The 141,107-nt window shown below is 37.3% G+C and overlaps 3 protein-coding genes across 3 annotated transcripts; 2 read left to right on the forward strand and 1 right to left on the reverse strand.

Annotated features, from left to right (window-relative positions):
- Positions 1–33,230: 33,230 nt before the first annotated feature.
- Positions 33,231–36,709, reverse strand: FGF20 (fibroblast growth factor 20). The gene is made up of 3 exons (XM_030947997.1): positions 36,400–36,709; positions 34,102–34,205; positions 33,231–33,572 (listed from the first exon to the last, which is right to left on the reverse strand). Exons 1-3 carry the CDS (start codon positions 36,692–36,694, stop codon positions 33,327–33,329), a joined length of 645 nt encoding a protein of 214 aa, XP_030803857.1. The 5' UTR covers positions 36,695–36,709; the 3' UTR covers positions 33,231–33,326.
- Positions 36,710–42,392: 5,683 nt separating this feature from the next.
- On the forward strand, positions 42,393–94,744 carry MICU3 (mitochondrial calcium uptake family member 3). The gene is made up of 15 exons (XM_030947178.1): positions 42,393–42,520; positions 55,216–55,369; positions 59,011–59,042; positions 59,830–59,908; positions 63,295–63,342; positions 64,704–64,786; positions 69,655–69,726; positions 71,053–71,091; positions 73,452–73,547; positions 78,569–78,669; positions 78,984–79,155; positions 83,176–83,284; positions 84,629–84,786; positions 87,651–87,725; positions 92,479–94,744. Exons 2-14 carry the CDS (start codon positions 55,321–55,323, stop codon positions 87,717–87,719), a joined length of 1,107 nt encoding a protein of 368 aa, XP_030803038.1. The 5' UTR covers positions 42,393–42,520; positions 55,216–55,320; the 3' UTR covers positions 87,720–87,725; positions 92,479–94,744.
- Positions 94,745–101,897: 7,153 nt separating this feature from the next.
- ZDHHC2 (zinc finger DHHC-type palmitoyltransferase 2) lies at positions 101,898–137,066 on the forward strand. Its single transcript, XM_030947915.1, has 13 exons — positions 101,898–102,013; positions 112,198–112,224; positions 115,239–115,333; positions 118,186–118,306; positions 118,979–119,048; positions 120,609–120,641; positions 125,438–125,558; positions 126,325–126,457; positions 128,371–128,497; positions 128,664–128,756; positions 129,807–129,916; positions 130,372–130,450; positions 133,253–137,066. The coding sequence occupies exons 2-12, from the start codon at positions 112,203–112,205 to the stop codon at positions 130,410–130,412; spliced, it is 966 nt and encodes a 321-aa protein (XP_030803775.1). The 5' UTR covers positions 101,898–102,013; positions 112,198–112,202; the 3' UTR covers positions 130,413–130,450; positions 133,253–137,066.
- The last annotated feature ends 4,041 nt before the right edge of the window (positions 137,067–141,107 follow it).

The raw sequence follows: 141,107 nt of genomic DNA on the forward strand, positions 1-141,107 counted from the left end.
TTCAAAACGAGGGTTTGTATGTGTACTATTTAGCTTCCCCTTCATTTCCTTTGGCTTGCTAATTTGTACATACAGTTTTTTAAAACTCGACCTCTCTATTTCTCTTACAATCCGTGGGAGCTTTTGCAGAAAAAGAAAGTGAAGGTTAATTGGTATGATTCCATTTCCTGGGCTGCTCTTCCATTTCACCAGGAAATGACTAGGGCTTATGCAACAAAAGCCAGGTAAGAACTGTTACTCCGTTTCAAAAGGAATGTCATTTGTACACCATGAGCCAAGTCAAAAGGTTTACATTCATTTTCCTTCTTAGTAAAACAATTCATGCTGCTCTATTATTCTACTGGTATTCACATACCATTTCCACACCTTTAAATGACCGTCATCTCTCTAATCACTGCAGATTAGGAGGTGTTCTGCAAACTAAGGAAAGGAGCTCCCTGCACTTGCCCAGCTGCAGAGGAGGCCAGTCAGGGAGCTTGAGGCCGACAGCAGTGCCAGGAGCCCAGGAGGAAGGGGAGCAAGCTCCATCCCTGCCCCCAGCTCCCCTTCCCATGGCTCCAGAGGAGCTGGAGCCGGCTCCAGGGCACAGTGCCAGCAGCTGCTGCCTCCAGGACAGGGGGCTGGGGCCCACCATGGCACCCGGCTGGCTGGGCAGGGCTGTGGGTGCTGGAGACAGGCGCTGGCAAAGCACAGAGGTTGATGAGTTTCTTCATTGAATATCTAAGTGCCAGAGGAAATTTTCTGCAAATCACAGGATGAAATCTCCAGAAGAGAAGCAGCATAGCCCAGGCCATGGACATACACGCATTGCTTCTAGGTCCTCGAGTGTGGGGTTTGCCTCTACAGCCAAACTGTGGGGGAGACAGTATTGCACCTGTGTGTCATTCAGCTGCCTAGTGAAGTCAATTTTTACACTTTTAATTTAACATGGATTTATTACTCTGTTAATCTTTTTTTTTTTCAAATTTTGAACTGTGGTATGATCTCATCACATTTTTCCATGCCTATTACTTAGTTTGGGAATACTTACATTGAAGAGATCTCAGATGCATCATTTTATTCAATAGTTGTTGAAGGTCAGCAAGTAGCATTAAATCAGGGACATAGCATTCAGTTTTAAAAATGGAAAATGTTTAAACTTAGAAAATATTGGTTTTACCAGAACAATAAAATAGACCTATATATTTTTTCTCTTCAATAAAGCATCACTTGTACTGTGTCTATCTCATGACATAAGTTTCACCCAGTTTCATTTCATCAGAGGCTGAGCATAATCCCCAAAAGTTCTTTTTCTTTTGGAGAAGAGTTTTGTGTCTGCAGTTAATATTTTTATTAAATAAATAGGTAAATAAATATATATAAATATAGAGTTTAATCAATACAAAGATATCAAAATTCAAGAGAAATTCTAGAATTAACTGAGATATTTTCCACAACGTGTCTGTTACTTCATTAAAAAGCATTGCAATTTTCTGTATGTCCTCCAGGTATAGCATTTCCACAGTTCATAAACAGTATCTAGCTCTTACCACTGATAACTCTATGCAAAAAACAACATACAGTTTTAACTTGCATGCAAATTGTCTCAATGAATTCAAAATATTTGTATAAGATTTGTATTGAGATGGAATCTGGCCTGATATCCATAAAAAACTACAAATTTCAGGGAATTTTAGTAGAGATGAGTTTAACTAAATCCTGTCCTCAGTTTGTTCGTAACTTCAAAAAATGATCTATCAAAGCAACACCATCAAAGCACATTCATGGAATTTATACTTCTCTTATGAGTATATTGCTGGGTCTTAATTTTTGAAAGTAATACTACAGTATCTTTACTAATAATTTATTAAATGCCAGTTTGCAAATGTGCAGCATAGCTTATCTGAGATCTTCAAAATTTTTCCTGATGTTTCCAGTTTTCATCATACAATATCTTGTAAGCCTGAGGAATGAAATACCCTAGTTTTAAAGGGAGAGGAAATTAATCAGGTAGGTTACGGAAAATACAAATGTTTCAGGTGTCCTCTAATTCCATGTGACTGGGTCTTTAGATACCCAAACGAGACTGCTGCACAGCCTTCTGTTCCAGTAATTTGACACACATACACAGGGTACTTTGTTACATCAGACCTAACAGTCCTAACACACACATTTTAGTATCCATTGTTTCCACTTTGTGGGAGCAGGGAGCAGGAAGGTGGAAGTGTAACGTTCTTTCTTTTCTATTGAAACCCAGCGGGAAAATATAAACTGACAGATATAAGCTTTTTTTTTCTAATTAAATTCATAAATACTCATGGTGCAGATACAACAGTTTAGAAACTGTATAGTAACAAAAATTCAAGTCGTATGTGTACCTTTCTGATGACTAATGACAGATGTAAGGTTTTTCCCAGTTATTAGTGATGTCAACATTAAGAAAGATGAGGTTGTTATTTGGTTTGGTTTATTTTTGACAAGTGAAGTTAATAGGATGTTTTAAAATTCCGTAATATGTTGGGGAAAAAATACATAGGAATACTTTAATCTTAGCCCATGCATACAATGAATCATATCTCAAGGGAGAGAATACTTCTGTGATGTTTTATGCTAAAATATAGTTTCACAGGTGAGGTGACTTCTTGCTCATATACTACCATTCAGAGTTCTCAGTCTGCCTGTTCAGTGGGATCCTTCATCAAATCAAACAATTAATCAAAATTCATTGTTTGCAGAGTAAAATGAGTCTTTAATCCCATGAAAACTCAGGTCTTTTTCTTGCTCATGAATATAACAAGGTACTGGTAATCCTAATATGATCATGATACAGATGGAAAAAAGCTGGATCCTACCTGAACAGATGAAATATCCTCAGTGAAATTCTTTTTAAATTGTATTCATATACAAATTACAGAGACAAACCAGAGCTTGCCTATGGATTTCCCCATGTGGCTCTAGAGAGTGGTGTGTGGGCATAGCTATTCACCTTCTACACATCTTTGACAGATCACACCAAAGAAAATCATAATCTAATCTACAAGAAAGATAGATAGACCTGAAAATTATAATTAGCAATTCTATGATTTTTCCATTGAAATATTGTAATCGTGTTACAGTTGTAATAGGGTAGCACAAACCCAGACATTGTTCTGGAGGAGTCCAGTTAGAACTTGTGAATTACTCTGGATATGCTTTGGATGTCCAGTTAGGTTTTTCCTTTCTTTTTTTTTTTTTTTTTAATTGGGGTGAAAGCAAAGAAGCTTGACAAAGTTACTTTGTCATAGGCATCTTTTACAACTTTTGAGACATGCCTTAAAAACAGAGTTCTGAATTTGTACTATCTAGTATATTAACTCCTCATTGTATCTCATTTACAGTCTTACTATCTTCTATATACAGAAAATACTGATTTGACTACAAGAGGCTGTATCTGGAAAAATGACCCGAAATAGAAATGAAGTGTCATGTGTGTATCAGTGAAGTCATGATGGTATTAAAGAGGGAGAATTGCAAGCACAATTTCAAACTGTAATACTATTATTCAACGCACACAGCCAGAGCTGAGGTATTTCTCTAGAATAGAATTTATATCATATTCTGATTTGTGATAGTTGCATTTCTGACAGTAATGTCAATACTCAGGAGATCATCCCAATAGTTTCCTGAGAATTCATATTTTTATTGAACTTATGATTAAGAGGTTTCTTTTCATGTACTTCAGCAGAAATGTTAGTTCTTTTGAGTGAGGAAAGTTTTCTTCAATATCAAGGATGTAATTGACAAGAATGGGAAGAGAAGAGAAAAGAGACATAACTTTAAATGAGCGAGTGACTGTAGCTTTCCCTAAACATAAAACTGTGGATCATTTCCTGTGACTTCTGAGATAAAGGTGGACATAACAGAAATTAACTAAGAGACCTTTCATCTTTTGTCAACACAGTCTCAAGTTAGGACCTTTTGCTGTTAATTCTGTGAACATTTTACCTCCTTTCCCTTTGGGTCTGTTCTGTGAATGGTTGACAAAGAAAACAAGTCAGCCAAAGTTTCTATTCTTTTAACTTGAAAAATGGCCCTGTGCTGTGCAGAACTCTTGAGAGCAGAAAGTAGAGACATCTGTGAAAAGAAAAGGGGTGGATTTTAGACAATTTTATCTGATTAAGAAAAGAGAGGGCAAGTTAAGAGTTATAAAGACATTCCCCATCAAAGAACAGCAAGTTCCCTAACAAGATACAGGCAGTTCTGCAGCTTAACCATAAAATAGCAGGGAACCAAAGGAGTGTTTCCAGAGTCCTGATAGTATTATTGATTCTTGGTGGTTGTTATTTCCTTTTTTCTTGGTAGCAGTTTCTATGATATATAATAAAGAAGCAATCAGCTCAAGGGAACTGAAGCTGAGAGTTGCTATAAAAAATAGAGTTCTGATAACTCATCAAAATAAAAAGCCAAAACACATGATAGCTGGAGCAAAGACCTGTCTGGGTTGGGAATGTATCAAGCACTGAGGGAAGTTAAATTTCAGAACAAGCACACAGATCCACATTCTTCTTCCAGGCTGAATGTTACTTACATGCTGGGGCATGCTTTCATTTCTCCTGGAGCTGTTTCTCCAAATGTCCGGGTCAGGCACAGTTCAGAATATTCTGCAGCTCCTGTTTAGGACCATAATTGTAGTTTTATTAATGAAATTGAGAAGGTAGTGTGGTGTATCATCTGAAGTTAAGGTGTGAATACCTTTCACATAAAAAATAAAAAAATAAAATATAGTGCACTGAGTTATCAAACTTTACAACAGATTTTTTCTAGAAGAAGACACTTCACAACTGTAGCTGTCACATATAATAAATCCTTTCATTTCCTGTTTCTCAGAATTGACCCTGAAAACAAAACAAAAAAATCCATTATGTTCTCCAATTTCAATTCCCTTTACAGCACAATATGCATATAGTATTGCTGAAGGAGGGTGTGTAAAAATATTAATTTAATTAAAATATTTTCCTTTTTTATACAAAAGAAGTAAATTGTTATGTTATTTTAGGAGCATTCGCACCAGATTTCACAACATATATAGAAGTTCTAGTCAACCAATCTTACTTTGATTTTAGTGGCCATTTATTCTCATAACACAAATATTTATGCTTTCAATTAACTAATTTCATACCTGAAAAGCAGCACTGGCTTGAATATACTATGATAATAAAAATATCAAGTGGAATATGATAGAAATAAATAATAAGAGTGACTAGGTCAAGAAAGTAGTTAAATGATGGCTCTGAATGGTAATAGTGTCTGAACAGGTTTGTCATACTCAAACTAGAACACCAAAACCATTTTTATTTAACCTGATATAACTTCTGTTTAGAGACAGGGTTTAATATTTTTCCTTAATGGTTTCAGGCTTAATAAGCTGTCTTTTTCTTAATGACCTCAGAAAAGCCAGCCAAGAACCAGCAGTTCCACTTTATAACATCTCTGGTTTACTTAAAGCCTGAGCACTGTGCAGATAGCTGCAGTAATGGCTGTCTCAGCTGACCTAGCACTAACCCCTGTTTTGACCTCTAGGAATCACCCTTTCTCTAGAGGGCAAGAATTTATTTCATTTATGGGCCTTACTGATTCTTCTGTTTCAGTGGAAAAGTTTTAGGTAGGAAACATTTCTGAGGCTTTCCCGGCTTTTTTACATGCTTGTTTTCTCTGAAGTTTTCATTATGACACTACAAGCAAGGTTGATTATCCTTCCCTCAGAAAAAAAAAAACCTGCAAAAATAATGTAACAATTCAAGATCTCAAACTTGAACATTGATTTTTTTCAGTTGTCAAAATTAGAAGGGAAAACAACTGTCAACATTTGCCATACTTGCCCACAGACCCCTGCTAGCTGACCAGCTCAGGAAATCCTCTATCCTGCCATTTGCACTGCTCTTTGCATCATTGATTGTCACCATACCTTAAAGACCATGTAGATGTCTTCTTAGAAAAGGCAGAAGATTCCTTACTGTGTCAAAAACATCCCCCTTTGCTGCAGTGTCTTTTTAATCAAAACCAAATGACAGTCAACCATGATCAACAGTGTTATTAAGGTAAATATAACATATAAATATACCTTAAGAGGTAAAGGTACCAAAAAGTTATCACATCATTTACCCCTACTGTTTCCAAAGGCAGTTATATTCCTAAGTATTTATGTATCTGACCCAATTCCTTTTTCAGAATGATGACACTGCCACTATAGAAGGAGCTTATATACAATTCCCATTCCTTTACTAATGAATATGTTTAAAGGATGAGACATTAAACAGGGTACATAGAGAATCAAACAAAAATCATTTATTTCAGATTAGAATTTCTTTATTCTAGATGAATTTTGTCAATAATGGTGCTGTGTTGAGGGATGGGAAGAAGGTGTCAAATACAAATTGGGATTTATTGCACAGGTATAAGGAAAAACATTGGGAAAACTATTAGTGCTTATCCAACTCAGAGTAGAGTGCAATTTTTCCTGTTGTTTTCTCTTTTACCCTAAACCTTAAGTAACTACATGAAATAATGTATTTTACAGTCTTTTTTATAAAATTTCTTTTATGCTGTGTGGCATTTCCTCTGTATCCAGGTTAAGGCATTTTTACATTTAATCACCAGCATATAATATTTATATTACCTATTATTTAGCAGCTCTGAGTGTCTACCTATTCACAGTGAGAGCAATACCAGAGATTATCTCTGATCTTCATGGAATTATTCTGGTACTATAACTGATAAAACCAAACCCTCAGGCACTTGGCTGTGTATGCTCTCTTTAGTATACTTGGACGACGTGCCAGGAGACAGAAATAAGGGTTCTGCACAGAAGGGAAGGTGAGGCAGAGGCTCTAAATCTGCCACTTTCTTGGACCAGTTCTGTGCTTGTGCCACAGCAGCTGCATTTTAGAGTACCCTTGGACTCTGATGGGTTTCAGCACCAAGCCCAAGCTGCTTATGCGTCTTTGCTTCAAGGTCCTGCATGCTTATCCTTCAAAATACTTCATTTACTCTTAAGCATTGTGCAGTGCACAGTGGCATTTCCTACTCATGTAGCAAACACATTCAAAATCTGACAAAGACTGCTCATTTCATTAAATTCCTGCTTCTACTAAGTATTCCTGTGAGCCAGACTATTACCTAACGTGCACTTTTGACAATAATTCCTCTATTTTTAAGATAATGTCTTTCACATCAAAAACATGCTGAGCGACAAAGAGGACAATTAGTTGACCTCTTCCTTACCACAGCAATAAAGAACTAGCATAATGCCAGATGGATGGCTTGCTTTTTCTGTAGCAAACCGAGCACATATTCTTGCTTTTATTAATAGAAGCTGACATGATAAAACTTTTTTCTTTTGATTTCTCCATAATAATTAATTATTCTAATACAGAAGGTGTTTTATACATGAGTATAGCAGGTATAACTTTTAGTTATAAATCAAGTCTGAGAATCACTTTTTCTCCTTTTCTAGTATCAAAGGTATTTAGGGTGCTTTTTTATTGCTTCAAATGGAGTAGACCATCACTAAAGCATCTGTGACTCATGTCTTTCTTGTCCTTACCTTGACTCATTATTTATGTGATGAAATTCCCCATAGTTCCCACTACGTGGCATCAATTTTATTTTTAATGCCCCAAACAATATGTGTAATAAATCATTTTGGAAAGAATTTAATAGAAAAACATTTTAAGACAATCAAATCCTTAAACCTGTCTTTTCTTCCTCAAATCTCCACAGAAATGTGAGAAAATTTCCTAGGAAATGGAAGACTACAGGAAATTTCAAATAGTCTTTAGGGAGTATTATTTTATGTTCATTTGTTCTCAATTCAGCAGTGACAGCATGGTTTCCTTCTGTCTCCAGGGAATTTTCTTGGAAATGTTATTTCTTTGGTATCTGTGCTTCTGGTCCTGTTTTCAGCTGGGACATGAGTGCAGACTTAAGCTTAGGTTCTGCTTTGTAGGAGGTGTTTGCCTACCACTGCCACATTGCTCTATCAAGCCAACAAGAAATTGGTCCCAGGTTATCAAGGCACTAGAGAGCCCCTGTATCCCACTGCAAATCACATAAATATTCATAAAATTCATAGGTAGCATTTGATTACTTCATTAAAGAAGAGGGCTTTCACCCAAGTGATACATCACAAAACATGAAATCATTCAGGTGTCTTCTTATCTCTGCATTCTACAGAAAAAAAAATTAGAAAGTAGCTTGCCTAGTAAAACAAATTATTGGTTTGATTTAAAAAATACCATCATTTATGTGGCTTAATTTTTTTAACATTGAAGTTTTGTATTTAATTTTAATCTCTTTTCTAACAATTCAACAGCCATAGTGGATTAATTGGCCTTACTTAGATAACAATTCTTTTGCTAATGAAACATGTCCTACCATTTGTGATTTGAATAGAAAATCAAAGCCAGTACACATGGTATTTCATCCAGTAAACATGACATTCCAGAATGTGAATGGGAACAATATGGGCAAATTCCTGCTTTGAAGTCAGCAGTAATCTCCAATAGACCTAGGCCACATTTCACTTGATGAGTTCTACAATCTGTCTCTAAATATGGCTGTAAAAACTGAAAGTAAATAATTGACAAGCCAGGTTAAGATGGAATGACTTGACAAGTGTGAAAAGCATTAGAAATTCGTATATCTGTCTCAATGTTTCCCGTGAATTTGTGTTTCATGATTGATAGACATTTAAAATGAATTAAAATAAATTTGAGCTCAACCATTATGAGAAAACAGACAAGCCACATGGAGAGAGCATATCCCACTTCATGGTCTGAAAAAAGTGTATTCATTCATATTAAATGGTAGAGAATCCAGTCCTCAGTCAAAATTACTGGATTTTTTGGTGTTTAATAAGTTAATTCTCAAGAAAACAAGATGTTCAGAGCCTCTCTTATTTTTCATTCTCTTCCTAATCTTCTGCCTCCCTCCTCAACTCTGTCCCTCATTTCCCCTTCCAATGTGACTTTTTTAACAACTAGGAACATTATAGATTACATTTTCTTTTTTCTGTAGGAGGTGAATTATTATAGCCTCTCCATCTTCTGTCTGCTTTCATGAAAATTCATAGATCTTTTACACCTTTAACTCAGATTCAAAATTTTATGAAATATTAGGGTCTTTCAGTAAACTAAATGGTATTTACTCACAAATGCACACCTATATTAAGTTTGCAATCATTTATGAATGAAGGCTATCAAACATATTTGAGGATTTTTTATGACATCATTTTCTGTGAATATGTAAATCTCATTGAAGTGCCACAAAGAAATAGCAAGGATTTTCATTATGTATTACAAAATGACTGCCAAGAATAATTTGAAGTGATCAACACGAAAACCACTAGTCAGAAACAACATAAAGTTAAATACATTAGACCTCTACTTTCAGAATTTACATTATAAAAATATGGATGCTTACTCTGTGTGAACTGAAAAAGTAAAAATCAAAACTTTCTGTATTGGGTCTTATGTATCTCACTGATTCATGATACCCAAATAAGTGTCTGTTTCCCACTTCTCACAGATTTTTCCTCTGTATTTTCCTTCGGATATTTGAGTGTTTATAATCTACCAGCAGAGATTCTTCAGAAAACTAAAAGCTTTGAGGGTTACTACTAAAACTTAAAGCCAGATACAGAGGCCTGTAGCACAGAAATAAACAGAAGAATATCAGTTTCATTTGGGTCAAAACTTTACCTACTTTGGAGGAATTTGCATATTTAAGGATATAAAGAATGTCTATTGGACTCAAATACACCAAAAAGTTTAAAAGTTGTAAGCACCACAAACTTTTATTGTTCTGATAAGCATAAATGAAAAAAAAATATATTTCGAAGTTCTCTGAATTCTGTCACCTTGGCTGCTTTGGAAGTTTATTTAAAAGTTTAGGACGAAGTGAAAAACAAATTCTATAGATCTGGTGTCTATTTAGCTGCTTGCTGGAGTCTTGTTTTAGGGCAAATACACTCCAGGTGCTTCTGTTCTGCTCTCTGTCTCCTCTCTGTTCCCAGAATGTGACTGAAGTGAGTAGCAGCATTAAAAGTCTTTAACCTTTAGACAGTCCTAAAAGCATTCCACATCCTCCTGCACATCACATCAGCCAATGCGGTGTTGCATGCACTGGACCTACAGCCACATCTGATTCCCAACATGCAAACCCTTACTTGGAGGCTTTGGTAGACTGTTAGAAATTACAAGGAAAACAATATAAATGCTGCACATAGATTAGCAGATCATTATTAGCCCTTTCCACACTAAAAGTTGAAACCTCCTTGATCCTAGACTATAAAAAGCCTTCTGAAGCATTTTGAGTTTCTCTTTGATTCTTGGCCCAAGCTTTAATTTTCTCACAGTGCTACAGCTCTGGGTTTCATTAGGGATATCATCTCAAATTCCTTTGTGCCTCTACTTGTTTGGAAGTGTTACTTGCACCCTCATCTCGGCATGCTTCCCTACCTATATAAAAAGTCAACTGATGACATTAAAATGGTTTAAACCATGCCACTAATGAGCATTGTTTATGGTTTGCATCCAATTTGGTCTTATCACAAACCTGTAATATTAAAAAAAGCTAATCAGCTATCTCAAACCAATGGATTTGTTATCATGTTCTTCTCAATTTTTTATAAATGTTTGTATTTTTGCTGCATTTTCAGGTAGTTTCTTTATGGAAGTTTATTATCACCTTTTCAATATTTTCAACAAAAATGTTAATTTTTATTTCTTTTGAATGTGAACTCCTTCAGCACATTTAAACCAGGAAAACTTGTAAATGTAAATGTCTTGTAAATGTGCACCAATCACTCCAAAACACAATGTATTAGAACCTGTAGATCAATATGAATAAATACAGGAACAGAAAGCCTCACTTGCAAACTATTATTTAGCAATTTCTAATAACTACATGGTAAGCATACAATAACACTACTGTATCTTGAGGGGTCAAAATTGGCCAAAACCTAGATATCTTTTCAGATTCTAGAAAGACTCAGAAGGGGAAGGAAAGAAAAACACAACACCAGAGTCAATAGTAACAGGAAGGAGATGGAGATGCTTTTCTGATGTTGAATGGGATCTTGAACATGAAATCCTGACAGAAGAGAAAAATTTATAATGATCAGAACACTGGGATGAGAAAAAAAAAGTTCACGGTAATGATAGTAATAATTAGATTACTGTTTGTTTGACATAACAGCATTATGGATCCAGGACATTATGTCAGTGAAATATAGCCCTAGAAACATTTTTTTTTACTTTATTCTAAAAAAGTTTCTTGAATTCTTTGACTGTGAAGTTCCATAAGTCATTAAAATGTACCGGCTGCTATAGACTGGGCATATGTAATGGGGAAAAGGTTATTTTTATAGTCTACTAGTCTCATAAAACTGTCATTGTTCACTCTTAGGTTTGAAGTTGAAGGTATTTTATATCTCTTGTCAGACTTTCATTTGTCTTTCTTAGGATGAACTGTTTGGGGAAGCTTTGAGCTGCAACAGCACAGCCTTTTCTGAGAATGATATTTTGATTCTTAAAAAAATCTTCCACTGAAAATCTCCATGCTTTTATCATCAAGAGTAGAAATCTGGAATTTGTCTTGGCAGTGTCCATGATGTGACCTGCACTATTTTCTGTCTCTGAAAAATTCTCTTTATTGTGGTTGAATTATAAGCTTTTCAAAGACTGCTGTTTACACCTGGGCAGTCATGATTTCCATGATTCCTCCTGCCCTGAGCACACTGGTGCCAAGAGATGCATGGCTGCAACAGGACCTCTTTATGATTTGCTGATAGCTAAATTCTGTGACACACAACCCTGGAGCTGAAAGCAAAAGGTGCATTTCTCCCATCCTCAAGTACCTTTCAGCTGGCTCCCATGAAATGCAAGAGAAGAGGATACTGCCTATCTTGAAAGGAGAAGAGTGGCAAGTGTGAAGATGCAGCTTGAAAGTCAGCAGAAAAGTAAGGAAGGAGCTGCAGAGGTAGGGAAATATGGGAGCCATAAAAGATACTTCAGAAAACACAAATATCTGGAGTTCAGAAAGATACCAAAAAGCCAGGATGCTGGGAAAGACACATACAGAGGAGGAACATGAGGAAAACCTAATTTCTTTCATCAGAAAGTATGAATTAGAAGAGAAAATATTTCAGGAAATCAAAGAGCACTAATTAAGTTGAATTCACTCAGGTTTTACATGATGCAGTTAGACATCCAATGAAAAATCCCAATGAGTCATCTAGTATTTGTAATGGGTTGCAAACCAAGTTAGTGAGCACTGCAATTATGTTCATATTGCTTTCAAAAACTCAGATATTCTTAGAAGAATCATTCTTCATTTCTCATTTTTGGCACACAAAAATGGACACGGTAAATTTGGCTTTAATCTCTTTGTGCTTCAGTTCCATAGCTGCAAAAATGGGACACTGTTAATACATTTTCAAAGGGAAAATAAAGATAGGTTTAGGAGCAGCCATGAAGCAATTAGCTGATGTGATAAGAGAACCAAAGAAATTCCCAGGAAAAGAAACGAATAATTCTGCAGTCAAGATTTTGGATGATGTAGCATAAATAAGGCCTGAGGCTAAACCACATAGTGAACAAGATAAAAAGAAATGTTGGATAACTATTACTCACTCTGTAAGACAGAGGTCTCCTGGGAGAAAAGCTGTGTGCAACTGTGTAATTAAAGATTATATCATAACACATATGCACAAGGGGATTAAATAATAAGGTTGAGAGAGAAATGTTCATTCCTGTCTGTCCTTCTTTCCTGACTTTTAAAATTTCATATCTACTATTTCAAATGCCATGTTAGAATAAAGAAGCATTTGCAAATTTTTTTATAAGGCTACAATGGTAATTTTTTCTAAGTATTGAAATTAATATTAGCGTTGTAAGCAAGAACCTTTTAGTTATGCATTTTAAAAGACAAAATAATATTATTCCACAAAAAAATCTGGTTCAGAATAGTCATGGTATGTTGATGGTTGTCACAAGGGTTTTGGGGTGAAGGAAGAGATGAGATGGGCTCCATGATCAGAAGGCTTGATTTATTACGTTATGATATAAACATCTATTTAAACTATACTAAAAGAAAAAGAAAGGGAGAGTTTCCAGAAGCTGCTAGCTACCTAAGAAAAGTAAAGAATGATAACAAACTTCGCTCTCCCAGACTGTCTCCAAGAGAGCTCCGTCCTGCATTGGTCACCAACTCCAAACATCTAAACTGGGCCAATCCAGGCAGACCTGCCACATTCTACAACAGCAGATAACCTCTTGTTTATGTCTGGTTGCTGAACTTCTCAGCTTCAGCAGGAAAATCCTGAGAGGATTTTTCATAAAAGAAATGTCTGTGACAATGGTATAGCTGAAGTTGCCTGCTACTGCTTCCATATCATATTGAAATTACATGTTGCATGTGTTTCCCTTCTCCATGATGTTTGATGAAGGAATTGCAAAACACATCAGACCATAAATATTTGGTGAGTTATTTTTCCTGTTCCTTATCTGAACTCATGAAACCTTCATTATATATTCTCTCCCCTGTCCAGCTGAGGAAGTGAGCGATTGGCTTTGGTGGGTGCTGGCATCCAGCCAACATCAACCCACTACAGGTGAGATATTATTTATGGCTACCAATCATAGAGGAGGTGTTAATTTATTAAAAGAAAGAAATCAATTAAGAGGTAGAGGAAAGCTATGTAGTAACTAAGGGTTTAATGAAGAGAAAACAGCAAATAGGGTTTGTTTTAAAATTCCCCCAAAGAAGTTATTGATCCAGCTTGCTAAAGGAAGAATGTACCTGGTTTTCCCAAAGCCTAGGATGAGAATGAATTTTCTGACCTCCTTAGAAAGTACTGGTTTTGTGTTCATTTGAAATCAAATCTGTAACCTATTAGATCACCTGCTTAAGCCAAGTTTTACTTGGTTCAGGTGTAGAAATATTATTCCATTTTTGGCCATGTCAAGTGTCCCTTTATTAGTTTCTGTTCAATACAACACTCGTTAAAACCAGATTAACCATCTCTGACTGCATATCAAAAACTTGAAGCTAGATTACAATCCACCAGATCACACAACATATTGAAGATGTGAGGATGCACAATATGTATCTTCAAAGAACAGGAGGGAAGGGTAGAAGGTGAGAAGGTCTCATTTGTAGTTATTCACAGCTGGTTTATGCATCATCTTGTGTACTTGTACAAACACAATTATATTCCGTTTTTTTGAAAACATACATTTTACAGGCATCCTGACAATAAACTGCAGCAGCCACCTTCTCTTTTAGGCACAGTAACTAAAACCATTAATCTGCTTCTCCTTAATATTTTTTCTTCAGCACTTGTGATATGAATATATATGACTTGTGAATAAAGTTGTTTTAGAGTTTATTACTGATTTTAGGATATTGCTTGGAGAAGTGGAAAGGAAGAAGATAGATTCTTAGGGTATGATAACCGTACATTTGAATATTTCTTAAATCCTCCCTAAGTGAAAAATTTCTCATTCTTTGATATTTGCTTTTTGAATAAATAATGTTTAAAAGTTATTATTGTTGTACCTTAATATTTTTCTTCCTATTTGGATAAGCAAAGATTGAATTAGTAATTATCAGACCACTTTAAAACTACACAAGTTTTATTTTCTGCTATTTTTCAATCTTGAATTTCCTATTATTTTCAAATACTGAATTTTCTCCAGTTTTTGAATCCACTGTCTTTCTTCTTAGCTGCTTCTCAACTTCAGAAATTCAGAAAGTATTCCTAAATGTTCAAGAACAAAAATAATCAACATATTTTTAGAAGATTTTTTACCAGATTAACAAGTCTAATAAAATAGAAATATTTATGTATGTCAACACAAAAACTGGGTCTATTTTAACAATAAAGAGTACACCCCTTTCGGCACCTGAACTCTGCCTTAAATTTTTTTTCTAGTGCACTTTACTGAAAGTTAATGAAGTCATGCTGCGTCCGTCATGTTCAGACATGAAAGTGATTCAAAACACAACATTTGCAACTTTCAGTTTAGGTTTCACAGGGCAATAAACGAGTTTGCTAATATAGAACAATTGCTCAACTGGCCTGATTATCTGAGAGGGATGATTCCCAAATGGACTCCTGTATCAGACATTAAACTGGCAGCTGGTTATCATTACCAAAATGAATAATGAAGTAGCACTGACATCTGGATGGGTTCTAGGCAGGCACTGATGTATCAAGAGAGTTTCTTTGTTTTAAAGACTGATTCTTTTTGTGTCACTGATATGATAAAATGCATCTTCACTGAAGCTGTGAAGTGTGTTATGGAAACACAGAATTAGAGTAACTGCTAAAAAGATTTAAGGGAACTGAATCATACATAAAATTTCCTCTCTCCATGTCCAAGCCAAGTATTGGCATGATGAGATAATGCAGTAAACATCCCAATAAAATTACAGAAAGTCAAGTTTAACCCCTCTAAGTGCTTTGAGCTTATGACACAGCTGATAAAATCTTCCACACACAAAGTAACTTCTGGTGTGATGATTTGTCAAGACAACATAATTGATTTTCAAGGAGCAAATGCATTGCTTTATATAGATTGCCAGTAAGATATATGACAGAGTTTCTAATTTGGTTCAGTGATACAGGGAGGAAATTATAGAATGTGACCTCACATAAGAATATTTTCCTGTGTTTTGCACTAACAGTGTGTAGAAACAGACTGACACCATTAATTTCTTGTCTATTATTGTTAAATGCATCAGTGCATCATCTTTGCATACATTTGAAACAGCATTTGATGAGTTTAAAAAAGGCAAAGCCTATTGTATGAACTAGTTCCCAAAATTTTGTTCTTTATTACTACAAGCATTATTTGGGATTTAAGAAGGGGAATGTATCTGGGTGTTTACAAATAGAATAAATGGCAGCACAGTGTCACTGTTTTCTTCTTGCTGCTAAAATATATATGTGTTTATGTAATACAATTTTATGTATAAATACATATATGCATTATATGTAGATAGGTGTAATTACTGCTTAACATTTTGAAAGGTTTTGGTGGATATCTGAGGTCAAAATTAATCAGCTATCTGGAAATTACTCAGAAAAAGAGGACACCATAATTTTCACAGAGGCAGACTGACATCTTTAGTCCTAGTGTCTGAGAAAACCAGTGAACCAGTTCCCCAGTTTTCATACTGCTATATCATCCAGGAATACAAGGATGCTGTCCTGAAAAACACTTCCACACCAAGCCAGTGACTGTAGTACAAATTGGAAAGTTTTTGTAGAACTAAGTTTGGGAACAAGTGGAAGGGTTGTACGTTCTTTCTAACAATTTTAATTATCAGACTAGTTCAAGCAATTTCAGGGAAATCCCCAAGGGAAAGTAAACATGTCTTAAAGTTACTCTAGGTTTCTATTCTGAATGGTGTCCATGCAAAACAAAGTCAGTCATGAACAAAAACTGCATAAGAAATCAGCTATTCAAAATTAGTTTCACACTCTTAAGATGAAGGGACTAAACCAGCTGCTGATTAAGTTTTATAATTATTCAGAAGGCCTTATTATACTTTGTTCATCACTTTACAGAAGTTAGAGCAGTGGTAGGTTTTGTATGTCTTACGAGTTGCTTGGATGGGAAAAGAAATTACTGTGCAGTAATTCTTCTTCTAAAGTGACTTCAATATCAATATCCTATTGATATTGAAGGCACTTAAATCTGCATATGAAGACATAAAAAGTCTTTTGCATATGTAACTGATTTTAAATTTACATGAGCTTTTTATATCTTTCATCATTTATTCTTTAACATCACACGCAGAATTCAATTAGAAATTAACTTTTATCATAAAGACCAATTTTTTTTCATTTTGCCAGCACATCTATCAGATTTATAAGCTAAGATATACAAAGCAGGAATTAAATTAATGCGTTTTTTAGACACATTTTTCTTCTTACTTGTCAGTAATTGCAGATTTTATTAATTGTCAGCTTGCTGTTTTTTACCTCTTAGTGGTTGCTGTTGTATAGGGGATGATGTACAATAACATAAAGTTAAAAAACCTCCACTTCTTAAATTGACAGACATAGCTGTGCTAGTCTTTTTAAACTTAAGAGCAGTGAGAAATAAATTCTGTTTTATCCTATTCAGCCAAAACAACAAAGCAATGGGGGGTTTTCCTACAGATTTCATGTAAAAGTCCCCAGATGACAAACACAAAAGCCTAGATATCAAACAGGTTGAAAATGCTGATGTTTAACACCTGCACTGTGTGAGGGCCAAGAAGTAAGCTAAAGCCTTTGCTAACCAACACACCTGCTTGATAGTTTTTAACCCTTTCATCTTCATTCTCAAATGCCTTGCTTATAATAGGAGAGGATTGTAATAGAATGATGCAACCAAAGTGATTTTAAAACACAGCTTTAAAACAGAAACTACATTCTACCTTCTTGTCAAAATATATCAAATGCTCTTTTATTTGTATTGAAGGGCTATCTAGCCTGACAGGTTTTTTAGTAACACTGGAAAGCATTATTTATGGCTACAGGCTTATGGGGAAAAAAATCATACAGGCTGTGTGGAACCGTTTTCTGTGTCTAGCATGTTTGTATTATCACACGGTTATATCTGACCAGGCACATGCTGCAAAAAGCCAGGAGTGGTCTAATCATTCTCCCTGCCTTTCAGAGGCTGCAATGGTATAATTAAAGATGATCCAGCCAAAGCTGAGTCCAGGTATCTACCGGGTCTGTTTGGCAGTCCATAAGCATTGAGTGCACATGCTGATGTGGAGAGGGCTTATGCTTAATGTCACAAATGAATGAACGAGGGCTCATATTGCAGAAATTCTTACATTTCAATATTCCCCAGTCCTTCAAAAAGAAGAACATTTGATAGTTTTTCTTCTGCTGTAATTAACATTAAAGATGAGGTTCATATTATTAGGTCCTCAGTCACCTTTAAGATAATCCACACAAGGTAATTGCCATTGTCAATAAAAGCAGTTTGCCTAACTGAAAACTTGTGCAGCAAGTGCAGCTAATATGTCATTTAAATTGATGTCACTTTATGCTTCCTTCATTATTCCTTGTAAAAAACATCTTCTAGTGTCTTCCATTACTGCTTGGAAAGTTCCAAATGAATTCAAAATCTATCACTGTAAACTGGAATAACACGGGATATTGCATATGGGAAGTAGTTCTACTTCTTGAAGCAGTAAGAAGGGTTGAGGTGGAAAGGGTGGACTCAACTAAGTACAACTATAGCTGTGCAAACTATGCCTTTTTCCCACACCTAAATTATACTTAAGGATGATCACATCAAAGAAGCAGCAGCAGGACCTGTGATTTTGTTGGAAGCATTGGTAGAAATTTTTCATGTTTAAAAATAGGTGATCCCATGTAATACCAGGAACTCTACTGGGTTTGAACGTGAAGCTTTTTTATATTTTTTTTCATCTTTGCCTCCATGTAAAAAAAAAATCATCTGCAGAACTATTCAGCAAGAGCTCCTCAACTCTTCTTGATTCAAAGGACACTTCCATTAGATGGAGAGCTGGCTATCATTTTTGGTAACACAATTTTCAAGTCAGAACCCCAGAAGGGAATAAATTAAGAAATTAGTACCCTGAGGATGAATTTTCATCATTTCATATGGGTCAGGAAGCAATTCACAGAAAGTCCTCATCCAGAGGGTTTCTCAATAGCAACTTGAGAAAGACTGACTGTTCCATAAAAGAACATCTGAATGAAGAGCAGAGGACAACAGTCTCTAAATAGGACTTCAGGAGTGTTTAAAAGTGATGAGGAATCTGAGGCTGAACACCCATGCAGTTGTTATTACGTGATCTGGATTTGTGTATTCTTGTGCTAGGTACTGTAAACCAGCCAACTTCAGCTTTGTGTCTTTTCTCCATAAAATCACAGTCTGCACAATACTGGGCATATGGAACAATATTGGGCACTGAGGAACTGAGTGTCCAGAGTTAAAACCCACTGAAAGGTAACTCCAGAGCATGGAGTCTGACACTTCAAGACACAAAGCAGGAATCCTAACAAAAGGCCCCCTCAAAAGAGATGAGTTTTTCAGAGCACTAAAATCCATTATCAAGCAAAACATGGGCAAATGTGGAGTTTAAGGAATCTGAAAGACTGCTATTAAATGGAGAGTTTACCCCTCCTTTCTTCCGGAGTGTATTTCCGTATTTATTTGATAGAAACTCCTGAAATGTTTTCAACATTGATATAGCAAAAGTGTTTTTCATGCTTCAACATCACAGAGGCAAGGACACGCAGCATTTTAACATTTATTACCTCACCAAAGATATTTTGGTACATTTCACAAGGATATTAATTTCTCCCTTGCTATACAAAATTATATCCAAAAGTTTGGCAATGTGGAAACAAAGAAAAGGCAACCCAAAATTTCTTTTGACTTGCCACCTCCTTTAGCCCATCCTTTTAACCTCCATTTGAACTTTGGCAGTAGTTAAATTGTAGACTGATGCTTTAAATAGAGCTTAAAAGTGCTGACACTGTTGGAATAAAGGTTTGAACACACTAATAGGTTTTAGTGTCTGAAACTTTTGATAATCTGGCCCTGAGTGTCATGGGTCTCTCTGAGTGGATTCCATCTGTCCCATAAACTTATGTACTGAAATGTAATGCAGCCCTTTGATCTTCCTTGTGTGAGGATCCTCATGTTCCATAAAATCAACAAGATGCTCTCACTCACTGAAAAGCAAGATCACAGACTTGGTGATTGGTGAGACTATACTACTTGCTAGTGTATGTGCCTTTCTCCCTTTGTCAAATTTCAGCTGCAGGATGACCTCCCGAACACTGCTGAAATATCAAGTGTCTTTACTATTATGACTAGTTATGTTAGAATAAAATATCATGCTATATGACCATATTATGACCTGGCCTTGTTAGCATAATATCAACTGAGACTGTAAAATAAATACTAATGGTTGCACTCTGCAGTAAAACACACCATACTGAATTAACAGACACTTCTGAAATATTGTTTATAATGAAGTGTTTTGATGTCTTCGGGGTTTTTTAAACAAACATGGCACCTAACAAGGTTGTTTCCAATTAGTATTGCCATAGTTGAGGCTGGAGCAAGAAAAGGATTATTTTTAACTGAGTTCATAATTAGAAATTACAATGAGGCTGAAAGCCCCCTTGCCCTAAGTCCCCAGCACAGTGCAGAGCAGCTCAGGCACAGTCTCTCCATGCTGAGACACTCAGCCCTACACCCAGAGCTGCCTAGAAGCTTTCCAAGACCCTCAGAATGGCCGGGGCTGGATCCCAGCTGGCCTCCAACAGCCCCAGAAGATGAAGCACTGTGAACCCTCAGGGGATCCCCTGGTCCTGCTTCAGCATCCACGCAGCAGTGCTGCTGTGCTTGAGTAATTTTATGCAGACAGATGTGGGGCAGGATTTTCCCTCAGTGACTGAAGGACTACACTGCACATCTGCAAACAGAGCCCAAGAGACTCTACTCTCTGCATTTTCATCCCCAAAATTCATTTAGGACCTTTGTGAACTAGCTGTCAAAAACAACTTCTGGCACTGTAAATACTGTGTTTAGAATTCCATATGACCCAGAATATAAATCTATTATAACATGTGAAAGGAAGTTTGGGGTTAATTAGCCCCACTTAATTTGGGGTTTTTATTTCTGATCTTCAGAGAAAACCTTATTCATTGTCTTTATTTAGTTCAAAGTTTTATCTAAGTATCATCTGTAGGATAACGGTTTTTTCCCAGATGCTTGAAATATAATGTTTGTTCTAATTTTAAAATATAATTATTAATCCTATTAATTGTTAACATGAAGAATCATTATTATTTCTATATTAATAAATAACTAACTGATAAGGGTACTATTTTCTTATTATTAAAATGCTATTATTATCAAGTTATATCCTGTATTATATCTCCAAAAACAGGTGACAAAACCATGAAATGCTTTCATGTAATTTGCAGATATTTCATTAGATGGCAGTGTTACATTCAAAAACAAGTGTTTTATTCTTTTATACATATTTTTTTTTAATCACCAAGGACAGCAGTTGATCTTACTTTCCATGCTAAACTATACCTGTGTATATACACGTTGGAATGTTCAAGTCTTACATCTGGAAGTTTATCTTAAAGTTAAATCCTAAGTGTTGCTAACTGAATCAAGATATTATTCTACTTGGCAAAAAGTTATACCTTTAATAAATAAAATATTATTTACCATCATCTTTAACCCCTAGGATCTATTCAAGAAACCTGTATTCCAGAAATCAGTGTAATCAGAGGAATTATGATTTTAAACAATCTTTATGTTTTCTTGATCCTTAGGACAGCTAAGACTCAAGTCAGCTCCAAACAAAAGTTTGAAACTGCTTTAATAAATTCCTGTAAAGAGCCTTTACAATGCCAGGAATGGTAAGTTATTTCTCTTGTATCATGGATATCTATGCTGACCCTTTGCTACATTAAAATCTGAAACCATAGAGCAAAGACTTGCTATCTTACTTTTGAGAAAATCTTATTTTGATAGAACTGAAAGCATATCTGAGATTTTCTTTTCTTTCCTAACTTTTTTATTCTCCTTTCCTCCCTTAATATATCTATCAAGGAGGAACAAGGTATATTTAAATAGCAAAAAAAGGACCTTTGTGTTAAGGGACATGAAATCTAAGATAACAACAGAATATTTGCTATGACTGATAGTGAAGTAAAGCAAGAAGTTGGAGGATGAAAGAGTTGTACTGGAAAAATATCATTATATGCTTGTCCTGGTCTCATCTTCTGTCCTTCACATTTGGCATTGGACACTGTGTAGGATATTGAGATTGATGGACAGACCCTCTCATTCAACCTGATACCACTGTTCACAAGGAAAACTATTAACAAAAAATTATTCATGCTATACATAGGTTCCTCTTCAGGATACAGATTGTTCTAAAATGCCCCAAATGCTGCCTTTTTTTTTTGGTTGGTTTTGGGGGTTGTTGGGTTTTTTTGTTTGTTTGTTTGGGGTTTTGTTTGGTTTTATTTGACGAGTTTTGTTTGTTTTGCTTTGTCTGGGAATAAATTCTACCAGCAAAACATACAAACTCAATTTCCACCCACAAAGTCTGTTGAGGATTTCAGTCACTCCATCCAAGCAGATCTACACTTATAATTTCTGCCAACAGGCTTTCAGTCTTGCTGGAGGAAAATTATAGTAAAGAACTACACTAGCTCTTTTCCAGCATTTCTTTATCATCGGTTGTTCTGATAGCTGCAGCACTTTAACTGGGAAAAAAACAATTCCCAGTTTAGAAATGTGGTTTATTTCTCTCTCTCTCTCTCTTTGCAGCATACATGATGCCAGCATTGTTACTGATGTTCTGTTCCTTTGGATTGTACTTTTCAAGGTTACAGGGCTAATACTGCAGGTGCCTGATAAGAGACAGCTCCCTCCTTAATGCTGTGCTGTCCTTCCATGTACAGAACACTCAGGCAGTGGGGACTGCTTTTGTCTCACAATATTCCTCAAGGGATTTATATTTTTCAAATAATGGCTGATGAAACAAGCATTTTAAGAATCTCTGTTTCTTTAGAATTCCATCTATTCCTCTGGAAAGGCTTGTTATCAAAATGCCATGTCCTTTACTGGCATTTACCCTGAAGGCTGGGAAAGCATTTCTGCGGAAGGTGGAGTTCTGAGAAGTACAGAATTACAGCAGATGTGCTACAAAGCCCTACCTCAGGCTACTTGTTATTTTTGCACCCTATCTGAGCTGATTGGTTTTTCCCACCTGTGTGAAATTAGCATGTTTCCCTTCTTTTTTTTTTTAATTACTAGTGTTGTGCACCAGTATATCACAGATTTAGCCACAAGTTTGTGTCTCTTTTGTGAGACACAAAATACCTCTTTTGTGCCCTCTTGGTCTTTTCTCTATTTAAAATGGCATGAATCTTTGCCCACTATTTTCTTTTCAAACTTCATTAAAATATAGGATTATCTTAATTTAATTTTCTGCTTCACTTTATTGGCAAGATACTCAGTTCCAGGAGATTAGAAAGCAGCAAATAGACACTATCATTGGCCCTTTGAGAGCACTAAGACTCTACATAATGTGATGAGATGATGTAAGTGCTCTAAAATAGAAAGAAAGCACGCAGGTAAAGGGAGAAAATAGTTATCTTAGTAATTATAGTATATGAAAAAAACAATTTTTTCTGATCTTTTCCTGTTATTTCTGATCTACGCGGCTAGGAACTCTACTTTTTCTACCATGATATCTTTAACCTGGCTAGCAGAAATAAAACTTTTAAACAGAGGTCTTTCAAAAGCTGAAAGCCAGGACGATGACGACGATGATTAAAGGGAAAAGACATTGCAGATCATGTTTTGTGAGTTTGCAATGATGCATCAGAGGTGGCTGAAGTTTCTGGTGAAGCTGAAACTCTTGCTAATGGCAAAATTTGTCTTCTCACTGGACACAATAAGATAATAGCTCAGATTTGAAACACAATATTCTCACATTTGTGTTTACTAATATATTCATGCTTCAAAATAAAAAAAATAATTTATTGAAACTTTTGGTTTTAATATTAGAAAAACTTACATATGCTACAGAGCCATCAAAGGTATTTAGGAAATTTTTAAATGTAAATTGTATACATTAAAAAGTATAGAGATTAAGAATTCTGATGGTTTGTTTTATCTATGAATGAATGTGCCAGATCAGAAGCGAATGTATAGTCCAAAGTCTTTAGGTTTTTGTATAATCAGACATTGATGACAAAAGAACCCCATTACTATATAGTTTGATCAGCATTCACTATTAAATAATAAGAAATATTATAATAATAACATGTTCCTCGTATAGTTTTTAGGATGTGAGAAAACACTATTATGTTTGCCAATCACCTTTTTCTCTATTTAGCTGGCAAATAAAAACAGCACTATGGAAACCTACACCACAAAGAGGCCTCAGGTGCTGTAGCTCAGAGAATATGGAAAGTGAACATTCTACTGAATGCTCTTCAAAGGAAAAAAATCATCTGCCTTTTAAGGATAGACAGCCAATGGGATCTGTGTCAGATCTCTAAAACCAGACAGTTTCTGATCCTGCTTCCCAGCTCTATAACCAAGGGCTAAACAGGAGGACAGCAGTTTTATGTGAGGCTGCCTTTGCCTCCCTCCGTGCACGCACGGCTTTGCTGCACTCACCCCTCAGCACAGGGCTTGTGCTCAGGCACTCTTCGTGTCCCTGCCCTGCTCCTGCACCTGCCTCAGCTGCACCTCCTTGCACAGGAGCAGCGTTAGAGCTGCAGGTGAAGGTGCCCCCCTGGGTGAGGGATTTGGCATGCCTAGGGAGGCAAGGTGATGCCTTCCCTTGGAGTAGGAAGATGTAAAAGTGAGAGCGCAGCTGTTCAAAATCCAGAGCTGCCTCTGACAGTAAACACTAAACAATACAAGCAACAGGAGCACAACTGTCATCAGAAGAGTGCAGGTCTCTCCAATGAAACAGGAGATGCTTCTTGAACAAGGAATTAAGGCTATAGTTTCTAAAAAAGTGTAAAAATGCATAATAAGGAAGACCTGATTTGTGCACAGGTGAATGTGCCTACGGAGGGAAACAGGAGGTTACGTAAACAGAATAAAAATTGATGACTAACTGATCAACTTCTGGAGGGATTCAGCTGCTTCTGTGAATAGTAGGGCCATGGGACTGGGAATAGTTCACAATATGTTAACCCCACCCTGTCATTCTTAGTGCTTTAAAACATTGTCTATTTCTTTCTTAGTAAAAGAGAAGCAGAAATGTTAGCCAACTACGATTTGATTAGATGAGTATTACCATATATTTCCAAAAGATTTAAAAGAGATTCATTTCCTGCAAGACTGTATCTATCTACTTTCTAATAGCATGAAAAAAATAAATCCTATACCTCATAAGTCAGTAGCAAAATACATTAATTTTAACATCATTAAACAGTTACGAATTTTGTATAGAAAAGCAGAACATCAGTCAATTTCCTTCACCTTTTTCCAGCCATATGAAGGAAAACCTGAACAAAAAAAAATGAAGTTCAAATGAGCCCAATGACCAAAAATACATTTTTCTTGGTTATTTTTATCTTACTATCAGATTTCTTCTGCTGATTTGAATAAGTTACCTAGGAGAAACAATGTAGAAACGTCTGTCTTCAGATCTCTGATAGGAAATCCCCACTAGAGCAATAAATATTGTATCTGTGGCAGGCAATTGGCAAGCTACCTCAATGGAGATAGTCCCTGGCTGACAATCACACAAAAGTGAGACCAGAAAGTACATCTTAAATGTTTCGGCACTTGGATTTTCCTAACTACTCCTTTCAAGTTCTTTATGAACAGCTTGTATATAGATCAAAACATGCTAATTTCATCATCACTGGCCAGCTTCATAAAAGAATCATACAAAAACATATGGGCACACTCACCAACTTTTTAAGAAACCAAAACTTTCATGGAGTTATTGACGTTTCTTCATGAGATAAAAGCAGTTTGCTGTTTTGAAACAATAGTACATTTTTTTTTATATGAAAACATACGAGAGTGCTGTGTGTCATTCATCATCAGTCAACATTTCATTTGAAACACTGTCAAGGGGCTGCCTAAATATGCAAAGGTAGCAAGGGCTACTACCCTGCACAGCCAAGAAAGGTCTGGGGATGATCCTGAATGCACTAATAGCCAAAGGCATCAAGAAAAAAATTTAAAAATACCTGCAAAATACCTGGATATGAGATGCACATTATTTTTGCTCACTTGAGCCAGTCTTTGAAAAAACATTGCTGAGCTGAAAGAGATCTTTCTCAGAGATAGGAAATGCATCCTAAAGGGTGACTTAAAGAAGGTGAGAGCAAATAGAACACATTAAGGCAATCACTGCTAATAACCTAGAATTAAATAACTTGAGCTTTTCAAGGTGTGTATGCCATGAAGAAAAACTACATTAATGTCTACATATTCCTTATTGTAGTTGTTTGCCCAGCACCATCACAGAATGGAGAACACTTTGCATAGTTAAGATTAGCAGACACATTCCTAGATAAAAGAATTTACCTCCTCATTACAGTCAACTGGAGAAGTTAACTGAGGTTTTAAGCCATAAACCACAACCACTATGCAAATGTGAGTATCTTGAGCACAATTTTTCATAATAAATCAAATGTAATGTGGTGCTTGCAATAGTACTTGACTACAGCCATGAGAAATGTCTATCAGATGAGAACTTCATAGCATTTGAGACAGCTTCATGCTGCACCTTACAGTGTTCAGTATTCACAAGCACAAGACTCACCTCAGGAGGCTTTATGATTTTGGAAAAAGATACCCATGGCACCATGACCTAAAAGAAAAATTGTGAGTGATTAGGTACTGTGCCATACAGACTTCAGTTTTCACAGTTTCTAAATTATACATAAAGATAACAGTATAGAATTAAGAACATTTACTGATCATTTGGTGACTGATTAGTACTGGATTCTAGATCAATGAGCAAAGTTTAGACAAAGCAGACTTCTCACAGCAAAAATCTACTGTTTGTTTGTACCAAGAGGTATACCATTCTAGTAAGAGTAGGGATTCCTTTGGATTAACTGTGAAAAAGATCAATAAGAAAAATTAGCATAAAATAAGAAAAAAAACAGATATCCAGATCACTACACTAAATCACAGCGGGTAAGAACTATGGTTGTGAAAGGTTGACTGGAGGGCCAGAAAGACAGCATAGCTTTGTACAACCATGACAAGGAGTTTCCTGAACAGGAAAAGCTACCAGCTGACTTTTTAAAAATCAAAATCTGCTCTTAATAAAAGCTGGAATACATTAGGTTACAATCATGCACTCATCTTTGTGTTGAAAATTACCAAAGATATAGATCATTTTAACAGGTCCATTCTGGAACAGGTTAAAATTCTTGACAAATTATACAGTTATATGTATTATAAGACTTCAGCATTTGTTTAGTTAGACAGCTTGTCACTTGATAGGTGTGAAATTAAAATATAAAGACTTAAATAGGTAGGCCCAAGTTTGAATAGCTAAAGGAAAAGGCAGAACAAAGAAGAGAAGGCAGCTATGAGTTTTCATGCTGTCATTGGCTTATGTTAGTTTTCAGAAAGAGTAGATGGCCAAAGTAGTGCTAAATCTGAGATGAAGACACAGTCTTTGTCCAGCTAAAAAGAAAAAGAGTTTTTTTGGAGCTCAAAACCTGATAACCCACCTGATCAGAGAAGAAAAACTTAATAAGTGTGAAGACCATATCAGAGTTTGCAAAAAAGTCTTGAGAATATTTTCCTTCCATGATTTCACCTTCATTATATTTATACCAAGCTTCCATCCATATCTCTACTAGAAAAGGAAATTATATTTTCTGGCTTCAGCAAACTAGAAAACAAAACCAGCATAAGCAGAACATTGATGACTTGTAGCTAATATTACTTAATGTTTAGTTCCAGAGGCTTCAGCACAACAGGTGTCAACTGCTAAAAACTCCTCAGTGTAAGCACAGTTGCCTATCATCACCTTCTGATATCTCAGCCACCTACAGATGAAATCACTCTAAGGAAACCTTCTTGTCTTGAGACCCATATTCATGTCTATTGCACTTTACAGTCACTGGAATTGGAGGTGGACAGATGATCTTACAGGAACAGTAAAGAAACAAACATTTCGCCCACTCTATCAGCCACTGAGACTGTCATTGTCAGGAACAACAGAAACACTTGAAACTAATTTGAAAAGTTCATAAATATATGCTAGAGATATATTATATATCAATATAGACTATAGATATATCTATATATCTATATAGACTATAGATATAGATATTTAAAAGTTTACATTTGGGAGTCCAAAGTGGCTTATGGGATTTACATCAGCTCTATTTGTAAATCAGATACCACTCCTGACTTGAAGATACCCATGAATCAAACACATGGTCTGTGATATTTTAAGTGAAATAAAACATGATTCAATTTTGCTGTAATTAGACAAAATATATCAACCAGGACCTTACCACAGGAAGAGTTTTACTAAGCTCACTGACTGTCAAAAGACTGCCTTTCTAACACTTTTACTCCTTTCCTCATAAACCGCCTTTATGAGAGACTTGCTATAATAAGAGAACAGCAATATTTTTGGATATGTTCAAAATACAGAGAGCTACTGTCACTAGTGTTTTAATCCGGTATTTTCTCTTTTTTCCTGCACTTCCAGAATGATTCTAGTGACTGATCATGTTGCAGATTAAACAGCTATTTTGGCAAGCTGCCAACCAATTTCTGTTTGAAACTTAATCTCTCTCCAACCGGCAATAGAAGTAACTGTTTGACCTCTTCCCTGTTTGGATATTTTTTTTCTTCCTATTTGTGCACAACTTATTGATAAAGATGTCATGGTTAAGTATGCCCCACCTGGGGAGCTTTTACAACTTTCAGGTTTTCTGCCCATGAATTTCTGAATGTTAAGAAATCGTGAAAGATTGTCAAAACTCACGCAAGGCTTTGTCTCAAAAACTGAGTTGAAACTAATACCATAAACCAAACTTCACAGATTACCATTTAATGGCATATAACAACTTCAGAATGTTCTCTTTCCCTCTCTAGCAATATATTTATTGCCATCTACCAAGACAAGTACTGACACTAGGTACAGTAACAGCGATAATTCCACCACAGCTGCTGAACACACAACTGCAAAGGAAATTGTTTTAAGAGAAATGTCTGATAAAGTGTACATTTATGCAATCATCTAGAAAGTGAAGAATTCCACTACCATATTTTTCAACATTGTGAAATGTTTGTTTCCCTTTTCTTCCTCATAAAAGGAAATAGCCTAGAGGAGAATTAATGGAGGAGAACCCCTAGAATGTATGTCTGTCTGACTCTCCTTCCAGTGAAGTACTCTCTCCCGAGGTGGTAGTGTCTTACCTCATGCAACTTTTGTTATTTTCGTATAATGTTTCAGTCTTCAAATGGATCTACTATTAAAAAAATTACCACATAATTGCAGAGATTGGAACAGTGATGAAGTCAACAGTTTTTCTCACATTTAAGGTGAAGGGAGAAAATGCAGTAAAGTTCTCCAAAAGGTCTCCTTACCAATAGCATCTCCATGCAGTATGGAGCAATAGGAGCAAAACCTAAGCATCCTACCACCATGTTCTCAGTATCTGACACAGGCTTGGTCCAGTATATTAGGCCAATAATAAAGATGCATTTATGGTGCATAAAACTGCCTTACCTCTGTTTAGTTCTTTGCTGCATAGAAAAAGTAGTATGGCAAACCTAATTTGAAATGGTGCAACTAGAGCCATAGCACAGTGGCACTATTAAGATTACATAAGCAGCAGAAAATAACTAAATTAAACCCACTGCTCTTATAGCTGCTGGTAAAGGCCTATGTTTAGGTAAACTTCTCAAGGTTACTGAAGCTAGATTAGATGCCTATGAAAAAAAGAGTAAACAAAGCACATAAAGAAATGAAGGTAGCTGGAAATGAAAGCTATGATGAAAGTGTACTTGTTAAATGACTCTCACATGTCAGAAAGTAAATTCTGCCCAACCCTGAAGTGCTACCAGAATGCATGGCCATACCAGGGATTTCAATTTTCAGATAGTGAAGCTGGCTGTCACACCTGAGTATGAAAGATAACATCAATAAGCTTATGATAGCAACTTGAAGATACGGACAGGATCAAACTGCTCCATGCAAACACAAATGGCTCACACCAATGAAAGGAATGTGTACCTTGTAGACTAGCTGTCCCCTTTTTCTTACTATATCAGCTTGTCTATTTAAAAAATACCCATTTCCAGAGGAATTTGCATTCTCCTATATCTGGTAACTAATATGGATGTAAAACTTCCACAGAAGACTGTTAGGAATTCTATTTTCTGCATTCTGATTAAGTGCAGAAAGATTAATAGAAGCAAAAATTTCACTTCAAATATGTTCAGAAGGTTCCTCCTGGGTTTCAGAAAATATTTTGTATGACCAGTATGTTATTTCTGACACAACTTGGGAAACAGAGCAGCAAAAACCAAAATATATGAAGAAATACAGAACTGGCATAGAGCACTCCAAGCTAGCTCTGAGATCAAAGGGCCAAATTTTACCCTTTTAGGAGAATCCATGGGAAGCAGAAAGTGGCGCTGCAACTGCTGCACAAACTGAATTAACTGTCTTGAATGATTCTTCTTCCCTGGGAAAAAAATAAATGAGGAAAGGCAAAAATAGAGCAGTCAATTACACAGGAATTTATTTCAAGATGTGGCATTTTCTCTGCCTTCAGAGGTTTCCTCTGAACCTTGAACATTGTCACCTCCTTCAGATTACTCCCTTCATATTATCAGAGCAGCCCACATCTTTCAGATTTATATAGTTATTAAAATATAATGAGAGTTAAACTAGATCATTTATTCTACTGGTTAAACAGAACAAACCCCTCCCTCTGTGCTGTTGGGCTTTTTGAAGTGGGAGTGAAAATCACACACAAAAAATACCCAAACCTTTGACAATTAAAGCTATTCCTTTAATAACATATAAAAATTGCCTTTTTGAGGTGTAACTTTTGTATCCACCATTCTCAAACTAGAAAAACATTAACTGTATCTGAAGAATATGACGGACAGGATGTAACTGAGAGCAAATAAATGCTGCAAGCAAAATGAAATAAGGAACCACGATGTATTTCTTCAATGGAAATACATCAGAACTAAAAAAGAGTCTGTGACAGCTTTTCAGTGCTCTGGAGGTTTTGTACAGTCATTCATCACCACTGTACCTGCTCCATTATATTTTGTTCAAGGTTTATTTGCATAGATCTAAAATGGAAATGGGGCAAGAACATATTACTCTTCTTCTTCTTCACTTAGATATTGGATATGTGTTTGGATCCAGAAGTTTCAGATAATTATTTACCATTTACAGGTATCCTCAGTTACTGTTACGGGCTGTATCATATCTGTGAAAAAAAGATGCACAATGATAATAACAAGGTTGATTACAGCCCTTGACATCTTCAATGTACTTTTGAAGATCAACAGTAAACTGGTAATCCAAAGAGGGAGAATTTGTCCTGCTATGGTTTAAACACTGAGTGTGTTTGCCAGAAATGCATGGGAATTATATCCTAAGCAGCAGCTACTTCTTTTTGACACAATTTATATGGAATAAACTCCTTTTTGAGATGCAGAGAAATAATTTTTCTATTTAAAGCATGTATTTTTGTCTTCAGCTATTGATCTATTACTAATGAGACTCAATGTCACCCTCAAAATCATTATTTTATTGTAAACTGGAGTGCATTACAATGTTATTTTACTAAGATGTCTTCAGTGTACTGTGGATCTTCCATTTCCCATTTTTCAGAAAATTAAAATGAAACCTTTTATCTCAGTAAGTTACACATTGGTAGCCACAAAGTGCTGAATCGTGCTTTTGTGTATCTGCATTTCATTTCTATTTGGCAGAAAGTAAAATGATTTTGTCAACAATCCATCAGTAATCTATGCTCATCCACCTCTCACTATAGAGCAGAAGCAGCTCTGGCACAGTGAAGGTTCTAGCAATTGTGCTACATACTGAAAAATGCTTTCCATTGATACCTTGATTTTATATAAATTATGCATGTGCAGTACTTGAACCATATACAATTGCCTAAACCTGAATGCAAATGAGCTATTTTGAGCAGGAGCCCACTGGGAGCATTGGCATCTGAAACATGAGACCACCTCTGGTGCCCTCTCCTGAACTGCCTTCCCTGCAGTTTTCCTGGGCCAGCCTTGTCCATGCAGGTGGCAATCATGTGACAGCAAGCTTCAGCAGGTTTAGGTCTAAATCATAAATCTGTCATTACCCTTTGTATTCCTGCAGAGCAGACTTCCCCATCAGTTAATATTCAGATGAGTTTGTGCTTCATATCTGACAGTTCTGAATCAAATTAGTATGATCTGCCTGTTTTATGGCTGTAAGTAGCACAGACACAGCTCATCTTTGTTCTGACAGCTTTCACAGAACATCTTATGCTGAAAATATTGCCTAGATGCGGAATTAAGGTAAGGAAGTTGCCTTCTTAGGCTTTTCTGTACTCAGTAGAGAAACAGCTCTCACTGAGAAGGTTTTCATACAGCAGTATCTGAAACTTTGCACTCTGAACTTCTTTCCCCTTAACCATATTGATAGAAACAATAAATCATGAGAATACTACGTGAAGATTTTACAGAGAATAGCTAATTGTGTGTTAGTAAAGATAGTAGGAATCCTTTGGCCAAAAACCATCAAGCATATTGTGATTTGAACCAAGATTTCAAGAGTTAATATTAGTTTTCCTTTCAAGGTAACTGCAATACACACTTCACAATGGCTGCAGATGTGAAATGTACATAGTGTGCTAAGAGATTCACAGTTTAAAAATAACAGTAAACCAAAGAAAGTGAAGTAACTTTTAATTCCCTTTTTAAATGTGCATTTGAATTTAATACAATCTGTAAGGCACTCTCATAAGTAAAAAAAAAAAAAATAAACATTCTTTTCCAAATAAGGACAGTTACAAGGCAATGGTATGCACATAAAATATAAACTTATCTGTAACTGATAAACAATGAAACACGAATTTTCAGGTTTTGAATGAATTGCAAGGTAATGTCATTTCTGTATCAGGACACTACTCAGAGTAAATATTGGCACTGTAAATGATTTCTCATTGGGGTTAGGAACTTGTATTCTCTTCATATCCCAGTAAAAAATAAACTCTTCAATAAATAAATATATAAAATAAATATACGCTATCTGAAGATGTATAAATAGGTCCATCCTGAAGAAAAGTTCCAGTTTTGACTACTATGTATTGACATCTAACGTCCATCACTAAAGTGGAGCCTGTAAAACTTCACACACAGTTCCCAGGATTTATCACTATTTTATATTCCACTTCTTTCAGCATTGTCTCATCCATAAGATGTAGATGGTTCCTTGCTAGTCTACAGGCCACAGGTAATCCAGACAGAATTCCCAGGAGCTGGTTATGTTTTAAGAAGTCCCTCTTCCCCCTGGCGACTGGCTACCAAACCATTCAGCAAGTCTTGAGGAGTCTGGTCCACACTCATCTTTGAGGCTTTGTCTCCCAAATCCAGTGGTTAGAAAACAGAGGCCTGCCTTTCACCAAGTGGGTTCTTCACATCCAGCATCCTCGACTGCTGCAGGTTCCTCATGCTGGCATCGCCATGAAAGCACAGGCAACAGCTGCATATTTGCCAAAGCTGCCTCTTTGCTCAGCTGTATCCTAATACATCTTTGTACAGTTCTGGAACTCTTTCAGGATCCACAGGCCGGGGCAAGAAATGTGTGAATTTCTGATGTCTTTTGGACCTTGCCCCATCTCTGGGAGTACCGTCTTTATTAAGTGCTACAAAGTACCTCCGCCCTGAATCCCCATGTTTGTAGACGTTGGATGAGTAAGTGTTGTACCAGTTTTCCTCAAATTGCTCCCTGAAGATGCACTCAGAAGTTAGTTTCTCCTACAGAAAGAAAGCGAAAAGAAAAATAAGTTAAGCTGCCACTAGATATTTGAAGACATGAAAAAAGATATAATAAAAATAAACAAAATGCTTTAGGCTTTGTGTAGCCTTACTGTTCATTTAAATGTCAACAAACCAAACCCAACAAGAATATGTAGATCTGACAATGAGTTTGGAAACTTGGACCTGTACACCTACAATTTTAGATTTAAAAAACGGATTAGTTAACATTTACTGTAAGAAAAGATTACTTATTTATGATTTACTTTAAATTCATATTGGAATGAATTGTATTATGCAGAGTCCTGTCTTGGGCTAGCTGCTGTTCTACAAATGAGATTTGGTAGAGGGACTCAAATGCAACGTAACAGAGCAGGGAGTATTTACATATTTCTTTGTGGTGTGCATCATTTCTCACATTTTAAACTGGAATGACCACAACCAAAGGAAGTGGAGAAACAGAATATTTTATGTATGAATATAATATAAGAATATAAGATGTATGAGCTGATATGAAAGTGGTACTTACAGAGCCATAGAGTTCTCCCTTCTCATTCATTCCAAGGTAAAGGCCACTGTCCACGCCTCTAATACTGACCAGTCCCACTGCCACACTGATGAATTCAAGGATACCTGGAAAAAAATTGCTTTCATTAATTTCGTAATCATAAAACACATAGCATCCAAAAACTCAGTTGAAAACAAGTAGAAAATGCACATATTATAGTAAATGTGGCCTAGTTTCTCTGAAATTTCAAATACTTGGTGAAAATGTACACAATATTCACAGGAAAGCAGTCTGAGAAGCCTCATCTAGGAACATGAATCCTTCACCATTTAAGAAACTTTTTCAAAACATTGAATATGAAAGGATTTTATTCAGCACAGAGACTAAAGCCATTACTACCATGCTGTTGGAGTCTTTAATGATTGTACACTATTTGCTAAACTGCCTACTCAAATATTGGAAGATCGGTTTGAATTACCTGAAAATATACTTTACTAGTTCTACAGAGTTATCTTAAAAAAACACATCCATTATTAGGTCATTTGAATGGAAATCAAAGTACAGATGGGAATTTTATATAACAGAATCTACCCACAGAAAAAGAAAAGTATTTGCCAGACACCTTATCTAGCATATGGGCCCACGCCTCTTGACACAACTAGCTGTCTTTAGTGCAGGCTTTTAAAGTACATAAAATATACTGCTTTTTTTGCTACCGTTTGGATTATAATGTTATTTATATTACATTTGCCCAAAAATGCAATATATATTAATAAAGTATCTGAGACATGAGGTACTATTTGAAGCCTGAATTTGGCAAAGGTAAGCCAACATACTTAACCAATTGATATGCACAGATTGCAGCACATCCAAAACATGAAAGAAAAGGAATGTGTGAACTGGCTTTTTGGAAGTTGTTAACAACATAAACAAAGCCTCAAAAAGAAGTGCCAGAATCATATCTAAGAGATTGCTGTTCAGCAGCAAAACCACAAAATGTTTAAAAACCCCCTGAATCTAAGGTAGGTAGTTTTAAATAGTGCAGCTGATTATGACTTTTTGTCTGTTTACTATTTATGATTTCAGGACAATTTTCAGTCTCAGACAGATGGACTATCTGGGCTAACCAATAATTTAAAATGTTTTCAATTTTAATTGAGCTTCGGCAGGTTTCTTAGTTGTATTAACAAACAGCAAAGAAAATAAATCCTTTACAAAGAGTAAGCATTAAAAACTGTATCACACATAAATCATCCTCGTTTTCCAGTTCATAAAGCACAGAGTCCCTTAAAAGGTCTGGAGGCATTTTGTCTTTCTGATATCATTTTCAAAGCCACTCTTTTCCGAAAGCATAATAAGCAGGTGATACAACCCACAAAGAAACCACATCAGACAAACCTGCCAAGAGTAGTGGTAGAATAAAGGTAGTACAATTCTAAAAAGCCCGGTAAATGTTAGAACTACAGCTAACTTGATTTTCCCTTTAAAGCAAACATTTATTTCATAATTACATGCTGTAGGAAATCTTCCTTCTGTGAACTGTCTGTTTCACTACTGCTCTTCTACTTCTTAAAACATCCCTGCGTTATAAAAGCAATTAAGAGCCATTCCAGCAGCTTGTTTTGACTATAGGGAGGATGATAGGAAGCTCTTTAATCACCTTTTTACGACTGCTAAGCCAATACACACCAAAACTCACATGTAGTTGACAACAGCAGGTTTGTTCAGACGTCCAGCCTCTACAACTACTGTTTAGGATTTACTCTCATATCACAGGTTGTCCTCACCTCCTTTGGGTTTATTGACAGAGAAAGCGGGTGGGAAGCATTTTAAGCACTTAATCAAAGAGGCATTTTAGGCTCTTCTGCTTCAGCTTTATGTCCTTCTGTGAAGCAAAGCAGTCTAATGCAGCCTCAGGATCAGCATGCCCAAGTCTGTGTGTGACCTATACTGTTTCACAGAGGCCCAAGAAGCTCCGATACCAATAGTGAATACAAAAAGGATCAGTCTGACTCCCGACCATTCCCATAAACCTACCGGCATATGCCTGTGCTTACAGACCCTCAGCACGGGCTGACTCACCTGGCATGCACAGCCCTCCCTCACTACCCTGCCCTGGCGCAGACCCCATGGCCAAACGCTGTAGGGTGAAGCCTTTCTGTTCTGAGGACTCATCCACCTGCCTCGGCATCACCAGCATCACGTCTCCCTCCCAAGAGCAGGACTGCTGCCGCCCAGGCACACACAGAGGCGCTCACACACACACACACACACACACACACACACACACGCACACGGGGCCGCGCCGCAGCCGCCTACCGAAGAGGCTGTGGTCCTGGCGGGTGCCCCGCACGCTGCCGTCGGGCAGGATCTGCAGGTGGAAGCCGGTGCGGCAGTAGAGCTGCCGCCGCCGCAGGATGCCCTGCAAGTGCGCCAGCTCCGCCGCCGCTGCCGCGGCCGGGGCGCGGCGCTCCCCCCGCTCGGCCGGGGCGCGGCGGTCCCCGAGCAGCGCCGGGCGCTCCCCGGCGGGCGGCAGCAAGAAGTGGGCACCCACCGGCTGCCCCAGGCCGTCCAGGCCGCCCAGGAAGCCGCCCACCTCGGCCAGCGGAGCCATGCGGGCGCGGGGCGAGCGGGCTAGGGCGCGGCGGCGGAGAGCGGCTGCCGGCCTCTCCCGGCGGGCATGTGGGGGTGCGCGGCGGAGCCCCAAGCATGGGGAGCCGGCAGGGCCGAGCGGAGCGGACCGGAGCCGAGCCGTGCTGATCCGAGGCGGTGCGAGCCGGGCGGCGGGGTGCTGCTCATCAGCCTCGCGCGTGTGTATATATATACGGCGGTCCCCTGACATATGCTAATGAAGCCGCTGCGGGGAGGCCGCGTTTGAAATTGTAAACCGGCTCCCCCTCCGCTCGCACCTGCCTCTGATCTGCGGTGCGGGGAGGGGGCTCCGGCGCGCCCCCCGCGCGCTGCCGGGCGCGCACACGCGCGGCGGGGGCGGGGGCGCGGGCGCGGCCCCTGCGCGGAGCGGAGCGGAGCGGGCAGAGGGGGCCGGGCGGGAGCTGCCGGAGCATTACGTGGACAGGTGCAAGGAGAGGCAGGAGGGAAGAAGGAGAAAGGGCGTTACCTGAGGGTTAGACCTGCCCAGACACACATGAAAGAAAAAAACCCGAAGATCTGACAGCTTTACTCCCTATTTCTAAAACGCTAATAAAATGTACATGCATTACGCTTCCCTTTTATCGCTTCAACTACAAGGAGGGGAATTTCTAAAGAAATTGGCATAGTCAGGGAGGTGCTTTCCCCTCTGCAAATTCTCCCTCGCATTTATCATTAATGTGACACTAAACCGATCTATCGTATTTGGGTATTGACAGAAGGTGTTAAAAACATAAACGGGCAGCCCCATAGTTTGGGATAAATATTTTCAGAACTTTTGCAGAGAAGATTGTGGCTCATCTAATCCATCTTCTTTGGGGTTTTTCACTGAGCCCGTAGCCAAGGTCTGTGAGCATCATAAATTAGCAATATTATCTACTGAAAGATACCTGTTGTATTCTATAATATTTTGAATCAGTTTGGGACTTCGTTGTCCTGTTCCAGAGGAGCATATGGACTTTATTCATCCCCAGAGTAGAATGGTCCACATGGGAAAATAGATTTTGGTGGAAAACATATTCACCAATGGTAAAACAACGCTGCATTAAATCTAAGAGTTTGACTTTTGCTATCTTTCCTGCCTTTTCTGTAAAGTCTAATGAATTTTAGGGCTTAAATGACATGACCTATCTCAGCATCTAAGATATGCAGTTCTTTGCCAATGTTAAAACATGGTATTAGAGTACAAAATGTAAAGATCTTTCATAGTTAATTCTTTCAAAAGTTCAAGAGAATCACTTGGTGGTTTAAGGTTTCATTTAAACAAAAAAGTTGCAGAGAATCATGAGAGATTAGTTCTCCTGTCTTGCTTCATGGTCTTTTCAGTCACAGTCTAAATCTGAGAGATCAAATGGATTTGACTGCTTACCTTTATTTGCTATGGAGAGTATAGGGCTAATTAATTGGCAGGTGCTTTAAAGCAGGTAATGTGACACCTTTTCATCATTGCAGTCCTAAGTACTGCCCCTGTGTGCACCTGAATTATAAAAAGGCTGCTTTAAAGCAAGTGATTTACTGTGGAGGGATTTAAAACTGAAAAAATTAATGCTAAATACAATGATCAGATAAATCACCTCAGAGGAGAGCACAGGCAGACCTGTTCTGAAGGCAGTTACAGATAGATGTTATATTATTTTACCTTTCAGATAACAGGAGCCTGTCATGTGGTAGGACCCAAAAATCCACCACAATCGAGATTTCAAAGCACATCTGTGTAAACATTATCACATCAGTGTAAAACATCAACCAATGAGCTTTCTCTTTGAAGCAAATCTACTTAATTGTAGTGCTAAATCAAAGAAATAGATCAAAGTTGAATAATCTATATGGCACCTATTTCTCAAATAGCCTGTTCACTGATTACTCAAATACACCAAAAACGTTTGAAACAAACATCAAGTATTTTTATTGACATGACTGGCAGGTCAAGATCAAACTGCTCATCACAGCTGTTGAGTCGCAGGACATGCACCAGGATGGTAGAGTTAAATGCAGGAGGTATCTTGTTCTAAGCCTAAAGATGCTCCCATACAGATACTGTTCCTGGGTCCAAGCAGTACCCTTGACTTCTACAAACAGTAGAGGGGTCTACAGTTCAGATAACGTTCATTGTCTCCAGTAGAGAAGGTTTGGGGTTATTTTGAATAAAAAAAGTCTTCAGCAATCACACACTGAAAGACCCTTATGGCTAAATCTTTCCTGTTATATAATGGAAACATTTAAAGTAGAGTGGACTACATAACACTGATCTTTTCTGAGTGGAGTCTTTAATGTCTGGGAACTAAACCGGTTATGCTGTTTTATAAAGTACCAGAAAAGAAACAAAAAGATAAGATTTTGTGTGTGTGTTTGCATTAGCCATGTGACAGGAAAAGATAACGCTAAAGATTTTTTTTTGCACCTTCTGAAACTATACCATGGGAAGTTAAATAATTTTGAAGAGTTTTTTTACAAGAGTACATAATTCAACTTAAAGTATACAGTACAATCTAATCGACTCTACGAATACTTCCTAGAGACGGCACTCTCAGTGTCATTGAACAAATATATATGTGGTCAAGTTTTTATTTCCATAGCAAGTAGTTAGGACTTCTAGAGACAATACAATTACTATATATTGCTTAAGAATAGCATGTTGTCATAAGCAAAATCTAGTGGCTACCAAGGGAGTGGAGAATGTAATGGACTGAAATTTTTCATAGATAGTCGGTACATATATGGAGAGACATATCGATCTGCATATCTAAAAAACTCCTATAAGCTATTAAACTTTAGGTCCTACAATTTATTGCACCTTTGTTAATTTTAGAACTCCCTTACAACAGTTCTGTGCCAGCCATAAATTTTTAATGATATAATAAAATATTAGAAAGGGAGGGTTCATGAATTCATAAGAAAGCAAACATTTGGTGGAACAAAAACCATGGAGTAGCACCAAAGGGATATGTCCAGCTGGAGATACCTATGTATCATGGCCAGTCTCAGATTCTTCCCAGATCTGGACACAAAAATATGGTTCTCTACTTTCAGGAATGTAAGCAGAACATGCACAAGTTACGATGAGTGACTTTCTAGGCACTGCAGGTCTGAGTGAAAAAAGGTGTATTTTTGTGCAGAATTCACTGTGAAGAACAAAACCTTTCCAAGGCTCCATGTACAAATTAGGCCATAATCTGATGACCTTTAAAATGGAATACATGCAGATTTTAAAAACATTGAAAGCTTTCTCTTATGAACAGATACAGTAGCAGGTATACATATATGTATATTTATATTTAACTATTTAAAAAACACAGATGAGGAAAAAGCAACAAGGATTATTTTTTCCTGTGGGAAGGAAGTTCTTACACCTTCATGCTTTGTTTTATTTATTTAATTGCAGACAAAAATTCATAGAGCTTTTTAAGATTCATGATCTTACCATCCATGTTTTTGTGGACACACATGAATAACCCCTGTATATGCAGAATGGAACAGAGGAGCTATTGCAATGAGCACACATTTACATGGCTACATCCAGTGAGAGTAGACTGTTTCCATGTATCAATATTCAAATGCCTCATTTGACAGCTTTTTTATTACTCCTGTAAGCGAATCATTGGATTAAAACAACCTTAATTTATTTAAATGACATGCTTTCTGAATCTCTGCAAACAAGATATTCAGACAGTGTATGTTTTTAGACTTGCTGCACAAATAATTTTCCTCTTGTTCCTAAGCAAACAGTTCACCAGGGGAGTTCTGCCTAATGTTACCTGGGTGTAAGTAGTTGCAGATGTGAATTGAATTTTTGAAGTGAAAGAAATTTTAGCCTAAAGGCGTTATTGAAAAGTCAGTAAAATGTGGCTAATTAATTCCAGGGAACAGTGTGAACAGGGAGATAACTCGTGGTTCATGACTACAGTTCAGGTGACTGATGAGCTCTTGACAGGTTTACTTTGGGACCCACACTGACCAAAAGTGGTTTCTTTTCCAGTCAAACCAAAAAGGTAGACTATTTGAAAAAGCTAATTGTACTGGTCAATGATGTCTCCTAATGAGGCAGCTAGAACTGATAAGATCCAAGAGCCACATTCTACAAAATTTTCCAGATGGATGCTTAGTCATGTACTTGCAAGGAAAGTACTTGTGTTCCAGTCATGCTAAGCATCAGAAATTATTATTGCCTTGACTCCTAAAAGCTGGTCTCCATATTGGCCTTTAGTCATTGAGTACAGAGATGTAACTCAGACTTGCAGACAAGGATTTTGCCTGGGAGTCATACATATAAAGTACTTATAAAATAAAGCAGTAGATTATTTAAAAAAAAACTCCAAAAATAGTTTTTGACAGTTGGGAATAATGAGGTCAAGGGAATTACTTGATGAATGAATTAGCTTGCAGTATTCTAAAATTTTGAAAGAAATGCAGTAAATCCATCATTCAGCCCAGATACCTGCCTTTCCAGCCATAGCTGTGAGGTAACTCAACCTTGGCCATGTTTACAGTTGCATGATCTGACAGACTGTCAGTTGACAAAGATGCCCACACTTACTCCTTGACACGTATCATAACCACTGAATGTAACTGAAAATGCATGAGCGTGTCTTAAAAGGTATCAAGATACCATTTGTGTATTTTCCAAAATTTTTCATTATAATAGAAAAAGTCATTTGAGATTTGGGGGGGCCGGGGGGAGGGGAGAGAAAGGGTAAGTGGCTGAAACTTGGGTAAAATGTACTTATGTGAAAAAGAAAAATATTAAGACTGTATCATTGCAAAAAAAAAAAAAAAAAAAAGACATAAGGTGTGCTGTGTCTTGAAATGTTTGTGTGCAGTTTATAAAGTTTTAAGTTAATGTAGGTTGTGATGCAGGTTGTATCATGGAAGAATGCCCTAACATGAAATGCCTGACAAGATTTATTGCCCATCAATACCAAGCAGGGACAAAAGACCATGCTCAACTTTCACAAGTGGTCTTCAACGAGTTCTTGGTTATGCTAGGGAAGCTACCTGTCGCCAAGAATATTCATCAGAGGAGCGGCTGTTGACATGGCAAGGACACATCGGGGCATGGTGCGGCACACTGCCCCGGGAGCAAGGCCATGGAGTAACGCGGCGAGGCCCTGGGGCACGATGCGGAGCACATGCGGCCCCGGTGTGCGGGCAGAAGGCAGCGAGGGGCAGGTTCGGCTCTGCCGCGCTCACGGCAGCTCCCCCGCATCACCGTCACCGGCACTTCGGCTCACGCTGCGCGGGTCCAGCTCCGTGCCGGATCCCCGTGTCGGGTCTGGACGCCTCCTATCTCCGCTAGCTTGGCCGCGCCCCGCCTCTGGCACAGCCCGTCCCGCAGCCTGCGGCCGCCCGTCCCGGCAGCAGCGCCCGCGGGCGGCCCGGCGGCGGCGCGGGGCGGGGACTGCAGGGCCCGCTCGGTTCCCCACCCCCTTCCCCGCTTCTCGCGAGGCTTCTGCCGGCACCGGGGGCTCGGTGCGCCGGGCGCTGGGGCGGAGCGGGGCTATGGCCGCCCTGCGCTCCCTGCTGCGCTGGCGCCGCCGCCTGGGGCCCGCGCCCGGCGCTCCGCCGGCCCGACGGCTCTGGGGCGGCAGCGGCGGGGCCGGGGCGGCTGGGCCGCGGCGGTGGCGGCGGGAGCTGGGCTGGGCGGCGGCGGGGGGCGGCTCTCGCCGGGTTCGCGGGGTACCAGCTGTCCGAGCGGCGGCGGGAGCCCTCCCGGGAGCCGGCAGCCGCCGAGCCGGGCGGGGCCCGGCCGCTGCTCCCCATCCCCGTGGCGGCCGCTGCCAAGGAGACGGTGACGGTAGGTGTGTGCGCGCCCCTTCGCGGGGTGCCGGCTCTGCCGGGGCCGCTCTCCGGGGGGGCGCTCCCCGGGCTGCGGCGCAGAGGTGACCCTGCGTGGGGGCAGCCCCGGGCCGGGAGGCGAGGCAGGGCCCGAGCAGGAGCTGTCAGCCATCGGGAGAGCTGACCGGGCTGTCACCGGAGCGCGGCCGCGGCCACTTGGCTGCGCCTCGCAGCGTGAGCCCTGCGTTTCGCCTCCGGTGCTGTCTTAGTCGAGTCTTTCTTTAATAGAAAACGCTGGTTTGCAAATGGAACAGCTCCTGGCAGAGCAAAACCTGAGTTTCGATTTGTGCTTAGGACAGTCACCTTTCTAACACGAAATTTCCTGTAGAGTGAAAGGTTTACACTGAACTTCGTAAGACAAATACGTTGTGACAAATAACGGTTCAGTTCGACCAATTCAGCGAAAAGACCAGTTGAGTAACCAGGGCTAACAAGAAGCAGTTGACGTTCACCTGGGAAATGAAGTTTCCTGTGATAAGGATGAATTCCTGCAACCCAGCCTATGTAATTAATATATGGTAATCGTAGGGTTGGGGTTTTTTTCATTTAAAATACCAAGAGGTGTGATTAGGCAGTTTGTCACAGAGGCATCTGCTAAGACTGGAAGTCAGTGGTGCAAATGGCCTGCTGTCTCTACAGCGAGTTTATTTCATACTGTCTTTGAGAACAGGATCTACGTTTTTGCAGTGGAGGCCTTGTGCCTAGGTATGAATGTTGTTCGCCCTTCTGCCCTGCATTGTTAGCTCAAAGGCACATTCTGTTGGGGGCATCCCTTATGAAGGGAAGTTGAATCTGATATTTTTGATTATTCATGGTCTTGTGTCTGGAGTGTGTTACTGTGGCACGGAGGACTGTATCAGTTTTTCATAGTGTTTTGATTTGACAGAACTTTACATTGTTTTACTTAGCCAGTCTTAATGGTCAGTTTTCTTTAAAAGGAAGTATTGCTGCTGTACCTTTGAAACTTGGATGTATGGTTATGAATTTTCATACACATCACTATAAAAGCATTGAGGTTGAAAATTAAGATCTAAGTTTTAATTAATGTAAAACTAAAAAATAATTAGAAAATTTTATACCTGTGTATGCGTGTTGACGGTGGTCACAAGGGTTTTTGGGGTGAAGAAAGAGACGAGATGGGCTTTATGATCAGAAAGCTTGATTTATTATGTTATGATATAAACATCTATTATAACTATATTAAAAAGAAAAAGAATGGGAGAGTTTCTAGAAGCTGCTAGCTACTTAAGAAAAGTAAAGAATGAATAACAAACTAGCTCTCTTGGACTGTGTCCGAGAGATCTCAGTTCTAGATTAGTCACTAACTCTAAACATCTAAAATAAGCTAATCTAAGCAGACCTGTTACATTCCACAGCAGCAGATAACTTATTGTTTATGTCTAGTTGCTGAACTTCTCAGCTTCAGCAAGAAAATCTTAAGAGAAAATTTTTCATAAAAGAAATGTCTGTGACATATGCCTATTTTTTTTTAAATAGTTATACATAGGTATAGGCAGTAACTGTCTTGAAGCACTTTGCTCCTTTATGGCAAAGGGCTTTTAATTAATTTGGTTTTCTATTTGCATAGCAGAAAATCTGAAAGACTAACTTGAAATATGTCCACTCATATTGTGTGGACTAAATCCAGGTGACATCTGAGTTTTAGGTTGCTGGCTTTTATTTTTGAATCATTGGTTGAATGGATTTCCAATTTCCTGCCTATGTACTCAGGATTCCTGAAAAAATATCCTTTCAATTAAAGCCCCCTAAAAATGAGGATCAAATAGCTGTGAAATTTTTGGTTGGAGGTTGTGGGTTCCTGTGCTTTGTTTATTTTTGACTCTTGTTCCACAAAATGGCTTGTGGGGAAAGACCATTGTTTGAAAGCAAATCTAGACAGGGAACTACCATGAGTAGTTTAACCATGAGCTCTATCTGTTATCCATTTATAATTGCCCTCTAGACCTGTGATGAGCACCAACTCTTTCACTACAGATTTCTAAAACATCTCCAGAGATGGAAAAATGGATGTAAATATTGTGTTCAAATTGTGTTGAATGGTCGTCATGGTATTCTGCAATGGTATTGTATTGTAACATCCTTTGTTAGAAGGCTGAATTAGTGTTGCCTGAGGGGTAGTAATGTTTTTATTCCTGATTTTGAGTGCTGAGCTTTCAATTGTAATAGTTTGTAAGAGCTTAAAAAGTCTGATGACTTTGAAAGTAGAGAATTCTGTCATGAAAAGTCATAAAGGTGTCAGTCTTACTAGGATTAAGGTTGGAGCTCTTGGATCTACTGTCGAGTGTGTTTAGAGCAATCATTGGAGAATGATAGCCTGCAGCTTCTGTAGAGATGAGTTTGATGGAGCTGTGATGCATGTTTTGCTAGGACATTTTTAGTATTACCAGGTACTGACCAGGAAAGAATGATGAGGCTCAAGTATCTTGGAATCCTCTCCAGCTGCTTTTGGTTGTTTCTTTATTCCTGATGCATAAAGTCTGGCACTGCTTTCTGGGGTTTTCTAGTTTCTAAAATTTCCCCAGTTCCCCATTTCATTTCCAATCTCAGGCTGCCTTTCATTCCACTAAAGCAAATCATGCATCAGCTTTTCTTTTTTCTCCCTCCATCCAAGCCACACTCTTCTAGTTCATCCTAATATTGTCATTTGCATGTTTCTTCCTTAATCATTCCTCTAGTCGCATGCTTTTCCCAAATGCTATTTACGTAGATCACTGGAAGCAGGAAGTGGTGTCTCTGCTGTCAGTGTCTTGGTATAGAGATCCACAGCAGCTGGTCAAAGCAATTACACCAAATGTTTCTTGCATCACCCCTGGGGGACAGAATAACCACTAAAAGAGACCCCAGTACTGACAGTAAAGGGACCAGCCCTTGCAAAACCTGGAATTCTTTCCTTTAAGACAGCTATAATATATGGATTTGTATAAACATGGACTTGCCAGAGAGTCTTAAAATGTTTGTAAACGTTCTGGGGGAAATCTATGTCCTCCCATAGATTTTCTGTTAATTTTTTTTTAATCCATTCTGAAACATTAATTGAGGATGGATAGTTCCATTTTTAAAGGTTAACACAGTTATAAACTGAAGTCAGTATTGCAGTGTAAAGTATTCAGATACCCATGGCAGTTACAGCTGTCTCACCTCTAGTGTTGCGGTTAACCTTGGCCAGCAGGCACCACAAGGTGCCACTCAGCCACTCCCTCATCTTCTAGCAGTGTGATGAGACAGAAACTTGAAAGTGTAAAAGTGAGAAAACTTGTGGGTTGAGATAGAGACAGGTTAACAAGCAGAGTAAAGGCCACACAAGCAAAGGAAAATAAGCCATGCAAATAAAGCCAAACAAGGGATTGATTCACGGCTTCCTATGGGCAAGCGGGTGTTCAGCCATCCCCAGGCAAATAGGGCTCCATTACATGCAATCGAGACCTGGGAAGACAAATGCACTGAATGTCTGTGTCCATTTCCTCTGTCTTCCCCAAAGCTTTTATTAGCAAGCACAATTCTTGTATGGTGTGAAATCTCCCTTTGGTAAGTTGGGGTCAGCTGTCCCGTCTGTGTCCCCTCCCAGTTTCTTGTGCACCTCCAGACGATTCAGTGGTGGGACAATGTGAGAAGCAGGATGAGCCATGACATTGTGCCAGCACTGCTCAGCAACAGCTGAAACATCTCTGTGTTATCCGCACTTTTGTCCACAAATTCAGAACATGGCACCCTACCAACTGATGTAAAGGAAATTAACTATCCCAGTCAAAATCAGTACAGTGCCTGGTATTGAACTCCCATATGTCTTTTTTACTTCCTCAGAGGAATTTTTGTAAAAGTATAATAAGTGAAGTGGCCTTCTTGTTTCATCCGGGCAGCTCCAGTGGACAGCAGAATAGTTTTCTGATATTCCCAAACACTAAAAAACAGGTGTTAACTTAATTTACATATTGACTCTCAAAGAACAACTGTCTTTTCTGCCAGGCCACCTGCTTCCACATAATGTTCATATGGCCTGTAAAAGTATTTTGAGAGTTGCACAACTCCCAGTTACTATCCCTACATCTGACTTTTCAGATTCTGTCACTGAGTTGAAATAATGCTTGGCAGTAGTGACAGAATATTTAGGTGTATAAAGGTATAATATATATCTTGATAGTTGCTTGCTTTGTCCTACTACTGTCTTCTAGGATTTATGAGCCAGGAAATTTTAAAAGGGATTTTGGATTCCAGGACTAATAGTAATGATTACACTGATGTTGATGGGACACCTTTTTAACCAGTTCAGAAATGAGGCATATCATTTGAGACTAATTGGGAAAAAATGTATGTGACACTGTGAGACTTGTAGAGAAACAATGTCAAAAGTGTCAAAACGGTCTGCATATCTGTCTCTGTGTTCTATAAAATTGTTGAAGTATGAAACCTGATGAGCAACAGATTTGTGAGTTTATATACAGATAAGTAAGAAAATGCTGGTTGCCAAAAGTCAAGTAAGCTCTGAAATGTGTCACCAGCATGGGGTCTGCGGTGTGGCAGACTATTTGATCAGACAAAGATCATAGGAGCAGTGCAGAAGTATCCTTGCTTGACCAAGCATAACACTTGAGGTGTTCTGGTGGAAAGTAAGATTTGTGGCAGAAGCAGCATGAAACTAAGCTTCCTACAGGATTACCTTTTCCCAGATGCTTTCTGAGAATAACTCTGGACCTGAGGGCTTTATATATGATTACTTGGAGTGAAATCTTGGACGCTATAGTAAACTGGCAGTTTTGATTCTGGGGGTGTTGCCACAGGACATTTCAGAACCAAAGTAAAATTCTGCACTCAGAGCTCCTAGTTTTGTGTCTGAAAGTTTTGGTGAAGACTGGGAGAGCTCTGCTTGCAGAAAGCTCCTTTAAAGTTCAGGAGATGGTTATGCAGAGCAAGAATCTGTTTGAAAGAACTGTTGTTTTGACAGAGTTCCTCAGAGGAGTTAATATTTGTCTTCCAGTTCCTTACTTCCAGAAGTTCAGTGTCATTAGCAAAACTTGCTAAAATGGACTTGGAAATACCAGTGATGCATCTTTGTCCTCCTAAGAACCTTCTATGTAATCATGTTGTCATTATGTAAAGGTAGTGAACTCCAGGCCTCTCTTTTGTTTTTGGGGATATGGTTTGTGAATCACTTTTTTCAGAGATGATTTAGGAATCTAAAGAAGGGCAAGGAGAGACAGACTGCGTACTTCACATTTCTTGAAGGCACATTAATTTCCAGGAGAAGAAAGCTATATAGCTTGGGTGTTTCCAAAGGGTTTTTCCCTAGTATCTCAGCAGTACTGTCAAACTCCCACTTTGTGAAAATAATCAAAGGGTCAAGTGTTTTCATAGCAGCACATTTCTAAGTACATTACATCATGTATTTCCATCTCTCCATGTGAAATGAAAAGCAAGACTTAACCTCCAAAAATTGAGGGAAGCTCCCCTTGGGAGGAGGCTCTCCTGCCTGCTCAAAAAGGATGCTGTTCCAAAACATGCATCACTTTTCCAGAAGCCACTTGGAGCAAACGCTATTTCATAAGTATTGTGCATTTCATGCCATAGGGCAGTTGCCAAATGTATGAAGATGGTTTGCTCTTTGGCTGATCCCATCTGTAGTTCCTTATCAGCATAATCCTGAGAAGGATACTGCTAGCCAGCTGTGGTGAGAGCGATACTGAAGGACAAGAAAGGTTCACCTTTTACTTTGTTTTTGTGTTCCTCATGATAAAAATGGATGGTGCATGTTTGGGATGGACAGATCCAGCTATTAGTGTGTTTTGGTGTTGCATGCAGTGAAACATGAACATATGAGGCTGGATGTACGTACTGACTAAGGCTTCTTGAAGCACTGCCATAGGTGAAACTAATGCAAAAGGACTAATATATCTGTTACATTGTTACCCCAAGGATTTCCTGTGCCAGAGTTATATCTGAAAGTGGCCCTTTTTACAGCAATTTCAACACATTCCAGCTTCCTATGCTTGTAAATACTTTAATATAATAAAGTCCTTATCTGAGTGAAGCAGGATCAGCTAACAGAATTGTTGGCTGTACTACATCTAAGTAGTCTGCTAGAAATACAACTTCAGTGAGCATCAAAACAATTTTGTCTACTTTGGGATTTTCCCACACTGGGAACCTGACAGTTAACCTTTTGGCCACCCAGCATGAAAACAGAATTATGCTACTTTTATCTACATGGGAGCATATTAAATAAGCCTGAAGTCAAATATAAATGAAGGAAGTTAGGAACAGTGTTGCTTTGAAAACCTTTTTATTTTAATAATTTGCACAGATTCTCATTGATGGAAGACAGATTACTTTGCAAACCAAAAATTCAAAGAAAGCTACTCACTTGAAATAAATTAAACTACTGTAGCAAACATATTTTTGACTGCAAGCAAAATGTGTCTTTAGTAGGAAATGTTGGCATCTTTAGCTAAAATAAACTCTCCTTTATCTCAGTTGGAAAAAGCAAGAGAACACTGATTTGACTTGGAATAAAGTTGTGAGATTTTATGTGATACTGTTGGAGCTTTTTGCCTCACATGCACACACAGAATGTATATTTTTAACTATTTGTTCTGTAAAAAATTTTTCATTTTTTGTGGATATTCTCAGAACCTGGTAATTGGAGGATTACTCTGGGTTTCAGCAACGGATTCTTGTGGATTGCTTCTGCAGAGCTTGTAGGCATTAAATTTTTAATTTCCAAAAATCCTGTGTCTGGCATTTAAGCTTACTTCTATTAGAAAACTAGATATTTTGTCACAGAATAAAACTTACTTATTACTGACCTAATGTTACACAACACTCACACTTGACAAAGAACATTTCTTTTGTTTTTTAATAAAAAAGAGTAATGAGGTACTGCTTTAACTTCTGCATTTTACTCCCCGTGAATTTGGGCCATATTACTGCCATTTTTTGATATTTTCAGATAGTTCAGTGTCATAACTACTGCAAAGTTTTAGCTATTTCAGTGTCACAATGTGCCCTGCGTTAGGCCTTGCACTGTTTTATGGCAATGTAAAGTTATTGCATGGGTTTCACTGGAAGGCCATACAAGTTAATTCATGTTATACAAAATTCTAAAAGGAAATGTTCCTGAGGTAAGACAGCCAGTAAAATGAACATGGACATGGGATCAGAAATAGAGATTAGCCTGTGCTTCAAGGAACTTCAAGGAGTACATGGAGATCTTTGGTGAGAACACCAGATTTTCAGGGCATTTTGATTTGTCTCTACTGATTGACACAGCACATGAAAGATGAACCCAAAATGGGAATGGGTTTTGAACACTGAATTTGCTTGATAAAAAGTCTAGATTTTCTTCACGCAAGTTTTTGCTGTGAGTAGAGGGAGAAAATTCTGCAAAGTGTCACTCTGAAGAGGTTCTGTAAGGAATGCTTTCGAAGGTGATCAACTTAAAAATGTCAAAAACTCTCATCTAAAGGACTACTGCTTTGTGGCAGACATAGTGATATTATTATAAGTAGAGCTTTAGGTGGCCCCCTTTAAATACAATACTTGCAGAAAATAGTTTTTTAGTAATTATATTAAGTCATTGAAACATGTTAGTGAGAAAGCATTATTATCATATTTTTGTTTTCATAATAAATTTGAATTTTTGAGGCCTTTCCCAGATATTTTAGGCTATTTGTAATATGTTTGTAGCATAGATTGACAACGACAGCACACCCAATTGAAGAATGATACTCTCCCTTCAGAGAAGTACCCTGCCAAATTGCTGTTCAGTCTTCAATTTAATTTTTAATTACCTTGTTTCAATAAAAAATGTTTCCCTCTGTTTCCTTTGCGCGAGTGTGGTTTGTATATAATTGTTGAATCTATTTAATCCATTTTAGAAAGGGCATTGAAATATCATCCGTGGGAGAATTAGGGGTATGTATATACTATTCTGTGTTAGGGATCAGCAGGAATATATGCCAAGATAATTTTTTCTCTTCAGGTGATTTAAACACCCAAAACAGGTGCTGTGTTCTCTCTGCAGTCCTTCTGCAAGAGTATGGCACAGGAGGATGGAGTAAAATGTGGAGCAACAAGGTACAAGAGTTTGAGGAAGGAAGGACAGAAGGATGATAACCATAAGTTAGTTGATTACAACTGTTGACACTTAAAATTTTTTGAGAATAGGGAAAAGATGTTCTATCGTTCATGAGTTCTTATAAGTCTTGCCTCTTTTTGTTTACTTCTTGAGTTGTGAAGTTGAAAGGAAGGAAAGGTTGTCTTCTGGCTAGATTTTTGATTTTAGCTGTCGTCCTTTCCCTCCTATATTTCTAATAGCAGCAGGTCAGTGTGCATGTGCAGGTAAACCAGAGATAAGCAGCTATGCGTGTAATTAAGGTAAAAATGCTATTAGGAGATTTGTGACTTTCTGTGTGATGGAAATGGGCGGGTCTGTTTTTTAAAAGACAGAGAATTGTAACATGATACAAGATCATAGTAATTAGTAGGCATGATTGCCAAGAGGATTAGTAAACAAGTAGCATAAAAAAAATCTATCTTCATTTGCTTGTCAGAGGGATGGGCTTTCATGAAAGTTTTTGAAAATACTTGCTAATTACAGAGAGATTTAGTCTGGATAAGCTCTTGAAACTTCAAATAGAAATCGGAACTTAGTGAATCTTGTTCACTCCTTCACCAATGGTACCTTCCCTGAGGTATTCAACACGTACTTTCTGTGTCTCATTCAAAGAATGATAGAATGGTTTGGAAGGGACCTTAAAGATCATCTAGTTCCCAACTCCCCTGCCATGGACAGGGACAGTTTCCACTTGACCAGGTTGCTCACAGCCCTGTCCAACCTGGCCTGCAACACTTCCAGGGCATCCACAGCTTCTCTGAGCAACCTGTGCCAAAGTCTGACCACCATTCTTTTCTTCTCAGTACAGAATATCTTCCTAGGATCTAGTCTTATTCAATCCTCTTTCAGTTTAAAGCCATTCTCCCTTTTCCCATCTCTACCTGTGTAAAAAGTCCCTCTCCAGCTCTTTTGCAGACCCCCTGTAGGTCCTGGTAGGATGCTCTAAGGTCTCCCTGGCTTCTTTCAGGCTGAACAACTCCAACTCTCTCAGCCTGTCCTCACTGGAGATGTGCCCTTTGTATCCATTGCTACAGTAAGATTGCCCAACATGGTCATAAATGTGAAATAATGAAATAAATCAATCAAGAGCAATTGGTAGTGTCACTAAGATTTTCATACTTGGCTCACTGCATTATCGTTTGCAAATGTTGAGGAAAACAGAAGATGCTTCATTGTTATGTGTTGAGATCAATTTCTTAAATGAATGCCTGAAGAAGTGCAAATTGGGGTAATGCTTTAGAATGTCCTGGTTTTTAATTAGAATATTTGTTACTTCCCAGTAATTACAGCTTTTATACAAGAGAAAATGTTCTGTATGATACATAAACTATTAAGCATAATAGAAGCAATAAAGCTCTGAAAAGAAACTTGGATAAAAAATAATATTATTTCCAAAGAAAGTTTTATTTGTCAGTTTGCTGATTGTGTGCCTGGAGTCTTCTGTAGCCAAACTTTGCTTTTATTTGGGCATTTAGTGTATGGACCAGTGATCCAATCCATATTAAGCTTTGGTTATGTTTATTTAGATTCCTGTTGGATCAATAGCTGAAATAAGTTGTTTTGATTCTTTCAGATAAAACCACCAAGTTCAAAATAAAGTGATGTTTTTACTCCTTGGAATAAAATAATGCTTAAGCCCACGGTTTTCCCTCACTTGAAGTAGGTGGAGCTTGCTGCTGGCCCAGGTGGTATTTTCTTTTTCCACAATCTGCAAGCTCCTGTAGCCTAGGCTTTGAAACAAATAACTGTTTTCGTGGGGTAGACACAGGCATCTGTCTGACTTAAAAATAACACCACCAATAGAAAAGTTCTCAGTCAGAACAGTTCCCTTATCCAGTTTGATGCTTGGAAAAGTGAACATAAAGCACCAGAGCAAGGTCATGCAGGTATTGGGCCTTTAGGGCGGTACTCCCATTTTTGGGAGCAGGCAATATTCATATCGGTTACCATGATTCTGAGCCAGAGCATGAAATACTGGCATTGCTATATAGTCAGAGGGAAACTGGATTGAAAAACAAGGCAGAAATTAAGGCTTTGCAGACCTGAGTACTGACATGCATAAATTTTAAGCATGTCTTTAAAATTCCATGTTTGCAGCATGTTATTTTATACTTGTACTAGCATAGAGTCCTTAAGATAATATTGAAATATGTGTCTGAGAATTTAGCAAATATTTTTCTGGGCGTCTCAAGCGAAATATTAAGCAGTAGTACCTGAGACAGTGAGAATTTTTTGAGAGCCAAGAATCTCGATGTGCTCTCTAAATACTGACAGTGATGAAAACTGAAATGATATTTGAGAGTTACATTATCTAGAGATTTCTGTGATTGTGTATGATTGATTGTGACTGATTACAATTTATTATACATTCAAAGTGTGTAATATGGCCTGGAAACTGTTTCTTTTCTGAAAATTGACTTTGCAGAAATATTGCTTTATTACTTGTGTTTACAACCTGACTGTATTCACAAGCATGTTTCTAATAGTGATAAAATACATTTCAAAAAAAGAGATAGATTATTAAACTTCAAATACAGGGATAATCAGTTGTGTCACTAGTTCTATCAAAACAACTGACTTGTGTATTTCCCACATGAATGCATAGTTTGAATGCCACTGGACTGCTGAAGGATCAGTAAGACCAAAATATTCAAACAGTGAGATAGGACAGGAATATTTTGTCTTGCATGTGGGTACGTTAGATAAGAATTCTGCTTCTTTCTGTCATTTTAAAATGACTTTGTAGGTCTGTCTATTAGACTGTCTTTTTCTCCCTATATTTAATTATTAATCATTTGAAAATTATAAAAAGCATGGAGCCTGGGTTTAGAGCTGCTTCTCAAGCAGGAGTGCAGAATATTTTTAGAGCAGTCTACTGCAAATTTAATTATTGTATCGACCTTTCTCTTAATCTTGCTTTCTTTGACATGTTCGTCTGTTGAAACAAAACATTTTCACACATACACACATGGAGCAATGATTTCAAAAGAACTAGATACAGAGAAATACAGAAAGAGAAATACACAGTCAATAGTCTTTTGTCCTTATAGAAGGCTAGTTAAAATGTCCTAGATAAGCTATTAAGTAGTAAGGCTCCCTATAAAACATTTTTTTTCCCGAATAGAAAGTGTTTGACCTCTTCTAGACGCATTAATTTTTGATGTTTCTCTTCTGTACATCTAATTTAATCTCCTAATTACAACTGGGGCCATGAAATTTTGACTGCAGTAGTCTCACCAGTCTATTGTTTTTTAAGGATGTTGTTTGAAAAACTGAAGAAAAGTGAGCCCAGATCTTTGACTACTCAGTATGAATGTGTCTTTGCTTCTAATTGCTGAAATCTGTAATCTATTCTTAGAAAGGTTTTGGAAAACCAGTTTGTGTTTCTATATGAGGACAGTTATCTCTAAGTGGACAGCCACTGCAGACATCTTACAAGTTATGTTTGGGTTTAGATGCCTCTCTGAAAAATGAAGTGCACTTGTCAGTTTTCTTAGTTGTTAAAAGAAACCATAATATTAGTTAAATTCTGTGTTCCTTAGTTAGACAGGTGGAGAATTTTAGGAATACTGTATTAAATGACAGGAATAATGAGCAAGTTGGGAGATTTCATTGATGAGATGCTGCATTCCTATTTCAACATAATGGGAGAAGTTACCTATATGATTGCTTTTCCTTCTAGGAATCAGTTTGGGTTTGGTTTCTTCATCTCTGAAAAGATGTTGATACTTATATTTTCTTCAAGATAATGATTCCACAGAGGAGTTTGCCTCATTATGGTCTAAAAAGAGTTTTCAGATAGCAGTAGCATATTTTCTATTAAAGGTTTGGCAGTGCCACAGAAAGATGTTAGAATTTAGAACATTTACAGTTTTGTACTACCGAGTTTACATTTAAATCAGCTGGATGGGAAATATACCAGAAACTCCTGACACAGACTCTCATAATATTTGAACCTAATGCTATATTATACTTTCGTAACTCTGGAATTATAATTATGCTTTTCCTCAGTTCCCACAGATATGGTAGCTTTACACTGGAGTATATTATGGAGGCCTATTACTATCAACAGCTGCCCTCTATATTAAGAAGCAATATAGAAAAAGTATTACTCTGTTCTCTTCTGGAACTATCAGAAGACTGAAGTAGTTCTGGCAGAGTTGTTTGAAGTCTGCCTGCTGAAGTTACAATGACTTCCTTGAGTTAAAGTTCCCCTTCTTCTATGATTCAGGAGCCAAACTTCTCTTTATTTTAATTTTTTCTTCTGAGGTTGGGTAGTACCACCAATTTCAATACCCAAAGATTGTTGCTAAAGTTGTAGAAGACTGAAAATGATAGCAGTGAAATCCCAGTTGTAGTTTCAGCTCTTACCATAGAAAAATACTTGGATATGTTTGACTTTATGAATTATCACTTTTACAGTTACAGTTCCTTTATGGTGAATGTGGCAATTGTAAATAGTAAATAAAAAATTGTAAATCAGAACCTTTTTCATAGATTGAAACTGTGTCCTTCTGTCTTTGAAGGTTACAGACAGCAGATCAGACCTGGAAGATTTACACCTTTATGCAACTCCACGGGAGCAACGGTTTCGTAGGTTTGCCAGTCTGGAATTTGAAGGGCAGCTATACATGACTCCACATGACTTCATCCAGGCTGTTACCAGTGATGAACCCAAACGTAAGCAGGAGCTTTATAATGCTAGAACTGCTAGGGAAAATGGGAAAATGTCTGTGGTGCATGTTATTTTCCCATTTGGTTTTGATTCCTACTTCTGTTTCTGGTTGCTGTATAAAACTACTGCACCTTCAGAATTTTGTGTCGAAATACATACAAAAAGTATCCTGATTGTTACTAGATTGTAAACATCGGTATGCTAGTTGAACACTCTTGTCTTAAAGGTTGCAAACAGCTCAATAGTCATGAAAGATGGCAGGTTAATTTCTGGCTTTTGCATTGACACAGTTTCTTTCTGAGCAGGCCTGTATTGCTGTACAACTCATGCTTCCTCTTTTGTGTAGTTTCTCTGTAAGCAGGCAACCATACACATTTTCTAAAAGGCTAACAATAAGATATAACATGTAACTGTATCATATTTGGAAATATGATAAATAACATGCTAAATAACATGCTTTGAGTCAGAGTTTTAGTCCCCCAGGGGATCAACTTTCTACACTTAAACATTGCCAGTCTTAGAACTATGTGTTAATTAATGAAAAATTAGCTATCCACTTTAGGTCATTTATTGTAAAATCTTTGCTTTAAGTATCAAAGAGTGACTAAATAGTAAGGTGATCTCTTTCTGCTCTAGTTTGATTTCCTGGCTCCCAGGCTTGCAGTGCATTGGTAGCAGCACAGAACTTCTGGAGAATGGGAATATCTTTGCTCAGGTGTGACATGTATAATCACCCACCTTAAGTTTTCTTAAAATTCTGTGCAGATGTTGGATTTTTCCCTTTTGTTCTGTTAACAGTAATGAAACAAGAGGAAAGAATTCAGTCATGGCACATCAGTGATCAAAACTTCTGTAACTTTTGAATAAAGATATTATCTCATTGTAACAGTGAAGACAGAAGATAGAGCTTAGATGGTGAAAACTTGCAAAACTTTGAAACTCTTACCAGAAATCAATTTTTTTTTTTGCTTTGCAGTTAAAAGAGAGGAAGCAGATTGCTTATCACACAAGTTAATACAAATACACATCAGCACTTTTTATCTATTTCCTCTGCTCAGAACTTCAATTCTTCCCTTTTTTGTTAGTGTGGAGTTGGGTTTCACTGTGTATGGTCATGAAACATTTGTGATATATATACTGGACATCATTAAAACATTTTGGTTTAACTCTGTTTTATGACAGTTTGATTGGCTAGACCACACTATATGTATGGTTTGCTATTAAGATTTTTCCATGCTGATGAATTTTCTGCTTCCTCCTCTCACAAAGTATTCAGATTTTAAAAACAAAGCCAAACCAAAAATCATTAAGCTCATAAGAACATTCTGTTTATCTCATGGAAAAGGAGAAGAGATCTGGAGTTAGAAGTCAGGCACCCTTCTGAATTCAGTGTAGCAAACCTTGTTTCTATCAAAATCCTTTCTGTTCATCCAGTTCACCTCTGAGACCAAAAGCAAAACTAACTTGGGTGTCTTTTAGGTTTCGTGGTATCAGAGATTACATGGCTGACATAGCTATTTTAAAGGATTACAATTAAGTAGAAGTGGATCACTTCATTCTAGTGCAGGTCATGTTGTCTGGGAAACTGAGACAGAAGGTTGATAAATAGGAAGTAATAGCTGAAATAGATGACCCACAGATTGCCACATCCAGCTTCTCATCTCTGACTATGATAATTTTAACTTTGTACTGCAGCATTGCCAAAGTACCATTTGTCTTCTTGGCCAAGTCAATTTTCTGTCTTGCTCTGTTGAAAGTAGTACATTTAAGGAAGGAATTTTTCTAATAATACATTCTAAACATTTTATTTTTTATTTTTGGGGTAGTTTTATAAATGACTTGCAAGTTGTATATAATTGGGTCCATTCAGGCTGAAATATTAGACCATCTATATTTTGCATAATAAAAAAAGAACATATACCTGGTGTTTTTATGAATGAAGACTAGGAAGGTCTTGAGTTTTGTCAAAAAGCAAAAATGCTCTTTGACGTATAATAATAGAAGCTCTTTATGTCTGCTTTATAGAAAAGCTAATAATATTAGGCATGAATGATATTTGTGATGGAGTGAATGTGTCTATTGTGATTGATTTACTTTGGAAATCATGTAAACTCTACAAAAGTCAAGAGGGTGTTCACTTCCTTTTTTGATTAAACACTAACTAATATGGTAAGAGTGTGTTTTCTTTTATAAAATGTAACTTTTTACTCCAGGCATTTATTACAAAAAAAAAATATAAAATAAATGCTGTCATTAACTTGTTTCTGCCTTTATGGTGCAGGCTTTCATTTGGGAACATACATTATTTTTAAGAGTCATTATTGATACATTTTTATAATCTGAATATATGTTAAATATTGAGAAAACAAATTAGGAGAATATGAAATATATTTTTTCCCGTTTGTGCTAACTATAGTAAATTTAACTTAACACTGAGCTATAAGAAATATATATATATGTACACACAAATCTTCACTGACTTGTCTAGGAAGGAGATATGTATATAACATGTGAGACTGGGAAACTATCTGATTCAAAAATTAGATATATTTATTCTCTGAATTTTTTGTGGTAGGCATAAACATGCACCAATTTATATGGCAAATGAGATTGTTTTAGGGGATTTTATTAAAAAAAATCTAATTGAAAAGCTTATGAAAATGTGTTAGCTCTTGTTATGATGTTGCCTGATATAACTTCACCATAGTTTGAATGGGATTTGTCAACAGTCTTGGTGTAAACCTTTACCAAGATGTAAAATGAAAATTTCAGTCAATTTCTAACTACGAATTGATGAAAGACCATAGTGGGTACCTCATGTATTGTTTTAATTACTTAATGGTGCATGAAGTTCATTATGAGTAAAGGATTTCTAATAACAAAATGTCTTTTGCTCTATGAAAAGAAGCCTTTACCTACCAAAATTTGTTATGGAGTTGACCACATAAAGTGCTACTTTCTGGACCTTTGTGAATTCTAGTACTCACAATGCCTTATCATAATATTGAATGCCTTATCATAATATTGAATCTGTACAAATATTTGTCTTGAGAAGGTGGTGATGAGCCTCAAGTTTTGAGTTCTTGAATGGTTGTGGACAAGTCTTGTTCAGTTACAGCTACCAAAGAATTGAGCCTGACAGAGGCTGGAAAAGGAATCTGAGGTAGTAGGAAGGGTTGAAGGGTATCTTAGCACTTGGTGTAGTTTCAAGGGCTTTTTTTCTGTATTTGCTTTAAAAAGTATGAGTGGTCCATGAAGCAAGAATTGTAATCCAGGTCTCCTTACAATTTGCATTTTAATACTACTGCTGCTAAATAATAATTTCAGAATGTTGTTACCAGGGGTTAGCATGAATGCCCTCTATTTCCTGTTAAATGTTTTTAGGATATGTTTTGGATGTTGAAGGTCTTTTCCCTCATTGAAGCAGAGTTGGATTAAAAACTACATCTGAATTGGTTCTTTAAAGTTAGGACTTTAGGTATGTATTAAGTTAAAGGGTTTTTAATAACATAAAGACAATTACACTCATAAAGTAAGGCAAATAATTATTTGTGTAGAAAACACAGTATAGATGTATCCCAATTTTTATGACACCACATTGGCATAATTGAATTTTGTGCATTCATAATAACTTCTTTTCTTGTAGATGCTAAAAAGTGGCGATCCCTTTCAAAGCAGGTGAGCAATAATTCCTGTGTGGTCTTATAACCATACATTTTGATAGTTGATTTCATTTGTGATGTAAATGTAGAGGCACAGGAGAGTTTAATTTCTTCATTTTTGTCACTTCAGACTCAGCTAAATCCAGAATTTCAGATACTTTAGCTGCGGTGCCTGTTTTGTTGGATTTACTGACTTTCTCAAGCATCTGTCATCTTCTCCCTCAGTCTATATCTGACTGCATTTCTTAGTGTCTAGGTATAATAGGTGTATGCAAAACTGCCTGAAATATTTATGCCACTCTCTCCCTTTTGTGGTATTTAAGTGCCTCTTTTTTTTTTTTTTTTCAAAAGTCCCCTGTCTGTTTCCCTGTATTTTAAGTAAAGTACATTCATATTCATGGATGAAGTTTGCTTTAGTTCAGGTCGAGTGTTTTAAAAGAACAGTTGCTCGGATTTTGTATGAAAACCTTACTGAAATCCAGGGGGACTTATCCTTGGCTTCAGTCAGTATGAGCAGTGGTGGGTTATTTCAGCCACAAATACATTGCATGTGTCTCTCCAGCTCAGCAAACACTTAGTATTCATGCAGATGAGCAATTCTTGCAATAATCACGTGTGCAAAAATTTATAGAGTGCTTGAGTACTTCCAAAATTCTTGTGGTAACTAAGTTCAGTTAACTGGTAGATTTGCATGCAGTTCCTTGTCTTTTATATTGATATCCTAGAATTTAATCATTATCTATTAACTACTTAATTAAATACTGAAATATATGCTTTTAAATTTTTTAAATCTTATTTTTTAGGAGCTGAATCAGATTCTTATGGAGACACCACCGGTTTGGAAAGGATCATCCAAACTTTTCCGTAATCTTAATGAGAAAGGTGATGAAGGAGAATTTATTTTCCTGAACCAAATTATCATTTTATTAACTTTTTTGTGATGATGTACTTTAATCTGGGTCCAATTTTCAAAAATAAAGAAATTGCTTGCTGTTGCATTCTACATTTTACAACATGGAAAAGTTCCATGTAGTCTCTACAGTGTTTTAATGATGCCAGCTTCCAACTACCCTCTTTAAGTGACTGGGGACTCAGAGTTTGTTAAGCTGATGTTTAAATATTTCAGGTTCAGTTTGTTGCCATGAATGATCTGTGGACTATAGACAGAATATTCCAATAAAGAAACAATATCTCTTTTACTCCTTTTCAATAGGTTCAATAATGTGATTATTTCTAAAGACAGTAGTGCTATCTTATATCACTGGTGAAGCATTTTGTACACAACACAAAGAGACAGTTTCAGAAATGTTATCTATTCCTTTAAACTCTGCAGATGAGGGCTTTTATAGCTTTTAAAACTCACACTATTGGTAAGTGAAGAGCCAAGAGTCACTCCCAGTCTCCTCGGTTGTATTTTTTTCTTTCTTAATAAGCTCTATCACTTCACAACAAAAAAACCGTAGGGAAATAAAACAATGATGGCTTTACAATAAAAGCTATTTGTAATAAATAATCTACATATTTCTTTGCTTATATTCAGAGTGGGAAAGGTGTGGTGGTGCATTTGAAATTTTCAAAAGCAGACACAAGTACTTGTTATAAAAGGACACTTTATGGGTGTTTAAAATAAGCACACCAGCAACAGAATTCCAATCAAATGTATGCATGTAATTGGTTAATATAACTCAAATGCAGCTCAGATTTATTCAAGGAGTAATTAATGTGGACATACTCTCAAAGGAGGCTCTCTAGTGCATGGAGGCACTCTTTTTTCCTAAGTCTACAGCCAACACTCACAGAGAGGCAGAAATTGGCGCATCTTTGCATTGTATTTCAGTGTACTTCTTTGCTCTAGGCTGCTTTCTATATAGTTGACTTTTGAAATATTAATTGCATAAATATATTAATTGCAGTATACAGCTGACTTTTGAAATATTAATTGCATAAAAATTCAGCCTCCAAATCTGTTAAGTCAATACATTATCAGTTAAAAATGTATCTAGATGTTGCTTATTAATTCTGTAATAAAATGTCTGCAACATGAGTGGTCTTGATTCAACAGTATCTTACTCCAGTTTTCTGCCAGTGGAGTTCTACAGAAATTGATGGAATTGGTAGGACTCAAACTGTCAAAATAAGATGATAAAATTAGTATTAGACTTTAGTAGTTGGATATCTTTTCAGCATGTTTTATGAAAAAGGGAGTTCTATTGCCCAGTTTTATAAAAATATAAGAAAATATGATGAGTCTTATGAGTGATAGTGTAAATTGGTTCAAGAAATGGAAATAGAATTCAGGTCTCCTGAGTTATAATGTAGTCTTTACTTTTTTGTTTCTTACTCTTTATTTTTTAACATGCACATATGAAGCAGTTAGCAAAAGCCTATGTCCATTTATTTTGCCATGGATTTATGTAATTCAGCTGAGGCACTCTGATTTATGCCCACTGACCTTAAGTTTTTATTATGTTTTTCCCTCGAGTGCCCTCCTTCTCTTCTTTCTGATCCTAGTGTAAGTTTTTCTTTCCCTTCAATCATCATTTCAGAGCCTCTCTCCCATAACACTCAGAGCAATCAACCAGAACTATCTGTCTGCAGCTTCAATATGGCAGTGCAAACAAAAGGAGAGAAAGCTTTCAGGGCTGTTTCTATTGCTTTTGTCATACCTGTGATGGACTACTTGACAATTGCACTTTCTTCCTGTTTTACAGCAAAGAAAGTGCCATCAAAAAACCCAAAAAATATATTTACATTTATTGACTGGCTATTAAACAATGTTTTCCATCAGTGAATGAGAACCTTTGAGATATCTGATTTCTTGATAGGGGCTTGTCCAAACAGATTCAAGCAGGCCTTTGAAAACTTAATTTCTGCAGGCTGCTGTATAAAATCAAGAAGATAAAGCAAAGAGCATGTGTTACTTAAATGTCTATATTTCATCATTACTAATCTTCAATAATGTGTAAATTGAGGAAAAGAGTAGGTGGTATTAAAAAAATCATAGTAGTTTTCCTAACTAGATCTACTAGCAGTAATAAAATACTGGTTCTGAAGTCTTAAATTTCTCTTGGATCAAAAGATGGGATGTGAAGTATAGTGGAATTAAAATCCACGTGAATGATACATTGCTTTTAGTTTTAATTGTACAGGTTTTTTGGTGCAAAAAATTCACATGACTGCTTACCTAGTTTGTCACATTTTCAGTTAAGTCAGATTTTAAAATAAGATATTTAAACATCCAAAGATGTGGCTGTTTTTGGAAAAACTTTTGCACCTGACTTGGACTGAAATCAAGGAGACAGCCAGCAACTTTTGAAAATCCTAGCTGATAGACATCTTTACTCTCAGGCATCTAAATACTTCTTTTTTCACTCTTTTGAAATAATCTAAGATTATGGACTGACTTAACACTTCTGGTTTTGGAGGACAGACAAAACCAATTTGCTAGAAACCAGGAACAAGTTTCCCTAGCTCAGCCTCAAAGGTCATTGGAGCTCAGGGCACTTGGGAGAGCTGCAAGCTGTTGTTTTCTGTTCTTGTTGAACTATGAGTTGCTTCTCTTCATTGCTGCTCTGGACATTCTGCAAGGTTGTCTCTTTACCCCTTACTCCAGAGCTAGAAAGGCACAAGTACAACTTACGGTACAAGACATAGTCTTTGGGTATTGACTTCAGCTCTAATTTAAATTTTGCCTTAATCACTTCTGAAGAGAAAAGGAAGTGCCATTCCACAGTGTGGTTACCTTTTGTAATCTTGCAAAAAGAAAATGCTATGAGATCAAGTTTTCAGTTAATATAGCACATGCACTTAAAAAGCACTTAATAAAGTCAAGAACTGTATTCAAATGGTGTGATCAGGAGGAAGCATGCTGAGAATCTTCTCAAAGTAAATGTTTTCATACTGTTAAAGAGTATTATCGTGAATTACTGGTGGGGTTTTTGGAAAGAAAATTGAATAAATCATTTATATTAGCTTTTAAGAGTCTATCCAAATTCTGTTTAATGAGCCATGCTCCACTGAATGTCAATTTACTTGCCATGTTTATTGTACTCTTCCCCTAAAATACAAACCCAAACAAAAAGCCCCAAGCCATAGATTAATATTGTAGACCAATAACTTATTGACCAAAAATAGTTACATGCATACAAGTATGAATATGCATATGCACATGTACAAAAATTCTCCTTATATTTAGATGTAATGTTTTCAAGTTTAGGATGTGAAGACAAGATGAAACTAACATGGTTTGTGGTTTTTTTTTTCTTCAGGTGTGATATCTTACACAGAATATTTATTCCTCTTATGCATTTTAACAAGTAAGTATTTTTGGAGATAAAAGATTCTGTACAATTTCAAAGCTCTGAATGTGTTGTTGTGTGTAAAATTACATCCCTGCATATGGAAAAACTAAACCACACATCTCTATGTTCCTCTGAACCTCTTTTGCCTTCTGGAACCTTGTGTTATGCTTTATTTAAATGCATTATTATCCAGAATACCTTTTAATGGCTGTTGATGAAGCTGTGCCATACGCTCCACCTAAACCACAGTTAATAGCTTAAATTTATTTTCTTCTTTGAAATTCCTACAAAATTTGTAGCTAAATTTGCTGAAGTTCATAAGGGACACTGAATAAATACAGGGAGAACAGAAAGATACACATTATTACTGGTTTGTTTCATCAATTAGTGCATAATGGGCAAGATCAAAGAGTCAGTGGTAAAATATAAGGTATTTATTTCAGAAACACTAACAAAATTGAAAAATTATTCTTTTATCTCCCATAAAATTGAAGTAAAATAACCTAAACTAATCCCAATACAGACTTTTTAAAATATTTTAATGGGTGTTTTCTGGGAAGAAGCAAAGAATTTTACTTGTCTTTCACTTACATGTAATTAAAAATTTTCTATGGGATTCATTAGTGGGGTTTTTTTGGACGTGAACTGGATTCCTGTTATGAATCAGAGCTGGAACTTGACCCTGAACCCTTAGTATCTTCCACTATGGGATCAATGATTCTTCCATCATTTCTTTGTTATCTGAATTAACTTTTGGCCATAATTCATTCATATTGCAAATCAGTGGGTATCCCCAAAATGTTGCCTAAAGGCTTTACTTACAGTTACCTTCCAAGTCACCATGTTTCAGAAATAAGTTCTAACCTGATCTCAAATTTCAATGGCTCTAAGCATGTAAACAAGAAAATGTTGAGTGTCTTACAGCACAACATTTACTTTGACCAGAAGCTGTGTCCTGTACCTTTTTAAAAAATCTTTTAAAGTGTCTTTTAGAACACTGTTTTTTCATAGAAAATTTATTTTCTGCATATTTCTGTTTGTAATATAAAATGGACTCTATCCATGAACTAACTCTTTTATATTATTCTTGCATATTTCATGTTCTATTTCTACTTTTGTGAGCATGCCTTCTCTTTGAATAACATGGGTGATGTCACCCTGGTTTTTTAAGATTTTCTAACAGTGTGTCCAATAGTGACATCATTGTACTCTTTTACAGATCTTATGATTTGCATTTAGTATGTACACAAACATCCTGATTTAAATTAGTTGAGGTTCTGGCTTTTATGAAGGCACACCAAATAATTTCTTAGAGTATTATACTTGCTTTCTTTCCAAGGAAATAAATAATTGAATCTTTGGCATTTTTTTGGCAGAGCCACATGCAGGTTTTCGAATTGCTTTCAACATGTTCGATACTGATGGCAATGAAATGGTGGACAAAAAGGAATTCTTAGTGGTATGTATATTTGCAGTTTTTGATATAACCTTGAAACTAATGTGATGATGTCAGTAGTCATGAGAATATTATCTACTATTCTTCACTGAATGCTTATTTGCCTGATTTAGTATAAAGAGTTATTATAATGTAAACTGAAAATAGAAGCTCCTTCTTAGAGTGCACAGGAGTCTTGTATATAATTATTTTTGAAGCTTAATTCTAGTTTTTATTCTGGATCTTCTAATTGCTGCTGTAAGTCACAGAGAGGCTATTAAAGTAACAGAAATGTTTTAGTGGTTAGCAGAGTTATTTAATTGCTCTAGTGATGAAAGGACTTGTAAAAGAATCTTTTGCTGGGAGATCACTTCACTTTGCCATTCATTCTGCTGATGATCACAAATGACCCGAAAGTATTGACTGACCTAATGTGACACCATCATCTGTTTTGGACAAGATCTGTAATGAAATAAAACATACTGTACATATATATAGTTTACCCCTAAATCCATATGCTGAAGCAATTTGCTAAGCTGGGGTTCAGTGAGTTCTTTTTACAGAGAATATTCCTACAGGGGAAACTGACTTTGACCTGAGTGATTTCCACATGCTTCGGAACAGATGGCAGGACACCTAGAACTTGGCAGTAGTTTGGTTGCATCCAAGGTTTTGTTACATTACTAATTTGAATGAAAGTATTTTTCAAATTAGAGCTTTACTCTGTTTATAGCTTGGAAAAAGCAGTTATGTAAATCCATCTTATTAATTATTTAAGCAGAGTTTATTTTTTTCAGGTTAGAAATGTAAACAGTTTTAAAAAGCCCAGACTTCAAAAGAAAAATTCACATGTTGTTGAGATTTGAAAATGAAGAATAATTTGGTGCTTGAGGGAAAATCTTTGAAAATACTAAATTGTCCACTAGATATTCATTTTTATCATGATAAATCTTCAATATTCAATAATAATTCAAATTAAAATTTAAATACTTCATAAGTTTTCAGGTAATAGGATACACCAAGTTCAGGGGAATGATCTTGCAGTAACAAGAGGGCTGTCTTAGATTTATGTTTATTTTATCTATTTTCTGATTTCAAAAGAAATGGGAGGAATAATTAATACCATTCTAAATAAATTCCAGTCACTGATCTTTAAAAAAAAAAGAAAATACAGAAAATTGACCACTCAAAGTTAGGGCTTCTGAATTTACAATAAACTGTGTGGCTTTATGCTAAAATGTGCACCATAAACCAGTGATCTCTAAATTGTTAGTATCCATTGGTAGCAGCTGTCTGGGATTACACTGAAGCACTCAGTTATGGTAAACATAGGTTTTGCCACTTCTTTAGAAATGAAAATTTAAAATTTTACGTTGTAGACAAGATTTCTGAAGACTACACAAGGCCTTAATTTTCTACTGAACAAATACAGATGATTAATGGAATAAAACATTTATAAGAATTGAATGAGATGTTGGAAAAATAGATTTGTGTAAAAGACATACATTTTATCTCCACACAGTTTTGTGTAGTTGAGCTTATGATGAAATACAGTGAGTACACATGAGAAAAAGCCCAGTGCCTTATTGAAAAAGATGGAGCAAAATACCAAGAATGAGACACATGGAATGTATTTAAGTGTCTGACCCCAATTTATTTAAAATAAAGATACCCTAGTTTCCTGTGTATGGCTTGTTAATTGATTCAAATAAACTATGCTAACCTTAAGAAAATAGAAATATGGAAGAAACTCTCCTTAACATGCTGAACTTAATTTCCAAATTTATTTTGGAAAGGGACACCACTTGCAAATTGTGGCACACTGATAATTTTTTTGTATTCTATTATATGTACACATCTTGTAAGGGCTAATTTTTAATAAACATCTTCTCTAATTGGAGGAACAAACCAGCAACCATTGGATTAATTAACAAAAGGAAAAAATAGAGCAAGAAGAAGAAAAAGCAAGCATCTTTCATGATTCAATTAAACAGAATGTGGTGGAATAGACTGACAAATTTGTTCTGAAAGAAAAAAGAACTTCCATTACAACAGCTAAATGGAAGGAAATTGTAGCAAGAGGCTTTGTCTTTCAGAAACTGATGCTACAAATTAAATAAAAGAAGTATTTAAAGTGGGAAACAAGGACAATAATTAACTATGGATATTACATCTTTCTTTTAACTATGCCTATTCGCATCCTGCTATGTATTTGTTCTCTGTCATGATCCCTGGCTAAAGTTTCTCCTTATTTTTTTCTGTTAGCAGACTTGGTGGATAAAAGAAAGAAAGTAGAATTTTTAAATACTAGGTATACTGTCCCCTACCAATTGTAGGGGATTATTGTATTTAACAAATTTGTATAGATCAAACTTGAGTGGAGCTCTGCTTTATTAGGTGTCGGTGATCCTTCAAAAATTAAATTAGAACCCATAAGTCAGAATGTGAGATCTGAAGTGAGAAAGACTAAAATAGATAGGTAGATAGATTTTTGTGTAATGAAAGTATATATGAAAATAGAAGTTGATTCAGTGATACTGCAGCTATGATAGAACTGGCCCCAGAACATACATTTGGCATCTTTACTCACCTTACTTGAATATGATGTATCATATCCTGTGTGCCTGAAAGGAGACTGTTCAAAAGTTGGCATATGAACTACCCCAACATTTGGAAAATATTTATCTGTCAATTACAGGCAGCTATTGCAAAATTGGTAATAAATGCTATTCAGTTTTACAAATAAAGAGACTTTTAAGAGCTTTGTTTAGGGATCACATGTTATGTGATTCTTGAGGAAACAGTGTGTATAGTGAAGAGTTGAAAAAGGCCTTATTTTTCTGGTAACAGCTGTATTGTTTTTGTAAACTAATTTCATGGTGTTTGTGCTTTGCTTTTTGCTTATGTCATAGGGGTGAGGTCAGGGAACAGAAGGATTATGTTGCCTTGTTACTGGAGATCTTGGTTTTGCTGCCTTCAGCAGTCAATCTCATTATCCTGTTTCAAACAATGTTCCTATGAAAGTACTCCTAGACCCTTTTTGCATTCACTTTTTTTCAGTCACTGGTATCCTATAGCACTCTTTCTGAACAAAAGATCCATTTCCAGAAGTTTAGCAAGGGCTTTAATAATACATGCAACAGAATCCTACTTCTTTTGCCTCTGTGGCAGGGGAAATACATCCAAGGATGCCTTGCTTTTTACTGATCTTTTTGGTTTTTCAGTTACTGCCACTCTTCTCTCCTGCTTGATGGCTTGTCATTTCACTTTTCACAAGGGATTTTCTTTCTGTTTCTCTCTGTTCATTTAACTTTTTTCTTTGCATTGTTCTGGGTTGTAAACTTTGTAGTACTCTATCCTATCAAGGCTCTTTCCTTGTTGGCATAAGTTACAGTAACTTGTGTCTGTAAGTTTGCAAAAATAAATTGAAAACATTTACCAAGGTCTGTAAATTTATCCCATACTCAAAAATAGGTATTGTGATACATAAAATGTTCTGGTCTGTATTTGCCTGATAGGAAATTCCAGAACTCAGTAGTCAATTTTGGAAATTCATAAAATGTTGTTTATTAATTAGTTTTGTTTATAAATGTAGTGTTTGCTACTTAATCACTAAACATTTAATTCTTTCATTTCAATGTTGCCATACCCCTGCAGTAAGTTTTGCTGATCCCTTTGTCTTACTCATCTGCCTTCTCTGAAATAAAGATATCCTGAAATTTAGTTTGGAAAATTTCCTTGCAAAATTTATCACATACACTTTTTGTTTCACATTCCAATCCCTGTGGAGCTCTGTTTACATGCCATTACATGATCAGGTTTTACCAGACTTCTGGTAGGTAAAATTGCTCCTTTGAAAGGACTGCCACAATTGTGTCTGTATGCCAAGGTGTTTGGTTCTGAAAATACATATTCTAGGTTGGTCAAGTTTCTCAGATCAGGGTTTATTCCTTTTCCAGCCCACTTAGAGGATAACAAATGCTACATGAGACAGTATGATATTTTCACATGCATTTTTTTTTAAAGGCTGAAGGTCCAGTAGAGACCTAGATGGTATCATAGTTAATACTTTCTTCTGTTGCTAAACACTGTGAGACCTTTTTCTAATGGTTTGGGAACATTAATTGGTATTACTATAAATAAAAATACCTAAATAAAACAGATACTTGCAGAGAAAGATAAGTACAATCCAGTTCTTACTCTGAAGACTTTACAAAAATAAATATGCTTAAGAATCTGTATGTTTGAAATCTTGTATTTGAGGTTTTCTCAGAAGTCGTGTTTAAAGCTCTTCATGTTGAGATAGTTGTGAAAGGGGTATTTTACAAGACCTGAAGGTATTCTTTGAACAGACTTGAAAAGAAAGGGTACTTGATAAATTACTCTTGAGTAGTAGTTTGTTGCTGCTGAAGGGGAATATTTCACCCCCACCAGGTGTTTCTACCCCTCCCCTATGCCAGCAGGAGTAAGAACTGATCAGGTTGGGAACTAATGTGAAAAAAAGATTGATCCAGCTGACTACATAACCACAGAGACACTAATTAGAACCTGACACAAAAGGAAGTGCCTGGAGGTGGTGAAAAGGGTGAAACTTCCCCTTTTTATATTGGCCACATTGGCTAAATAGGACATTCTTGGTGTTGTGCTCCCAAGTAGAATTGCTACCCTCACTTTGTGGAAAAAATACTTCCTTTTTCTTTCTGTATGATGGTTTAAGTCACAGAAGGAACATGAAGGCATGAGTGTGAACAACAAAGCATCATTGAAACTCTGATATTTCAGTAAAGAACTGCATTTAATACTGTTTGTAATATTCCTTATGATGAAGGGTATTGTTATGTATGTGAAAACAGGCTGAACACTAAATGTGAACAAAATGGTTTGGTTTTTAGCTCCAAGAGATCTTCAGGAAAAAAAATGAGAAGAGAGAAAAAAGAGGAGATGAAGAAAAACGTGCAATGCTGGTAAGTAAAATCAGAAAAGTTGCATCTGGTAGTTTGTTTGGTTTTTTTTTTTATATAGTACAAAATTATGTATGTATATATTTCACTGGTCACTGTTTTTAAAACACTAAATTCATATTGTTAGAAGAATAGGCATAACTTCACATGTAGAAAAAAGCAGTATTTAGCCTAAACTGCAGCTACTGGAAAAAAAGAGTAAGTGGTTTATATGAAGTAAAAAATAGTGTTTAAATACTGTAGTTGATGTTAAGTCAGTAGAATTGATTCCATTTGGAGTTTTGAAGTCTAGGGAAAAGTAAGTAGTAATGAGCCAGTGTTACTGTCTCTAACAGTGAGAGATCTCAGTGGGAAGACCAAGTTACACACTTGCTTTCAGAATTAACTGAAGTTGTTCATGTAGACCTTCTGAACCTGGTGCTTGTTATCCACATAGTAGTTTTAAAATAGATTATGAAATGTTACAACTGAACTTAGATTTTATATTGAAATTTAAATTCTTACTAAATAATTCTTGTGACCAATGCAAAATATATTAATCTGAATAAATTTTTGTGGAATATTGAGTACTCACATAATGTCAAATTTGCATTTCATGCAAACAAATAAAAAGGTAAGTCAGAACTAAATGAGTCTGTGGTGGTTTGTCTGAGGGATGGCAGCAGTGACAGGTATTTTTACTGTTGGAAAAGTAAATATCAGGGACAAATCTCTGCCAAGCAGAGAGCAGAAAAAAAAACTATGTTAATTTGCAATTTGCATGTTTATGGAAAAAATTCCTTATTATAAGAAATATTTTGACATATCAGCGGAGCTTCTCAGTGTCCATTATATTTTTGCCAACATCAATGCTCAGTCTCAGTTCTTTGTCCCTGAAACCACAGGAAGTATGATTTTCAAAAATTATTACTTTTTAAACCTTCCCTGAGAAAAAAAGGACATTTTTCTTCCCACCCAGAGAGACCTATCCTGCTCAGCTTTTCAAAACTGTAGGTCTGTTGTTGAATCAGAGACTATTTATTTTGAACAAAGGAAACTTATACCTAAAGGAAGAGCTTTTGGAGAACGTAAAGATGGCAAAATGGCACATAAGCCCTGAGGGTGATCTCTAAAAACCTGTACTTCTCTTTTGAAAATTTGAAGAGTAAGACTGAAAATAAACCATTTTTTTCTTCACTGTCATATTGAAAACAAATAAACAAACAATAATAATATATATAAATTAAAGGTTTGCTTGTCTTAACCTATTCTGTTGTCTTTTTTTCCCCCTTCTTTTTTCTTCATTCTGACATGTGATATTTGGCTTGGCCCATTTTTGCTGTATGTCAGCGTCTTCAACTTTATGGATATCATACTCCTACTAACAGTGTATGTACTCTAATTATTTTCAATTGATGCAGTCTTCACCAGTGAGATGAAATAATATGCTATAAGAAAATCTATTGTATTTATTGTTTCCATCAAGTAAATTGTTTCTGCCTATCAGTAAAAATGTGAGGAATCTTGACTTGCATAAAAGATTGCTGCATGCATGCTGAACATGCAAGCCTATCAGAAGGAAAGGTTGCTCTCTATTTATATGAAATGGAGGAAACAGTATTTTTAAGGGAAAGTACAAATACGTTTCAAAAAACTGTAGACATATTTTTAAATAATGTGTGAAATTAAGTCATCCTGCATGAGTCATTTGATCCATCTCTTTCTTTCCTTGTGTGTAGTGTGAATAATTAGTCTGTTGAATCTTTCACCTCTTTATTGCCCCCCAAAAAGAAACCTGAAGAGAACTTTCCTATTTTTATGCTTCAGCTACAGAACAAATACATTAGAACTTCCAGTGCTGAACTAGGAAAGGATTTTACAGAAAATATTCCCTGTATTACTTAGGTGACAGTAAACTTCTTTACAATAATTTTGAGGGCTGAAAAAGAGAAGCAGAAAGAGATTTTCTGAGGTTTTCAATGTTGTCATCATGACCTGATTAATTTCTGGATCATGGCAGAAGTAAAACAGTTTTTAAAAAACAGACGGATTTTATGTTTAAATAGAAGAATTCATCTTGTGGCATTATTGTGATCTTCCAAGTGAGGGGATCGGATGCAGGAGAATTAGATGAGTAGTGAAATTCCAGTTTTAAAATTTGTTTCATTATATAATTCTTCACAGAAATGCACAGCTTTATTTCTTGTGAAGCTGGCACCTACAGTTGGAGCAATATGCAAGAAAGAAGTCTGTTGAATTAAAATGTGCAGTTGACATGATGTGCATACTGCAATGATGTGAGAAAAATGAAGTAGAATATGCAAGGCCTTATGATTCAATAGATTTCAGATCAGGCTTTATTGCAGCAAAACTTGCTGGACAGTGATTGCCATATTCCCATGCTTTCTCCCATTTCAAACTGAAACCAAACTAGTTAGATATTCTATTTATGTAATTTTCAGCTGCAGTAAAAGCATCTCCTGGACTGAGCCATGTCCAAGCACTTTATCAAGATAATGCCCAGGTGTGTGCCGTGTTTTTTGCCCTCCTACTATCTGAATGGAGATCTCCATGCAAAGGAGACCCAGGTGTATAGGAATTCAGTAAATCCCTCATCTCCAAAAATAGATATTTTGGGGTTCTATTTCTTCTACTGAAACAAGAAGTGTAGCAGTCTTTTGTTTTCCTGGATGTCCTGAGGAGTTGAAGATACCCAGGTTCCAAGGAGATGCAACCCTAAAATGTCTGGGATAGTCCAACATGCTACCTCATGCATGAGGCCCTTCTCCTCACTTCATCTGACAAATCAGTTCTATTTTTTTAAAATGTGTTGAGGTCCATAGGCCATAAAAAGCATATAGTGATGTTTTAAATGAGTTAAATATTTTAGTATTTTCATTTGTGTAGGTCAATTCTTTCAAGTCATGTTCTGGTGCATACTGCATTTGTGTCTGAGACTGCTTTGGCATGTACTGCATGAGTGCTTTCACTGGCCAAATGCCAACCAGAACATGATAACTGTGATGTGATGCATGAAAATGGAAATGAAATGTGCACAGCCAGAAGTACTAATTCAATTGACTAAAGTAACTCCAGTAAGAGAACAAATTCAGTGAATAGTTAAAATAGATAATTATAGAATTGTATGCATAAAAGAATGTGGTGTTCATTCTCATGACAAGGTTAAGTTTGATCATCAGATGTGTATAGTGTTTTCCTGATAAGTATGTTACAGTTGAAGCTGAACTTACTAGGCTTGTTTTTTGCCTTTCTTTGTTGGTGCAATGATGTCATCATAAAGATTAGATTAAATTATTTTATATAATTAATTATATAGTGATATTTTTATCTTACCAATGGAAAAATTGATTGTATAAGTATATGAATTAATATTTTCTGGAAAACCAGAATTGATAGAAAAAAACACTGGCAAAATGCTGAGTTTAAATGGCCATTTTGATATGCACTTTTAGTAAATATTTTCACTTCTCCTTTCTTGAATTTATTTTGTTTGAGAAGATGGAGTCAGTGATACTTTTGGTGCAGCCAAGAGCATTAGGGAAATAGCTGTAATAGACCAATGTTCCTTTCATTTACACAGTGTCATGTAACTGGTAAAAATGTCACTGTTTAGAAGCAAGAGAACTAAGCCCTGATTTTGAAGATCAGTTAGAAAATATTTTAAAGTTTATAAATGGTTGTTCCATTGTTTTTTGTTTTTCAAACAATTGTGCTTCTTGAAACTGCAGGTTCTTAAAACAGAAGGAGAGGACCTTGTCCCCAGAAGCTATTGGGATACTTTGAGACGTAGCACAAGCCAAGCACTCTTTTCAGACCTTGCGGAGGTATAAGACAACCTCTCTGGTCTCTGCTCCATAAACAGACTGCTATTTTATTTATTCTGTTCTGATTGCTTTCTTACATTATGCACCCTGTTTCTTCTTTTCTTTTTAATTACGTTTTTGTTTTAAACTTCAAAGTTCTCAAATCAAACGCATTTGGTTCTCTACAGTGTGATACTTGAAGGTTGTCTTTTCCAAGAAAAAGCAAAGTGATCTTCTGGAAGAGTTGGAAGATGAAGTCTTGTTCAGTCCTTCAGAAACATTTTCTAACACTGATAGTCATGGCAGTTCACAGTTAGAGAAGTAATTCGAGAAACCTTTGTCATTTAGGTGTGGTCCAGTAAAACAACTTTACTGAGAGATGTAGCCCTTTAAGTTTTTAATCTTTATGCCTTAATGTGCTTTTTATGTATATTATCAGAACCAATCTTCACAAAAAGTATAATGCAAAGATTGTTTTAATTATTAGAGAAAACCAGGAATGTTTTAAGGTATCCAAAACATTGGTCCATCTTTTTTAATATTACACAATCATTATGGAAGTCTAGAAGTACCACTGAGCTGTCAAATTAATCTCCATAATGCTTTAAATTCTAATAAGTCTTGTTTCGTGATCTGCTTCTAGATAATTGAGTAAGATATTTCTTTGTATTTATAATTTCAGAGGGTCAAAAGACTAGATAATTTATGCTTTTCTGTGCCCACACAGTGAGAGTAATGGCTCTGCTGGTAGTGGCATTAAGAACATAGAACTCACTGACTCTGGTCTCAGAGTTCCATGTTTCCTAAGCAGGATGATAATGAGAAAAGAACAAGGAACAAAAACTGACCTCCAGAGTAAAACAGTCTCTTTCCTTGGTTTGGAAGCAATGTGTGCTTCACATTGAAAGTAATTAGTGTTTTGTCCCTGCTGTTCCTCTGCAGAAGCTATTGAATAACCTGAGGACTTCAATGGACTTATTTCTAATTTCAAGGCTTAATTCACTTATAGTCCCTTTATATCAGTCTGCTGTTCATTAATCTTCATACTCATGATTGTGTTTCTAAATGCAGTCATAGCACTCTGGTTAAATTTATTTGAATTTTAATTATGGGCCAAACAAAAGAAGGTATTTGATTTTTCTTTTAAGGTAGAACCTATATTTCCTAGGTATCAAATAAGCCTTTTCTGTATTTCTCTTGGCTTGTGTTCATTTGCCCTTCAACAAAACAAAATGTAGTGTTACAGAATTGAGTTTCACAACAATATCCATAGTAATATCCATAGTAATAACATATACCTATTAATCTTAAATAAAACAGTAGACCCAGCATATCTTCCCTTGCTTCTATGCTCATGAGCTTTTGAATTGTTAATCCAGTTATTAATCCTAATTTATTCCACCAAATTTTAAAATCCAGAATATCAGTGCTCTTGTCTAGTCAGATAAGGAAACAGAGGGGAGAGAAGGCTTCTAAATTCACTGATTATTCAAGAAGCTTGGGGCATTGCATTTTCTGAATGAAATGTCATCTTAATTTACAGCTAGCTGGCATTAATAAAGTCCCAAGTATAGGTGGACTTAAGTTTGGAAATCTCTACACACATTTAATTTGAAGAGAGAGAGGTTTTTTAATATCTGATGCCTCAGACTAATATCTGTAACTATACTGTAATTGAAGCTTAATAGCAGCTATACTTAATAGGGATTTAAATTCTCAGTAAAGTGTATAAAAAGCCTGTGTGCTCACTTGTGAATCATTTTATGAAGAACAATCATGTTCTGCATTTTCTCCACTGACAATTTCCCACTTCTCACTGTAATTATCTTTATCTTGCTTGGTTTGGACCAGCTGGCTTTCATCCATATTCTTATCTCTCCCAGGTACTCTTGCATCCAAATAATATTATAGCTATTTGTAGTGAGAAAGTGGCATAAAGCAAGGTGACACTGGGACCTGTGTTGTGTCATAGGCTTTTGAGAAGGCTACGTGTAAGTCTAAAGTGAGAGTAAATAAGTTTTGTTGCTATGGGAATCAAAAGGTCTCTTTAGAGAGTAAAGTTATTTACCACAAGTAGTTTTTCTAGGACAGTGTGTAATACTGTTTTTGTACTTACTAATTTAGCAACTCCACCATCCTGTTGGAATATTGCAGTTATCGCTAAATTCACTTTTGGGGTTTATTCTTAAATTACTAAGTGAAATTGGAAATTAGTAGGTTAGTTGTCACTGTTGGAAAAATCAAGAGTTTTCAGTAAGAAAGCTCTTATTAAATCAAATAATAATGTACATACCTAATTATTGGAATATGTTGGTAAAAGTAGAATCAATGCTTATAAGCATTACCTACTTTTAGTCAACTCTTGTTAATCAAAAACTTGAAACTAATTTTGCAGAATACAAAAGAAATAGACTTTATGCACTTCAGGCTAGAAAAAATAGAAAGAAAACCATATTGCCATTATGCAGCAAGTCAATCAAGTGATTGAAACACTTGTCTTCAGTTTGTCTCTTTACCTGAATTTGTATTCTAGTTAGTGTAAAGGTAAAGAGAAATGAGAAGAATTTTATTCTCATTTGAATGACTTATTTAAAAATATATTTGATCAAAATTGAGGCTCATATTTGTATACATGGAAACAGGTGAGGCAATTTATTTTGCACTGATCTAAAATAAATAAAATTAATTTTATAATGAAAAAAAAATAGCTTTAAATGATTAAAGCTGCTGGTTTTATCCTTTACCATATAAAAGAGAATTTATTTAATGCTGTCAGTGCAGAAGGAGCACGGGAATAGTGTTCAGTTGCCTGCAGTTCTTCAGAGAAGTATATTGGGTTGAGTTTCTGCAGTGAGGTTTTTGTTTGGGGTTTTTTCATTTAATGAGGCCAGCCAAGTGGGAATTGTGAAAAGACTTACAGATTGTAGGTTTTTTTAAACAGTTCTTCAGATATGGGTGAATGCAACCTAAGTCTAAGGTTTTGAAATGTTTTTGCAAGATGAAAGGCTGTAATTTAACATTTGATATCTTTTCAGTGTACTTGAGGGAAATTGTCTGAATGTGCTCAGGGATTTAATTGCTTAAAAGACATAAGAAATCAGGGTATCTGCATTTCAGTATATTGTGTCCTGTAGTGGAGGATAACAATATTAAAAGACAATTAGTGATTACTTTTCTGAATTAGTTTGCTCACTTGAAGAGCAGAGCTGTCTTAATTGAAGGGCATGAAATATCTCTACCTCTGTATACACTATGTCATCTTATTTCTCCCTGGAGAAGAATATGAGAATAAAGAGGAAGCTAGAGTACCTGAAATGCAATCTTGAGAATCCTAAACTGATTATACTAAGGAACAGAAAAGTCTCTCCCATTTCTTTAGATAGGATGTTGAAAGGGATGTGTGTTGTTACTGCCTTGTGTTTTCCCTTGTTGTTGATACATAAATACTCTTAATGAATATTGCACTTTACGTTTTTTATAAATCAGTATGTAAATTTGAAAATAATATAGTGTATTTTAGAGAATGTAGATGTGAAATGCTTTTTCATGGTATGTGGTTTATTGTGATGTTGAGCTATTATATATTGTTCAAAATTTTTTCCTGGTTTCTTCACTTAGAGTTTCTTTGTCTGTTACAAATTTATAGCCTCTTCAGTGAAGACTTAAAGAACTCTCGAGTGTGGCTTGCAGTTTTAGACTTGTAGATCTTTATAGAGCTGTATAAACAGTTTTCTGTACCGATTGTAGCTCCCACAGGTTTATAATGTATTGTTATGGTGATAAATTATTACTGTTACATCTCCCAAATATTTGCTAGGTTTCTGTACTGTGCCTTGTTTTGTACTGTAACACTAGAGTCAGCAAACTTCCTAATGGGTGGTAGCTTGCCTAGGAAGAGCAGAGACTGCTCTCCTCCTCTGTGCTTTCCATAAAGTCTTGTGTTTGTAAGAAAAATGAGAGCTTGGACAGGAGGTCATCCCTAAGCAGGTGCAGTAAGGAGATTAAACACATAACTTTTTAAATTTCTAATGTTGGCTGAAGCATGTTAATGCCAGGAGGACAGCATCACGTTGGGCTACTGTGGCTTATTCAAGAGCCTTACATTACTGAATTATTCTTCAGCTCTTCAGTGTATCAAGAGCTTCTTTTTCAAAGAAGTAAAATCAATGCATATATACATTGATTTTGTTAAGGGCAGTGAATATGTAATAAAAAAAGTGGAATATTATGCAATCACTATACACAGATGACAGCTACTTCTCTTTGGATTCCTTTTTACAACTTTCGCTATTGCAAATGGTCAAAATTAGTTGGCTTTCTCTTCTAAATCTGGTTTCAAAACCTTAGTTATTTGTTAAGGAAAAAGTATTAATACATATTCAGAGATTCCAGTCCTGCGCAGAGACCACAACCTGGTACACGAGGAACAGTCCTAAGAGAAGTAATCCAAATATTGCTTCATTATTTCAAAATATTTCCTAATTCTGGTGTTTTAAATGTGTTTGGGCAATAACATTTAAGATGTAGCTGTCTGCAACTTACAGAAAAGAATCATGTAAAATACACCTAACTGATGTGATTTTGGAACACAATCTCATACTTACTTTTGAAATATGGAATAAGAGTATATGAACTAGTGTACTTTAATTTCTTTGTAGTTTCATAGTAGAAGGGAGGGGAGATTGTGTACAAAGGGAGTTACATTTTATGGTTTACCTTAACTGATGAGATTTTTTTTTCCTCACAAGTTTCTGGTTTTATTTTTCATACCTTTTCCCCCTTCATTGCAGCTTCCACTACATTGTTCTGTTAGTTTAAATACTTTCTACTAAATGCAATTAACAGCTACTGCTACTTTGTGTGAAAATTGCATGGCAAAATTAATGTAATGGATTGCAAGATCAAAATCTTCTTAAAGACTATAAACATGAAATACAAACTCTTTTAATAGAAAAGTCTATTATGATGATAGGCATTCTCAGATTATACTTCTGATCTGATCCAATCATGGCCTTTAATTTGTTTTTATTCTAATATTTAAGCGTGCTGATGATTATACAAGTTCACTGTCAGATACTACACTGCTTGTACACTTTTTTGGCAAGAAAGGAAAAGCAGAACTGAACTTCGAAGATTTTTATAGGTGAGTCTCAACTTCATTAATTCCTTGTAAAAAATATTTGTATAGTTGTTCTAATTAATGCCTACTATACTACTATACACATAGTTTGTGCAGGTATGTTTTTATGGATTGTGTTCCCTTTGTGTGTGTTATATACACAAAAACCAAAATAAAACAATTAGTGGCCCAGTAATAAAAAGTCCTCTTCCAGTGCTGCTGAAAATTTTAGTTACTTTGGGGTGGAAAGGTTATACCCCAGCCCTGTCCTTATTTAAGGACACAAACAGTAGAAATATAAAGTATGACAATTTCTTCACGTTTTGTTTGTGTTTTAGATTTATGGATAACCTGCAAACTGAGGTTCTAGAAATAGAATTTCTTTCTTACTCTAATGGGATGAACACCATCAGTGAGGAAGACTTTGCCCATATTCTCTTGAGGTATACAAATGTGGAAAATACATCAAGTTACCTGGAAAACATGCGTGGCAGCATTCCTGAAGAAAAGGTAATTGTTCAGCAGTGGACCACAGCATGCAGTCCCAGTGTCATTAACATGAAAACACAGCTTTGTTGTACTGAATTACTTAGCACCAGGATTTTATTTTGATCATAAACTGCATTCCTGGTTTTTCAGATTACTTGCTGAATAAAATGTAGAAGAGTAAATAGCATAGAAATATATTCCATAGGATTTAGCTAGTAGTATTGTTGAAGTTTAGATAGAACATAACAGATAGATAGAACAGGTTAAATTGCAAAAACCAAAAGACATTAAAAATAAAAATTTTCTAGCAATGAATTATCAAAAAACCCTCTCTCTCCTTCTCTCCTTCTCTTCTTCTTCCTTTCCTTCCTTCCACTGCCACTGGAATAGCGTCTCCTCAGAAATAACATTACATTTTTATCTCTGTTTTTTAGTCTTACTAGTGAATTGCTTGTAATTATTGTTGGGTGTGTGGGTTTTTAAAGACTGAAGAGACAGAAATGATAATATAAACAGTAAAGGTCAGGAGGTAGATAGTCCTTAATTTGTTTAACAACAAATACATTGTCAAAAGTGTATCTTGAGAGAAATGTAGTAGCAACTATGCATCAGTGATAATCTATAGGATAATGTTAAAAGTAGCCCTCCAGACAAGAGATGTTTTGGATATACTTCTGTTTGTGTTTACAGAAGAAGATCAGATTAATCTGTCCTAGAAATCTAACTCTTTCAATAGCTCTGTCTTTTAATAGCATTGACAGCAGAGCTTGAAAAGAAAAGTAATAAATCAGTTTGAACAGTTTGTTTAGGTTCTGTTTTTATTTGAGGAATGACATTTTGATTTCAGTCTTCACAGTAAGTAAGATCAGTCAACTGACCTGATAGAAGCACACTCCAAAAAACAATGGTTTTTTGTTCAGATATTTGGATTATCTGATTATTCCTGTGCTTGTACAGCAGTTAGGGCCACTGAGTGCTAAATATAGCTGGGAAATCAGAGCTGTCTCTTCTGACCAGATTAGGTGTCAGATGACATGGTAAGATTGAGATCAGAGTTCTTGCTCTGTCACCCTTTCCAAGTTCCTGGTCTAGGCACTGAGGGGCTCAGATCAAACTGCTGTAAAAGGTCTGTGCAGCTTTCAATATTCAGAGCCATGACAGTGCAACAGAACTGCTAAAACTGCATGGTTCCAGATGGAAATCTAAGAAAAAAAAAACAAAAACCACTCACTTTGGGTCTTGTGTAAAAAAATAATGTGTCACATGGGAAACTGAAAAATAATGACCGTTGTAGTTATAGAGAAATACTTTGAATGTCAAAGGTGAAGTTAAGTAAATATACAGATACTTTTTTTGAACACAAGGTAGTAGTCTTTGAAGTTCATATCTAAGTCTTCCAATGTCATAGCAAGTGTCCTACTGTACTTTCCTCTTCTTGGTCTCTGGTGAGACCAAGTTAAGGAAAACCTCCATGTAGAGAGCTTTGTCACTCAGTTACAAATTTCCCTTTATGCTGTGATCTGGCACTGGATGGGTGCCACATATTTGGGTATTTGATGTATGTCATATGCTATACCTCCATTAAGGGAAACAAGACATCGCTGGTTTTCATAACTTTGTATCAGTGGCTTGGTAAATGTGCTGTCACTACATCTCTTGTGCTGGCCACAGGCTTTTAAGAATAGGACTTTGACTTACTGCCATGGAGGTGGTGTTCATATGTTGATAAAATGTTGTCACATTTTTTTGGCTCTTGTCATAGCACTATAATTTGAAAATGATAAAATCGCTCTTTATTTCATGACAGTGATATGCTGCAATACTAATACTAACCAGAGGATTCCATTCAGAAGAAAAATCAGTCGAGAGTATAAAGTAATATGCCCATACTCTCATAATGGCAATGCTAACTTTCATGGTGCTGTACAAAGAAGCCCGTAAAGCAGCATGATGATCTTTTGTCATATTTTAATCATGTTAAAATGTTCAGCTGGCATGCTGCCTGCTCACAGGATGTCTTCCTCCTTTTACTAACTAGATGCCAAGCAGTGATTCATGTAAGCTGGCATCATGAATTACTACGGATATCAGCTCCTGAAGAAAGCCTGTGCATTTTTAGCAGCATTGGTACATTAATCTGAGTTTTCTTTGCTGTAGTAAAATAAAATCTGTCCATCTAAATTGAAGTTAACTTCCTTTTTTTGTCATGGTTTAATCTCAGCCATTGACCAAGCCCCATGCAGCCATTTGCTCACTCCCTCATCAGCAGGATCAGGGAGAAAATTGGAAGTGTAAAAGCCAGAAAACTTGAGGGATGAGAAAGAGCAGCTTATTAGGAAAAGCGAAAGTCATGCACACAAACAAGATTTTTGCAGTAGCCTGATCTCTTACACTTATTTTTTGCATTCAGAATTTTTACAGACAAATTGGTGCACATTAAGGATTTGTGAACCTAAAAATGTCAACTCAAGACTTGAGCGGGTGTTCTCTACGATTGCTGTTTTGCTGTAGTACCTGAGGTTCCTGGCTGAGAAATGAAGTTTCACTGATCTAGGAATTTCATAAATGCATGGCAGAGTTATTCCAGTCCCATAGAGCTTTCAGTCTAAACATAGTGCAAGAACTAGAACTTGGACACATAAACTAATAGTGTCAAATGCAATGAAACAAAAATACAGTATTGATAATATTAAATTCAGTTTTTAAGATAAAAATTTAAATAAGGTGGTAGTTCTACTTGTGTATATGACGGTTTCCTCTAATTGTGAAGGATCTGCTTGTTGAAAAAAGCAACTCATGATGGAGATGGGCCAAGCTCTCCAAAGACTTTATAAATCTTAGCCAGTGGTTAGGTAGGATCACTTAAGCAGGTGTTTACATCGCAAGTGTGTGGAGACCTATTAAATTCTTCTATTGTAACAATATTGTGCTGCTCTCCACATTTTCCACAGTCCTTGCTGTTTCATATGGGTTAGCATCCAACCTCTGCCACCTTCTGGCACAAACCTACATTTGCATGTTTCCTGTGTTCCACCATACTATAAAGACTATGTTTATGTTTGAGCAGAGATATAGATCAATGTTTTAGTTTGAACATAAAGGCTCACAGATCTTACTGTTGCCTCCAAGTATATTTTCAGAGACAAGTACTTAAATAGGATAAAAGAATAAAAGCAAATGGAAAAATAGCCAGGAATTATAGTTAAAGGAGTCTAGGGAGATCAAGGTTTGACACAGAATGCCATTCCGTGTTCAGAATGGCTGAGACCAGGGGGAATTTGATATAGGCAATGGTCCTGGCTTAGTTCAAAGTCTCATTTTCAGATCTCTTTCAGAATTTATTTTGAGTTAGTTTATCAGATGTTTGGATGTCTAAATAAGATGAGAAAAAAGCAGAACAAATATCACAAGGAATGAAGACAACTTTTAACAAGAACACTTTCAGTGAAACTTACAGAAGATAGTCTAAAGTCTGGTCAAAATGCAATTGATTTTTTAAAAGCTGGACGAATCGTGCAGTACTTGCAAACCCTCAGATGAAGAGACTCAGATGAAGTGTCTAAATCTGGATATATGAAAATTTCACCCTCAAGTACAGGCTTAAGGTAGATCATAACATATATTTATGAATCCATTCAATGTATTTATATGAGCACATACACTCACGTATATATAATAGTGGTTTTCAGTAGCAAACATACTCCAATGTTCATCCAAACCTAGACATTTTATTCTCAGTATTGACTTTTGTATTGTAATAATCCTGGAATTCTTAAAAATTGCCCTCAGCAATGGAACTGTATTTTTGACTGCTCTCGTGAGAATTGTTGTCTTGTTGCAGTCACAGAGAGGAAAGACATATTGCATTCCTCAAGAAAGTCCAGTTCTCTACTTGATTGACTTTTACTAAAAGTCCCTTTTTTTAAATGGGTGTGGTATCTGTTGTTAAATGAAGTTGACATATATAATTGCAAGGTTTGTTTATTCAGTTGTTATTACTACTGATAATTCTTACAGTGCATATTGTTCTCCTGTTTTTAGGGTATCACATTTGAAGAATTTCGATCATTTTTTCAATTCTTGAACAATCTAGAAGACTTCACAATTGCAATGCAAATGTATAATTTTGCAAGTCGTTCCATAGGTCAAGGTAAGTATCTGTATTTTTATAAAAATCCATTGATACCCATATGGAACATTGACAAAAATGCAAATTTTTGGCTTTTTATTTCCTAGTTTCTAGTTTTAATGTTTCCAGTGGAAGGCTAAAAATGCTAGGACTCCAGCTGTGAGAGGAAAAGGCTTGGTCGCATCATAAGAGATATCATGTAAAGTCATGTAAGTGGTGGACAAGCTGAATGCAGAATAGCTGTCCATCAAATTCTACAATACAAGAGTTAAGAGGCACTTGATGACACCAGTGAGAGATCAGATTAAAGTAAACATAAGCATTTCTTTACACAGTGAGCATCTGAAACTTGGCCTTCTACAAAGGCTGTAGAAGGAAACAGTGTCAGAAGGTCCGAAGAGAGATCAGACAGATTTTTAACAACTCAGTAAGTGGGTACTTAAAGAGCCAGGCACGTATGTACCTACTACAATCCTTAATAAAACAGTTGTGATGCCTGGGGAATACAAGGTGAGCAATATGCAAGCTGGTCAGACTTGTGTGCTCTCCTCAAGTGGCCTCTTCATGGGTCTGACCCCATAACACCAGTGTGGTCCTACCTCATGTGGCCTTAGCAAGGCATTCTGTCATATTCTCTGTGCTCTATTTCTTGGGTTCTGTTTTGTGTCAAATAAGTAAATGCCATATATGTAACATAGGTTTAATTATAATATAATTTTCTAATTTTGTTATTGCACATAGTACAGTATAAGGGATGTCGCAGACAACTTTTATGAAAAATCCTTTTCTTAGGATTTTTCCTCCTGAGAAGCTGAGAAGCCTCAGGAATAAAATGTAAACAATGATTATCTGCTGCTGTGGAATGCAACAGGTGGATCTGTGATTGGTCTCATAGAGTTGTTTCTAATTAATGGCCAATCACAGTCAGCTAGCTCAGACTGTCTGAGACACAAACCTTTGTTATTCTATCTTTAGCTAGCCTTCTGATAAAACCTTTTCTTCTATTCTTTTAGTATAGTTTTAGTGTCATATATGTCATAAAATAATAAATCAAGCCTTCTGAAACATGGAGTAAGATCTTCGTCTCTTCCCTCATCCAAGAACCTCTGTGAACACCGTCACATAGGGAGTGTTATCTTTTTTGTAAAATAATTGTCACAAATTAAGCAGTGTCATTTTATATCAGTTAAGAACTACTTGGTTTCGAACTGTGAAATTCAGTCCTAATTTTCACTTCTTCATATTTTTGAGTATTTAAATGTGAAAACTCAAGTTAAAAGTTTACTTATATTTCATAATACACTGTTCACAAAGTACCCTTAAATTCACCTTTTAAAATTTTTTCCTGGTGTTCTCCTTATGCAGATGAATTCAAGCGTGCCGTGTATGTAGCCACAGGCGTGAAGCTCTCACCACATTTAGTGAACACAGTGTTCAAGATTTTTGATGTCGACAGAGACGACCAGTTGAGTTATAAAGAATTTATTGGCATTATGAAGGACAGACTCAATCGAGGGTTTAGGGTAAGGATTCTAATTTTTATAGTTATCTCAGTGGACTTTGCTACTTACCACTACTTTAGCACCTGTGGCACTTGTAGATTTCAATCCAACAGTGCATATGTTTAAAGACATACATTTATGACATATATTTTAAGACATACATTTATACATTTATGGAAATACTGAGGCAATCTGTAAGATAAAATCCTTCTTAAATTCTTCTTTGATGTTTTTTTATTAGAAAGCAATATTTAGAGGACATGATGTACCTACATAATATGCAAACCAAATAGGAGATGAGAAATCCCCTGTATACTGTCATTTCTTCTGTATTGTGCAATTAATAGATTAGCATTAAGAATTTTAACAATGGCAGCAATTATGTCTGCATTGCATGCAGAAAAAAGAGAATTTGTCTCTCTCAAGCTCAAGAAGTTTAGTTAAAGGTTAACTCGTCTAAAACATTATATAAAATACCCAGTGCTCATAATGACAGTTGGAAATAGTTGGAGCAGAAGGTAGTTTTAATTTTCAAATAAAAATTAGTGAAGTGGTGCTGAACAATGCTGTGTTCTAGTTCCGAACTGATTTTAATAATTAAACCCTGACTCTAATATTCATATAAAAAGCTACGGGGCAGGAAATTACTTGCAGTCATTTTTTTTCTTCTTATGACAGGTGTTAACATTTTGAACTAAATGTAAAGTGGTGTTCTAACTAACAACCTTACTACTTTATTGCTTAGACATAAATCTTAAACTGTGTTATGATTCCTAAAGTCACATTTCAATATGGTATTTCTGTAATTTTAGTTAATTTTGGTTAGCTTCCTAAATGTAATTTCAGAACTTTCTGTGGTGTTGAGTCTAATAGTTTACTTGTTATTTCTGTAATATTATGATCAAACATAAAATGTGGATAACAACCCCTGTATTTGTAACAAACTTATTTCCTTGTTGGTCCTCAATTCCTTTTATTATGGTGTGGTAATGATGATTGTTTCACAATTGTTTCAAGCTGTTCAGCTATATGTTTTAATTGTTTACTAATTGTAAATGTGCAGTGTGTTAATTTAACCAGCAAACAGTCTGCTTACTAAGTAATTCTTGTACTTATTACATGTTCCTATTTCACAAAATGCATGACAGAAATCACATATAATTTTAAGAATCTATGTCATCATAAGCACCTATTCAGTCTTATGTATGTATCATGCTTTTCCCTGAACCACTATAAAATATTCCAGTGGACTGTATAAGAACTATAAAGAATAGCCAATATTCAGAAGAATAACACAGTCCTTCATACATTGTAATTCTAATTTAAGTTAAATATTAGACATCTGCTGGATTGGGAGACAACTGTGATTTGGTCCTGTAATTCTGTTAAACACATTCCCTTCACTCATCAGTAATATTCCAAGACAATTACAGTAGTAAACTGAAGAATTACAATTTCCAGTAAGTTTTCATAAGTGTCACACAAACCAATTTTTTTTCAAGAGTGGATAATAATAAAAATTCTGCAAAAAATTGCCTTCATAAAAAAAATTCTGCAAAAATTTTGCCTTAATAAACACCCCCCACCCATTGCAGTCTTGATTTAGAATAAAAAGTAGAAAATGCCTAAGAACCTTTTTCCCAGAACAAATTGGTGGAAAGTGTCATTAATTGCTTCCTATTGTTTGTATGTTAAAAGTTGCAGAGTATTTAATGTGTCCAAAGCAAGTAAAACTTTGCCCTCTTGCTCCTATGTGGAGGGCTCAAATGTCGTCTTGTGCTAAATCAAAACTAACAAATTACTAACATTTTCTTTATTAATAACTGTGGTTTGAATCCATATGAAAAGTTGGTCAGTTTCATTATACAGATAAAAAGTCATAACAGCTTCAGCTTATTCAGTATTTTATAGCAACACAGATATCTATACTTCTTCATGAAGTATAAATGCCTGATTTTAATTTTAAGTATTCCACAATTAATGTCTGCCAATTAATGTAGTGTCTGATTATCTCTCTAAAAAAAATCCCAAAATAACAGTTTCAGTTAGGCCTGTGATTTGAAGTCTGATTTTACAATTAAAATCTTGTACTTAGCAATTCTACCTTTTTAAAAGTTGTTTCACTAATTAGGTTTGCCCAGATTCTTGAGGCCATTACAGGATTTGGTACTGGGACCATGTATTTTAGAAAAGGCCATTTTGTGGTTATATAGTCGGACTAAAGTGAACATATTTAAGAGCAAAGAGTCACACAAGTCCAATGAAAATGCAGTTCTGAAACATCAGTCAGTATGTAGCAGGTTTGTCCTATTTAAAAGCTTAGCCTTAAAAACTTCAGGAGGGTCAGGTACTGCCTCTTATAGGAACACAATAAATGTTTATTTTAATACAAATTTTAGATACGGTTTTGGAAAAGTAAATGTCTTAAAGACTTTGCCAAATGATTATTTCTCTTTTTCTGCAATTTTGTAGCACAACCCGAAACCTTGTTTTTGTTTTAGGAGTTTGATGCAAACTCATATGTTAAGCTGCCATCAAGTGGTCAGTCAGAGTATTGCCGTAAACTTAGTAAAAATGTTCAAACATGAAAAGCTTCTTTTTGCTAACTGTTTAGTTAAAATAATTATTTCCCTTTCTTTGTCAAATTTAAAAATATATAGGAAGATTTCCTTTCCTTTAAAAATCCCATTTTTAAACCGGAAGTCTTGAAAATCAATGACTAAATGATAAACATTTTGCATAACACATACTGTACAGTATCTCCAAGCTATTTGTCAATTAAAGCCATTTTTTTGTATTTTCATGATACCGTTGTCTTATGCTTACCCCTGGCTGCCTTCACATGTTGTCTGCATCTGCACACTTCTCCATCTTCTGCTCCACAGGGCTACAAACCTATACAGAGGTATACTACTTTCAAATCCTGCGTGAGGAAGGAGCTCTATAGCAGATAAATCACGGTATGTGTTGGCCACCAGTCTGAGTGTGCTGGCATGCCTGCAGGAATGGCTGAATGTTGAACTGTCACTGCTTTGTTTCCCGTTCCAAAACTCAGGAATAGGTTATATGGCTGCAAGCTATGTAGTAGCTCAAGGCATCATGTTGTGTTTTTGACTGAAGCAATAGAATTTTATCCTGGAGTTGGTAATGACTGACCCACACTGTCACTGTTCTGTGAGCCAGCTGTGGTTTTGTATTGTGTTTGAAATTAGGAAAAGTATTTTTTCTTAGTTTCTGTTGCTGTTTTCTGTCTGTCCTATTACCTCTTTTTAAGTAATTTCTCAGGTACCTATGGCTAATAAGTATTTACCGAGGAAGATTGTAGAGGCAGATTTTTCTGACTTCTAGTGACTTGGTTCTACTTTGATTTATACTGCTACATTCTTGAAAGCAATCATGTATTTTTGCCTCAATTAATGCTGTACCAGCAATTTTGAAGAATCAGCTTTGTGTCCACACATAATCACCATGGCCCTTTTCACATATCCACTACATGAAAGTCCATCTATGCAGTTCAATTCTGTACTGCAGATTTCAGTGTGGAAACTGGGGTGTGCATATGCTGTAGCCGTGTTGTGACACTGTTTGTTTTTAAAATTTAATATTTCAGTATCCAAGTCACTAGTCACATGAGAGGAAGTCATGGCTTTAGTTTAATCTTATGTAACTTTATATCTTTGAAACTTTTGACTTTCTAAGATTCCTTTCTTCTTTTCTCATGTATTTTTACAAATAATTGTTAGGAGTACTTTGTCTTTTTGCCAAAACCCATATTGTACTTTCATGTTAAATATTATTTAAACTGTAAACTTTTCAAGATGTGGAATAGCTCTTATGGGAAATTGGCAAAATGCTACATAGTCATGATGCTTCCCTAATAATTTCAGTGAAGGGTTTGTGACCAAGTGGAAGAAAATGCAGTGACACAAAGGAATCCACTGTCTAATCAACAAACCTAATAAAATTATTTTGGTGATAGAAAGAGAGGCTGGTAAAAGCATCAAGTATACATACATCAACACCTTGTCAGATCTAAATTCAGGCACTAAATTAATTAATTCATATGCTGAGATGATGTAAACTGGGAAAAAATGTTTAGAAAGGGAGATGTTGTTCATTCTGTATAAAGTCATTCTCAAAAAAAATTTGAATTATAGTACATCTACACTACCCATTTGGAGACAGAAGAAACCAGGTTAGTTTTCAGAGCATGGACGGTACAGTCAACCTCACTGAGTTAATGCAGAAGCCTCTAGTTATTTACTATTACTATTTACTGCTCTTCTTCCCACCTGGAGCTCCTGGATGTAACAAAAATTCTTATTGTATCCAAGCTTGCTTGAGTAGTAGGTCTGTATCAAATACCTGTTGCCTGTGCACTGAAGAATACAATGTAAGCCTTGTATACCTAAAATTCTCTCTTCCCTGCTGACACATTAGTTTGCTGCTGTTCTTCACTTGAGCAACTGCTTCTTGTCTCCTATCATGAGTCAGAATCACAGAATTGTTAAGGTCAGAAAAGACCCCTGAGATCAAGCCCAGGCTGGTTACAGTGATGTAACCAGCTGTTGGCTGGTGCAAAACATTGCATAACTCATAATATTTCTTCAGATTTGTTGTAAACTTCTACTAATGGAAATGGAACCTTTAGCCAGGGCATGTGAAGTGATTTGGCAAAAGTACTGTGGAGTAGAATAGAGATAGTTCTGCCTTTGCCATACATTGTGGAGTGAAAGTGGATTTTGCAGAATTCTAAAAATCATTATTTTCCATTTAGTTTATAATTTGAAAAGATAATAAAAATGGAATCATTGGAGATTTGAAACTGAATAAAAACAGAATCATTGGAGATTTGAAACTGAATAATTTTAATAGGTAATTAAATTTCAGTCTGATGTCCAAAGAAGCACATAAATATACATAAAATACAAAAATCAGCTGCAACTACATCCCACAGTTAAGTGCAGTACAACTACTATTAATTTTCCTTTTTTTCCAAATATAAATGTACAGTTCATTCTGCTTTGAAACACTGTGCTTTTCTATGGTAAATGTAGAACTCTGGTGAAGGAGATTAAGATACTTGGCAGGTTTACCATAGATTATACCCCACTGTGAATCTGCACTCTGACAAGAAATAAACAGCACATTGTGCTGTACATCACATATCTCTGAAATGCACTAATGCCATTACTCTACAGTGTAAAGAATGTTGTACCCTTATAATAAATAATGCAGATTTCTCCTTGGGGAGCAGCTGTACAAGCTGTGTGTGGTCCCTGCAGGGCACAGAGCCTGACTGGGCATTGCAGGTACTCCTTTGCATACACTGCAAAGAGAGCTGAAAAATCACCTTTGTAGAGAACTGCCTGGCAGAGCACAGAGGAGAGCTCTGCTTTGAATGTCCTTGGGAAGGATTATCTAGGAAATTTCTAACAAAGCCCTTTCAAAGTTAATTTCCAAAAAGGGATGCTAGAGACCAACTTAGGAAGGGATTCAAGTCCATCCGAAGTACTGTTTGCTAAACTATTCATGTGCTCAGTAACTGTAATAGATACTTAGGCCATAACTGTGATTTTATTGACTACTGAAGTAATGAAAGTAATGATTACATCACAAATATAAATCTAGAAGTTAATTTCTATGTACTAGTAATTTTTTTAGAATCTTAATATTTTTTAAATTGAAATAATTGATTTCTAGATGTTCTGAATATTGTGGGTTTTCAAAATTTCTGATTACAAGCTTTTAGGAGGTAATGGTTAATAGCTGAAAATAGTACCTTGAGACTGAGTGAGGAAGGAAATTTATTTTGAAAAAGACATTAAAAACTGAAGCGTGGATTCAGAACCTCATTTCTAGCCATTTCCACTATAAATTGCTTTCTTCTGTAAACACTTCATCCTGTCAAGTGAAATTAAATTTTTCATGTAGCTAATCTTTAAAGTTTTTTTAAATTTCTATACTGTCCTAGTACACAGCAATTGAATACATCTAGTGTAAAAGACAGCTTTAAAAAAATGAAAGAGGCTGTTGCTTACTGTTTGAAGAGACTTTTGCTTACCTCTTCTCTAAAGCAGAGAGGGGAGAAGTGTGTGATTAGGCACACCTTCCTGACTCATCTTACAAAAGTAATTGGAAATTGCAGAACTTGAGCTTTTGATCCTAAACCTGACAAGAAGCTTAAAAATGTACCTGGATACAGTGGGAGGACAATGTTCCAGTGAAACACAAAAGCATTGCAGAACATGTGGACAAGCTGTTCCTTCTGGGGATCTGGTACATTGAGAGTACATACAACAACAGTGCATACATTGAAATAGTCAGTGTATTTCAGCATTTCTTTTAATGACTTTCATGAACATTTCTCTGAACTTGTTTCATAAAATAAAAAATAAATTCATATCTTAAAGCACAGGTTAATAAAGTGGATATGCTTTTGTTAAATAATGCACTGCAATTTGCAAGTTAATGCATTTTTTCATGAGATTGACTATAAATATCAGCTAAATTATGCATTCATGTAAGTATGGTTTCCAATATTTCATTTGGCATCATCATACACTACTGTGGGTTAAATTGTGTGCTGAATATCTACAACTTCTTTATAAACTTCTGTGCTTTTTAACTAAACAAGATGGGGTATAAGAATAAACAGATGTAGGCTTTAGTGTCTAATGGTGGATTTTATTGTACTGCAGTGTGGCAATTTCTTTAACACCTTCACTCAGTTCAACCAAAACAAGGTATTGAACAGTCTCACCATGTGTCCTGGTTTTAGCTCAGAGTGAGTTAATTTTCTTCCTAGTATCTGCTACAGTGCTGTATTTTAAATACAGGATGAGAATACTATTGATGACACACTGATGTCCTGGTTGCTATGAGCAGTGCTTACACAGAGTCAAGGACTTCTCAGCTCCTCACCCCACCCCACCTGCAAGGAGGCTGGGTGTGCACAAGGAGTTGGGAGAGGACACAGCCAGGACAGCTGACCCCAGCTGGCCCAAGGGATATTCCACACCATGTGGCATATGCTCAGCATATAAACTAGGAGGAAAGTGGTTTGTTTCCCCAGTTGCTCTAATTCTTAGTATTTCTTCATCTATGTTTTACACTTACTGTGAAAATAGACTTGTGGAGTTAGGAACAGTGGAAGAAATTATGAGATCCAGTGATAAATACAGAGAGCATAGAGCACAGCACAGTGAATCTCCCAGGCCAGCCCTTGGCCAGTTTTCCTCTCCATTCAGTGAATAGCTATTTATGTTACAGAACTAAAATTTAGGATTATCTGCCCATATGGTATTTGGCTTTTAGTGCCTCAGTTTAATGAACATCAATAATTTTCTGTGCTTTTTGTTTGGTGTCATAGGTGAACTTTTTAGTACAGTGTCAATACAAAGAAGCAAGGAACAAAACTAGAGAGGGAGCTGGGCATATCTGAATAAAGCGGAAATATTTTCTTTCATCTTTTAATATAAATAGGCTATTTGTTGAATGCTAATTGTGTGCTGTGAGGTGAGGATGCCTTTTGAATACTTAACCTATGTACAGATTTATAACTCTCATTTTACAGACCTAAGTTTGATCTCTCACTATTTTAATATTAAACCATCTATCTAGTATGTATCAGTCTGAATAAAATTTGAGGTAGAATTAATGAATTTAGTGAATGGTATCTTTTTCCAATTGTATATTTTTCACTTTTCACAGGAGACTCCGAAGTATGGTTGGAAGGAATATTACTCTTGTGTGATGACTGTAACCAGTGAGCATCTCAGAGATCTATGGAAGCAATTTCGGAGACGAGATATGCTGAGATAAAGGAAGAAAGCAGGATTATCTGCACTGGCTAAAATTATTTATTCCTATGAATTCTTAATGAAGAACAAACTAACCCAGGTGAATGGTGAATCTTCCAGCTGCAGTAGAAAACACGGAACTTCTTTTCCACTTGGTGTAGTGATCATCAACTCTTAAAACTGCTTTTCAGTATGTGTTTTATTTAACTGATGAACTAACTATGCCATGTGAGTGGGAGAAGCCTTCTTTTGTAAGAACACCTTCTGAATATTATTTTTTATTATTTTGAGATATTTGTGATTTAAAAGGAAACAAAAATAAGTCTTACACCTGGGCAGGAAGATGTTTGGCAGTGAAGAGAAACCACCTGCATCAGCTTAGACTGTGAATTCACTTTCAGATGAGCACTATTAAAAGTTTGTGCTAAACTGAAAATGAGACTACATTAAGTAGCGTAACAATTACACATGAGTTGAGTGGACAAATTAAAGTCTTAGAGGCTGTTATTTTCCAAGGAGTAAAGCTGTTACAGTTATAATGTGAATGATAGGTATTTACCTAGGAAAAGTACTGTATGAACTACAATGTTCAGATTCTCCAAGTCTTATTATTATGTTTATGAATTTATCCTTTAAAAAATAGTACAGATTTTAAGATGTCTTACGAGCAGTGTGTCAAAGACAAGTCAGAATGTTCAAATTCATGTAGCACACACTTTGTAATATTTATTATTAATTTTATTGCCATACACTGGTATGTTTCAGGTAGAGTACAAATTCATGTGTTTTTTGTGAGTAGTGCACTTTTATATGAAGTAACACTGAATAGAAATTATAGTTGTCTAATTTGCTACTCTGGAATGCCATACCTGAAAACTAGATAAATAGCTTGTGTTTGTGTCAAACAAAAAACAAAACAAAACATGAATGCATGCACAGTACAGAACACTAATATTATTTGAATATTACTTGTTTGCTATTCAGCAGCAGCATATTTCCTTACTCCCTATTAACATTATTGTTAGGTAGTAGGAATTACATCCACACAAACAAGAACAAATATTTTTTACACCCTTCTTGAAAAGACTTACTGGATATTGAATAAATCTGTATCTGTTTAGGAAAAGACTGTGCCATGAAATAATTCCAGCTGAATACGCACACACTTGAACTAATGTCAACAAATTGTCATCAGAAGCAGAAATATTTGGTAATCAGACAATCAAAACAGAACTAAAATAATGCTTTTAGATATCTTACTACTCCAAATCATGAAATAAAACTTTTTACAATTTTATTCAGTGCCCATGTTGCTCAATTACCATCTTAAATGTCATGTTAATACATTTATGGTGTCTGTGTAAGAGTGCACCTAAGTTTTGAAATGCTTAATGTATAGTAACATATATTTCTGATAGAAAAACCAAAACAAAATGAGAAGGAAGCTTTTTTAAAGAAATTCCACACTGAGAATTGTAAAAAAAAAATGTGCTAAGAGTGATTTTTATTGGAAAAAATATCCGCAAAACCCAGGCAAGTTCAGAAAACTATCAAAGGATGATACTTCAGTTAATACTTCATGATAACTAAATTCAGAATTTCCACCTTGGTGTCCTTAAACTATTGGCAGCAAGAAATAAATCAAATAAATTGAGATAAAGGTACTTGAATTGACACAGCAGAACAGAGGTAAGCTGCAGTCCCTGTGTGATCACTTAGGGAATCAGCTGTATTCAATGTATTGTCTCGGTACGCAGAACTGTCTCACTGCTTCTTGTCAGCACATGCAAAACCCAGTTTGCTACTTCAGTGGCAAAGGACAAAGAAGAGAGAAGAAAATATTGGGAGTCACTGAAGGGGTTCCCATCGTTCCTTTTCATTCATGACTGCCACTCACAGTGACCTCCCCTTGGAGGAAGCAGTTGTACCATCATCATTTTGCTGCTCCACTGCCCTAGGCAATAGTGCACTTTGCTTTTATGGCTGGCTTGAGGCAATTTTTGCATTTTTCTATATATTTCTTATCTATAGTTACTTAATATTAAATAGAATGTGAAAGTGTCAGATTAGTTTTTAAGACTATTTTTTCTTCATGTTTAATAAAATTATTTAATATAAATATGAATATATACATATAATATTCTTGTTTATTTCAAAATAAATGCACTTGAAACTAATTTTCTTTGCAGTGTATATAATTTTCTTGCAGTGTATATAATTCAAATTCTTTTTATTTGGTGACATGAATGTGTAAGCACTTTGAATTAGAGCATCTTGCCATGACAAAAATATAGACTTGTTTTCTTCTTTTAGTCATCTCTTTAGATAGCTTTGCTTTTCAGCCACAGAATTCTGCATAGAAGACCTGAAAATGCAAGGACAGGTGAAAGCAAGGCACAGTAATGACATATGCCATCTGCTGTAGAGGCCCCCCTCGGATAAGCAGCAGTCACTGGGCTCAATAAAACCCTATTAAAAATCTGCAAAATTCCTGGCAGCACAGAAGATGTGTATGCTGGAACTAAATTGTGTGAAAAGTTGCATAAATTAAGGCTTTGTTTAAAAGCAGCTCTTGTTCTCCTCTGTAAGTTGAGAAAACTGTAATAATGCAAGTAAATGTTCAGAGGATGCTTAGGAACTGCCCACAGATGCCCAGACCAGCTCGGATAAAATGAGAACTAGCAAACCTCAGCTTTGGGTAGCCTTGTGGTACTACCCAACTTCTGCCTGAGCTGTGGTGAACCCCTAGCTCCTGGCAGAATATCCTGTAGTGCAGGCTGCTCCCTGATAATCTGCTGGTGTTTAAGATCCCAGTGACATTTCCCTCCTTGCACATTTTAGCAGTAAGTGGATACAGACTCCTTCCACTGCAGATCCTCGCTTTGTATGACATAGAACATTATCAGCCTGAAGGGGAAAAAAACACAAATTACTGAACAGTAACTTTCAGCATTTTGTTAGTCACACTGCCTGGTTTCTGTAGTTATTTGATCTCTTCTTTTCCACCTAAATATCAGGATACAAGTGCATTGAAGTAAAGGGGGGGAAAATGAAACAGAAATTTTTCACTTTGATGCACCATTGTGTGATACGATGATCATTACCTAATGATGTGTCTTGCCCTCTTTTCCCATGGAGGATATAGTTAAGACAGTGTCTAGGAAAAGAAATTGAGACTCATTCTTGCAGAAGGAAAAGAATCAGACCAAAAAATCACTATTCAAAAATGGATCTGGAACTAATTTGTAGCAATACCAAGTTTGAATTCCCCTTAAAAACAAGCCAAAACTTACATGAATGTTTTAAATACGTGTGAGGTCTGAATGCACAGTATTCTTCCCTATATCTGAGAATCCATGAAAGCATTTGGCACCCTGAGGCTGTCAGCAGATAGTGCCCTTGGATATATTACATTTATTTTCTTACACATACAATTTAATACGAGGGTGTGCTTTAATCTTGAATGGGTAATATTAATTTTCACCACTAGTTTGAATTACAAATTCTTCCCACAGATGAACATTACAATTAGCTAGTAGCATTCTGTGAAAATACTAGTAGCCACTTGAAATTTTTTATTAAAATACATAATTTTGTACATACAAATATTCATAGAAAAAGCAATTTATTACTTGTGGGGTTTTTTAACTCTAGCCCTGATTCAGAAGCTATAACTTAGATTCAAACGAGTATGACCCTGTAAAAATAAACTTTCAGGTATTCTAATCTCTGCAATAAAATACTGAGTCTGAAGCTCGTTACCTAGGCTTTACAAAAAAATGTCTTTGCACTTGGAAACTGTGTGACAAAACCCACTATAAGGAGAAAAGACTGGAATCCAGAAGTCTCTGCTGTATCAGGCCGATTCCGTAAGAGGCTGCTGAAGCATTTACTTTCTCTGTGCTGTGACTCTTGCAGCCTTTTTTGTGTCATTTCATGAAGACAGTGGACAAACTACCACAGCTGGCTTGCAGTCTGACAGGTAAAACATTTCCATGGGAAGTGGAAAGAAAATGTGGCTGTTGCTGCATTTTGTGCAGACATACTCTGAGGATCCCCAGCAACAAAAAGCGCGAACATAGGCAGGTATTTCATCCCTGGACAACAGCCAAACCTAGATGTATGACCAAGGCATGGAGTGGCTCAAATCTGTCAAGACATTTCAGGGCATCAGCTGTAAAAGTAAGTTTTAAACTACCCTTTTGGGAAGAAGAGAGGGGAAAAAAAAGAAAAAGGAGATTATCAGATTGGTAATTTTAAATTTAGATGTCTGCTTTTGGTGTCAACCATTAAATCACATAACTTTACTCCATAGGGCAGAAAGCACTGGAATGGTGCACACAGCATGTGATAATATGTGATTTCTCACATATTCCTTGAAGGGTTTTCTACTGCAGGGGTTTTGATTTTTGCCTAAGCAGAGACCTGCTTTAGGGCACAGTACAGGTCTCCATTGCACGGGAACTAGCACTGATTGGAACTGGTTTAGCTTTTTCCCATGTTTCCCACATAAGAGACAAAAAGAAAAGCAGCAAGGGAATGAAAATTCCCAGATGAATGCATCAGGGGAAAAAAATAAAACAATGCAATGAAAAAATTACCACTGAAAGTGACAGAAGAGTGGGTGGATAATAAGGCCAAATAGGACTTGAAAAAACTTCCCTGAAGGCAGACTCTGACAAATACAGTATTGTATCAATACAGAGGTAGAAATCAAGAAATCTAAAGAAGGAATTGGAAAGGAGCTAAACGTGCCTCTCCTGTGGAGAACAAGGAAAATTGCCACAAAAAAATTAAGAAAAAAAAATCATACAACAACAGTTAGGTTTGGGTATTAAAACAGTTGCAAATAATTAAGTACCAAGCCGGGTTGAGAGGGTGAGCAAGGAGTTGAACACATCTGGGCAAGCCCTTCAATGAAAATACATTTGACAGCTAGCCTGAGACTAGGGAGGCTCCTTAACTGCTGGTTTTCATGTAGCCAGGAGCTATCAACTATACACAGATGGTCCCTAACTCCAGCTGGGATACAAGATACATTTTCCTGGTAATATCTTACACCAGAAATGTTGTGGAGATTTCCTGTGTGTGGTAAGTGTGGTCCCACACCCAAACATTCTGGAGAGATGCAAGCAGCGCACTCACTGTCAGGAAGGCCAGGAGCATCCCTGCAGGGCTGCTGGTTCATTCAGTGAGTGCTGTGTGCCTGTCAGTCTGTCTGTGTGTATTCCTGCTTCTAGCTGCTGCTCTGTGTATTGGACTTGTGTAGGAGTAAATATGTGTTTTCCTGTCCTACTCTTCCTCCTCCTCCACTGAATACATGGGACTTGGTGGGGGAGGAAGTATTTCATCATATCAGATTGCTTACAGGGAGGAGCAGAGCCCTCTCTTGACTTGCAAAGGAGTAGTTTTTAATTAGGACTGCATGCTAAGCCTTCAAGATGCCTTCCTCAGAAAGAGGCAGAGTTTTCACTCCCCATTCTGTGCCTGAACCCAGCTGGAATCTACCTGTGAGAGCAAATGGAAGGAGGGAGTGCCTGCTTCATTAGTGTCATCTGTTCAAGGACCTTATCAAGTGGAATGACAAAGGGAGGAAGCCAAACATAGAGATGTACAATGTACCCAGGCAACACTCACAGAGACAACAACAGGGACAGCCCTGGTCAACCAGAGTACTTGGCCAGGGTATGTGGAGAGGGAGGATGCTTTTTTCAGAATGCACTGAGCACCAAGCTGGACAGCTGGTGATTTGGGGCTGTGGAGCAGGTAAGAAGGTCTAGGATCCGGGCAGGGCTATCAGAAAACTAGGGAGGCCATGCCTTGGGGATCTGCAACAATGTATGTGCTTGTGAGGTAGAGAGGAGAGAGGCGTGTGTTTTCACCAGTGACCCTCAGCCTTGTCAGCCAAAGGGCAGAAAGGGAAAGGCTGTTGGTACTTGTGTGAGCCCTGGGCAGAGGTGCAGGCTGTTGGTACCTGTGTGAGCCCTGGGCAGAGGTGCTGTTGAAGTTGCTGCTGGTTGAGCAGGAAAGCAGCAGCCACTTTCACCAGCCTGGGACACAGACACCAGGTCCCATGCTGGGGTCCAGCAGGGAGGAGGATGCCCAGCCCTAGAGCTATGGGTGGCCACCCCTTCCTTTAACATCCCTTTGTGGAACTGGGTACGGAGAATAGTGAGAAGCAGCAATGTTAGAAATACAATTGCATGCCAGGAGAGACACATTTTTAAAAATCTACCAGCAATCATTTGCATATACCTTGCCGGAGGGGAAAGCCTGAGTAGCACCACTTATGACAAGAACATTTTATTTCAATTTGCCAAACACTCAAGCTGCCTCCTCAAACCCCAGCTTCCTTCAGCCGAGCTCCTGACAAGCAAATTACCTTCACTTCCTCTCTCTTTTTCTTCCATACATTTCATACAAGCAGCAATAAACTGTGCCCCAAGTAACCTCTCTCACTGTACAGACAAAGCCCAAGTACACTGATTTGGGAAAACTCTCCATTAATGCCCAATGGCTATCCCAAGACTTAACTTCTGCCATAACACAATGGTCCTTTGAATATGCTTGTTCTTGAGGTTTTCTGCTGTTACCTAAAATTTCTGCAGTTCACACCACAGAGGGAGAAAGAGGAGGAAAAACACGGTAGAAAGGGTAGAAAGGATGTCTCATGACACAGCTGGAGACTGATGAGAGCCATGGAAGGAATAGAAAGTAACTGTGGACATGAAGAGGAGCTAGAGAGCCCATGTCCATGGGGAAAAGACACAAGGACAGGAGAGAGGGATTCTTTACAACTCTCTTACTAAAGGATGCTCCAAGGTAATTCAGAGTATTAGTCAGGGCAAGCTGTTTTGTTCCATCTAAATTAAAGTGAAGTTTGCCTGTTTATTGCACTAATTTTGAACCAGATAACCATGATTGTGGAGCTATGGTAAAGCATACACTATAGTAATTATTCATGTAATTACTAGCATATGAAATAAGAGAATTCTGATTACTGTGAAAGTGAGCAGTGAGCAGAGGGTGGTAGTGGCCGTGGAAAAGGTAGAATGCTGAACTACACAAGCCCATTTCCATGAGGCGATAATGAAAAGCTTCTGAACAGAATTTGTATGATATAATTTAAGGTCTTTGTAATACATCATCTTTTTATTCCCACACTCCTGGCAAACTGCCACCTCTGTACATGCATAATATTTTATAATAACTATGATTCCAAAGAATAAATAACTATGTTATAAAGTTTCTCTAGTGTTTACGGTGTTTCCCTGGCATGTGTTGTTAATAAGCCCTGTGTCACATACAGCATTTTAAAATGGTTTACAGGAGAAACCTTTTCATAGCCCCTAAGACGATGCAAAACCTACTTCATCCTTACATACACAGCATCTAGCTGCAAACTTCTCAAGGTACAGACATGTCTCCCTGGAAACACAGAACACAACAGATGCATTATCCTTGGTACCTGAGAGAGGTCACTGTCACGTATTTCCAAATAAGTGCAAAAAGCCATCAAATGAATTTAATTGCCTTCATTTCTTTTAACTTTTGCCAGCAGAGCATGGGGCTTGCCTTCAGGCAGTGGTAATCTTACTCCTTCTGCTTTTAAAATCTATGTTGAATAATCACAGATGTTTTCATTAAGACATAGTAAAGTAAAATCCTTTAAATATTCTATTAAAATGCTGGCTTCAGCACTGACTTGGACAATTAATTAAGGTAAAATAAAAAGCTTTCATTGTCTACATCATGTTGGTTTCAGTCTCTTTACTCTTGTTTTGAGAACCATAGCATGCAGGAATATAAAATCTAGCTTTTCAGCACCATTCACTGTATCTTCACCTTTAAATGTATAAAACATAATTTGCCATCATGCAGAATCTTTTCTTAAATTATTATGGTCCAATCTTTTGGTAGCATATTTTGTTTGGTAGCATATTTCTCTACTGTAATAACCATACATTGAGGAGTTCTGCTGAGCCCTTCAGAATTATATACAAGCCTTTTTCCTGAATAGACAAGAATGATTTACTGCCATGTAATATATATATATATATATATATATATATATATATATATATATATATATATATATATATTATCCCTCTCAAGAAATCATCCTGTGTTGGTCATTCACTCAGTTTATTGTGGCTAACTGAAATCACTCAGTTTGATCTTACTGTAAGAGGGGTGTATGATTTTGCATCACATAAAAACACTGCAGCCATACGGTCAGCTCCTTTTTTGCGTCTCTACAACAAACATACTATAACTACTCCATTTCCTACTCTGGAACCTGCCAGCAACACCTACCTTTTGTTCTGTCTTATTTTCTCCAATTTTTTTCTCTCTCCCAGCCTTTTTCTCAATCAATGGCAGTTGTATCCCTTCCAGATAGTGATTACTTATCTTCATGTGTAGTCTCCTGCATAAGATATTAGACAAAGTTTTTTTCAAAGTCCAAACCCATTTTAATCACCAGCTACTTCCCACCTACTGCACCGCTGATGTTCTGAGAGATTCTAGCAGGTTGCAGAAACACTACAGGCCGTGCTCCACATTACTGATTTTGCAATGATAATTCAGCAACGATTAGGATGCACACAACCTAACGCAGGCTGGGTCTGCTGTTATAGCTCACAAGCGTTTCATTACGGTGAGTGTAATATAAAGCCTTTCGGGGAAGAGTGAGTCAGCACAACCTTCCGCCACCTTCCTCTGCACGAACAGCTGCCAAAAGCCACAAGCCAGCCATGCCTGCCCACCGTGGCCGCCCACCGCCTCCTGCCCGCCAAGGCCGGCAGCCCGCTCCCTTGTTCGCTGCACTCCGAAGCGTTATTTGCGAACGCGGCAGTGCTTTTGTAACCGGGTGTTTTAAAGCCCTTGCAGGGCGCTGTTAAGCGTCGCCACGCCGGTATCAGAGGCGGATGATGAGGGCAGCAGCGTCGAACCCAGGGCACCGCCCGCCCCAGCGCCCCTGCACGTGGCGGCGGGAGCCGCGCCCTGCGCCGGGCGGGGCCGCTGCGCCACCGCCCCGAACCTGCCGGCCGGTCCCGCTTCCCGTGTCCGTGCCCCCCGGCCCGGCACAGACACCCGGACCCTGAGGGGACGCCACGGGCTCTCGGGCGGCTCTGCCCCCGCTGCCCGGCCCTGCGCAGCCCGGGGGAGCGGCGGGCGGGCGGTGGGAGGAGCGGCCGCGCCGGGAGGGTGGGGCCGGGGCGGGCTCCGGCGGGGAGCGCGGCCGGGGCCCGGGCCCCCGGAGCGAGCGGCCGGGATGCGGTGCGGGAAGATGGCGGCGCCGCCGCCGCCGGCAGCCGGGGCGCCGGGCGCTTGGGGCGGCGTGCGGCGGCGCTGCCAGCGGCTGCTCTACTGGGTGCCGGTGCTCTTCATCTCCAGCATCCTCTGCTGGTCCTACTACGCCTATGTCACCCAGCTCTGCCTGCGTGAGTGCCGCCGCGGCGGCGGGGGGCGGGCGGGACGCGGGTGGGCGCCGCCGCCCCTGCCGGGGGAGCGCAACCGGGCGGCACCGACATGGACACGGGCACGGGCACGGGCGGCCGCCTCTGTTGTTGGTCGGCGCCGGGGCCGCCCCTGGCTGCTGCTGTTGCTGCCGCCGCCACGCCCGGACCGTGTCCGGGGCTGGGCTGGGCTGGGCCGGTTCCCCCGCGCCCCGGCCCCCTGGGCTGGCGGGCGAGAGACATCCGCGCTGCCCGATATCCGCTGCGACCCATCGCGCCCGTTCCCACTCGCACGGCAGGAGGGAGCCGAGCGCACGGGGCTCTCCACAGGCGGGAGTTTCCCCCGTGGAGCGCGCAGAGTGTGGCCGGTCCCAGCCCGGACACGGGAAGCGGGACCGGCCGTGCAGAGTTCGCCGTCCCTTCGGCGCACACACATGTACACACACAGAGGTACAGAGCTGTTTGGGGGCGGACGTGGAAGCAGGAATAGGTAGCAGGAAATCCGCGAGTCTCCCTGTGCCTCCCTTCTGTCGCCTAGAAAATGCCCAGCTGCCGCAACTTCTTGATCCCTTCCTTGTCGTCGGCAGCCCGCCGGTACATTGGGAAGTCATCCTGGCCGCGCACCTTGGCACCTGACCCTGAGCGTCTGGCGGATCCCTGAGCACACACTGGAGGCTGCGTGTGATGCGAGCATTTGTGTGCATTAAAGCAGCCGAGCCAGAAGGGTTTATTAAATGACCAGCTCCCCAGCCTCCCTTGGTTTGGAAGGTTTTTTTCTGATTTTGGTTCTGTTACGGTGTATCTTGTGGAAAATCACTGAATCTGATTTTTAGAGGCTAATGTGTGGCATACTGATGTTTCAGTAAGAGTGTCAGCATAATGGCACACGGGAATATAAATTAGATGTACTTAGTTTTCGGCTGTTCGTCTTGAAAATCTCATCGGTCTAGTACCTAATTTTTGATTTTATCTTTTTTTAATTGCATGTAGAAGACTGGTAGGATTTTTGTCCTATGGATGCTTGGCTGAGCAGTTGAGGGATTAAGCAAAAAGTGATTGCCAGGCCTAGCACCTCTGGGTTTTGTATCAAGACTTGCTGTAGTTCCTATATTGGAGGTTAGGCTTTTTGCATTTTTTTTCTTTGCTAGCACCATTCAAATCTGTTCATTTTAAACAACACTCTTCAATAAAGTCGCTGTGCCCTCATGAGAGGAACAATGAAGTGTCTACCTCCAGCACAAGGAAGCAGATTGTTTCCAGGATTCTGGGAATTGACTGAACAAGCCTGGAAAGGAGAGCTGTAAGCTGACACGAGGAGGGCAGGGATGTTCCAGGGAAGAGCCACTCTGTAGTTAATGTTCTAATGTATGCAGCCTTGTGGTAGGTGCAGTAGGCTTGTTCTGGGCACTACTGCTTCAGTATTCTATACTGTATTTTTTATTTTGCATGACTGTACAATAGGGAAAGCGTGGGTTTTAGCTTACCTGGAAGTAGGTACCTCCTAAGGAGATGACATGCTTGAAACTTGCTTCAGACTGTAAACTGTGGTTCACTGATTCCTTGAGAACCCCTCGAAGCAAAAGGCCCGCAATGAGAGGGGGAGGAAGTGAAATCCTGGGGCTCAGCTAAAGCATCTTTTACTGAATTCCTTTCAGTGGACAAGGGTGGTTGGTTTGTTTGTTTGTTTGTTTGTTTGTGTGTTTGTTTCCCACCCACCCCCATACGTTCCAGTGCGAGCTCACCAGGTTTTTAATTCAGCGTAATAGTCATCCCCGATCTCCAGTAAGTCCATCTTTTATCTATATCTGGATGTTTTCCCTCATTCTTGGCATATTAAAATAAAATAAGCTTATGTTTTGTCTTACTAATGAATATTTAGTGTAAACAACAGAAGGAATAACTAACAACTCGGGGAACGAGAGCCAACGGCAGGAATAGACTGTAAGCATTTCAGTGCTTTGAAGCCAGCCTGTCTATTCAGTGCTTCTTTTATTCCTGCAGCACTGAATGCTAAAGAGGACGTATATAGCTGGGGCTTTTCTGCAGCTTTCTGTCATTGGGGCTGACAACATACAGGGAACAGTGTTAACTGTTGTGCAGTAGGACCTAGCAAGGACTCTGTTATAATGTAAGTGGTCTCTTTGAGCTTTTAATAATGAAAAAGTGTTTCAAATGTAGTATTTTGAATGGATTTGTGGGTTTTTTTGGTAGAGTTTATTTGATTTTTTTTTTATTTCATCCTCTTGGGTTTTTTTAATTATTATTTCATCCAAGCATTATAGGAGGGACTTTTTTTTAAGAAATATGCTAAGATGATTCCTTATATACCTAAAGCTAAATAGTTACAGTATTCAGTAGCATTTTAGAAACAAAAAGGGGTCTTAGAAACAGAAAAATGAATCCACTATTTTTAACACTAGTATTGCCATGTCTAGAGTTCTGTCTCTTTTATTAGTGGATTCAGGTAAGTGCTTGTGCAGCTTTAACCTTTAACAAGAAGGAGAAAGGCGTTGAGCACTAGCAAACAGTTCTTTTCTTTCTGCTGGATGTAGAATGAATACTGGAATTAAAAGTGTATATGAGTTGGTCTTAAAACACTCAACTAAAAATTGCTTACCCCTAATCCAGTGCAATTCTCTTGATTTTGCCGGTATTGTCATCTCACAAGCCCTGTCTAGCAATAGTACTTATTTTTTCACCCTGGATAACTTTGTGTTTAAAATTACTGTGTCTTTAAGTGTTCCTTCCCTTAAAAAATAATTTTAATGTGTTTATGAGAACCTAAGGGATACAGATTTGTTGTTCTTCCTCTAAAAGGATGGGGTAATACAGGTGGCGCACAGTGAGTACAGTGAACTTTGATAGCTCAAGCTACTGAAATTTCAACCTAGGATACATGGAACAACAGTAACATGAAGTGCAAATGAAATACTTCACCCCAGCACCTGTATCCATGTGTCTACATTCAGAAAATACACATTGGATTCACTGTTTATGAAAACCTGATTCAGTGTTTATTAAAATCTTTGCATACTTCACATGCGAAGAAAAAAAATTATTTTTACATTTCCCTTCTTAGATACATCTCTAATTCAGGTTAGTAAAGGACTTGGAGGAGTTTTCAGTTCCATGCTTTAGGTGGGGCAGAACCAGTTATTGCAGTTTCTGACAGCTGTTTGTCAGGAATGTTCTTGACAAATGCAGATACTGACATCCTTTTGTTACGTTTTGTTTTCTTACCTGCTCAGGATTTGGAGGTGCATATAACAAGGAAAATGTAAAAAAATTGACAGTGTTGTGACAGATGTTTTTAGGAAAAATAACAGCTTAGCTGATGAAAGGGTTATCCTGTAGATATCCTGTATCCAATAGAAAATGGATGGTTTTGTTCAGTTTTGATCCATTTTTACACAGCACTAATTTTAATTCACAGGATAATGCTCTTGCTCAGGGAATCCTGTCAGAAAATGCAGCTTGAATTTGTAATTTTGAAGAAGAAAAATAGATTTACTGTGGAACAAACGAGCAATAAGCATTTTGTGACTACTCCAGTGAAGGGAAAGGGAGGAAATATTGCCACCTGGTGAGTGATTTGCCTGATTTGGAAAAGAATAAATGACTACAGCATAGCTGAAGAGGGGATATAACAACACATTCACAGTACTGTCAGGAATGCTCATAAGTCACATCTTTGTTTTTGGTGTGGAATATGTGACTGGTTTCTGTCCACAGCTACCTTCAGAATGGAGCAGAAAGCATGGAATGACATCCAGCTACTAAAGAAGTTAATGATCATGAAAGATTTTTGCTGGAGGATCAGATTGATTAGTGCTGAATTGAGGTTTTTGACCCTGTGAACCATCAGTGGAATGGAATTATAACAGGACATAAAGCTGCTTAATTCATCACAGTTTAGAGGCAGAATTAATATGTGCCCTGTGGACTTGGCACAGTGTCATCAGAAGTGGCAGCAAATAAGGAGACAGAAGCTGATAGGGTTGGGGGGGGAAAAAAAAAAAAAAAAAAAAAAAGAGTTAGACCCAGGATTTGGTCAGCTGGATTTGAGCTCTTTGCTCAGTATGTTCTCCAGATAGATTAAAGGATTAATTGTACTTGCAGCTTATGTCTTGTAACCATTTAGAGCTTAGGTTTGGCTATAGAAATACAAGTACATTGTAACATTGCAGCTGGCTGTCAAACACTGGTTAAATACCCTATCTGCCCATTAGCTGCTAAGGTACAAAAGTACTTTAGTCCAAGAAAGTTTGCATTTTTATTCCATATTTTGGAAATACTCCCTTCTTTTTCCCTCCCCTCTTCTGACATCTGTGGTTACTTTGAGAAAAGTTTCAAAACCGGTGGCTGAAGTAGAATTGGCTTCTGAATTATAGCTAGCAGTGCTCCTGTGCATTTCCCAAATTTCATTTGAATGCTTTCTCAGACTGTCAAAGGCAGCTGTCAATCCACAGCTCTGGAGCAGAATTTATGTCTCTGTTAAGCAGGGCTGGTTATCTCTCCATGTAGTGCCCAGTGTATTACCTGTGGGTTTTGTGCCTTGAAATGTAAACCATGGCTTGAAGTTGAAAACATAAGGTTTATGGTGAAGATATAGTTACTGGACAAGATCATGTTTTCAGGTGAAGGTTTAACACTGCTTGATACATAACTTTAAGAGTTGTTCTTGTCAGGGTGCAGTTTTTGTTTGCTGAAAAGTGTCTGGCAATACTTGGCAGCACAAGTGTCTACAACTTTGGTAGAGCCAGACACTTTTCATTCAGTCTGTCTTTGTGACTTCGAAGGTAAATGGGAAGTTTGTAAAGAAGAAGGATTAAGTCAGTTCTTAGTCATACCCTATACAAAAGCAGTGGTTTTGTGACCTTACCTGCAAAGGTACCAAATAGCAGCTGCTGCTGGGCAGGTGGACAGTGGTGCAGTTTGATGTGCACAGGGTTAAAATGAATCTTCTGAAACATTTGCAAATACCATTAAATGCAAATGTATGGGTTATTGATAGCTACCTATGCCAACCTTAAATACCCTGGAAATATTTCCATTACTTTTGTTCTGAAACAGAGCACTGGAGGCACCTTGTCTCTCTGAATCAATGCAAATCGCTGCTCTGACCAGCAGAGAGGTAGGTTTTTATTGCAAGCACTGATATTTTTACTAAAGGACTATTGCAGGCAATGACAGAACACTTGTCAAGACTATAAAACACTTTTATGTGTGCACAGAGCTGAGTAAAACTGCATCTATGGATCAGTGTTTTACAGCTTCAAATATGCTATAAAGATAAAATGTGTACTTAGTTTTGTGAATCACATCCAAGATGTTAAACTTCATAAAAGTTTGAGAGACCCAGCTATTTATAGATGTGGCTGCAGAGTCTTTGCATCAGATTTATCTTGTTTTCCCATTCCAAAGATTTAAATATTTTAAAAATGTACATAAAATATAGCAAAATTTTGTAGGTCCACTTTCATCACAGCTTTAAAATATTAATTGCTTTATCTCATTTCCTTTTAATTTTTTTCCTTATTTTTAAATCTAGTCATTGCATTTACAGTTCAGAAACTTTGGGTTTAGAAGTCAAGCAAAATTTAACATTATAAAACCAATGCACATTTTGATATGAAATTTATCTTTCAAAATATTTTGGGGTTTGTGCTAGCAATGTGTCTTACCATGTCTCTAGCTATGTGGAGATGGACATCTACCTTGTCTTTACATGGTTGAGTGAGAATTAAGATCTCTAGAGAAAATAAGTGGAAATTGAAGAAGTGGGAAATCCACTGGGTCTGACCCAGTGTGCAAGGTGCCTAGTGATGTGATTTCTCTTCCTAGCAAAATAATTTGTTGATGGAAACCATCCTGGACTTTTTAAGATCCTTTTGAAACACAGCATTCTGTCATCTTTGCAATTGTTCTCTGCAAGCGCAGGCTGCTCAGTGGCATTGACTATTGAATGTGCTGTTCCTTTTTCTGGCTGCTTGTGGCTTGGGGCAAGCAGGGAGCAATGTTTGTGGCTCAGGAAGTTGGCATCTCCCTTGGCTGAAGCCCTGTGTCTGTCCCAGCCTGTCCCTAATTCTGATGAGCACCATCTGGGAGCTGCGTAATGAACCGGAGAGGCTCTAATGATGTGACAGTCTGCTAGCACTGAACTGTTAATGGCATCCTGATGCTCTAGCAGTGCAAGGGTGATTCTTAATGAAATTGGCCCCTGCAGTATCTCAGGCAAACAAAGCTGTAACTTTCTAATGATTTCCTGAAGACAGGTCATGTTTTTATAATCATTTCCATCTCTGAGTATGCAAGAGTATCATTCCATTTTGGTCTCAAAGGGATTTACCCTGTTTTCTCCCAGAAATTGCTTGGCAGTTGGGATTGCCATGTCCTTTGTGTTTATTTTAGTCATCATAGACATAAATGCTTCTAACCCATATTATTTCTGTACTGTTTAACTATCAGCAAGTGCATTTGCAGCATTTCAGCTGATATTTATTAATGACAGAATGCACAGTCTGACCTACTTTTCACCACAGTAAGTGTAACCCCTTGAAACAGAAATGAGAAAACTGCCAGAAATACTGATGCAAGTGATTCTACTAAAAATATAAAATTTGATTTAAATAAACATATCATGTGCTATTCAGAAGGCAGGGAAAATAGCAAACATTTCTTTGATCAAATACAAAATTAGAGGATTTTTTTCATTATAGAAAATAATTTTCCATGTTCTTAAATAGTACCATTTTAGTGTGATCTTAGGGTAAACATCTTGTAGTTACTCTAAGAGTCTTTGTATCATGGTCATTCAACAAACTGAGAAAGTTTAAAGCTTTAGGAGAAAATTAGGAGAGAGTTTGCTTTGTAAGAGTCATTTTTTCCTGTTGGTCAGTTCTGCCACATTGGTGCAAAACAAAAGGTCCTCCCACTCTCTCCTCCTCCCTCCCCCTCAAAAAAGCCAGCAACCAATCCAAAAAAACCCCAACGAACCAAAAAAAGCCCACATCTTCATTTCCTCTCTAGCGCTGTTGTATTGCAGATGCTTGCATGAGGACTGGTACTTCACTTCATGCAGGTGTTTGGATGTCTTGCGTAGTTCCTTTCTGTCACTGTCTGTGGGAATGCTTGTTGGGCAGTGCAGCCAGGCTCCTTGTAAACACCACTTGCAATATGTGTGGAGAAAAATGATGGTAAGATTGAAGGTACTGGCATCTCTTTTCAGCCTGGTTCCTCTCTGCTTTGGTCTCTTACAGTGGTTGCAGCTCAGGAGTGTATGAAATAACTTCTGATTTATACTCGGTGGTATAAGAAATTAAAATGACAAGATACATATATTAAAAAAAACCCAAAACCCAAAAACATGTTCTCACCCTCCTGAGGTTAACTGGGCTTCTTGGCACTTGTGTTTTAGCCTTCATGGTCCTGACTGTCAGGGGCATTTGGGTTCCAAGCTAGATACTGCAAAAGCTGAGAAAACAGTCCTCTGTGCAGGTGTAGACTCTGAGGAGTGCATTTCCTTCTGGACGTGGACAGGAATTTTGAAAAAATTGAAAAAAAGCTTTAGGTTTGCTGTCTGGTAGAAATGACTAAATTTGGATTTGCCTGTCCTTTACTTATAGGCGTTGTGGAAAATTTAGACGTCTCAGACACATTAGTAAATACATTTTATCCAGAGATAAGGGGTGGAAAAAAGATTACAATTGCTTTCACAGCAGTGTTCTGTGGCATTCCCTTGTAAGGAGAGGAAAATACCACAAATTATTGTGAAGGTTGGTTTAATAGATTTTGTTTTGAAACTGGTGATTCTGCAATGTGTGCTTGGCTGTGACTTTTTAATTAGCAGAGAGTATTTACTCCAGGAAGGCTGGCAAAATTTCTGCATGCTTTGCTGACCTTTCCAAATGGAGAAAGAAAATCAGAATTTGAATAGTGGCTAATTTGTCTTAATCTGAGGACTCCATCACTTTTAAATTGCATATTAGCTCTGAAGATGTCTTTTGTTTTGTAAACACTCATCTGGTGGATAGCTGTTTTCTTACAATTTTACAATTCTTTAGCATTACTGTAGGGGAGCATGTCTACGTCTTAGAGTCAAATGTATATCCGTGTTCCTTCAGATTTCTCTAGCAGTTGTCTAGGTGGATATTCAGCTTATCAAATTCTAAAGAGTTCAGAAAACTGAGGCCAGAATGTAGTTTACTTTATAGTGGCTTATGCAACTTCTGTGGTATCTTTATGATTTTTTTGAGGAGCTTTATAAACACAGTTGTTTACTGCTTTCCTTCAGGTAAGGTAGATGCTTGTTTTGCTGGAGCTATAGTCAAATCTCCATTTTAATACACCTATTTTGTAATTGCAGAATTGTGGAATAATTCATGTTTGAGAGGACCTCAGCTCATCTAGTCCAACCTCCTGATCAAATCAGGGCTAGGTGTGAGGTCACACCAGGTTCTTCAGGGTTTTATTGGCTTGAGTCTTGAAAAACTTCCCTGGTGGAGGCTGTGCACCATGTCTGGACAGCTTCCTCTGCTGGTGAATGGTTCTCATAGTGGAAATGTTTTTCCTTGTATCAGACCTGATCCTTTCATTTCAATTTACACTTTCTGGCTCTTGTCATCCCACCCTGTGCCAGTAAGAAGAGCCCAGCTCCCCAGTGCCTCCCTGGGGGCCCTGGGAGGCCCTCCCAAAACCATGTCTTCTCTAGGGCTGACAAGCCCTGGCTGTGCAGCCTCTCTTTAGAGGATGAGCCCCTGCCAGCTTCATCACTTCCTCCTGGACTTGTCTCTGTTATGTTGGGGGGCCCAAATCCCAGCAGGGTTCTGGGTTGGTCTGATGAATGCTGCACAGAGGGGGATAAACCCTTCCCTTGGCTGAGCAGCCAGTAGTGCCCTGCTGAGGTACCCATGTGCCTGGTGGCCCTTTCTGCTGCCCACCAGCAACCCCATGGCTTCTTCCAGGGAGCTGCTCCAGCCCAGCAGTCCCCAGGCTGTGTGATTGCAGGGGGTTGCTTCTTCACAGGTGCAGGACTTTGTCTTTGCCCTCATGAATTTCATAAGGGTGTGAATTTCATTGGTTCATTCCCCCAGCCTGTCGTGGTCCCTCTCAATGGAAGTCCTGCATGTACCAGCTGCTGTCCCCAGGGTGGTGTCTTCTGCAGACTTGTAAGTGTTCACTCTCTCAGAGCATTAGTTAAGGTGTTAAGCAGCACTGGGGCCATGGTCCACCCTTGCAATGTGCAGGATGGATTTAAATGCTGGCTTTAGCTCAGTCACCAAGCCTGTGTTTGATCCATCAGTCAGATGGCATGGCTCTTTGGATTTCCTGTAGGAGTTGCCTTGTGCCTGCTGCTTGAACATCAGCCTGGTGCAATCATTTTTATTATTTATCCACTCATCACAAGAGTGGATGAGAGCTCTATCTATCTACTGTCCTGTTGTAGGCGCCAGTGTATCACAGCATGTAGACTGCTTAACTGGGATGGATAAATGTGTGGTGGAGTGGTTTGGGTGAAATGAGTTTTTGATCTTGGGAGTTTCTGATCTCTCTGTGATACCTGTTGTGGGATAGTTACTTTTAAATAATGACCAGGAGAAGAAAATGCAGTTACTGATATGTGATATCTGTGTGCTCCCTTCTATGCCTGACACACTTGCCCTTTCTCACTCTCTTACTGTCTTGTAATCTGTGGGCAATTTCTTAAAGGAAATGCAACTTTTGTCTACTTTAAGTTTTTATGCTTTGAAGATCTAAGGTATCACCAAATATTGCTGTCGAAACCAGTTCTGGAGTCTGATACCTCCGCTTCAAGAACAGAACATAAAGAGTGAAGCCTGTGCAACCACAGTTAGAAGAAATAACTGCTCTTCAGAGATGGCTTTTCTTGGATTAAACTTTGGCAGCTTCAGATAGCTGGAGGTCCTAGTTATTAGGAAATGAGCCTGGGAAGAGGAGCCAAAAAAACCTTACAAGCAATTGATACTGGGTACTTATTCTCATGGTAAATGTACACAGCACAAAAGCTTCATAGTGTGTGACCTTAAACATGTATTGTTTGATGATTACTCTTCCATCTTTGGCTGAAAAAAAAAAGTTTAAATACTGAGTTACATCATTTGCTATTTAAACACAGGTTTTTATTATCTTCCTTTTTTCTTTTTTTTCAGTGACAATGACAAATATTGGAGAAAAAGGTAAGATTTTTATTAGCTGTTTATAGGTGTAATTCATATATCATTCATATATCAGTATATAGAACAGTACTTGACTAGTAGAATTGAGAAACAGTCAAACTTACAAGAATAGATTTGTACTTGTTTTGTTCCTCAGCACCTTTTAGTATCTTGTAATTTCTGAATATCGCCATAGCCATTACAAATAAAGGAGAGAAAAATTAGAAATGTTTTTAATTTACTCACTGGTTTTCTGATATGTCAACTAAAACAATCCTTACATTCTGGTGTTAAAAAATTTATTCATAATATGGAAAGCTCTTGTAAAAGCAGGATTGTAAAACCTCATGTAAAAGCAGCGTATTTGTGTAGATGCAACACACTTAAATGTGAGATGATTTTTTTCTATATTTTCTTTTTAATGCTTTTTAAGAAATAGAATCATTCAGATATGTAGCCTTCTCAGAATATAATAAAACTGCCTAGTTAGCAGTCACTACAGTTCCTTCCCTGAGACTGTAGCACGGTTAGATTGTTTTTTCCAGATGCTATTTTAATACTACAGCACAACATGGAAGTGTAAAGTGTGGAGCTGCAGAGCTTTTGGAGGAAGAGCTTTTAATGTTTGTGTAATTCCAGCATACTTTATTAAGTCATTGGTAACCCCCTCACTTAGAAAACATGTTTGTCAATTAAGAAATTTGCTTGAAAAACTTTTTCTCAGTTCAGGGATCTCATCCCCCATAAGAGTGTAGAAGTGTTATCTGCAGGCTTTGAATTTCAGTTTCTTGCTGCTCCATACTCTGTGGGAGGGGAAAAGAAAGTGAGTTGATGGGCATTGCTCACAAAACACATTAGAATTATCTGCAAAATGTGTTGGGGAACATTAAATTTCCTTCTTTTCACTCAAGGCCTTGGTGGGCTTTGGCCAGTCAGAAGAAACGTACCCTGGCTATACTTCTGCCCTAAGATTTTTCAGGAGTGAAAACTGGGGCTCAGCTGTACTACAGGTTACCCCCAATTTCCAGGCAACTCTAGCTGTGCTAGCTAGCTGTAAATTGGTTGCCTTCAAGCAAGGAGTGCACCATCCCTTTGGGCTGGGATTTGTTTTGTTTGGTTGAGTTGGGGTTTTTTCGGTTGCTTGGTTGGTTGATTGGTTTTGGGGTTTTTTTCCAGAAAACATGTAAAATAGAAAGGCTTCTGCCAGGGAGGAGCAGACAGCTCTTCTTTAACTGCCTCAAGTGCAATGAAGTTCTTGTGTTGGACTCTCAGCAGCCACGGGCCCAGTGGAGCGGCTGGGTATGCCAGGGTCTCCATCCCAGTGCAGGGAAGCTGGTGGCTTGGTAACCTGGGAGGAGTGACCAGACAGGGGCCAGGCTGGGGAGCTGAGGTTCAAGATCAAACAAAATGAGCTCAAGGCTTTTTCAGACTTCAAAGGGAAAACCTTGGATAATGTCTTTAGGTGTTAGGCACTTTTTTTTTTTAATATATGAATGTCAGTCAGTCACTGAGGAGTTTTTTTGCAACAATAAAATGCTTAATGCAGATCAGTAAGTGCATCATGTACAAAACTGAGGTAAATTGTCCTACTTTGCTCTCACTATATGCCATGAATATACTGTTGTTTAAAAAAAATACTGATTTTGTTTGAGTAAATCAGTTTTTTTTAGAGCTTATAGAAATATTCTGATAAAAGTGGGGACTGTTCCTGTCCAGATGCTTATGCAATGACAAAATGGTAATTTAGTGTATTGTGTTTTGTGTGGAGTCCAGCTCTATCACTTATTTATGCTGATAAGATTTTTCTTTCTGTTTATAGACATGTCATATGACTCTTTGCCCCTGTCATCCCAAAAGCTTTGTATAGAGTCACTCCTCAGATTCTATTAGCTTTTGTTTATTATTTTTAAAAGCTTAGTGAATAAGTATTTACAAGGTTCCTGCTATTTCAATAAACAAACTTCAACATGAAAAATATTTATTCAGTGTTACTTTTAAGGCAAAATTGCAAAAAGTAAGAACATACCAGACCACTGTTCCTGCATTTTTATGCACCATCATGCATGTGTTATAAAGAATTCTCTAGCCCTGAATAATATGACATATAAAAATACCCCATGAACTGACCATACAAGAGCAGTATTTCAGATCCTGGAGTTAAAGTACACAGGTTTCCCATGATGACACTTTTGAGGATATGAATTTGTGGAAAAATACTCTTTTCTTGTCATTAAAGTAAGTTAATCAGGGGATATGAATTTGTGATTTGCTGTTTACTGTAGTGAATTGCTTACTAGGGTGAGGGCTTTTAAGTGGAAATACCTATCAACCTACGGCAGATTCTTTGGAAAAGTTACTGTTCCCTTCTGTATTCTAGTTAAAAAACAGCATGGTAGATTTTGATTCTCTTCTATTAAAAAAAATAAGAATAAATGCTGACTGGCTGTGAAGAATAGTAAGTAGTGAATGAACACTTGAATTTAAAGGACCTGTAGGTTTTAAAAACCACCCAAGCGTTGTCCCTTCTAAAATCCAGGAAAACAAATTAAATGGATGTGCTTACTGCTCAGGTATCATGTTCATATTCACCCCAAGACTCCCTCACACTTGTCATTGTCCCCTTACATCCTTTGGGGGGTTGGGGCTTTGGCTGGGTGGAGGCAGAGTGGGAGTTGGCATGGCTAGCAGTCTCCCTACAGTATCTAGAATGCCAAAAGGCAGAGATGCATCAGTTAATTAGGGTTTAATAAATGTGTTATGGAGACTGCTTGCTAATTAATGATGGGGCTTAAATAGGCTATTAAGCATTTTCCTCAAACTTCTGTAATCTATGTAGACTGTATCATGACCTTCCCCACACAGTTTGCATTTGTCTTATGTAAAGTTGCAGTGCAGTATTTTTGTGGCAAAGCTTTTTCAGAGCCTCTGTTATTTACATCTGTTACAGAACTATCTGTGATGCCTACAGGCACTATTTGTAAGTACTACAGTATCACTGGTCTGTTTGTATTAATTCTGTTCCCTTCTGATTTTAGTTGTGTGCCTGGTTGCTTACCACATATTTTTCATGCTGTTCGTCTGGTCATATTGGAAAACAATCTTTACGCTACCAATGAATCCTTCAAAAGAAGTAAGATAACTTTTGTTTATGAAATAGCCTAGCCAAATGTCTGATTTTGTAGTGTTTGAACAGCTTGGTCTCTGATCTCATGTAGTTTTACACTCTGTAGGAAAACACAAATGGCAGTTACAGCTTCTTAGTAGGAGTCAGATTGCAATCAGTGTAGTGACCAAGACAAAAAAAGTGACCATTTCTCTAATTTTTAATAGATATTTTAAAATGAGATATTTATGGTAGAAAAAAAAATCCTGTCCAGTTGAAAAATATGAGTTATTTGAACTAGCAGCCTGAATCTTTGCCTTGGGAATATCAGACTTTTACATGGGCAAAAATATATTTCCCTGTGTTTAAGACTTATATTTGTCAGCATCTGTCTGTTGTTCTCTGAACTAAAACTTCTTCCCCATCTGTTTTGATATGAAGATGCTTTTGGATTGTGGTGGGAGTGCACGTTAGGTTAGCTGATGGTGGGAAGCCACAGCTGGCTGAGCAGGAGGGGAGCTGGTAAAGAACAGGCACATGAAAAAAGAGATCTGGGAAGGTTCTTCATCAGTGGCCCCAGTGGAAGTTCTGCCTGTGCAGCTTTTTGTAGCTAGCACAATTCTTTGACCTCTTCCATTCTGTCTTTGTACAGAAACCCCTGAGTCCTCAGTAGGTGCTCTGAGGTCAGGAGGAACCATGCTGTGCCTGTCCTGTAGTTGGAAATACCCACAAAGCAAACACTTACTTTGGCATGGACTCAACTCTAGCTCAACCTAAAATGAATAGCTTGTGATTTCTATTGTCTGCTGTGTGGAGATCCCTTTCCAAATAGTTTTCATTCACTACTAGAATATGTAATTGGGAAAGCAAGTAAATAATTCAGACTAATTGCCATCTTCACTGGGGTTCACACTGGAGTCTTTACTATAGCCTGGGTGGGTAGGAACAAAATAAGTTAAAAACCTGTTTCATTTGGAAATTATATAGCACAATGTGTGCATGTATATGACGACTGTACTGATAATTAGAAGGGTTTTCAAATCATTGGGCTGATACCAATGAAAGCATTTTGACAAATCCTGCTGATGATAGTACAGTTCCAAATCCATCATACAATGCTACTGGAGGATTTCAAATGGAGTAGGAAAAACATTGTAGTTGAGTAATAGAAAGCAATGTGTGGTGTTCCTATGTTATTTGAATTTACATTGTGTTGCTGGCAGTAAGTGATATCTTTGTTGTTCCATGTCTTTTTCCTATTCTACTAGAGCAGTATTTTAAAAATTGAATTAGGGTAGTGTGCAATGTTAAGTTACTGATTGGCTTCCATTTTATAGGATAAGTCTGCAAATAGAAAAAGATGTATTTTCAGGTGAACTGAGCTAGCAAATACTCATTTGAAGACTGAAAAACAAGCTTTTGCATTTTGTTTTCATGAATACTGCAGCTGGTGCAAACCACACAGCTTCCTTCTAAGCTTATTTCAAGCTTTTACATGTAAAGTAGGTTTTGATGGATTTTACTGTAGTGTGTGCTGCTCTTTACTTGTGCATACCAGCTTTATACAAGCACTGCATGAAGATGGGAGTGAAAATAGGTACTCAGGCACGAAGGTTTTAGATGCAGGACTACGCTGAGGAGCAATAAAAGAAAGATGGAGCAGTAGCTCTGTTTGCATCAAATAAGCATTTGATAAAAAGTATTCTAAACTAAGTTTCTGTAGTGAGAAATCTTATGTATCCAAATGTAAATCAACTCAGATGTTGGTAAGAGTGTTCTTGCTAGGGGAAAAAATGGTGGCCTGAGAAACTCAAGTTAAACAGTGAATATCCAGCTTCAGCTGGAAGTCTGTGGGCTTTGTCAGGAAGGGTGGAGTGGTGCCTTCTCTATGGAAGTGAGAATAGGCTCCTAGCTGCATGTTTCTGTCTGCTTTCTTATTTTTGCATGCATCACTTTTTTTTAGGAAAGAAAAATCAATATTATTGTAATGACTAGCCTTCCTGTAAACGTAAATACTATGCAGAGGGCTTCTGCTTCTGGCACAGGATAGAGACAGCTCTTCCTGCCAAATGTGAACTTCTTTTCAAAGGTGATTTTGTATCCTCTTTCTCTGATAGAGATACCAAAAACCTCTGCCTGTTTCTAGAAGCTACAGTGACAAAGCTGGCCACGTTGCTGTGTTGCAGAGGACTTTGGAGTTTAAGAAATTGGTAGTATTTCATGTATACTGAGCATCTCTTTCAGTATTTTTTACCTTTTCAGCACTTTCTAGAGCCATGTTTGTTATTGTTTTGAGCAGTGACAGAAGCTGCCATTTTCTTCAGGCAGATATTCAAGATATGGTTATTTTACCATACAAGACCCGTCTCTTCCTTCTCTCAACCAGTCTCTAAAGTAAAAACACATCCTAACACCTGCACAAAGAGAACAGTAGTGACAAAGAATAAAAGGGAAAATGCCAGACAGCAGGAGAGAAATAAAGTTGTCTTTTCTGATATCACTAGTAGTGTATTTTCCTTTAGTTAAACACTGACATCCCTGCATTATATTGACTAGTTAATATTTGGCATTACAGAAGTAAATTGAGGCATTTCAGAGGAATTATAAGGTCTTGATCTTTCTCTTGAAGAATGTTGCTTAATACTACTGGAAGTGTTCAGCATTGCCTCTATACCAAATCAGAAGTGTTTTTAATTTTGTCTTTAGCTGCCATAAAATGAATTAGCTGTTGTGGGAACACTGGGTTATTTGCTGTAATACCCTGTACGTGTTGCTAATCCATCTTTATGTAATGAATATTTATTCCTCTTTACACATCTACAGTTACATATTTAACTTGGAATTTTCTAATATTTCTTTGATTTTAAAAATTATTACAGTTTCATCTATCATATTCAGACAAGGAGTCCCTAGAGAGGGAGCCTAGAGGTGAATCCCAGCAAGAAGTCTTAAGACGAGCAGCCAAGGATCTTCCTATCTATACACGGACAATGTCTGGAGGTAAATAAATGTTCCGGACACTAACAAAGGCAGGGTCTTGATGTACTACTCAACCTAATTAAAAAAGAGTTTTCAAGGGTTTGGATTGAAGGGAAGAAGTGTTTTTCATATTTCATAAAATAATAGAGTGGTTCACTGCCTGCATGTCATACATAGCTAGACAGATCACAGTATGAAACTGTTACTGTTTTATTTGTTGGTCATTCAGTTGCAAGAACAAAAGATCTTCCAAACTAAGAGTTAATCTAACCCTATTCATATTGTCAATTTTTGAATGCTGGCTAGCTAAGCAAATCCAAGAGATAATCTCACATAATAAATTAAAGCTGTTGGAATAATAGCTGAAAATAGATATATTGTTGAACAGTCTTTAACATTTTTCCAGCCTAGTGAGGGTTTTGTAGGTTTTGTTGGTTGGTTGTTTTGCAGAGCTATAAGGCTTGGGAAAAAAAGTAGATTAGTATGGTTAGCAGAGATGGCAAAAATGGAGCTTTTTGGATTCAGTCTGATACAATCAGCATTGCAAGAATGCTTTGGTATTTGCTGATCATGCTGAAAGGCTTTCCTGGGGGTTCTGCTGGGCTGGCTGATAGTATTCACTTTTGCACAGAATTCAGAGATCAAAATGTGTAAATTTACATTGAAATCTAATCTTGGAACTTTTTTCTTTAGCAATCAGATACTGTGACAGATGCCATCTTGTGAAACCAGATCGTTGCCATCACTGTTCAGTATGTGACAAGTAAGAATATCCTTAAATAAGTGATTTTCTGAATTAATCAATTTTTCTTTCTTAGCATAGAAGCCTTTATTTTTTATGAATAGATTTTTCAGGCTTAATATTTTGGCAGATACACTTTCCCTCCCTTAGATTTTCCTTTTCTAGATTTAGTTTTCATTTGCTTATTTCTAAGGAAGCCTGTAGCTTAGTCTGATTCATTTCATGACTCCCTTGATGCCATGGATTACATGGTCTTATACATTCTTTACATAATGGTTAAAAATTATAAATATTAATGAAGAAATTTCCTTAAGAATGTAACCAAAAATAGCTGATTTAAAAAATGTACTTCTTTTGTTAGAATCTGAATAAGCATCACTACTCATCTCAATCTAATCATGATGTCACTTACATCTTACCTGAGGTAATACACTTCATATCCTATTTTTTACTGGATAACTTGTAGGTTACTTTTGTTTAAAGAAAGGAACAGCCAAACATTTTCCCACTTCTAACTAAAGCCATAAAATTAAGTTGTTTGTCTTGCACACAAGGAAGTTCTTATCTATACTCTCCAGAAGTCTGATTGCTTTCTAATTTAATCTTTCTTTTGGCTGTTCTCTCTGACCCTTCTCCAGTTAGTTTGGATGTCTGTTTCCTCACTCTGGCCCCCCTGTGCTTTATATTTCTAACTTTGAGAGAAGACATTTCTTCCAAGGGAGGTTTATTCTTAGCTTTAAGGCTGTTCCAAAACCTCTTCACCTGATCAAATGCTACAACACGATGGTGAGGTGGAGAAGACCTTGCTTTGTCCAGGAAAGCAGCAGAGGCAGTGAAAGAGAGGCAGAGTTGAGGCAGGAAGAGCATCTTGTGTTGTATGGAATGGTGGTTGCAGTGTAAAGATAGGAACATAGTAATGTGTGTTTATAGTGAAGAAAAAAGGTGCCTTGTTATCCAGAAAATGTGAGTGAAATTTAAAGAATGCAATTAGTTAAAATATTTTGAAGAATACCTTTATTTTGTCCTTACCTTACCAAAATTTGCTCATTTCAATCATATCTGATTTTCTTGTGAACATTTTATTAATGGAGAACTATTAATTGCAAAAGTGTTTGGGATTTTTCATATAAGATAATGTCTTAGAAACCTTTTGCATAGAAAGATGTATTTATTTATAAAAAAACCAGACCATGTTCTTAGAAATATATTTAGATGTATCACTACATAATAATTGAATTAGCCCAGTTTCTAAGGTTCTGCCAGAAAATAAACAGTAGTTGAAAATCCTATTCAAATTGAGGACTAAATGATAAAGTTGGCCAAATCCTGTAGACTGCATTTTCTTAAATCATAAGTTCTTGACTCATCAAATGTTTACAGTTTGGCTTATCTGCCATTTCTGCAGTTCCCTTGTGGGTAAACTGTATTATGTGAATTTATTAAATAGATTACATAACACATAGTAAATATAGATAATTCTTAATCTGTAGGTAAATAATTTAAATCTGGCATGTAACTTTGCTTCTGACTTTTGTTTTTTCTTTTGGTGATAACTTGGAATTCTGCTGGGGCTTTTTAAAGATGTATTTTGAAAATGGATCATCACTGCCCTTGGTGAGTGTACTATTGGTTTTCTTTTCTTATGTTCTGATTTGGTAAAATATACTTTTGTGGGGCCTGCCATGATGATGATGCTTCAGCATTCCTAGAGTTAGATGCGTATGTGAGGTTACTGGTCTTGCAGAACTGTTGGAGTTATTTACTGAGTGTCTTCTTTTGTGTTGTGACATACAGAAGGAAGTTCAAACATAATTTTTCTTGGACCTTTGAGTTAGGTACCTCTTTATGCTTTTACAAGTATGGATGAAGTAGACTTCTGATCAGTGAGAGCTTCTTTTAAGAATTACATCTTTTCTTCGTTGAGTTTGAATATTACTGTGCTTTAGTTGCATTGAAGGGTGAAGTGCTACCCTAGGTTTAAAACTAAAGGGCAAGGCTGTGTCTAGTTCCTTTTACCAAAGCTCCCAGGACAGCTGGGGTGGGCTTGCTGGAAACACCAGGTTAGCACTTTCAGTTTTATGGGTTCTTTGTTTTCTTTGATACTTTCTCCCCTCTGCCTCCCTAGCTTTGCTGCCGTGTCAGCCCACACAGTGGTTTTGTTCTGTCTTTTCTTAGCAGCCCTTGGAACCAGTGGTTAGAAGGATGTATAATTAGTTTTATGTCAGTTTGGCAGGTGTATCTCACAGAAATAATTAAAGATAATTGCTTAGTAAGGTCCAAGTTTAGAGGATTAAGTAGTACATGGCAGTTCTTCGCCATACAAAATGATCAGAAAAGAAGAATCCCCTGTGTTGGACAAACTGATTGGTAGATGGTTCTAAGCAGTTGTTTTGACACTTTCTTATATCAAATTCTAGGACAGAGGAGGCTCTGTCCTGGGGCAGGAAGTGGTGCTGGGGTCCCCCTGTTTCTCTTGGACCTGACTACAGCATCTGCCATAATGTAATTTGATTTTAAGCATCTCATCTTATTTTGCATCTCCATGGTAGATACAATTGAAACAAATAGTTAGCAGTGTAGGGTAGAGTTTTTGTGCTGTAGGGATAATCAGCATGTGAAAATTGAGGATGTTCAGTAATAGTAGTGTGCTTCTTAAAAAAAATCACAAACAACAACAACAAACAGAGACACAAACAGGTAAAACCATTGAATGTGGAACAAATTTCTTAGAACAAAAAAGACAGTTTCCTTTTTTCAGCTTTTTTAATAGCTGCCTTGTTGAAAACTAAGCAAAACAGTAAACAGTTGCCAGGCTATTTTTGACAAAATATCAGTGAAAATTCTCAATATGACTATTATTATTCAGTATTATAAACACTTCTTATAAGCTCTGTGGTCTCTTCAGGATATTTTGTGCTTTTATGTCTTAAGACATTTACATGAAATTGTCCTTCATGAAAGCTTCAATTTCAGAATAAAAATCCAAATAACAGATTATAAACACTACTTAGGTTTTGTGTAAAGGGACAGTGAAGTGTTATTTCACTAGGGCAGAAACTTCTAGAAAAACTCTGTTTTCCTCTCAGTAGCATTTGCTTACTATACATGTTTGCACTCTTCTTAATCTAACAACATAAACATACCCAGTTTGAGAGAGTATTTACACTGCTCATTGGTTTTAATCTAATGAGCAATGGGTGCAAAAAACAAAAATAAAAATAGAGAAGGTAATTGAAAGATGTGTAATGCTTCTTGATGGAGAGGTGTTCCTTTTGTATTCCAATTAACAGAAATGCATTAGAAAAAGAGATATTGTGTGTTTTTTCCTAATTTGAGCAGATGTTCACCATTCCTTGCTCAACCTAAAAAAAAAGAACTATGTGGAAGAGATGACAGTTTTGAAATACTGCAGAAGTGCTGATCAAGCTTTATCGTTTCCTGTAAAGACCCATGTTCAGAGGTTCTTAGGGAAATATATGGCTATCTTGCCAACAAAAGTAAGGGTGCAGCTCAGTATAATGGACAGGCTTTAGCCTCTCTGAACATCATTAGGTTCTGCTTTGGTTTTCATGTTGCCATTTTTTGGTGGGAGCAAGTTGGATGGGAAGGAAGGGGGAAAGAACTCACGTGATGCTTACAGAGAGCAGGGAAAGAGCAGTGAGAGCTGTCTCTCTAATTTAATTTTAATATTCTGCCAGGAGGAGGATTTCTGGAGAGAGGATGGGTAAAAATAACCTATGGAAAGTAAGATGAAGCTCTTGGAAGGCAAAGGTAATGAGAGGTTGTCATGTCCTAGCCCCAAGTCAGCTGTCTTCCGCTCTCTGGGAGGCTTCATTTTGGCTGTCACTCCTGCACTAATGGAAGCGCTGTGATAAACAGAAATATTTAATGCTAACTGCCCACTAACTACTCTGAAAGGTTTAAGTGATGCATTGGGGATTTCTAGTGCTGCTGCTCCTCACTGTATAGAGATGGACCCGCAGGTGGGAATCCAATGGCTTGAGGCATCACCAAAAATATTGTTTGTATATAACAGTCTTAGTACTAACGAGGTGCATTTAGGAATACCTTTGGAATAATTCAAAACAGCTCTCCTTTATCTTTTGAGTGATCCAAATAGTTAGCATCTCCTGGATTCTGTGATGGTTTTTGTAAGCTGAGTTGCATCACCTTCAGTGCCTTGTAAATTATTTCTTTGCCTGGCATTTTCAGTAAACTAGCCCCTCAGACAGGAGTGATATATAATTTTTTGTAGTTGAAAATGGAGCATTTAAAATGTTAGCTGTAATCCAAATTGTTATTCTGGACTGTTCTGACTGTATGAATGTTTCACTGCAATATCATACCATTATTATACCAGCTGGTTGTTGGTATATTTATCAGTTTTACTCTTTCTCAGAAATGTTAGCGTTCAAACCTAACCACTGTTCTTGAGGTTTGAGATTTGATGCCACATGCTCAAACAGTACAATTATGAAACCTTGGTGTTTACCTTCTCTTCAGTGTTCTGATGAAGAAGATTCTTTTCCAGTAAGACCTTTGCAGTCTGGAGCCTTGTCAAATTTGAAGGGAGCCTAATAACTTATGCAAGTTTATTTTGACACGTGTGCCAGGTGCCATTGTGCAAAACAACAGTTACAAAGAAATCTATCTTTGATACAAGAAATTTCATCTTTGGGGAATAACATTTCACTTGATATTTCTTTTCTCACATCAAACAGTGTCTTAAGTAATAAGAGTTCAAAAATAAGTATCCTGAAAGGAAAGTAGGATTATCATAGAAAACTTGAACCTGAATTGCTTGCAGTTTATCCTGGAATTGCTTACTTTGACATATATAATGAAAAAGCCCACTTCACTGTGGAGAATTTTATCTTTAGTTTTCAATAAGAATAATGAAGAGCTTACAAATATATCTTCTTTTTATTTAATTAGAACAATCTGTTGTGAGTGCTTAACTGTAGTTAATATGAATGCTTAGCTATTGCTGCATCTTTAAATAAAAATGCAAAATCTAATATTTAGCCAAGATGTTATGTTTTGTCTAAACAAAACATAGAGCAAACTGACCCAACCCGCTACCCACCCTGAGAATGGGTAACAGTAAGGTACAGTGAAATTTTCTTTGCTATTTTAAGATTTTACCCTTATCTGATTAGCATGTGTTATGCCATTAGCATCACCATCTCCCTAAAGAAGAGAACAATTGTGGTAACCTGTCCTGCACTTCTGGAAGCTAAAGCTGAGCCTCCCTACACATTCCTTTTTTTTTTCTTTTAAAAGAATTATTTATCAATACACAAGTATCTTTATGGATGTAGTCTTCTCTTAATTGGCTGATCTTTTTGACAGCCAATTGAATTGACAGTATCAGTTAGATTTTTTTTTAAACTCATATGAAGACTTATGTCAAGGTTAGTGCAAAGATAATTTTGATTAGCTTCTCAATGCAACCAAATAAAAGAGGAAGCAGTTTACCAATAAACTGCCCATGGGGAGTGCTCCAGTATTTTTTCATTTTGGTGGGTGGAATATCATTATGTGTTTAATAGCACTCTAAAATTCATAATACTTAGTATGTTATCTCTAATGGGGAGCTACTATGGCACTAAAAGCACCCTCATCATCATATTGTATACTAGTTGCTCATTATTATGTATAAAAATCTTTGCAAATGGGAGGCAGGTGATCTTTAAGCCCATAAGTGAAAATGATAAAATGAGATTAATTTTAACATTTAGATGTGTTTCTAATGTCTTATTCCCTGTCATGTTGTTAGTGGTATGGAATGTTTTCTATTCCAGAGTAGCATTTCTCTCATTTTATGTAAATATAAATATTTTTAGGAATCTTGTATGAATGCTCTTATGTTTGAGAATCTTACTAAGAAGTTTTATAGTATGAGAAGTTTAAGTATATAGTATGATTAATGAAGGAGGATCTGGATTAAATGAGACTGCTTTTATTCTCACAAAATTCAGTCAAGTTTCAGTTCCTGGCTTGCTACTGTCCCTGTTGACATACAGTATGCCTAATGGTATAACATGGATACTTAGCTGCAAACTTAAAAAAAAAGTCAACTGCAACCACATTTACATCAGATGTGCTGAAAAGTTTCATGCTGTAAGTGAAAATATAATTTCAGTAAGCTGTTGAAAGCAGTGTTACCTGGTAAAGTTGTTTGGGCTTTTTTGTGGTGGTGGTGTTTTGATTTGGGTTACTGCACTAGTTTGCAAATTGAAGGTAAATCCATTCCAGTAGCTTGAGGCAGCAGAGATAGGAAGTAAAACTTGGTTTACATGCTGGTATAAATGTTTTTAGAGTAAATAAGTTTCATTTAAACTGGATGAAAGCAAAGAAAACTTTCATGACATTTCATTCTTATATGTTTATTTGTTTGTTTTTATCAGGGTGAACAACTGTGTAGGATTCTCCAATTACAAATTTTTTCTTCTCTTCTTGGCTTACTCGCTGCTGTATTGCCTTTTCATTGCTGCGACAGATTTGCAGTACTTTATCAAGTTTTGGACAGTAAGTACTCTGATTTACATGCTGTCTTAAAGTGTGTGGAGTTACTGCTGTGCAAGAAATCTAACATTCTAAGGGGATCTACAGAAAAGCTAAAGAGAGACATTTTTACAAGGACATGTAGTGATAGGACAAGGAGAAATGGCTTTAAGCTGAAAAAGGGCAGATATTGATTAGATATTACAAAGAAATTCTTTACTGTGAGGGTGGTGAGGCACGGGAACAGGTTGCCCAGAGGAGTTATTGATTCCCCATTCCTGGAATTGTTCCAGACCAGGCTGGATGGGGCTTTGAGGAACCTGGTCTAGCTGAAGGTGCCCCTGTCCAAGGTGGGGCGTTGGGAACTAAATGATTGTTAAGATCCCTTCCAAGCCAAGGCATTGTGTGATTCCATGGCATTGCATTATAAGCTAGTAACTCCTAATGTCATGTACAAAAGTATAGCCTATATATGCAAATATAGCCTTCATTTTTTTCAAATCATTCTTCTCTAAAAGACAATTCAAAGTTCAGAAATAAATTTCAGATTCTTGCTCTCAGTATTTATCATTTCCCAAGAAAGGGCCTGTTTCTTTAACTTAGATTCTGTCACCAACCTAATTGCATGGCTGTGTGTACATAGAAGGTATATAATCCATTTATTGATACTCTTGTTGTGTGGTGTATTTGTCTGTGTGCTGAATTTGATTTGGCTGAATAGGGGATTATTAATAATCAAATGAAATAGCTATTTCCCCAATTCTAATGGCTTTTTTTTTTTAATTTTCAGAATGGCCTTCCTGATACTCAAGCCAAGTTCCACATCATGTTTTTATTCTTTGCTGCAGCTATGTTTTCTGTCAGTTTGTCTTCTCTCTTTGGGTATCACTGTTGGCTTGTCAGCAAGAATAAATCTACATTAGGTAAGTAGATTTAATCTTTCTGTGTTTGACAGCAAAAAATAAATAATAAATGTATCTTATATGCATGGGTGTAATGGAGGAAGTGGGAAATTCTACACTGATCCTTCCTGATCTTGGTTAGAAGACTCCCAAGTTCTTCCGTTCCATGGAAATTTTGACTCTTTCTTTTGCCCCAAAGGGCCAAGTTTATTAATAAACTTAACATTATTCCTCTCAATGCTTTCCACCCAGAGTTTGTTGACAGAAAAGGAATAAACTAAAAAAAATTAAATAAAATCAAGATAAATTCCTAATAAATGTTAGATGGACTACTGCTTGCTCGCACACATAATGCTTGAATGCACGTGTGTCTGATCACAAAACTTAATAAATAAAGTCCAGAAGACTTCAGTGCCTGTTCTCTATTGCATGCTGGACTGTAATAATGCCAATTTGCAATATAGTCATTAAAATTTCTAAATCTCTAAATGCTTTCCTGTTGACGTAAGCTGATTTAAAGTAGGCCAATGAATTGACCTGTTCTTTCCTGGTTTTGGATTTGTTAATAATGATTAATGATGATTTTGGTGATTAACGGAAAACTTTGAAAAAAGGTATCTGTATCAATGGAAGAAAGCTTGTTTACTTCAAGATTTCCTCTAGGATTTTTGAGTTTCTTCAGTATTCTAACAAATTATTGACTTTCAACAATTTTTTACTGGTATTAATTTCTACCTAGGTATAAGTAGGGAAAAGTTTTATTAAATATGCTTATTTGAACAGAAATAAATTAGTGTTCTGTTTATAAACTGGTCTTTTAATTTTAGTGCAAAAAATTTGTTCAGAGGTAATCATAACACATTACACTTCTAATTCAACATTTTGTGTTTTCAAAACAAATGGTATCCCATACTGGTAATATAAATGTTTTCTGCATACTTAAGTTACTCAAAAAGATCTGGGTGTCTCTTCCCATTTTACTTCGGGAAATTGCTCAATATGTGAAGCCTTAAAAACGCAGTAATTTGGTAATGAAGCCATGATAGCTTTAAGTGTGACTGAGCTGAAATCATCCTGGGAGTTCTTTCCCTAGCCTAATATGGGCATCTAAAAGGATGCCCCCATTTTCCCTTCCCCCTTCTTTCAAACTCGTTGTAATTAATGCACACTGCATGTGGAAGGTCGTTTCCAGCAGTTCTTGGCTACGGTTTGACTGCAGAAGGACAGTCTCAGCATGGTTCTGACATGGTTTGTGGGAGCTGTACTGCCAGGACATCAGGACAGAGCTTGCCTGCTATGTATAGCCAATTAAGGGAATTAAATGGCTATCAGTCACTTGGTGAAAAGTGAATGAATTTTCTGCTTCAGGCACTTTGCAACACTTGAAGCTATATTTAGCTCTCTTCTCCCGTAATTTAGGTTGGATGGCCAGGGGGAATAATCTGGGTCTATGAGCAAAGACGTTTCTTTGTGCAGTGGTAAAAACACACATTATTTTCATACCCCAGTGTGTGTGTAAAGCTAGTCTTACTACTGAAGTAGGTTAACTTTTTCTGCTTTTTCATTACTTTTTCTGTAAGAAACCCTTTGTTTAGGTTTGTCTTTCTTGAACACTGTCTGTGGTATTGTCACAGACTGAAATCTTCATATAAACATATCATGCCTTCTTAAAAACTGAGTTCCTCACTCTTCCTTGTCTTGATGAGGGAGGAGGGTGAAAGAGACTTCCACTCCTCCTCAGCCACTGGACTTGCTCCACACAACACAGTGCTTGTATAGCACTCACTGACTTTGGCTTCCAAGAGTGCTCTCACTCTCTTTCTCAGTCATTTGGGCATTACAGCCTTTCCTCTTGGGTGAATGGCAGTGCAATTGCCTAAGTACTGGTGGGATAGTAACCTGCAAAGAGGTCTAATTAATCTTTTTCTTTTAAGAGGTATTCAGAGCTCCCATATTTCGTCACAGAACAGATAAGAATGGCTTTAGCCTGGGCTTCAGCAAAAACCTAAGGCAGGTGTTTGGTGATGAGAAGAAATACTGGTTGCTGCCTGTGTTTTCAAGGTATGCTGTTCCTAATGCTTAATTTATTTAAACTGTTGAATGATCAGGATCCAAAGTGTTTGGGGCATGGTTAGTTTTTTGGAATAATATATAGTAATAAATAAAAAAAAACTTCTTCAAAGTTGTGAGTTTTGTGTACATATGACACCAATTCTGAATTTTTCAGTTTAGGGGATGGTTGCTCCTTTCCAACTTGCCTTGTTAATCAGGATCCTGAGCAAGCTTCCACACCTGGTGGACTTAATTCAACATCCAAAAGGTAATCTCCTTTTGTTACCCATTTCATATAGTTGATCTTTTTCTTCCTGTGCACGCATAAACAAAATGATGTATAATATACTTAAAAGTAAGCAAATGAAGAGCATCCTTTTAATAAATCCAAGTCATATTTTAACAGTTAAGCTTTAAATCAGGTAATCCTCAGATTTATATTTAAATTTATGGAAATGAGGCAGGGTGAGTTTTTCCTCTGATGTGCTTTGTCTCTGCTCAGTGACATCCCAGGACCTGAATTTTTCACACCTGCCTAACAATCAGTATCAGCAATATTCTTTATGCATACATATGAGATGGTTATTCACACTGCCTGTGAGACAAATGCATTGCCTTGCATGGCTTTTGGGGGATGCCTGCTTTTTCTTGTCTGGTGAAAGCTGCTCCATATAACGGAATCATCCCTAATGGCGCTTGGGCCAAAGCACAGGAAGCTGAATATTAAGTGTTGTTTCTGCTGATAATAGAACATGTTTTATTAATTCTTATCCTTAATGGACATGTCTTCTTTAAAGTGTGAAAAGTATGTATATTCTCCTTTGGATAAATTCATATTGCATCCTTTTTGAAACATTTGGTAAGTATAGTGAATATGAGACTAAGAAATTTTAATGGAATCATACGGACAATCTTTTATTCATATAAGAAATTTATGACATTTCAGCTTGACGTTTTATCTTACCCCAGCATTCCGTAGCTTATGTTAGGAAAGAGATTTTGGAGATGTTCTCTCCACTATTTATCACATCAGGTTTGTTGTAGCGAAGAAGAACATAGGTAAGATTGCATTTGGGGCTGAAGTACATGTATTAATATAAAATATCTGTCAAATTAAAAATCCCTGTACTTTTTAGATTGTGCTTGCACTTGTGACAACCACAGTGTAATGTATATCATGATAAAAAAGTAGTGATTCATCAGACAAGAAGCAAGGTGAGGTAAGGAAAATACTGTGTATGACAAACTGTTTGTAATGTGTGGTAAGATGATGAAAAATTACTGCAGTTCACTAATGTTCTTTTTATTGGTGCTACAGTGAGAACCATCTGTTTCCTGCAAAGCCCTTGCGCGATTCCCAGAGCCACCTACTTACAGATGCACCATCTTGGCCAGAAACTGCTGCAAAGGCTGACAAGGGCAAAGTTGGTAAGGAGTTGACTTATGCTGCAATGATTTGTGTTGTATAAACTTTTTTGGAGGATATATTGTAGTAATGGCCACAGTCACATGGTTTGCATTCATGAACCAAAATTCATGAAGCTTTTTTAAAATACATGCTTGTAGGAAGTTCCATGTGTCAAGCTGCTGTGACTTTCCCAGTTAAACCTGACCAAGGGACATCAGAACACTGATACCAGTAGGTGCTAATTATTTTTTAAGCTAGGCCTGATAGCAGCTTTGACAATAAATTTCTTATAAAAGAGGTGCCACCTGTTTGCAGCTAGTGAAAAGCTGTATAATAGACATGGGACAGGACTTGACTTGGTAATAGAGTAATGACATTAAAATGATTGTTAATACATGGTTGTATTATTTGCTAAAATAATGAAATCATGAAATGAGACCTTTTCCTGTGGGAATACTTTTTTTTGGTTTTTAAGGTATGAGCAATCCTGCATTAACCATGGAAAATGAAACCTAATTTCCCTTAAAAGAAGCATCTGAATACATAAGGGAAAGGTATGTTAATATTCTCTGTATTTATTATTTTATTTGATGATTCCTTACCATTTGAAGAATGCACAAAAGAAAATTACTAAAATACTTCCTGTTTTCTTCAATTAATTTTTTACCACATGTAGTAGCACATGAATTCATAGTTTTAAACTAAAACTTTAAACTCCTATTTCTTGTAGTGTAATGTTTGCAAATTAGTTTGATCTTAATACTCATCGCTTTTTAGCTAACAGTCCAATATAATGTTATTATTATTATTCCCTTTATTTAGAAAGATACTGAAAATTTGAGTATTCAAGCTGTTCAGTCAATATTTATAACGCTAAGTTTGAAAATTAGGCTGGTTCTTAAGACTGAATGCAAAGATCATAGCTTTGTCTGCTAAAACAGGTAAAAGTCTATCAAATGATGAAGCAAAAAGGATTTAGTCTAATACATAAGCTATTAGTGTCTTGCTCTGAGTCAGGTACTGACTGAGCTGCATCCTATTTAATAGTAAAAACATGCTGCCTACTGAAGAAAAAAGGCGTCCATATGACTTCCTGAGGATTTCATCACCTGTTGTCAAAAACAGCTGATATTTTCTTGCATTAATATCTTGCAACACAGACTTAAGAAGCAGCTAGTAAATTCTGTTAGGTACATAACAGGAGCTGACATTTACCCTGGGTTGTGGAGAATGAACACAATCATCACATTCACTCTAGTACTTGAATATAGCTAACTCCACCAAAACTTATGGAATAAATTATTTTGTATTTAAAACGGTATAAAAAGTTAGACTCCAACCCTAAGAATTTTTGCATACCAAATAATTGGCATGGAGGAGTTGTTCCAGCAAGGTCATTTCTTCCCTGCTGTTGGAAGCACCTTTTCAGTCATCCTGAAAAAGCGTCTCAAGTGAATGTCCTTCATTTATGTGTGGTACGACTCTTGGACATGCTGTCATGGCTGTGAGGTTGCTCATGGTCCCTCATGGAAGAAATGAAAGGCATGGAAAGTCATCTGGGAACTGCAGTCATTGTTACTAGACCCATTAGGAATGGTATTGCACTGTCAAGGCAGATTATAAAACTAGTAGGTGTGCAGATAGCAACAGATGGACCCATAGCTTGTACCAAAAAGTTCCCAAAAGTTCAGTTTGGTTCATGAGAGAAATTTCAAAACCTCTTGGCCCTTACATTCTGGTTTTGTGTTCAGTGATGAAGACACAGTTCCACATATAGGTACATCTGCAAACTTCATGATGATGTGAAGTGTTAGAGGTGTTGAAAATGTGGGTGTCAGATGAACAGAGTTAAAGAGATGAGTGAAGGAAACTCAGACAGTGCCTGCAATTTTCACTGCTCTGTGTATGATATTTTAATAGAATATAAACCCTTCATTTCTAACCCTTTGTTCAAAATGTAAAACATTGCATTTCTGCACTGTTTAATCCATCAGTTCTTTCAACAAAACAACAGCTTCTGGAAAAGACTAAATTACATGTCATCACTAATCAAAAGTAAAATATTGGAGACAGACTTTAAAGAAACAGATTCTTGGATTGTTACAGAAACACCATTAATTGCAGCTAGTTTTATCAGGTTGGAGTTCTACTTTCTGAAGTCCTAACACTTTATTTACTTAAGTTATGGCTTTTAAACTTTAATCTTTCTTTGAAGAGTGTGTACATTTTATTAGAATGTTGTCATTCAGATTACTCTGAATATCAAACATAGTCTGTGACTGTTCTAAATATGTTAAAAGTGGGTGGATTTTCCCATCAGTTTAGCTTGATAAACATCTTGTGCTCTTTTTAAATTATTTTCTTCTTTTAGTCTAGTCTGAGAAAGAGTTGTGTTTGCAGTCAGATTACTTCAGTCTGTGGGGTTTGGGGGTTTAGTTTGGTGTTGTTTTGTTCTTTTTGGAGGCATCCATTTTGGAACATGGCTTTTTAAAGACAGACTACTTTCAGAGGAGGTTATGTTCCAAAGAGTAAGTCTAAAGTCACATAAAGGGGCTCCTGGAAGTTGGTTTTGCCTCACTTGGATTCATGCACTCTCAGAAGGGTAGCAGGAACTGCTAATTCTCTGGCATGAGCATAAGCACCAGATTGGTTGTACCCTTAGCTCTGAGATATTTCTATGTGGCAGTTAAAACTTTCTGGAGAACTAACAAAAAAGATAGATTACTGTCTACATATATGCCACATACAGTTGCTGCAATAAGAGCCTGTATATAAAAACTTCCTTTAGCTACTTTGCATGTAACTTCATTACATTATTGTCAATCTAGGAATTATATTTGTTCCTAGGGATTTAATAGAATACTTTTAACAGAGCTGCTGAAATCACCACAAAAACCAAGTAGTTTCATCTTAGATATGAAAAATACAGCCTGCAGCCCCTGCCAATGTGTTAGAATTAGAATTTCTGTCCCAAGGAAGGATCTGTTCAATATCCTGTATCCTATAATCCTTCATATTTCAGCAGAGGCCTGATTACCGAAAGTGCCAGATGTAGTTTACACTAATGTAATAGAGAATTATTTTTGAATTATGTTGGTATCTGGAAGTAAAAATAGCTCGTGACATTTTATAAACTGGTGGCCTGTTTGCTGTGTAGGCAGTACTTATCACTGTCATCCTGAACCAGATTAATAACATACCTGTGAACAGTCTTACTGGTTTCCTCTTCAGGGTGGGATTTTTATTCTGCTGTTAGTCGCTTTCCCCTTCAAGTTGATGAAACTTGTTACAATAACATAATTTTTAAGTATTCTTTTATTCTAATAATTTGTTTTGTGATTAATATTCTGTTCCAGTTTAAGAACAAGCTGTTGTTGGAAGGAAGATGCATTCTTCCAAGTATCAGCCCTGTTGGCCAGCTGCTCCTGTCTGCTCCTCTATGGATGTGCTCAGAAAACAAACTGACAGATGATTACCTGTCTCCATGTCACTGCTTGAAACACAAAACTAAACATGTTACTTCTGAACCATATAAAGGATGTTTCAACTTAAAATTACTGGGTTTGAATGGTGAAGGATGATTGAGTACTAGAAAGTGGTACAAAAGAAGAGTCTGCGTTTACAATTGTGAAAATTCAATGGCTGGTTTTACTTTGGTATTCAGCACAAGAAAAATGTGACCTCCTTACTATCAGTTCATGTTCTTGGCTTGGTTTTGAAAATTTACCTTTTAATTCAAATTGTTGTAAGTAGTTGACTTTAAAATCAAATTTTTGCACTGCTGGCTTTATGAATTGGAAAAACAGCCAGTGTTGATTAGGAATAGTTTAGTGGCTTGGTGGACTGTATTTTCTTTTGAGCCCTTGATAAGCAACTTTTGAAGAAGACCTAAGTGAAGTGTCTGACTGGTTTTGGAACATTTTTTGGAAAAATTAGTGTAAAAGCTCTGTTTTCCCAAAGGTCTGCACTGCAGATAGTTGGAAAAGTTGTTGAGAGGGAAAAAAATCCTTTAGTTGATTGAATGGGACAGTGGGCCACTGCTCAGTGATGCAATGAAAAGCCTGTGTTCAGGGGGTAATATGGAAAGGAAACTGGCCAGCTGGGGATTTTGATGGCAGCTTCACAGAATAGTCCTATGAAATGGGGTTTTATTGTCCCATTTGGAGCTCTTACCCCTTTGGGAAGGAAATGTTGGCCCTGAACTTTGATCCAAAAGGCTTTTTACCAACCTGTATTAGTTACTGAGGGCCACTGTCTTTCAAGCTCCTAATTTCCTATTAATCAATATTTGCCTCAAATTTCTTTTTTCACTTTTTCTTCAAGACACTGCCTTTCTTACTGCATAACTTGATGAATACCATGTGCAGTCAAGGTGACTTACTGTTATTACTTACGATATTTGCATTTACAGGACAATGGACTTTTGATTGCAATACCAAAAAGCCAAGCTGCTGCACATAGGAAATCCCATTTAATTAAGTTAGGAGCTAGCAGCTTTCTTAGGACCAGAGTTTACTGACTAGAATAAAAGAGGCATTTTTGGCTTTCAAAGTCAAGGAAGTTTCAGCAACACAAATCTAATTGTCTTGTGCCTTTTGTATACACTACATTTATGGTATCAGTGTTTACATTTAAGTGCAAATTTCTATTCTGAAAACAACTTTAGGAGGAACTTAGTTATGCTTCTAGGGGGCTAGATAAAAACACAATAAAAAAAAGAAAGGTGAAAACCTCAGACTATGCTGAGTTCGGTTGAAACAGGAAAGTACTTCTATTATCAAACCTGAATTACTTAGTAGGTTGGTTCAAAGTGTAAAGATGCCAGTCATTTGTTTAGGAAACTGGCAGCAGGACTAAGTGATATAATAATGAAAGCAAAAGATACTATCATTAACTCTCCTACCAGCAGGTAACTTCAAAATTTGTCTTTCTTGGGTTTGCAACTTAGGTGATAGCTGGTGTAGCAAAATGTGACTTTTTTTTTTCTCTAGTGAGGGAAAATGTATTTATTTTACTTTTTTTCTTTTAAATCTAAAAATTTTACCAGCCTGAAAACATCTGTTTATTGCCAGAAGTGCCAGAGTGTGGATCCCTTGATGTAGAACACCTTTTTAAAACTAGCATGAAGGTAGCATACAGTTTACATTATGCCTGCAGAGATCTAGTTACCAAAAGATTTTTTGCAGCTCTTTATTCAGTGTTGTTCTGTCAGCTTACCTCATATTCGTGTTTGTTTAAAGGCGAACTTGTCAAGGGATAAGGGGGAGAGGGAAAATATATTTTTTAACACTTCAGGTTCTCTATCTGTAGAGTCTTGTTTTTTATGCAGTTAGTCACAGGGTGGTTTGTCATGGAGCATGCATTTAAAAATACTGAGTAGAAAGTTGAAATTCAGCTTCAGTGTGTCTTGCACCATATTTTTATGTAAAGACAAAAGATTTCCTCCCCAAGCAAAACACATCATGGAAATGGATCTCTCTAATGTCAGGTTTCTCTGTGTCCAGGGCTCTGAGATCTCTCAGTAAAGCTGGGGATCAATGTAGAGAGAGGGCAGGGATAAGGGATCAAGAAGTGCTTGGCTTCTCCATGTCTCAGAAGTCACACTTGGAAAGCACAATAGCCCTAAATAATCTGCAGTTTTGTTGCAGCCAGAGGCTGTCCCCATCACAGAAAACTGATGGAGGCATGGAAACAGACTGATGAAGGGAGGAGAAAGGGAAAGGATGGTAGCTCAGATGTAAGCATTGAGCAGATCTGAGGCAGGGGGCTGTAGCTACATATCTGCTCTCTGGATGGGCATGAGCTGTGTCTCCATGAAGAGCACTGTCAGCAGGCTTTGAGGGTTCCTGGCAGTTCTCACTGTGTAGAGTATGGACAAAATCAAGTCAATCATGCTCCAAAGTATAATTTCTGATGATATGACTGTACTCTTGGCTTTAAACTCTCTAATACTTTCTATAACAAAGTGAAAATTCTCTTTTTGACGTACTGACCATTGTCAGTGTTACAATGCATACAGGAGAATTTGTGAAGAAGTCAGGGTAGCAAGGATGCAATGTTGTTTGTCTGCATACACTGGTTCTCCTGTCCTTTATATTCTTGCTGGGCACTTTACTACAGCCTTTTGTGTAATGTCTGTATTTTTTTTAAGGAGTGCTTTTTACCTACTGTACAGTTACTAATCTACTTTTTTGCTAAAAAGAAAATAATATCCCTGATATTTGTGTAGAGGTATTTGTCTGGTGCGTTTAGTGGAAACTAAATGAGTTCTGCAGACTCCTCAGACGGGCCTGAGTCCCAAATGACAGCAAAGTCAAATTTATTTTGTATATATTAAACAATCATATGAACTATAGTTCCCTACATGTATAAAAAATGTGTTTTATTTCTAGGTTAGAACAAATCCAAAACATCTGCACCAGAAGTAGTCCACACATACTCTATATCAGTAGATGCACTGGTGATGGAGTACTCAAAGTCTTCACAGAGAACTATTTTTGTTAAGAAAATGGAACACAATCTATGTGAGCAGTTAAGGTACAGCTGCTGTTATGCACTTTAATACTTTAACTTGGGAGAAAAAACAGTGTCCAGTTTAGGTTACAGACTGAAAGTTCTTTCTTAGACTATGGCTGGGCAGGTAATGAATGAAACACAAAATCACAGAGGGGCAAAGGTTGGAAGGGACCACCACTGGGGTTATCTGGTTCCTGCTCAAGCAGGATCATCCTAGAGCACATTGCACAGTATGAAATACAGATGGTTCTTGAGTATCTCTTGTGTGCGACACTCCAGAAAGGAAACAAGTTTGTTTCAGTGTGTGGAATGCTGTAGCTGTTTTTCATCATTATTTGGACTGAAACCTAATTTCCCTTAAAAGAAACATCTGAATATGTAATGAAAGGTATGTTAATATTCTCTGTATTTATTATTTTATTTGACGATTCCTTACCATTTGAAGAATGCACAAAAGAAAATTACTAAAACACTTCCTATCTGTTTTATTTTCTTCAATTGATTTTTTAATTAACTGAGAGTTCTTCCCCTGGTTCAGTTGACTGGTGTGTGGTGGGGCGGGATGAAATATATTTCTACATAAATTTAGTGTATAACTTTGCCACGTGTTAATGTGTTGCTCACATAAATAAATGCTTCATGTTCAGCATGCCATGGACATAGTAGTCATTGACACACTACTACCAGTTTTACTGATGGTGTACCTGAACAGTAGAACACCATCTCTACTAGGGCTTCACTGGCAACATAGCTGCTGTAAATGTCCCCCCTCACCCCTTCAGCAGGAGTCTTGGACTTTTGTAGGTGTATTTCCCTTCTCCAAGGTTCACCTCACAATGCACTGACACTGGAAGGGATTGAGAAGGAGCCAGTTCTTTTATCATCTCTCATGGGTGAAACACTTAATGCTGGCAGAGCAGACAGAGCTGCACTCCTTTTTGAGTATTGTTGATAGTCAAAAAGGTGGAATTTGGTTCCCAAAAACCAGGCAGCGGGGAGGTGGGGGTGTCTTAAACCCCCTACACTTTCTAGAAGTGAAAAGGTACCAGATAGCTACTAACCAGGATTGTCACCCACAGTGTCACTTCAGTGCAGCTTTGCTTCCTGAGGGTTCTCCATTCCCTGCCAGGCCAGACTCTTCAGAGCTGCCTGATTTTCCCCTCTTTCCTAACAGTCTTCCTTAGGAAAGTGCTGGATCCCCCTCCTGTGCAGAGAGGAGTGAGACTGAGGGACCTCTAAAGCTGCAGGAACAGTTACGTAAAGATGAAAGCAGCTTTTACCTCTACCACTTCAGACATATGCTGTATATGGTCCGAGCTCATCCTGTTTTTAAAACCCTTCCAAAAATAGTGGTATTGAACCATACACAAATATTCTCATCCAAAACAAGATTAAAAAGAAAGAATGTACTGCTATGCAGTGGAAGTGGTGGGATGTCTCTGTTGCTACTTCACTTGCATCTACCACCTGCTTATCAGTGACCTTGTAGTAGGATGGGAAAAGCAGCAGCCTTCTGGGATGAAACTTGGAGCAAGTGACATGTGACATAACCTAAGGAAAGCCTTGCCATGTTCCCTTGGCAGTTTTTCAATTGTTCCTTCTTTAAATTTTGTATCATCTTTCTTTCTCTCTTCTCCTTCCCTTCCCCAGAAGTCCAGATTGTACAATCACTACTTAGGTTCTTTATTATTCTCCCTACCAAAGTTGATTCGAGATAGGTAATTCCTTCACTTCTCCAAGTTGTCACTCATCACTGAAATACAGTAACTCAGTCATTCTGAAATCCAGTATTTGAGGCATTGATCACATTCTTCATCCTAGATCACTTTAATCTCAAGCAGATGGTCCCAATAGTTTGAGTGCAGGAGTTGGAAGATGTGCCATGAGCCATCTCCCCTCTCTCCCCCTCTACATGCTCACAGTTTAACTGATTGGCATAACTGGAACAGACCCAGCACTTCCTGACAGTCATCACTTCATGAAGTCACTTTCCTTTTTTTTTTAATCTGGAAATAGAATAATTCTTAGTTCACTTAAGAAAGAGCTCCTGTTATAAAGGCAAAAAGAGACAACACACACACTGTTACAACCTGAACAACAAGAACTTACTTCCAGTTATTTTCTCCATCACATCAAGAGATTTAACTGGCCAAACAGATTTCAAACAGATACAATAATAAAAATCAGTAGCTTCATCATAGATACTACAGCTACTCCCCAGAGCATGCAGAGGGACAAGAATGAAGGAAACAGGGAGCTTGCCAAGCTCAGTTATATGATGAGAAGTAAAGAAGGTATTGCCCATGCCACCCCAGCTCTGCTTCACTGTCCAACAAAAAATAAAGCACATTTTCTGTAAGGCAGCTTAGAAAGTTCACCTGCTGCCAACTTCTACGTGGTACACAGAGAAGGGAAAAGGCTTCCCTTCCCTTTTCTCCAGTTCTCCCTCACATTATCCAACACAGTTAACCGAGGGAAGTGTCTTAGGAGCATGAGACAGAGCACTCTTGGGCAAGACAATTGTCCAACAGAGGCAGGAACTAGTACCTCATCTCTGCTGGCAGCAGAAGGACAAAAGCAGGCCCTGCAGAAATCAGATCTTCACAGCTGGCATGAAAGTGCAGATTTATTCCCAAGCCAAGACTGCAAAAATAATGCAGGAGAATCATCCTCATTTCACTACCTGTGTGAGGTAGTGCAAGAGGGAAATAGACACCAAATAAGCATCCTCATGGAAAAGGGAAATAAAACAATTTTCTATGAACCAATCAAGGTGCACTAAACATAAGAGATACCAGGAAAATAACTTCATGGTATGAATAGAGAAGTACCCAGAGATAACTGATTTTACTGTATGTAAAAATTGGGATTTATTCTTTGTGAGATTTTGTTCAAACTCAACAATTTAAAGTAGATAGACAAATACCCACATTTCTACTGGAAGCTTTTGGCTTTCTTTGCCATCACTGATGTGGTGGTGTAAAATTAAAATCTTGAGAAATCTGTTTTATTTAAAATTTCACTTAATTATTTTACAGGTTACTAAACTGCAATGAACCCACACCCTAAATCCATTGACATGTGATTATTAAACTTCCAGCAGAGGCCTAAAAACTGCTTCAGTATAGGAGTGTTTTCTTTCAGTGCATGTTGGTTTAAGTGAGTTATTAGTTAATTCAAGGTTGAAAAACCAACTGGGAGTTTAAAACAGAACTTCTTTGTGTCCAGTTTGTTTTTACATTCCTAATGTGATCTTCCTCCATCAAGGATAAATCTTCCTTATGTCACATGTCCTGCTTCCACCTTTCTGTGTTTTGAGCTTGTTCATAAATGCAGGCTTCCTGCTACTTTTCTTGGATTTTCAGAGTTAGGGAATGAAGCATTCTTGAGCATGGAGTAACCACTCAGATAAGGTAAGAGAAATTTCTTGGATGTCAAGAGTTTATAGGTCATCAGCAAATTAATGCGGGAAAAAGCCTTAAATACTCTGTACTCCAGACCTATTTTTCCTCCACTTCAAGGATGCTTCTTGCCTAGTTTCAATGAGCAAAGGAACTAAATGCTTAAAATAAAAATTATATATATTAAAAAAATAGTGGCAGAGAACATAAGGTTCCTGGAACACTCATCTGACTCCAGAAGCCAAAAATACAAGTGGATTAAAAATAGAAAGATCAAATATAACAGGTTTTGATACTGCATTTCTTCTGACAAACCTACTCAACAACAGTGTAGTTTAAATGGATTGGGAAAAGCAGAGGCCTAGAAAGAGAATTCTTGTCTCTGAACAAAAAGGTGCACGTCTAGACAGCTGGAACTGTGCCTGCACATTAATTTTTGCAAAAGCAATTAAAGCTGGCCACTTTGGAAACAGATTTTATGCTCTGAAGTTTACATGTAATGGTCCTACACGTAAGAAATTACTTTTTTCATAATATCTACAATTCGCAATTTAAATCACTCAATGGAAACTAAATCTAATTTTGCCAAGGAAATGAATGATGCACAGATGTCTCCCCGGCTACAATCAACTCTCAGCAGGCACAGTGATCAGACCAAGCGGTCTCTCACAGAATAAATCATAATCTGTTTCATGCTGACCAGTGGCTTTTGAGAAATGCTTTTGTTACTGAAAAAAAAAGTCAGGAGCTGAATTCTTTGAAGTGAAATACTGGTCTAGTGGAAGGTGTCCCTCTCCATGGCAGGGGGGTTGGAACTAGATTATCTTTAAGGTTCCTTTCAACCCAAACCATTCCCTGATACTATGACAGGAAGCAAAGTAAAGCACAGCACAGCATATGGGATGCTCAGCAGTTACTTCAAAAGCAAATCCCCATCGGCACTAGAACTTTTACTGTAGGCATACATTCAGAAGGCTCTAAAAACTTCTTTGATCCTCGATTAAAAACCTACTTCAAAACAAAAACCCATTAAAGTCCTTCGAAGAGTCATTCTGTTCAAGTTAACCAGATAGCTGTATCCATATGCTTTAGGCAAAGCTACTACTTTAAAGCAAATGCATCAAACTTCAGGGACTCTTCATTCCATGTCTATGCAAACCCTGGAGGCCACAGTAAGAATTCATCCTGCTTTTGCTATCACGATCTTAAAGCCAAAGAAAACCGAAGTTAAAACAAGTCACCATCATCTAATGCATAATGGTATAAAAGTACTAATGGGATTAGGATGCCTCAG

This window comes from Camarhynchus parvulus, chromosome 4, assembly GCF_901933205.1.
Source record: "Camarhynchus parvulus chromosome 4, STF_HiC, whole genome shotgun sequence".
Taxonomy (NCBI): domain Eukaryota; kingdom Metazoa; phylum Chordata; class Aves; order Passeriformes; family Thraupidae; genus Camarhynchus; species Camarhynchus parvulus.

What these genes read in the sequence shown, in the direction of transcription:
- MICU3 (XM_030947178.1), top strand. Translation starts at nt 55,321, where the DNA reads ATGACTCCACATGACTTCATCCAGGCTGTTACCAGTGATGAACCCAAA. An exon ending in GCAGCATTCCTGAAGAAAAG is followed by an intron (nt 79,156 to 83,175) that starts GTAATTGTTCAG and finishes TCCTGTTTTTAG; the next exon opens with GGTATCACATTTGAAGAATT. An exon ending in AAGTCGTTCCATAGGTCAAG is followed by an intron (nt 83,285 to 84,628) that starts GTAAGTATCTGT and finishes CTCCTTATGCAG; the next exon opens with ATGAATTCAAGCGTGCCGTG.
- ZDHHC2 (XM_030947915.1), top strand. Translation starts at nt 112,203, where the DNA reads ATGACAAATATTGGAGAAAAAG. An exon ending in GACAAATATTGGAGAAAAAG is followed by an intron (nt 112,225 to 115,238) that starts GTAAGATTTTTA and finishes TTCTGATTTTAG; the next exon opens with TTGTGTGCCTGGTTGCTTAC. An exon ending in CTTAATTCAACATCCAAAAG is followed by an intron (nt 128,757 to 129,806) that starts GTAATCTCCTTT and finishes TTGGTGCTACAG; the next exon opens with TGAGAACCATCTGTTTCCTG.
- FGF20 (XM_030947997.1), bottom strand. Translation starts at nt 36,694, where the DNA reads ATGGCTCCGCTGGCCGAGGTGGGCGGCTTCCTGGGCGGCCTGGACGGC. An exon ending in CCAGGACCACAGCCTCTTCG is followed by an intron (nt 34,206 to 36,399) that starts GTAGGCGGCTGC and finishes ATTTTTTTCCAG; the next exon opens with GTATCCTTGAATTCATCAGT. An exon ending in AGGGAGAACTCTATGGCTCT is followed by an intron (nt 33,573 to 34,101) that starts GTAAGTACCACT and finishes TTCTTTCTGTAG; the next exon opens with GAGAAACTAACTTCTGAGTG.